Source organism: Mobula hypostoma, chromosome 6, assembly GCF_963921235.1.
Source record: "Mobula hypostoma chromosome 6, sMobHyp1.1, whole genome shotgun sequence".
NCBI lineage: Eukaryota > Metazoa > Chordata > Chondrichthyes > Myliobatiformes > Myliobatidae > Mobula > Mobula hypostoma.
The window spans coordinates 136129323-136273501 of NC_086102.1; the positions used below are offsets into that span (position 1 = coordinate 136129323).

Genomic DNA, 144179 nt, shown 5'->3' on the forward strand with positions numbered 1-144179 from the left:
GGACCTGCTTCGTGGTTTTTTTTGCACTACCTTACTTTCCATTTTCTATTTTCTATTTATGATTTATAATTTAAATTTTAAATATTTACTATCAATTTGTACTCCAGGGAGCGGGAAGCACAGAATCAAAGATCGCTGTGATGGTTGTACATTCTAGTATCAATTGTTTGGCGACAATAAAGTGTAAAGTATAATACTGAGAACGTGAGTTGTAGAGTTCTTGGAAAATGAGCCCAAAGGTTATGTTTAGTGATCAGTTTGGCATTGAGGTGAATGAAGCTATCCATGCTGATTCAGGATCCTGGTGGTTTAAGGGCAATAACCTCTGACATCTTCCCTAAATTTTCTTCCACTCACTTCAGGCAAATGTCCTCTGGCATTGGCGAATATAACTGATCAATCCAGGAGTTAGATCCGACACATCCACCTTCTAAGCTGTCTGGCTCAACATGTTCTCCTCAGGCGGAGGTAGCTGTGGTTCAGACTCATTTGGGCCACTCTGACAGTACCTGGGCAAGAAGTAGTTTGCCTAAAGCAACATGGTAGTAGTAGTTGGTCTGGAGATGTTTTAACACCTTATATGCTCACTAGGGAGTTCAGCAACAATTTTCTATTGATGGAGAAATGTAGAAGGGAAGGGTTAGATTGATCTTAGAGTGTGTTAAAAGGATGGCACGACATAGTGGACTGAAGGGCCTGTACTTGGCTATAATTGTCTATGTTACAACAATAATCAAAATTATCTCTGCATATACTAATGCAATGCTGTAATATGGTGCCCCATCCCCTCTGAATTACTAGACCTGATTTGCAGTCGGCATCTGATTTCCAAGGTACAGGGTACACGCCCCACTCCTATGGGACCACTGTTTTTTATCTACAGCCACCTTCTCAGGCAGACACCAGGGAAGCAGCTGTCGTTGTTGACCTTGTCCTTTCCTGTTGTCTGGTGACCCAGATACACATTCACACAGTGACTGACTCAGTCTACTTTAATGCACTGCTTCTGGTACCCAGTACACTGTATAAACTAAACACAGACTGGACAAAGGCTCTATAAAGTACGTCCACTCAGCTTCATGGGTAACTCTGAGCTTCCAGTTGCCTATTACTTTGGCTCTCATTCTCATTCCCATTTAATTTCTTTGTCTCTAGTCATTGATTTTTCTTTTACTTGGAAACATTCCTGCTCTTAGGACTCAACATTGAATTCAACAATTTGGGGCAGTGAGCTATTACTGGTGGGTTTCTCACATCTATGGTAATGTTTCTTTTCTCTCGTCTTCTGCTATCTTCAGATTTCTCTCATTGCCTCTCTCTTTCTCTGGGCACACCTTACTCCTTCAGTAAAATTTAACTCAGAGAGTTATCCAAGTGTGGAACTGGAGGATGTGGGCAAAGTTGTAAATTAATACTTAAGTATATTCACAAGGCTGTTGCTGGAGAATTCAGGAAATGTCTGTGTCTTGTGGAGATATCCATATCAAAAACAAGCAAGTTTAAGTTTAGAGGTAGTAGAGGGGACGTGAGGAAGAATCTTTCACTGGGAGTGTTTAAGAATCTATAATGCACTGCATGAGTGTTGGTGGAGCAGAGGCTCTCATATTTCAGTGTCAAAATGAGAACCTCAATGAATACCAAGATGTAGAAGACTACTACTGTACCGAGGTGCTGGAAAATGGGATTAACATAGGCAGGTGGTAGATGGCTGATAACCCAGTAGGCTGAAGTGTCTGCTCCCATATTGTGTGACTCTTAGTCTCTTTGTTAATCACTACCGTCCCTCAGCCAGCTCCACAAGCACGTGTCATTCTGCTTCTTTTGATCTCCACCCTCCGTACTCCCTCCCTCAAAGAACTCACTCTACCCTCCTACTCCTTTCCACAGACTGCTATCTCTGCCCCCACCACTCCCTTTCACACACTGAACTCTCCAACCTCCCCACTTGCTCTATCATTTAAAGCTTCTTTCATTCTCAGCTTTTGCCAAGTTTAAATTAAAGAAACATCAACTCGGTTCCTCGCTCTCCCAATACTGTCTGACCTGCTGAGTATTTAATACAGACAATGGTTCTTATTTCCCGTTTTATCCAAAAATCCACCAATGAACCTCTACCTATGCTATACTTTAGTTCCCATCTCCTGTCACACTGGAGATGCTAGAGACCCACCACACCAGAAATTGCCAGGCAACCTCCCATCGCAGCATGCTCCAGGCACAGTCACCTCATGTGATGGAATAACGTCGAGCTGTTCGCACTGGTATGTCGCAGTTGGCTAGTTTCGATTGTTCTTATGGAATGCTACAGAGCAATGCCTTGCATTACAGGAATGGTGGAAATTCAAATGTTTCTGTGAAAGAGCCTCAGGAGAATACTATCTCTGATCCTGTGATGGTGACAACATTCATTGATTATCTGAGATTTAGTCAATAAAGTCTGACACTTTCTATTCAGAGATTCATGTAATATTATGTAGATTCACTAAGCAAAAAGATTCATTAGGCAAAAATCCAGGATAGAAATAGTCTCTTTGATAGTATAAATCATGCAAACAATATGAATTGTCCTTAAAAAATAAATCAATGTCGGATTCTGCCAATTTACCACAAGACCCACCCCCACCCAACCAGGATTGACTGATCTGCCCATACCAGTAGATGGTGGTTTGTAGAATTAATTTGCTTTCTTTAAGTTCCCACATCTGCAACTGTTTTCTCACAGCTGGTTGGGTTGTTATCAGCCAGTGCTCTATATACTTATTCAGTCGGTGAAGGTGGACAAAGAGAGATCTCAGTTTCTTGGCAGAAGTCATAAGGAACTCAACTGAACCACGTCTCTGTGTATCCAAGGGAGATGAGAGCAGAAGCCTGACTGGATATTTGGCGTGTCCTCATTTGGCCCTCACCATTTTTTATTGATGAACCATAGAAAGTCTCCTATCCTGGTGCATAACGTCTTAATATGGCAACTAGTCTGCCCATGATGCAAGAAACCTCACAGAATTGTGGACACAGCTCAGTATATCATGGAAACCAGTCTCCCCTCTCTGTATTTCTCATTGCCTCGGTGAAATAGCCAAGATAATCAAAGACTCCACTTACCCGCATATTATATTTTCTGCCCTGTCCTGTTGGAAGCTTGAAAGCACTTATCACCGGGCTCAATTATAGCTTTTAACCCACTGTTAATAGACCAAAGAATGGTGCCCAGTAAAGTCCACCTTGCCATGACCTTGCACTTTACTGTTCACTTGCAGTGCATTTTCTCTGTGATTTAACACTTTATTGTTTTCAGTTGTTCCACTTCAGTGCACTGTTGTAATGAAGGGCATGCACAACTAAGATTTTCACTGTTAGTCAGTACAAGTGACAGCAATGAACCGGTTCACCAATTCTAGAAAGTAAGATGAGAAGTAAGCCAGCAGGTTTCTCCAGACTGCCCCACCATACAGATCTACCTCAGGGCTCAGCTCCTCCTCTGTGCCATTCCTCATAACTTTGAATTCTTTCAACCACTTATCCAACCCCACCACTCTCAGGGGCAGAGAGCTCCAGAAATTCACCACCCTTTGAGAGAAGTAATTTTCATGCAACAGTAATCAACTTTTTTCCCCAGTCTTTACCTACAAATGGCCATAGGATTGAGAGCTGCATTCTGAACTCTTATTCAAAGTTCAAAGAAAATTTATTATTGACATACGTATGTATATGTCATCAAATATCACCCTGAGAATCTTTCTTGCAGGCATTCACAGTAAAACAAAGAAATACAATGGAATCAATAAAATTCTACACACAAAGATGGACTGACTTTTCATCCATAACACAGTGACCTATCCCACTTTTCAGACTGGCTTACTTTTCAGGAGACAGAGAGACAGAGAGAGAGAGAAAACAAACTGTTCGCCCTTGTTGTGTGGCATAGATTTGTCGATGACCACAATACCTTGCAATTTCAAACATGGACACTGTGGCCACCAAGGCTGTTGCTGAACCCTGTGAATTCCTACATCTTTATTTATTTATTTTTTTAATATAATTTTTATTGAGTTTTCAAAGTGAATACATGAAAAGATAATGTCTACCCTCCCCCCTCCCCTTAACCCTTCCCCCCCCCCGATATATACTTCTACCTAAAAAAAAAGAAAGAAAGAAGAAAAAAAAGATCTGCCTGGATATTGGAAGGTTTCCACAAGCTCCATGGGATTCAAAATAAATTTAGTATATTTATTTCTTTCCCCAAGGGACCAAGATCTTTATCATCAGAGCAACTAAATATGCCATCCTATCTTTTGTAAATAAGGGCGCCAAATATTAAAAAATGTTTCATATTTATCTCTTAAATTATAAGTAATTTTTTAAAGTGGAATAGAACTAGCTATTTCATTGTTCCAACGATTCATACTTGAATACGAATTGGATTTCCAAGTAACTGCTATAGCCTTCTTAGCTACTGCCAATGCAATTTTTATGAATTCTTTCTGATATTTATTCAATTTAAGATTCAGTTTTATCCCTTCAATATCACCTAATACAGGGTTATGTGAAAGTTGAGTTCCAGTAATTTGTTCCAATAAGACTCTTAAATTTATCTAAAAAGGTTGAATTTTAGAACAAGACCAAGTAGAATGTAAGAAAGTACCAATTTCTTGATTACACTGAAAGCATTGATCAGATAAATTTGAATTTAATCTATTTATTTTTTGTGGTGTAATGTATAATTGGTGTAAAAAATTATATTGTACTAATCTAAGTCGAACGTTTATTGTATTTGTCATACTGTCAAGACACAGACTTGACCAATCTGTTTCATCAATATTAATATTCAGATCCATTTCCCATTTTTGTTTTGACTTGTGGATTCCTTGTTTAATTGTCTGTTTTTGATCAAATTATACATACAAGAAATACATTTTTTAATTTTTCCTTTTTGAATTAAAATTTCAATTTCATTGGGTTTTGGCAAAAACATTGTTTGACCAGTTTGCCTTTTAAGTAAGCCCTTAATTGAAGGTAACAAAAGAAAGTGTTATTTGATATTTTATATTTATTCTTTAGTTGTTCAAATGACATCAATATACCTCGTTCATAACAGTCTCCTATAGATCTACTCCCTTTTTGGTACCAATTATATAAAAGTTGATTATCCATTGTAAAAGGAATAAGTCTGTTTTGGAACAAAGGTCTCCTTGCTAATAAGGATTTCTTTATTTCATTATCAACATTTATCTTATTCCATAGATCTATCAAATGTTTTAATATAGGAGATTCTTTCTTTTCCCGTATCCATTTAGATTCCCATTTATATATAAAATCTTCAGGTCTATTTTCTCCTATCTTATCTAATTCTATTCTAATCCAAGCCGGTTTTCGATCATCGAAGAAAGATGCAATAAATCTAAGTTGATTTGCTTTATAATAATTCTTAAAGTTTGGAGGTTGTAACCCTCCTAACTCAAATTTACATGTCAATTTTTCCAATGATATTCTTGACATCTTACCTTTCCAAAGAAATTTTCTCACACATTTATTTAACTCTTGAAAAAATTTCTGTGGCAATTATATTGGTAATGTTTGAAACAAATACTGTAATCTAGGAAACATATTCATTTTTACAACATTGACTCTACCCACTAATGTTATTGGTAGTATCATCCATTTGTCAAGATCTTCTTGAATTTTTTTCAATAGTGGTAAATAATTAAATTTATATAAATTCTTTACATCATTATCAAGTCTTATACCTAAATATTTTATACCATTGACCGGCCATCTAAATTGGGTTGCTAATTGACATTGGCTATAGTCTCCTTTAGTAAGAGGTAAAATTTCACTTTTATCCCAATTTATTTTATACCCTGATACTTTCCCATATTCATCCAATCTAGAAGATAATTTATGTAATGAATGCTGTGGGTTTGTTAAGTAAATCAAAACATCATCAGCAAAAAGATTAATTTTATATTCCTCCTGATTAACTCTAAAACCCATAATATCTGGATCAATTCTAATTAGTTCTGCTAAAGGCTCTATTGCCAGTACAAATAAAGCAGGTGATAATGGACAACCTTGTCTAGTTGACCTTTTTAACTGGAATGGTGTTGAAATTTGAGTATTTGTCACTACTTTAGCATTAGGGTTAGTATTTAAAGTTTTAATCCAGTTTATAAAAGATGTTCCTAACCCATATTTTTCTAATACTTTAAATAAAAAATCCCATTCCAATCTATCAAAGGCTTTTTCTGCATCCAAAGCTACTACTATACTCATCTCCTCCCTTTTTTGTGCCAAATGAATTATACTGAGTAGCCAAGTTACATTATCTGCCAACTGTCTATTTTTAATAAATCCTGTTTGATCCATATGTATTAATTTTGGTAAATATTCAGATAATCTATTCGATAAAATTTTTGCTATTATTTTATAATCTGTGTTCAACAAAGAAATAGGCCTGTATGATGCTGGTTTTAAAGGATCTCTGTCTTTTTTTGACAATACTATTACAATCGCTGTTGAAAAAGATTCTGGGAGTTTATGTATTTTTTTCTGCTCGACGTATTAACTCCATAAAGGGAGGAAATAATAAATCTTTAAACTTTTTATAAAATTCAGATGGAAAACCATCTTCTCCTGGAGATTTATTACTTTGGAGTGATCTTAAATCTTCTTCAACCTCTTTTAATATAAAAGGCATATCTAATCCCTTCTGTTCTTCCGAATTCAATTTTGGAAGAGTTACTTGTGATAAAAACCTTTCTATCTCATTAACATCATTTTGTGATTCTGATTGTTATAATTCAGAATAGAAACTTTTGAAGGTTTCATTAATTTCTAAAGGTTTATAAGTAATTTTATTTGCACTTGTTCCAATTGCATTTATCGTTTCGGAAGCTTGTTCTGTTTTCAACTGCCAAGCAAGAACTTCATGTGCTCTCTCACCTAACTCATAATACCTTTGCTTAGTTCTTATGATTGCTTTTTCCATTCTGTATGTCTGAAGCGTATTATATTGTAACTTCATATTGACAAGTTGCCTTCGTTTTTCTTCTGTCATATGTCTTTGAGATTCTTTTCCTAATTTTGTAATCTCTTTTTCCAATTATCTAGTTCTGCCATATATTCTTTCTTAATTTTAGATGTGGTAACTTGTTATCTGACCCCTCAAATATGCTTTCATCGCATCCCATAGTATAAATTTATCATCCACTGAATGAGAATTTGTATCCAAAGAAAATTGGATCTGCTTTTTCATAAAATCACAAAAATCTTGATATTTTAATAATGTTGAATTAAATCTCCATCTATAAGCCACTTCTTCCTTATCAGTCATTATTATTGTCATTAATAGAGGAGAATGATCTGACAATATTCTTGCTTTATATTCCATATTTTTCACTCTGTGTTGAATATGCATTGATAATAGGAAAAGATCTATCCTTGAATAAGTTTTGTGTCTATTAGAATAGAACGAATAGTCTCTTTCTTTAGGATTAATTCTTCTCCACATATCAATCAAATTTAAATCTTCCATCAATGATAAAGTTAGTTTTACTACCTTAGATTTTGTGACAGCCTTAGTTGATCTATCTAAGACTGGGTCTAGGCAAAAATTAAAATTTCCTCCTATTAATATTTTCTCATGTGCATCAGCCAAATTCAAAACAGCTTCTTGTATGAATTTTGCATCATTTTCACTTGGTGCATAAATATTCATGAAACTCCATAATTCAGAAAAAAGTTGACAGTGTATAATCACATATCTCCCCGCAGAATCTTATATTCTATTTGGTAACATTTTATTGTTCAAAATTGCTACTCCCCTCGCTTTTTGAATTAACTGAAGCTGCAACAACACTACCCACCCAATCTCTCTTTAATTTCTGATGTTCTGTTTCTGTTAAATGCGTTTCCTGTAAGAAGGCTAAATCTACCTTCATTTTCTTAATATGTGTTAAGATTCTTTTTCTGTTCACTGGTCCATTAAGCCCATTAACATTAAAACTCAACTCCTACATCTTTTTTGCAATCATCCTATTTCTGCTGGGCCTGTTTCAAATAATTGGCCAGACTGATACTGCATCATCCTTTTCTAATAACTGGTTCACACACTCAATGACTCCCTGATGCAATGAGACTCTTGCAAAGCTTGTAAAATCCTTCAGTGGATTGGACAGCACATGAAGATGCCTGAGCATCCGACATTTCAACCTCCCTTGCCCTCAGATGAACTATGAATTGATATCGCAGCCAAGGATGTTGATGAGTGAAAGACAATGTTTGCTGACACCTTCATCCCTGTTTATTCATGATACAATCCCTGGAATTGTGCACTGCCCATTTCAAAAGATAGCTGCTATTTATAGCAACACTAACCTTTTGAAAACTGCTGCTTTAACCTGGTTGTGCTTTATACTTAGTTTGAGATTTGTACATAAACAGACTCAGTGCACCACATCAAAGTGAACTTTTTGATCCTCTACGCTATTCCCATTTGCATGCATGAGATCCAGATCCTTCTATACCTTAACTGGATATATACAGTATATCATTCTACCTCCTCCTCTGGCAACGTGTTCTAGATTTCTACCACAGCCTATGTTTTAAAAAAAGCTTTCCTCTGTAAACTTCATTATTTTACCTTAATCTAGGCCTTCTTGCTTTGATACTGTTAACAATGGAAAAAGATCTTGACTATTTATCCTTCTCATAATTTTACTGAATACACCTGAGGTCACCCTCAGCCTCATTTGCTTAAGAGAAAAGCCTATCCTATCTCTCCACATAAATACAAGTGGGGGGACCCAGCCTCTGCATAACACATACCTTTCTCTGTTCAACGTGTTTGGGCCCATTCAGTCGCTCAATATTTCCAAGCCTTGCACATTCCTGCCACTGAATATTCACCTCACCAGCCTTTTTGGTTTCTTCGTGTGAGATTTGCATGCCAAATTCAGAAAAACATCAGCACCCAGATAAAGCCTCCATTCCACTAAACTATTTGAGCTGCAAAGTTTGGCTAATTTTTTGACTGCATTAGCTATTCCTTCACCCTTTCTGAATTCATGCCAAGGTAAATATGTTACCTCGATGACAAGCTCAAACAACAGAAGAAATTTTTCTCACTATTGCTTGGTAGAATAAGCTTGCAATTTGACTACAAGCATGAAGACTTCAGAAATCATTTATGGATCCAGAGGTTTCTGCACGCACACACACACACACATATATAAAGAAACTCAAACGGGCCTTTCTCCAGTTTCAAGATGCTGTCTGGCCTTAGGCTGCAAGTTGCCATCATGTGACCTCATAGAGGATATCTCTGTTTAGCATTATAATCTAACTGGAAGTCATCAATGAATTTCTGATTCTAATTACAGAGGGAAGTCTCCATAGAACCATAGAACCACAGAAACTACAGCACAGAAACAGGCCCTTTGGCCCTTCTTGGCTGTGCCTAACCATTTTCTGCCTAGTCCCACTGACCTGCACACGGACCATATCCCTCCATACACCTCCCATCCATGTATCTGTCCAATTTATTCTTAAATGTTAAAAAAGAACCCGCATTTACCACCTCGTCTGGCAGCTCATTCCATACTCCCACCACTCTCTGTGTGAAGAAGCCCCCCATAATGTTCCCTTTAAACTTTTCCCCCCTCACCCTTAACCCATGTCCTCTGGTTTTTTTCTCCCCTTGCCTCAGTGGAAAAAGCCTGCTTGCATTCACTCTATCTATACCCATCATAATTTTATATACCTCTATCAAATCTCCCCTCATTCTTCTACGCTCCAGGGAATAAAGTCCTAACCTATTCAACCTTTCTCTGTAACTGAGTTTCTCAAGTCCCGGCAACATCCTTGTAAACCTTCTCTGCACTCTTTCAACCTTATTTATATCCTTCCTGTAATTTGGTGACCAAAACTGAACACAATACTCCAGATTTGGCCTCACCAATGCCTTATACAACCTCATCATAACATTCCAGCTCTTATACTCAATACTTTGATTAATAAAGGCCAATGTACCAAAAGCTCTCTTTACGACCCTATCTACCTGTGATGACACTTTTAAGGAATTTTGTATCTGTATTCCCAGATCCCTCTGTTCCACTGCACTCCTCAGTGCCTTACCATTAACCCTGTATGTTCTACGTTGGTTTGTCCTTCCAACGTGCAATACCTCACACTTGTCAGTATTAAACTCCATCTGCCATTTTTCAGCCCATTTTTCCAGCTGGTCCAAGTCCCTCTGCAGGCTCTGAAAACCTTCCTCACTGTCTACTACACCTCCAATCTTTGTATCATCAGCAAACTTGCTGATCCAATTTACCACATTATCACCCGGATCATTGATATAGATGACAAATAACAATGGACCCAGCACTGATCCCTGTGGCACACCACTAGTCACAGGCCTCCACTCAGAGAAGCAATTCTCTACCACCGCTCTCTGGCTTCTTCCATCGAGCCAATGTCTAATCCAATTTACCACCTCTCCATGTATACCTAGCGACTGAATTTTCCTAACTAACCTCCCATGCGGGACCTTGTCAAAGGCCTTACTGAAGTCCATGTAGACAATATCCACTGCCTTCCCTTCATCCACTTTCCTGGTAACCTCCTCAAAAAACTCCAACAGATTGGTCAAACATGACCTACCACGCACAAAGCCATGTTGACTCTCCCTAATAAGCCCCTGTCTATCCAAATGCTTGTAGATTCTGTCTCTTAGTACTCCCTCCAATAACCTACCTACTACTGATGTTAAACTCACCGGCCTATAATTTCCCGGATTACTTTTCGATCCATTTTTAAACAACGGAACAACATGAGCCACTCTCCAATCCTCCGGCACTTCACCCGTAGACAGCGACATTTTAAATATTTCTGCCAGGGCCCCCGCAATTTCAACACTAGTCTCCTTCAAGGTCTGAGGGAACACCCTGTCAGGTCCCGGGGATTTATCCACTTTAATTTTCCTCAAGACAGCAAGCACCTCCTCCTTTTCAATCTGTACAGTTTCCATGGTCTCACTACTTGATTCCCTCAGTTCCATAGATTTCATGCCAGCTTCTTTAGTAAATACAGACGCAAAAAACCTATTTAATATCTCCCCCATTTCCTTTGGTTCCGCACAAAGCCGACCACTCTGATCTTCAAGAGGACCAATTTTATCCCTTACAATCCTCTTGCTCTTAATATACTTGTAAAAGCTCTTTGGATTATCCTTCACTTTGACTGCCAAGGCAACCTCATGTCTTCTTTTTGCCCTCCTGATTTCTTTCTTAAGTATTTTCTTGCACTTCTTATACTCCTCAAGCACCTGATTTACCCCCTGTTTCCTATACATTTCATACAACTCCCTCTTCTTCTTTATCAGAGTTGCAATATCCCTTGAGAACCAAGGTTCCTTATTCCTATTCAATTTGCCTTTAATCCTGACAGGAACATACAAACTCTGCACTCTCAAAATTTCCCCTTTGAAGGCTTCCCACCTACCAATCACATCTTTGCCAGAGAACAACCTGTCCCAATCCACGCTTTTTAGATCCTTTCTCATTTCTTCAAATTTGGCCTTCTTCCAGTTCAGAACCTCAACCCTAGGACCAGATCTATCCTTGTCCATGATCAAATTGAAACTAATGGCGTTATGATCACTGGAACCAAAGTGCTCCCCTACACAGACTTCCGTCACTTGCCCTAATTTGTTTCCTAACAGGAGATCCAATATTGCATCCCCTCTATATACTGATTAAGAAAACTTTCCTGAACACATTTTACAAACTCTAAACCATTTAGACCCCTAACAGTATGGGAGTCCCAATCAATGTATGGAAAATTAAAATCCCCTACCACCACAACTGTCCAGTGACAGTTCAATGTTAAAAAAAATATTAAAACACATCAACACGCCCCCTGTGGAAAGTACAATTTCATCAGTGTCAGATGATAGCCTTAGTAGCTTTAATGCAGTCAGAATGGACTTGTGGTGGGGATTGGCCAGCTTGTAATTAACTGATCATCATCATCCAGGCCTGATACTGAGTCTCGTCATAGTCATAGACAGGTACAGCACAGAAACAGGCCCTTCAGCCCATCTAGTCCATGCTGAAACTATTTAAACTGCCTACTCCCATCGACCTGCACAAAGACCATTGCCCTCCATACCCTCACCATCTAGGTACCTATCCAAATTTCACTTAAATGTTGAAATTGAACTCACATGCACCACTTGCGCCAACAGCTCATTCCACACTTCATGATCCTCTGAGTGAAGAAGTTTCCCCTCAGGTTCCCCTTAAACTTTTCACCTTTCACCCATAACCCATGTCCTCTGGTTTGTAGTCCCACCTAATCTGAGTGGAAAAAGCCTGCTTGTATTTACTCTATCTATACCCCTCATCATTTTGTATAGCTTTATCAAATCTCCCCTCAATCTTCTGTATACCAAGGAATAAATTCCTAACCTGTTTAATCTTTCCTTATAACCTCAGGTCCTCCGACCCGGCAACTTCCTTGCAAGTTTTCTCTGTTCTCTTCCAAACTTATTTACATCTTTCCTGTAGGTTGGTGGCCAAAACTGCACACATTACTCCAAGTTAGGCCTCACCAACATCTTGTACGACTTCAACATAACATCCCAACTCCTGTACTAAATACTTTGATTTATGAAAGCCAATATGTCAAAAGCTTTCTTTACAACCCTATCTTCCTGTGATGCCACTTTTGGCAAATTATGGACCTGTATTCCCAGATCCATTTGTTCAACCACCCTCCTCAGTGCCCTACTGTTCACTGTTTAAGACCTACCCTGGTTGGCCCTACCGAAGTGCAAAACCTCACACTTGTCTGCATTAAATTCCATCTGCCATTTCTCAGCCCATTTTTCCAGCTGGTTCAGATCCTACTGCCAGCCATGATAGTCTTCCTTGCTCTCCATTACACCCCCAATCTTGGTGTCTTTCACAAATTTGCTGATCCAATCAACCACATTATCATTCACACCATTGATATAGATGACAAACACAAATGGACCCAATACCGATCCCTGTGGCATTCAACTAGTCATGGTTTTCCAGTAAAAGATCCCACCATCTGCTACCACTTTCCGGTTTCTCTCACAAAGCCAATGTCTAAACCAATTTACTACCTCATCTTGAATGCTGAGTGACTGAACCTTCATGATCAACCTGCCATGTGTGACCTTGTCAAATGCCTTGCTAAAGACCATGTAGACAATATCCAGTGCCTTGCCTTCATCCATTTTCCTGGGGACTTCCTTGAAAAACTCTATAAAAGTGGTTAGACGTGACCTACCATACACGAAGACATACTGACCATCTTTAATCAGTCAATGTCTATCCAATACTTATAGATTGGGTCACTTAGAATACATTCCGATAACTTTCCCACAACTGATGTCTGATACACTGGCATACAATTTCCTGGTTTATGCTTAGACCTTTTCGTAAATAGCAGAACAACATTGACTATCCTCCAATCCTTTGGTACCTCTCCTGTCACTAAGGATGATTTAAATATCACTGTTAGGGACCCAGCAATTTCTGCACTTGCCTCCCACAGGGTCCAAAAAAAACATCTTGTCAGGCCCTGGAGATTTATCCACTCTGATTTGCCTAAGGCCAGCAAACCCCCCTCCTCGGTAATCTGCATAGGGTCCACGAAGTTGATGCCACCTCACCTCACTTCTAGACTCAGTCTCCTGAGAAAATACAGATGTAAAAAAAAAATTTAGAATCTCCCCGATCTCTTTTGGCTCCACACAGGATTACCATTCTGATCTTCCAGATTTGTCCTTCATAATCCCTTTTGCTCTTCAACATATCTGTAGAATCCCTTAGGATTCTCCTTCATCTTGTCTGCTAGGGCAACCTCATGTCTTCTTTTAGACCTCCTGATTTCTTTCTTTAGTGTTCTCTTGTATTTCTTATACTCCATAAACTCCTCATTTGTTCATACCTGCTCTGCACTTTTTCCCCATTTTAACCAGGGCCTCAATATCTCCTGATGACCAAGGTTCCCTACACTTGTTATCTTTACCTTTTATTCTGACAGGTACATACAAGCTTTGTACTCTCTAAATTTCACTTTTTAAGGCCTCCCAGTTACCAAGTACAACTTTGCAGAAAACAACTTGTCCCAATCCGCACTTGCCAGGTCATTTCTGATACCATCAAAATTGACCTTTCTCCAATTTAGAATGTTAACACACAGACCAGACCTATCCTTTTGCAAACTTACTTTGAAACTAATGGTATCGTGATCATTAAATGCAAAGTTTTCCCCTACACAAACTTCTGTCACCTGCCCTGTCTTATTCTCTAATAGTAGATCAAGTATCACACACACTGTTGCTGGGACTTCATGTACTGAATAAGGAAACTTTCTTGAACACATTTGACAAACTCTATCCCATCTAGTCCTTTTACAGTTATGGGATTCCCAGCCAATATGTGGAAAGTTACTATCACTTACTATAACATTATGTTTCTTGCAACAGTCTGCGATCTCTCTACGAACTTGCTCCTCTGAAATCCCTTGGACTGTTGGATGGTCTGTAATATTACTCCATTACCCCCCTTTCTTAATTCTGAGTTCCACCCATAATGACTCACTGGACAAGTTCTCCAGTCTGTCATGACTAAGCACTGCCGTAACATTTTCCCTGGCTGGTAATGCCATCCCTCCCCTTTAATCCCTCCTGCTCTGTCATGTCTAAAGCAACGGAACCCTGGAATATTGAGCTGCCAGTCTTGTCCCGCCTGCAACCAAGTCTCACTAATGGCTACAATATTATAATTCAAGGTGTTGATCCATGCTGAGCTCATCCGCCTTTCCTACGATACTTCTTGCATTGAAATATATGCAGCTCAGAGCACTAATCACACCACGCTCAGCCTTTTGATTCCTGACTTTGTCCAATGTTCTACCAATATCCGTATCTACAAGCTGCCCATTAACAGTTCTGGCACTCCGGTTCCCATCCCCCTGCAGCTCTAGTTTAAACCCCACTGTGCAGCACAACCAAACCTTCTTGTGAGAATATCAGACCTCCTCCAGTTCAGGTGAAAACTGTCTCTTCTCTACTGTCCCTTCTTACCTGGAAGAGAGCTCAATGATCCAAAAACATTATGCCCTCCTTCCTACGCCAACTCCTTAGCCGTATGTTAAACTGTATATTCTTCCTATTTCTGACCTATTTCTTCCTATTCTAGCAATCTTGAGATCACTACCCTGAGGTGCTGCCCTTCAAATTAACACCTAACTTCCTGAAATCCCTTTGAGAACTTTGTTACACTTCCTGTCATTGGTACCTATATGGACCACACCTCTGGCTGTTTACTCTCCCACATAAGAGAGCTGAAGGCTCAATCTGAGCTGTCCCAGACCCTGAGACCTGGGAGGCAACGTACCTTCCAGGAATTTTGTTCTCAGAACTTCTCTGAATGAGGCAATGACAAACACCATCTCACGGTAGTGCACATTGATTAAAGATCAAGACTAACTTTATTTGTCACATGTACATTGGAAGTTAGTGAAATGTGCCATTTGCATCAGCAACCAACATAGTCCAAGGAAGTTCTGGAGGACAGCCTGCACATGTCACCACGCTTCTGGTACCAACATGGGATGCTAACGTGTATGTCTTTGGAATATGAGAGAAAACTAGAGCAGCTGGAGGAAACCCATGCAGCCAAGAGAGAATGTACAAACGGTACAAACACCTTACAGACAGCTGTGGGAATTAAACCCTGATCTTACAGTTGGCACAGTAAAGCATTATTCTAAATGCTACTCTACTGTGTTGCCCATGGTGTGTGCAATGTGTATGAGAGGTACGTGTAATAATGAGGCACAGGGAACGCAGTAAGAAACAGTTTTTATTGAAAAATTATGTTTAAAATCAGCCAAAGGGTGTCAATATAACTAGAAATCATTTTCTTATAAATACAGATATGGAAAGCACAGTGGTTTACAAAATCACAGAAATAAGGCAATCTGCATCTTTAACCAGCAGCCTACAATAGCAATTAACATAACATTGTGTGCACGCGGTGTTCCAGAGTCAGGAATCAGGTGAGAAGCAAGCTTGAGAGCTTGAGCTCATGGCAGACAATGTACAAGTTCCAGATTAGCTTGCTGACTTATTTTTCTGAAGGGAGTTAAGAAAAATAGAAAAGGATATTGTTTTAAGTACACATTAGGAATTTAGGATTGAATAAAGGATGCAACAAGGGACAGTGAGAAATGAAAAGGCATTACAGGTTCAAGTAAGTTCATCAGATCATTGGCTGCCAACTGACACATCTTTAAGTTCTACTGCATGAAACTGAGGACTCACCCTTTCACCCTCAAAGACGCCTTGCCACCCCGACTGATAAAGCTATTCTCTGAAGTGCAGCAGGGCTAATATTTTTGTTTGAAATTGCTGTGTACTTTAAATTTGGGGAAAGTTGTAGATGAAAAGAAGCATTAATCTACAAAGATGCCCATGTACGTGCACACTTAAGAAGAATACTGCTCAAGATAACTAACAAAGGATTAAGTTGCTGGGTCTAAGTTGTTGCAAGCCCAGAGACTACCATTAGTGTTACATCATCACAATCCACTCGAGGAAATATGGTGTGCAAATGAAAACACTCCTGCAGAAGTCAGCAAATCAGGTCAGGCTACCCTGCAACTTGTGGGTGAGTGGGGTACAAATTTCAAGATTATGGCATTCAGGACTGACTTGATAAAATGAACTCTGGCCATTTCTCTTGGACAACATTCTGCCTGAAATACACAAGAGAATCATCACAGACTGGACACGCACACTGATGCAGCTTTAAATACTGCACACCATCTGTAGCACGAAAGCAGAACAATTCTATACATATTGACCAAAACAGAACAAAGACAGCATATTTACATTAATTTACAACCTGCAGGGAAATATATTTCAGAATGGAAACAACTCACTCTATTGAGTAGAGGAGAAGGATGATTTTGAAGGGGCAGGAGGGGAGATGCATTCAATACGTTCCACTAACTGACCTAGAACAATACTGCCAAATGAACATTATGTACAGGTTTGAGAAATGACACTACACATTTAATGCATTTTAAGCCTACTCTTCTGGTATATTTACAAAATAATTCAAAAGTCAGCTAACTGTAATTGGTGGGTTTAAACAAGGCAGAACAAAATAACTGTATTTAGAAATGAAATTAGAAAATAAAATAATTTTATGATGTTTACAAAGTGACAAGAAGACACAATTTAATTAGAAAGAATTTTTCAAATATATCATAGGATAAAACATTAATTCAGAGTAACAGACACTGAAGTGTTTTACCCAGTAACGAAGTGCAGTCCAATATATAAGGAGATTCAAGGCATGTTTCTGCACACAATGTCATACTTGGATGCGAGGGAGAGGAGTTGAAGAAGGCAATCACATTTTCTCCTTATGAAATTACCATGTAATGTGAAGAGTCTGTTATGTGCTATTTAAATAAAACATAACAGTACATACTGAATATACAAATTGTCTTTACAAATCTTCAATTTTAGAATGCTTTGGCCACAGAGTTTGATCTGCAACACATTCAGTATCAACACTTGAAAGAGAAATTTGGTTTTCTTAGCAAATTAAAACAAAGCACATGAAGCTGAAACATTAAGCTAAATTTAATCTTATACCCTAGAAAAAGCTTAAGCAGCTTGAAATGTTCAAGCTATAAGTGTAACCAATCAGTTCAAGAAGGGTGTCATTTGTTCTGGATCACGATACAAAGTGACCCTGAGCAGATTCTCAAATAGAGTTCTGCAACAATTTGAGATAAGAGATGATATGACACAGTTTATAACTCAGAACAATAACCAATAGCTTTTAACAGACTTACTACAGATTCAGTTTAAGGGCTATCAGTTTTCCATTCCACAGAACTCAAGAAGTCACTGATGCCCCCACAATGATTCAGCTCAACATGAATTCACCTCAGGTCAATTTAGATTAAATGGGTGCCAGTGAATAAATGAATTTAATTCCAAGAAACACAATATGTATTCCAAAATAAAAAAGGAGCAACGCATGTAACGTTAGTGTGTATATGAATGCAAATGCAATCTGTAATCCCAAGCAAAACAAGAGAAAAGATTTGGATCACCGACAAACCATAATTAAGTCTACATATGTTGTCATACTTTTTTTCTCAAGTCTAGCAGAGTCCCTCAGAAATGTAGCAATCACAGGAGGTATTGCAGCTCTGAATATTGTATGGCTAGCATTACTGAAATGAGCAATCACGTAACTGAAACTGGGCACCCAAGGCACCTCATTGACCCTTGCCCGAGAAATACCAGTTATCCCATTAATGTATTTGCACAACAAACGGGCGGTCAACAATTAGGAGCAACAAACAGGAAAATGAGTTTTTGATTCCATTGTTTCAACGTGGTGTAAAGCACTGGGTGTTTCTTCAATCATTCATTATTAACAACTCTGCTGGCATCAGTCAATGCAATCTTTAAATGCTTTAAGTGAAATGGCTAAAGTAACTAATCTAAACTCTTCAGCAAAGATAAAAATCACATGGTTGACCATCAGTACTGCAGACAAATAATTCCAAGTGATCTGTGACTTGAATGTCCTTAATCAAAAGTTAAGCAAATTCACCTTCCAGAAAAGAAATTTCAACTCTTCGCAAAAATGAATGGGTCATTGAAAGGAAAGTGAAGTGTACTAGTCAAGCAGATCACGCTTTGAGAAAATAATGCATTACAATACACATTACCTGTGACAAGGATCACCAAGGAATATAGGTACACGTTATGATTTCCAGGATTATTTGTTGATAAAATGAAACCTGGTTGCTTCTGGAATCCAGTACCAGTTGTATTGCAAGAGGAACTGCATGGGATAGACAGCCACTGTCCATAAAATGCACAGACTTGGACCCTACACTGTTATATACCTGCAGTACAAAACCTTTCATATTGTGCTGCTTTGTTTTCCTGCTACCCCTCCTACTGACCATCTGCATTTTCAATCATCTCACATTAGCCCAATGCTGGTTTACTTAAAAATCATCGCCTTAGATTGGAAATTACTGAATATCTGGATGGCATTACAGAATGGATTTGGTTTGATTGTTAATAATCACTGCATGTGGTTTGTCAGTGTTGAAACATGCAGTAACTGGGGCCAGTTTCCCAGCTCAAAGTGCAAACATGTTTCAACATGTCCAATTTTCTCTTTGCAGCTCTCCAAAGTACAGCTTTAAGGCAAACACTTGGAATGATATAACGACAGTGAAAAACACTTCTATTGCCTTAGGGGCAGGGGGGAGAGGGGGTGAGTTAATATGTTTAAAAGCTGGGCTGTCATTTTTAACGCAGGTGAAGTACAAAGTTAGACGTACCTGAGGTAGTTAGGGCTTCTGCTATATTTACAAAGCTTAAAAACTACATTCAAGAAGTTTCTTGGGAAGTGGACTGAAGATCAATTCTAGAACATTGCTCAGTCCTTTGACACATTTAAAAAGATTAGCTTTCTTACACCATAGCACAATTGTTACAAGTTCAAAACCATTAATGCAACTTCATTAGAGTTTTGACTACAGGTCGCCCCCAGTTAGTGAACATTTGATTAGCAATGAATGTGGGGAACACATTTGGAAACTGTCTTTCAAATATAGACCTGCAGAAGCTAATAACATCTAATAACTTTTTGACTGGGTCATTGGGAAGGAATTTGTCAAATAACCAAGTTATTTAAAATGGGAAAATAAACCTCTCATGCACCCACGTTCTTCTGTCTGACAACAATGGCCATTGGAAGAATGATTTGTATGTCGCAACTTGGCAGAACTAGTGTGGTTTGTTTTGCTCCAGATTTACTGCATTTTTATTTGAAGGCTTTGGAGTAGCTTCTGACTTCTCACCATCCAAGACAGCAGGTATCAGCCATGAAAAGTTAAGAGTTTACCATATCTCCAGCTGCACGAATTATTGCACGATGAAAAGTTCTTTATGAGTCAAACCACTTTGTTAGTGGGGAGGGTGTTGGGGGATGGTCATCGGGGGAGAGCTGTATTACAACTCACTGGAGGATTTATCCACTTCCCATATATAACATGATTGACTTTGTGCAAAACAAGCTCTCAGACTTTACTTCCAACATTCATTGGCTCTTTTTAAAAAAGTTTTAGGAGCCAGACTGAGTTTTGCCTTTCATGGTAACAGTTTGAACACTGTGCCATAAAACTGACAATTGATGTTCTTTGCAACACAGGAAGCCCCAGCGTTGCAAAGCTGGGTAATTCCGTCTGGCACTAATGAGAAATTAGGCCAAGTGACTTGAACTTACTTTCTGCTGTCACTGAGTCTTCACTGAAGGGGCGAGAGAAAGAACAGTTCAATTAGCAACGTCGTCTGGATCAGGAGGACTGAAGGCTGCTGCTCTGAGGATATCAAGAGTGTGGACCAGGATGAGGGTTCCTGTCAAGTGTTTCCAGCGTTTTGTGATGGGATGCTTCATCTTGTCCAGCCCCATGTGCAGTTCTTGAATCACGTCTCTGTAGCTGTCTCCAACTTGTGCACTCCATGTCAGTAGGAAGTCATAGGCTGGTTTCCACATAGCCTGGAAGGATACAAACCAATTAGAGCTACTACTTTTTTTTAATGATACTTTGGGCTTTTAAAGCACTATAGTTTCTCAGATAGCAAAGGGCATTTCCATTCAGTTGTCTTTGCAACAATCTCACTTCCTTTTACCAATTTAGAAGCTCCATACAGAAAGGTACAACCAGGATGATATCTGAATTTATTTAATGATTTTTAAAAAATTTCTGATTGGATCATTGGGCAAAGATCTTGTGAAATAACCAACTTATTTTAAAAATGGGTCATGAAGTCTCCTGACCAGAAAGGAATGGATTTTACAGAGGAAATACAAACAACTTTTCCACTTATCACCTCACAGCTTCTCATTTCATCCACCCTCCCCCAGTCACCCACCTTCCCCCTCACTTGGCTTCACGTATCACTTGCCAGCTTGTTCAAGTTCAAATTCAAGTTTAATTGTCATTCAACCATTCACAAACATCCATGAATACAGCCAAATGAAACAGCATTACTCTGGGGCCAAGGTAAAAAGCATCAACAGTCATATACCACGGAAGGCACATACAGCACAGACAAGACAGCAGTAAAATACAGTCACACAAAAAATATACCTTATGTCCCCAAGTCAATGAATGTTGCAGCGGTGAGCAATCAAACACAATACATCTTGCCTTCTGCCAAGTGAACAGTGGAAGGCAGCACCAACTCTAATGTGTATGCTGTGCCACAAGGTCTCTGGCGCTCTAGTGGAGCACTCCGACTCTGACACCGCTCTCCTGGCCGGCTGCAAAGAGGCAATGCCGCTGCTTGAAGCCTGGTCCTCACTACCACCGAGGCCATGCAGCTCCCCCACTATCCACCCCCTGAAGTTTGCCAATAAGCCAGTGAATCAGACTTGCAGCATTCCACATTAACAATGTCCAACAGGGTCCTGCGATTACAAGAAAAGTGTCTAAGACAACCACTTGCTGTTAGACTACACACCTCCTTCACGCACCCACTCCAATGCCTCTCTCACGCAGGCAACAGCACGGTCTGCACCATGTCCAAGTCCTTCAGTTTCTCTGCTAATGAGCAACTTACTGATGGTGTAGACCAGCAAGTACTAAGTTATTAATGTCCAGTAGGATTTCGTGATCATAAAAATATTTATAAAAAAGACACCACCACCTCTGGTTGGCCTCGTAGAAGCACCTGTAACCTAGCACATTGCTATCTTACAGGAAACATTGTACCCCTTCCTCTCCCTCCCCATTCTTGATCTAGCTTCTTCCCCTTCCTTTCTAGTCCTGATGAAGAGTCTCAGCCCGAAATTTCAACTGTTCATTCCTCTTTAGAGATGCTGCCTGACATGCTGAGCTCCTCCAGTATTTTGTCTTTGTTCCTCTGGATTTCCAGTATCTGCAGAATCTCATGTTTATGATTTTAGAGGTACATCAAGACTGGAGACCACATGGGCTACTCTTGCTTCTTAGACATCAATTGGTGCAATAGGCCTTTGAGGCCAGAATTATAATTAGAACTAAAATTTGTTGGAATTAATCAAACCAAAGACCTCTCCTCCCCATATTAACAGCAAACTATCAGTAACCTTAAATCCACAACAAACTGTCCTAATATTACAGTGATATTTTAGAAGTTCAATATGAGTTTTGCAATCAGGTCTACTACAACTAGAGTCAAAATGATTACCTCAACTTGAGTCTGGGACCTTGCCAGATGCAACAATGCACGATAATAATTCATCAATTCGTGATTATTTTAGGACATCCTGTAAAACTTGACAAATTTCTGTCCCTTTGATTAGCAGGTCTGTTTACCAATGACAAGTTGTGAACTGGGAAAGAAGGCAGAATGGAAGCAGATATAAACTCTGGCTACCATTAAGCAAGCTGTTATTCACATGTCAGGTTACGCTGTGACGTTTAGTACAATGGAAACACCAGCACACTTCGGTTGTGCCTGAGGGATTTGCTTTGGGCTAAGGACGAGGAATTTGCTTTAGATGAAAGAGCTGATTGTGGACTTCAGGAAAGGTAAGACGAGGGAACACAAACCAATCCTCATATAGGGATCAGAAGTGGAGAGTGAGAGCAATTTCAAGGTCCTGGGTGTCAAGAGCTAACCTGGTCCCAACATATTGACGCAGCTATAAAGGCAAGACAGCAACTACTTTTCATTAAAAGTTTGAAGAGATTTGGTTTGTCACCTAAAACACCCGAAAACTTCTATAGATGTACCATGGAGAATACTCTGACAGGCTGCATCACTGTCTGCTACTGCACTAAAGCATCCACAGAATGTTATAGAATTAGCCAGCTCTGTCTTGGGTACTAGCCTCTGTAGTATCAAAGACATTTTCAAGGAGCGATGCCTCAGAAAAGCAGCACCCATTATTCAGGACCCCCATCACCTGGGACATGGCCTTTTATCATTTGTTACCGTCAAGAAGCAGGTACAGAAGCTTGAAGGTACACAACTCAGTAATTCAGGAACAGATTCTTCCCCTCTGCCATACGATCCCTAAATGGACATTGAACCCATAAACACGATCTCACTGTTTTAAAAATATATAATATTTCTGTTTTTGCACCATTTTTAATCTATTTAAAATACACAAATATACTTACTGTAATTGTTTCACTTAAATTGTTTTTTTCTTTTCTGGATTATCAAGTATTGCATTGCTGCTGCTAAGTTACAAATTTCATGACACACACCAGTGATAATAAACCGATTTCTGACTCTGATTCCGTGGTCAGTTCAGCAGCAAAGAAACACCTGTAAGTAGGCCTCATGCTAGTTCAGTCATTCAACAGTTTACCAGGATTAGTAAACGGCTCTGATTGTTATTGCTGAAGGTCAAATGTGGCTACATCACACAGAGTAATGGACTGTGTCTGTTAAACAGGCTGTTGACATTCTAGACTGCATGAAAATCCACAGTCCTTGGGTAAAACTTCCCTTGTGCACAACATTTATCTACTGTCACATGAACACACTGAAAACACTCTATCCCTACAGAGGGCAAGCTTTGTGATCTACATCCCTTCATATTTGGAGATTAGAGAGAATCACCGACAATTCAAGACAATCATCTGAAACCAGACCGCCTGGCTGGCAGTGTAGGGAAAGAGAAGGAAGGAAAGCAATAAAGTGTCTGAAAGTGAACCAGCAAGCTCAGGGACAATTGGAGATGGACAGCAAAAGCCTCAGTTTCAGTCAAAGTCAGATCCCACACAAGAGGACAGAGGACAGAGGACAGCACAGTAGCACAGAGGGTGGTTCAGTAGTATAGCAGCCAGTATAATGCTATTATCACTGGTGCTAATGATCACCAATCGGGGTTCAATTCCGGCCACTACCTTTAAGGAGTTTGTATATTTTGCCTGTAACCATGTGGGTTTCCTCCAGGTGCTCCAGTTTCCTCCCACATTCCTAAGACGTATGGGTGTAGGGTTAGTGAGTTGTGGGCACGTTATGTTGGCGCCAGAGGCATGGCGACACTTGCAGGCTGCCCAGCACGACCCTCGCTGATTTGATTTGGCACAAACCACACATTGCACTGCATTTATCGATGTACATGTGACAAATTAACAGAAACATAGGAATCTACAGCACATTACAAGCCCTTTGGCCCATGATTTCTCTACCACATAGCCCTTTATTTTTCAAGATTCCATGTACCTGTCTAAGAGTCTCTTAAAAGACCCTATTGTATCCGCCTCCACCACCTTCGCTGGCAGTGCATTCCACGTACCCACCACTCTCTGTGTGAAAGACATCCCCCTTGTACCTACTTCCAAGCACCTTAAAACTATGCCCCTCACGTCAGCCATTTCAGCCCTGGGAAAAAGCCGCTGCCTATCCACATGATTAACTATACAGATCAATAAACAATCTTTAAAAAAGGTGTCTGATCAGCTGAACAACCTCAGGATACTGCAGTACAGGAGCACTGGATGCAGTGGTGTACAGTGCAGAGCTGAGAAAGGGTCATCCCAGGCCAGGAGGAGTACTCATCTGACTCCACAGAAACGACGTACATGTGGGAATCTGTTACATTTGACCCATCACGTAGCATTCTATGTTTACAATCAGTCATCAGATGCTGTTCTACTTTTTAAGCATTACTCCAGGAAATATTCCCAGGAGCAGAGCCATGGTGAACTGGTGAGGCAGTGGCCCAACATTTTCACAATGAAGGTGGGCCTTAAAACAAGCAGAGTAAGTCGAACTTTGCAGTTGGACAGGTGCCTCTGTGATGATTTTGAGAGATGCTAACCCGCACCTACAGGATGGGAGACCCGGGAATTAGCAGGAGACTTGTGCCTTGTCGTGCCAGCACATGCATTCTGAAGTTCAACTCAGGCTAGCAGATGCTGACAGATTGACTAGATAAAGCTTCCTAGAGCACAATTTTTGAAAGTGCAGATGTGAATGGCCACTGGAGGGCCAACAGATCCAGGGCTTTCAGGGATTGGTCATAGTCATAGTCATACTTTATTGATCCCGGGGGGAATTGGTTTTTGTTATAGTTGCACCATAAATAATTAAATAGTAATAAAACCATAAACAGTTAAATAGTAATATGTAAATTATGCCAGGAAATAGGTCCAGGACCAGCCTATTGGCTCAGGGTGTCTGACCCTCCAAGGGAGGAGTTGTAAAGTTTGATGGCCACAGGCAGGAATGACTTCCTATGACGCTCTGTGTTGCATCTCGGTGGAATGATTCTCTGGCTGAATGTACTCCTGTGCCCAACCAGTACATTATGTAGTGGATGGGAGACATTGTCCAAGATGGCATGCAACTTGGACAGCATCCTCTTTTCAGACACCACTGTCAGACAGTCCAGTTCCATCCGCACAACATCACTGGCCTTACGAATGAGTTTGTTGATTCTGTTGGTGTCTGCTACCCTCAGCCTGCTGCCCCAGCACACAACAGCAAACATGATCGCACTGGGAAACAATTTCTGGAGACATTGTGCAAGAGATCTGATAAACTTCCTTTAGTCTTGGTAAGTTTGATCCTGGCTAGATTTCTAACATTTTTTTTGCGCTGTTACCAACTTAACTTACTGAATTCAGCTTTTCACAAACTGCAAGTAGAATTGTATAGAGGACTCTTTTTGAAATTGTGTCTGTCATAAGTTTAGGTTTCTTTTTGCTGAATTGGTGGGGGAAGGGATGGAAATTTGATATTCCCAGCTCTTTACGTCTTGCGGTTGGTTGCTGCACTGAATACAAATGGGCGAGCTATAACTTGCCCATAAATACCACTTGTGGGAATGTACATTTGTATACAGACTGGCAGCATAGTCATCTTAACTGGAATAGAATCTGAGAAATTTGGCAGTAGCAGTATTAGAAAGGAAGTCCTTTGTAGTGAGTTATTAAATCTCAATTTTTGATAGCTTACAGAGAATTTATGATGCTGTTTCATTTCCATCTAAATGTTTGTCAAATTATTCTAGGGTACCCACTTGATGCAGAATAAACACTTCAACCACATCAAACTATCTAAAACTCAGATATATTCACAAAGAATCTGAAGAAAGATGCTTGTTTTCCACAAAACACTAAATCCACTGGGGAACAAGCAACGTGCCCACATGATTGTATAAATATGACTTCAGTTAAAAATTAATGGAATGATGAAAATTTCTCTCAAGCACATGGAAGTTTAATGTAAACAGTCTGATTTTACATAGTACATTGAAATCCTGGCAAAACTGAGTGTCAGGTGATGGCTTATTTACACCACAGTGTCAGTTGTTCACATCTAGCATATTTGTACTTTAAACAGTTTTTTTCCAAATAGATGATCACTGTGTTAAGGTGAGATGGAAAATATCTACTGTTATATTGACATAGGTTTTTATGTTAGGTTTCTGTATAACATTAAATTATTCTAAATCTTTCTTTTGATCTCCAATCATCCACATTTTTGCCACTAAAAACAATTAGAAGGTTAGGTGGCATCTGTGCGGAGAAAAACAGCCAATGTTGTAGGTGAAAACTTCAAAAATATAGAATGTCTAACAATTGCTGTTTCATACTTTTAAAAATCAAAACTTTTGCCCTGATCCATAAATATTTAACTCGCCTGCATTGCACACAGAATTCGTGTGCTCTTGACTGCATAGAAGTTAAGACATTTCTATTTACCAGTGTTCGTAGCGCATGTTATAAAGTTCAAAGTAAACTTATTATCAAAGTATAAGTCACCATATACTACCCTGAGATTCATTTTCTGGCAGAACAAAGAAATATAATAGAATCAAAGAAATACTACAGATAAGCAATGACTAGCAAGCAAACCATGTGGAAAAGACAAACTGTTCAAATACAAATTGTGCCTGATAGTTGAAGGGTAATTATTGTTCCTAAATCCGGTGGTGTGGGACCTAAAGCTCCTGTACTGCCTTCTCAACAGCAGCAGCAAGAAGACAGCATGGCTTGGATGGCAGGGGTCCTTGAAGAACAATGAAGTGCAGATGGCATTTTAAAAGAAAAGGACCTTTGAATGCCATTTTGAACTGAGCAGCCCTGTCCTAGCAAAATGGTAGGTCTTGTTAGCTATGACTCTCTCTTTGGACTGTAAATTTCACTCTTAGGGCCCCACCTCTCAACACCTCTGTGTGCTTTAAGCTGATACTTGGATAATCTTTGGTATGGAAGCATTATATTAAGTGCGATCACCTATGACAAATTAGGAGTCTTTAAGACGGCAAAAATATTCACTGATTTAGAAGATCCACAGCTTAACATACTGGAGAGCAATTATAATCTTTCCAAAATTCAATAAGACAAATTGAGAGAAGAAATTGACAATTTAATAACTAAGTTGGAAAAAATAATCAATCAAATTAATTAGTCATTCAATAAAGAAGAGAAAACCTGCAACACATACAAAATACTGGAGGAACTCAGCAGGCCAGGCGGCAACTTGGAAAAGAGTAAACAGTTGACATTTTGGGCAGAGGCCCTTCATGAGGAGTGGATCAAAGAAATGAGAATCAGAGCAAGAAGATGGGAGGAAAGGGAGGAAGAAGTATAAGGTAGTAAGTGATAGGTGAAACCAGGAGAGGGGGAGGAGCGAAGAAAACCTGGGAAGTTGATTGGTGAATGAGATAAAGGGCTGCAGAAGGGGGAAATCGGACAGAAGAGGACAGAAGGCTATGGAAGAAAGGGAAGGGGGAAGTGTTGGGCAGGTAAGGAGATGTGGTGACAGACGGAAATGGGAATGGGGAATGGTGAAGGGGGGGGCAATTACCAGAACTTTGAGAAATCCTGTTCATGCCATGAGGTTGGAGGCTATCCAGACAGAAGATAAGATGTTGCTCGTCCAACCTGAATGTTCTCTCACTGTGGCTGTAGGGTAGGTTGTGGACTGCGAATGGGAATGAATAGTGGAATCAAAGTGGGTTGCCACTGTAAGATCCCGGTGTTTTTTGGAGGACAGAGCAAAGGTGCTCAGCAAAGTGTTCTCCAGTCTACACTGGGTCTCACTGATATACAGGAAGCTACACTGGGAACACCTAATACAGTAAATGACCTCAACAGACTCACAGGTCAAGTGTCGCCTCACCTGGTAGGACTGTTGGGAAGGGGCAGGTGTGGCATTTGTTCTGCTTGCAAAGATAAGTACTAAAGCAAGGGAGTCAGTGTAGAAAGCAGAAAGTTGGGGGTGGTGGGGGAGATCTGCTTAGTGGTGGGATCCTGATGGAGATGGCGGAATTTACGGCAATTATGTGTTGGACGTGGAGGCTGGTGGGGTGGCAGGTGGATGGGGTGAGGGCAGATGTGCATAAAATGGAAGAGATGCAAGTAAGGGCCACATTGATGGTAGAGGAAGGAAACCCCTCTTCTTTTCTTGAAGGAGGAGGACATCTCATTAGGTCTAGAATGAAAAGTCTCAACTGGAGAGCAGATGAGGCAGGGACGGAGGAATTGAGAGACAGTGATGACATTTTTACAAGTGACAGGGTGGGAAGAGGTATAGCCCAGGTAGCTGTGAGAATCAGTGGGCTTATAAAATATATCAGTGGGTAAATGGTCTCCAGAGATAGACAGAGAGATCGAGAAAGGGGAGAGAGGTGTCAGAAATGGATGAGATAAATTTGAGGGCAGGTTGGAAGTTGGAAGCAAAGTTGAAGAAGTCGCTGAGCTCAGCACGGGTGCAGGAAGCAGCACCAATGCAGTTGTTGATGTAGCATAGTTACATAGATGCTGCCCGGCCTGCTGAGTTCCTCCAGCATTTTGTGTGCATTACCATCATTCTGTAAAACCAAGTATGATGTTGTAAGATTTGTAAAAATATATATGCAGCATGATCAAATACAGTACACTCAAAGTGGCTCTTTGAGAGTGGATGGATAAATGCTCTGCTACAGAATCCAGATGTGAGTACTGATTCTCTAAACCTGCCAAGCTGAATAACCTTACCTCATTTTCAATCACTCCATTCTTGTCCCTGTGAGGAGCTTCATAAGCATCCATCTGTTGCTTGGAAACTCTGGCCAATTTCTCGGCTAGCTCTCTCCACCTTGAGGCCACCTCGACAGCAGTAGTGAGCAACACAAAATCCTGAATGAGCCTGGCAACCAGACCCTGGCAGTCCATCTTCAACAAGGCCTGGAAACAAAAAGAAGAATTCGTCAACTCACAATGAGATAAAGACAGATGAACTTGCCTGGGAGGTAAACTCCAGCTGGTTCCTTCAACCTTCATCCATGCTGAAAGAACAGATTATCATCACTTACTCTGTTCCACCTTGGGAGTGACAAGAGGGAACAAAACTCTGAAGTAATAAAAATAGCCTTGCAATTAGGCAGCGCCCTCCATAACACCCAGAAATCCCAAAGAACCTTACAGTCAATAGAGAACTATTTTTGAGAATGTGGCCAGCTGTAACGTAGAGAATGTGCAGCACTTGAAAGCAGCAATGTGCAGGAATGAGTAATGAACTAGCTTTGTCAAAGTTGTTTGGGAAAGTAAACAAAGCAATAGGAACAAAACCCCTGCTCATCTTCAAAACAGCACCACAGACTCCTATATAGTCATTTCAGATACCACAGTTTACTTCTTCATTGCTGGAACCTCTGACAGTGCAGCACATGCTTATCACTGCGCTGAACTGTCAATGTAGATTTTAGTCTTCAGTTTCTGGAGTGGAAAAGTGGGATTAAGGGAATAAGTACCCAGAGAAGTCCCGTCCTACCTCCTCACGACTGAGGTAAATCTAACATCATATGATCAATGCTATTGTTATCTACATCTTGCAATCTCTGTGCCACCTCCCTCTCACAAATCAGAAGTCATCAGCCACCATCTGTAAACCATGTATTAAGCTCTCAATTTTCTATGAAATTAACCACCTGGTATTCATTCTATTTCCATGCTTAGATCGCCTAAACATGCCTTCTGTTCCAAAATCACAAATGAGAATAATCTTTTAACAGGAATATTGAGTGAATTTATAACTATCCAGTAGATCGATGTCAAATCTTCTCAGAATCTATCTTGCTTTGAAAACCTCCGAATCTCAAAATACTTGAGTAGCTGAGGTTCTTTAATCTAGGACTCATTTAGGTAGAACTAATCCAGATCTTTGTTTTCCCAACATTACTCTATCAAACACCAGGGAAAGAAGCCCAGGAAATCAAGTTATAGCAAAATCAGAAATGGTATCTCCCTTTCAACATTTTTATTAGTTTCTACAAACATTTGTACATAGAAGAATACAGAGTACAAGAAAGTATATACAAAGGTTGAAAAAAACAACTACCAATTACATTATATCTATTTATAATAACAATCTTATTACCCCATATTCATGTAGGTTAGTCAGTTATATTGAAATATACTAATTTATTACAAAAAAAAGTCTAACCCCTACCAAGACCGAAGCTGTTTATTAAGGAGAAAAAAAGGTAAAATACCTTCTCATATAATAAAAATTAATAATGGCCAACATCTAAATTTAAACAACAAATTGAGGGTTTTGCAAGTTTTTAAAATAATTCAGAAAGGGTCCCTACAGTGTTTGAAAGTCTTGACAAGATTCAGAAATTGAACAGCGAATCTTCTCTAAATCTAAGCATGACATAACATCGCATAACCATTGAGCAGGAGTAGGAGGAGAAACATCCTTCCATTTAAACAAAAGCGCCCTCCTAGCTATAAGAGAGCTAAAGGCCAAAATACGTAAATCTGATGTCTTCAACTTAATACCTTGCCCTGCAACAATACTGTACCGAATAGGGCTGTCAGAGGATTAGGCTTAAAATTGACTTTGAAAAGTAAAGTAGTAGTTTGAAAAACTTCCTTCCAATATTTTTCAAGATGTGGACAAGTCCAAAACATATGAATTAAGAAATGGTATCTCTATGGTAAGAGATGATGTTAATGTTCCATATATGTAATTCAATGCCTGTGAGCTTCAGCTCCAGTTTTCCTGCACTAGAAGTCACCCCTATGAATTGTGCAATGAGATTAATTTCTCATTTAGTACCTACTTTTTGGTGCCTGGGCTTGGCTAACAAGATATTTACCACAAGACAATTTTTTATATTTCTTGAGCCATTCACATTGAATGCTTTTCAAAATCACGCACATTCACAAACACTACAGTCACCTACTGAAATTCAAAGCAAATTTATTTTCAAAGTACGTACTGTATAGATTACCATGTACCAACTCAAAATTTGAGTTTCAATAAAATCAATGAAATGGATATTCTTTGGATTTTATTGCTTTGAACAAGGTATCAGTTGTTTTTGTAAGAACAAAACCGCTCCCTAAAGCACTACAACATTTGAAGGTGAAGGGACAGCACGTGGAGGTACCAGTAATTACAATGAGGGAAGGTGATTGGAAAGAAAATGAAGTTGCAACATTCAGAGTTTCACACAACTGAACAACGCCGGAATGCGAGGTTTACACCACTGGTGCAATTGAAGTAGATTGATTGAGCAATCCCAGGAATTAATAAACCTGATACTTATTCCTTCCTCATCACCAGCTATGGTGCTTTCCTTAGTGTCCACAGAATTCTAGTCTGACCACACACACAAGGACATTGAACCCACTGAGTCTGTACTAGCAATCCACAGGAGCCCCACTTTATTGCTCGTTCCCTGTTCAGTGCCCAGTGAAGCACTCCTGATATTCCTCCATTCCACACATTTCATGGAATATTATGTGATCGCAAGAATCGCAAATCGATTAAGCAGATAGATTAAATGTGGACTTCAAAGGTACTCACTGTGAATCAAGGGCAACTCTAACACCTTGACTTTAGAAGTCTGTTGCTTCAAGTGCCAGGAATTAAATACACAAAATGAAGCCGTTTCTTTAACTTCTATGCTGAGGAAGTTAAGCAGGTAAGGTGCCACATCTCAGCTGTGACACCAAACCAGAGCTCTGTCTGCTTGAGCATCTCCTCTGACCTTTCTGTCCCTACAGCTCCTCCCTCACCACCATTCAGGGCCCTCAAGAGCCCTTTCAGCTGAGACAGAAATTCACGTGCATCTCACTCAACCACGAGCTTCCTTAAGTATTTGATTTGTTGCTCTATCTGCTCTCCCAGATGAACACGAAAAGTCCCACAGAACCTTTAAAAGAGAAGTAGGTCGACAATTCAGCCTAACATGTCCATGCCAAGCTTTTTGGCCTGCCTACGTTATTCTGGCACTAGGGCCATATCCTTCTGAAACTAGCTTATTTTAGAGTCTGTCTAAATGTCTCTTAAATGTAACAATTGTGTCTGATTTCACCACCTCTTCTGCAAGTGTGTTAAAGATATCAACCTATCTCTGTGCAAAAAAAAAATTCCCCTCAAATCCCCTTCAAAATTTCTTCCTCTTACCTTAAACCTTTAGTTTTTTTAAGTTTTACTTTTACATAACATATTACTGGGTTATGGTCACTATTACAGTCTGGAACCTGGATATGTTTTGCATTGAGTCACTGAGTTTCTAAATCAGAAATCTGTCTGGGATCAAACTGCCGCTGTAAGAATAGATGGAGAAGTGAGTCAGTTTACGAAAATCAAGACAGGCGTTAGACAAGGGTGTGTTTTCTCCCCTGATTTGTTTAATGGGTACAGTGAAACAATATTACAAAAAATAACAGACATCTTGGAAATCAAAGTTGGCGGTGAAAACATCAATAATTTCAGATATGCAGATGACACTGTGTTAATTGCAAGTACGGAGGAAGAACTACAAAACTTAATTGATATAATTGTTGAAGAAAGTGCAAAAATGGGTCTATCTATCAATTGCAAAAAGACAGAATGTATGGTGATATCCAAAAAGAAGGAGAATCCTATCTGAAGGCTGAGAATAAACGGGGAAGACATAAAACAAGTACAGAACTTTTGCTACTTAGGAAGCTGGGTGACATCAGATGGCAGGTGCGACATGGACATCAAAAGAAGAATAGGGATGGCAAAAGATACTTTACGGGAATGAAGAGTATACTGACCAATACTAAACTCAGCATGACAACCCGCCTCAGAGTACTGAAATGTTACGTTTATCCAGTTATGTTATATGGCTCAGAATGTTGGACAATATCTAGTAACATGAGGAAACGAATTGAAGCAGCAGAGATGCGCTTTTTGAGGAGGATGCAAAGAATATCATGGATGAAATGAATATCTAACGAGGATGTCATGAACAGAGTAAGCACAAAAAGAGAAATAATGTATGAGATCATGAAAACGCAACGTAACTTCATTGGACATGTGATTAGGAAAGAGGAGTTTTATGGGAAAGATTGAAGGGAAGAAAGCAAGAGGAAGACAGACAAATGATGATGGAGACAGCAGCCAGAGAATTGGAAATGAATACCAATGAATTGATCCACTTGACCCGAAACAGGAGCGTGTGGGCCATGGCAGTCAAAGCTCAAACTGGGCATAGCACCTGATGATGATGACCTTAAACCTACTTCCTCATATTTTTGATAACATTGCCATGTGTAAGAGATTCAAATTATCTATCCAATATCTCTGATAATTTCATAAACCACCTTCAGGTCACTCTGAACCTCCTTCCTGCCAGAGGGCACAAGCCCAGCTCCTCCAGTCTCGAATCCAGGCAATATCCTGGTTGTGCAATTAATGTTTCGTTATTAATTGCAAGACTATCCCATGCAAACTGCTTCCCTGTTTTTGAAGATATCACTGTTGGCATTGTGAGAGCTAGGACCTGTGAATGCACGGATGTACAAACGCTTCTTGTGAGTTATATGCTGCCATTTTGTTATTAATCTTGCCTGTCACCTGAGACTCCTCATTTCAGGTTTTTGCAGTTTGTTCTATTTCCCTGGTTATTCTGCATCAGTCTAGCAATCCTGCAGCTATACCCAATCAAGTTCTTTGTTTTCATTGTCTTTGAAATTTCACTGTTATAGTCATTCAAAATCAATCATTTTGTTTGTGTCAGTGCAAAATAAGAACCCTGTTTTTATCCAGAACTGCCTGCCTGCTCTGCTTCCTACAGCTTGGAGACAGATTCCACATAGTGTCATGGAGGTCCTTCTGTTCAATCGATCTGTGCTAATCAAGATAGCCATCCAAGCTAGTCCCATTTGCCAGTGTTTGGTCCATATCCCTCTAACTCTGATCCATGTACCTGTACAAAACCTGCCTCAGCTGCTTCCTCTGCTAGTGTATTCCATAGATGGAGCACCTGCTGAGTGAAAAAGTTCCCCTTCCTATTCCTATTAAATCTCTCCCCTCTCATGTGCATTCTAGTTCTTGATTTCTCACCCCTCAAGAAAAGAGGTGTGCATCCATCTGATCTACGCCCCTCGTGACTGTATGCATCTCTGTCAGATCACCCTTCATTTTCCCACGCTCCAAGAGGGAAAAGTCCCAACCTGCTCCATAACTCAGGCCCTCAATCCTCATAATCTCCTCTGCACTCTTTCCAGCTTAATGGTATCTTTCCTGTGGCAGAGTGAAATATTCCAAATGTGGTCTAACCAACATATGGTACAATTGTAACATAATGTTCCATCTTCTATACTCACTACACTGATTTATGAAGGCGAGTGTGACAAAATCCTTCTTCACCAATCTGTCTAGCTGTGACTGATACATAGAATGTATGGTAAATTAGTATTAAGAATTTTCTCTGACTTTACAATTAGAACTAATCTGTAATATTGAATCAGTGTTCCCTCTAAGGGTGTGTGCGTGCACACATCTTTTGCTATTAGTGCACAAAAGGTTGTCACCCTCTACCTCGTTGGCATATTAAGTATATTTCACAATCATTCCCAACCACATTTTCTTTCCTAATTACACAACCAGGATATTGCCTGGATTCGAGACTGGAGGAGTTGGGCTTGTGCCCTCTGGCAGGAAGGAGGTTCAGAGTGACCTGAAGGTGAGTGAAGATGAGTGAAGTTATTCCCACTAGTTCAAGAGTTTGATGGTTGAGGGGTAATAACTGTTCCTGAACCTGAAGGTATGGGTCCTGAGGCTTCTGTACCTTCTGTTTCTGATGGCTACAGCAAGAAGAGAGCATTGCCTGGATGGTGGGGGTCCTTGATGACGGATGGTGCTTTTGGCAGCAACGTTTCATGTAGATGTGCTCAACGGTGGAGAGGTCTTTACCCATGATGGACTGGGCCTCATCTGCTACTTTTTGTAGGCTTTTCTGTTCAAAGGTATTGGTGTTTCAATACCAGGCCATGATTCAACCAGTCAATATATATTCCACTACACTTCTATAGAAGTTTGTTGAAGTTTTTAGCCGTCGTGCTGAATCTTTGTAAGCTTCCAAGAAAGTAGAGCCACTGTTGTGCTTTCTTTGTAATGGCACTTACATGCTGGACCCAGGACAGATCCTCACCAAGGAACTTAAAGTTACTGACTCTCTCCATCTCTGATCCCTGACGAGGACTGTCTCATGGGCCTCTTTTTCCTCCTGCTGAAGTCAATAATCAGCTCCTTGGTCTTGTTTACATTGAGTGAAAGATTGTTGTGGAACCACTCAGCCAGTTTTTCAATCTCCCTCTTACATGTAGATATGTCACCACCTTTGATTCAGCCAACAACTATGGTGTTGTCAACAAACTTGAATATGGCATTGGAGATGTGCTTAGCCACAGAGTCATGCATATGAAGTGAGCAGAGCAGGGACTAAGCACACAGCTGAGGAGATATTGTTGCCAATCTGAACTGACTGCAGTTTATAAGTGGGGAAATTGAGGATCCCCAAAGAGATTCAACAAAGAGGTATTGAGGCCAAAGTCTTGAAGCTTATTGATTAGTTTTGAGGGGATGATTGTATTGAATGCTGAGCCACAGCCAATAAAGAGCATCCTGATGTATTTATCCTCACTGTCCAAATGTTCCAGGAACACCTGTTGAGTTAAAAAGCCAGTGAAATGGCATCCACTGTTCCACCAAAACGAGAAACTCTGCAGATGCTGGAGATCCAAAGCAATACACACAAAATGCTGGACGATCTCAGCAGGCCAGGCAGCATCTATGGAAAAGAGTCTTGATGAAAGGTCATCAACTGTTTACTCTTTTCTATTGATGCTGCGCGGCCTGCTGATTTCCTCCAGCATTTTATGGGTGTTGCTTTGGCATTTACTGTTGACCTGTTGTGACTGTAGGTAAATTAGAGTGGAACCAAGTCACTTCTCACGCAGGAGTTCGTATGTTTCATCACCATTTTCTCAAAGTACTTCATCATAGTGATGTACAGTAAGTATTACTGAATAATATTCGTTGAGGTAGGTTAGCACATTCTTCTTGGGCACTGGTATAACTTAAGCCTGCTTTTAGCAGGTGGGTAACTCAGACTACCAAAGGAAGAGGTTAAAGATATCAGCAAACACTCCAGCAAGATGATCGGCACAAGTTTTTTCTACTCACCCAGGTACCCAGTCTGGGCCAAATGATTTCCGTGCATTTGGGTTCACCTTCCTAAAGGATGCTATCACATCGGCCTCAGAGACCGATATCACAGGGTCAGTGGGGGCTGTTGGAGATTATGAAGGTGTCTTCATGTTTTGACAGTCAAAGTGAGCATAAGAGACTTTGAGCTCATCTGTGAGTGAAGCCTTGTTGTTTCTATGGTGCTTACTTTCACTTTGTAGAAGCTGATGGTAGTCAAGCACAGCCACAGCTGTCCAGCATCCTTCAGTGATTCAAGTTTGGCTTTCCTGAGAACATACCTGGACTTCTTGTATTTTACTTGGTCGGCAGACCTAAATGTCACTGATCAGGTCCTTCAGCAGATTGTTTCATCCAGGTCTTTTGATCGGGGAAGACTCTGAATAATTCTGTGGAGGCACACTCATTTTTATAAAGTTCATGACAACCATGGAATATTTATTCAGATCCTAACTAGTCTTTGAACACAGCCCAGTTCACCAACTCGAAGCAATCCAAAGATTCCAATAATCTTAAAAATGTCTCCACCAGTCATCAGTCTGATTATCAACCCCAATGCAAACAGCAGCTTTTGTAAGTTAGCTCTGATGACAATACAAACTGAAAGGGTGACGTTCACAACACACAGATTATCGAATCTTTGTAGGCAGCTTCCAATTCATGACTCAGCGCAGTCAGTGCAGATTGGAAATAATATCTCCTCCTCGCTGACCATCAACACAGGTGCACCTCAAGGATGCGCGATTCAACAACTCAAACGCCATCTGTAAATTTGCTACTGTTGTTGCAGAATCTTGGATGGTGACAAGGAGACACACAGGAGTGAGATAGATTGGCTAGTTGAGTGGTTGTCATAACAACTTTATACTCAACATCAGTAAGGCCAAGGAAGTGATTGTGAACTGCAGGAAGGGGATGTTGAGGGAACACACTCCAGTCCTCATTGAGGTGTCAGCAGTGGAAGGGTGAGCAGCTTCAAGTTCCTGGGTGTCAACATCTCTGAAGATCTATTCTGGGACCAACACACTGACGATATTAAAGAGAAAACATGTCAGTAGCTAAGACCCGCTGGTGGCGTGGTGGCGTAGTGGCATCAGCGCCGGACTTCAGAGCAAAGGCTCCCGAGTCCGAATCCAGCCAGTTCCCTTGCACGCTTTCCATCCGTGCTGGGTAGCAACTCAGCCTCGTAAAAATAAGAAAGCCCGCTAAAAAAAACACCGTCATGATGGCGTCCCGATGACTCCACTTGGAGTTAAGGGCAGCAGCTACACCTCATTGAGAGTTTGAGGAGATTTGGTATGTCACCAAAGTCTCATGCAAATTTCAACAGATGTACCGTGGAAAGCACTTTGACTGGTTGGATCATCACCTGGTAATGGAGTCTCCAATGCACAGCATCAACAAAAGCTGCAGAGCATTAAAAGCCACATTCAGCCAATTCCATCATCAGCACAGGACTTCTCATCATTGAGGACATCTTCAAAAGGTGGCACTTCAATAAAGTGGCATTCCTCATTAAGGGAGGCCACCCATGTAGGACATGCCCTCTTCTTAATACTACCATTGGGAGGAGATATAGGAGCCTGAAGACCCACATTCAGCATTTTAGAACAGCTTCTTCGTCTACACCTGCAGACTTTTGAAAGATCCGTGAACACTACCTCGGTAGTTTACTCTTTTCCTGCTCTAGTTATTTTTATATTTCTTACTGCAACCTACAGTAACTTTTTTTACATATTGCACTGTGTTGCTGCCGCAAGACAACAAATTTCACAACATATGTCAGCGACAGTAAACCTGGTTCTGAACATGATTCACTTCATCATTGGTCACATGGGCTGCAATGAACTATGATTATTGCAGCATTCTTGACATGTTAAATACGTGCTAATTGCACCTACCTGTTTTGATCATGCACTCTCCACTGGAGACTTGTCAGAATATTTAATAACCTGCTCACCACTGTCAATTAGTCATTCAGATAGATAATAGCATAGGGTAACTTGGCATCGCTTTTATTTCCCTGAAGTTTAGCTTAGAAAATGGGCAGTGTTTATTAAGGCTGAACAAAGGAGGCATTATCTGCACAATTAACTGTACTATTTCCCAAATGTTAGGATCTGATTTATTGAGGTCATTTATTGTAAATAATAAAACCCCTTGAATAACTTGACTTTGACTACAGCAAGGAATGGTCACAATTTGATCAAATGGGATACTTATTGCAAAGTCTTGCATCTGAGAGGAAAAACATTGATAAATTCACAACACTGCTTGTGCAGCAAAATAAATCACACATTGTTCAGTGGTGACAGAACGAGTTGTATCCGATAAAGCAGAGATCTGAGGCAAAGTCACCAGATAAATAGTGCTGATTTTCCTCTGTTTAACAGTCATCATTTATCAGTCTGAGATCACATAGCCAGTTCACAGAGCAGACAAACTTGAACTAAAATTCATCAAAGCAGCTAGGCAAACTGATAGCAACTATTATTTTCCAGTTCACTGCCTCTTCAAATCCATATAACTACAGTGTAAAATTGCTCCAATGAAACAGGTTGACTTTAAAAGGCAGCGAGAGCTGATTGGATTTAGCCACAGTTTTATTTGGATCAATTACAGGGGTTCCCTACCTCTTTTTATGCCATTAGCAGAGGGGCCTGTGAACCCCGGGTTGAGAACTGCTGATCTATAATGATTTCATACACTGTTGAATGAAATGCAGCTAACACTGCAAGTAATGGACAGCATCTACAGTTTCTTAAACCACTATATTTATGTTGTTATTCATTAATCTCAACACTACAGAAACCAAATGGACCTTTGTTGATGAAAGATATATTTTGGATGAGATAGAAAGTAACTGCCTTTCCCTCAATGACTATTGACTGCAAGTTCCACTATTTCCTACTAGCTGGTACACAAAAATCATCCGATCTTTGTACAGAAACATGCTTGTTTTGTAGCTTAGAGCAGGTGAAAGGAATTCAGCACTCTCTGGTCAAGAATTTTGGGAATGATAGGTGCCAGCAAGATGATCCATGTGGGAAATTGCCTGCTGAGGAAATGCATTACCTTCATAATTGTTTCCAAGTGCAGTAAATGCAGACATCACTCGTTAAGCTGGCAGTAATGATGATCAACCCACTTCAGGATATTTAGTATCTGCCAACAACATAAGGTGGAATAGTGCAGCAGCATAGATTCAAACACTTCTGTTAATGACTAAAGGTTGTATGTTCCTCTGAGAGGTCATGCCAACTTTAAAAAAACGTACATTTATAGAAAAAAAATGCCCTCTCAAAATCTTTATTGTCAACATCTGTGTTTTTAATCTGCAGAATATTTTGTGTTTTTAAGTTAGTTGCTTTTCCAATGCATCCCAATTATTTCAAATTATTGAAGTACCCGGAAATGCAGTTTTATAGTGTAAATACAGTCATCTTTTAATTAAAATGATTAGCAGGAAAATTATATGTGCCAAGCCTCCCTGCTAAAATTGCATGCATATTCTTCCACATTATCAGAAGGGGATGGTTCCATACTTGCTTTGCATCCGATCTCGACATTCATATCCTAGGGTAATTTTAATAAAGCACATTTTATTAATAGACAGATAAGCAGATCAATTTCTGTCATCTATTATTAAGGGGGTGGGAAAATGGGCAGAATCATATGGATTTGTTAATGATATGTCTGCTGGAGTTTTCTGAGATTATAACTAGCAGAATGGATAACAGAAAAGCCACTCAGTAGATTAAACATTAGACCATGCACTATTGGGTTTAATTTATTGGCACAGATTGAGAATTGCTTAATAAACAAAAGAGCAGGAATAAATGTGTAAATGTTGAAGAGGGAAAATAGACCCATAGTATATTGCAGGGTTCAGAGCTGGGTCCCAAAATGTTCGTAATTCGTACAACAGTCTAAATGAGGGGAATCCAGGATAGTCAAGTTGGGTGGCTGTTCGGTCTGTGAAGAGTAACAGCAAGGGCCGGACAGATGCAAGCTAATGTGGAAAGGCAGGATCATCAATTTTGGCAGGAAAATAAAAAGGGAGCGGAAACTGGAAGGTTAAGCTGTTCAAAGTGCCCTTGCACATAAATGAATGTAAATTAAAATGAAGGAATGTTCAAGCCAAGAATAAAGACATATTTCTGCAATAAAAGAGCTCTGCATCTGGAATATTGTCCACAGATGTGGTCTACGAGGTAAATTCACATCTGTGATTAAGGGAATGCAGCAGATGTCCCCCAGACTGATTCCTGGGATAGGTGGTTTATTGTCACCATGCTCTCTGGAGCTGAGATGAATGAGAGATGCTTTCCTCAATTCTAAAATGCAGAAAATTCTAGAATCTTAGATTCTAGAATCACAGTCAAAAATGTCTTCACTTGCCATTTTCAGCCCTAGAAAAAAACATGAGAGAAGGCATCAAAGTTTTCCATCTTACTTTTCACTTTTCCCAAAGATTAAAAGGTGGAGGTTTGGTGGACAAAATGAGAATGGATTAGAATTATCTTGTGGATCAGATTTATAATTTTATTTCAAATTCTAGAATAGTTAGATCTGATAAAGGAGCATGTTATAGAGGCAATGTTCAGTCTGTGCCATCACTATTACTTCAGCTGCAAAAATAAACAAATTACCATGCACAATTTGTGGTTTCTGCATACCCTAACATTCTTTAAAACCAATCAAGTACTGGAGTATGGTCACTGTTGTATTGTTAATAAAATAGCTTCCAGAAAGATGACCAGATAACCAGCTTCGGCAAACCCAGAGAACTACTTCCCCAGGCACAGCATAGCGAAACCAAAGGCCGTGCTCTCAATCAGGGAAATTCTTCATCAGGAAAGGACAGAGGTGTTAAACAGGGCAAGCGGTCAATCCTTCGCAGTGGACCATTAACTTGACCTTTAAACTCCAGACTGACAGGCCTACTCCTGAATTATGGCTGGCAAAGGTGCAATTACTGGTAATACTAGGCCAGTAGCATTAATTATTCCTACATAAATCACAAACAGATTTTCCCCAAATACAGACGGCATCAGATCGAAACTCAACAGTCTAAAGAATTGCATGATCCAGCACCTTTCCCTTCTAGTTGATCAATATCATGGAATCCTTAAAGACATTCAATTTAAAATTGAAGGTTCTAGTTAACAGACACAGGCGCTTGCTGAAACAAATCTATTATTTTGTGTTAGTTTACAAATCCCCTCCCAAAAAAAATCTTTTGAATACTTTCCGGGACTTGAAAAGGACAAAGCAAAGATAAAGAACATTCAAGCACAGAGTTGCCAAGGTATCAGAATCAGGGTGTCACACATTCTTACAGTTTGTGGTACTTTTATATTGCGCTGTTTTTGGAAGCAAGATTATCTTCAACTTCAACAGCTCCTTGCTTCAGTCTAAGATCCCCTCATGTTTTAAGAAGGCAACGATAATCCCAGTGCCGAAGAAGAGCAAGGTGGCATGCCTGAATGACTATTAACTATCGACAGATACTGGTGCTTGCTCAAACCAATCTATTATTTTGTGTTAGTTTACAAATCCCCTCCCAAAAAAAATCTTTTGAATACTATCCGGGACTTGAAATGGACAAAGCAGAGATAAAGAACATTCAAGCACAGAGTTACCAAGGTATCAGAATCAGGGTGTCACACGTTCTTAGTTTGTGGTACTTTTATATTGCGCTGTTTTTGGAAGCAAGATTACCTAGGCTGACAATGCACCTTCACATCAGTAAACAAAACATTCCAGCTTAAATCCACCATACACCAAGCAGATCCCAGATAATTATTTGATTTTCAATACAGAAAGAAGAAATTATTTTTCCACACTCACCAAAAACAAAATTTGAAATACTGAGACTATAGTTTAGTTGAGGGCAGGACATCTGTTTTTTTTAGCAAACGAATCAACTCTATTCAATTTCAAACAATGTGCCTGAATATGTCCAGTATTTCATGTTTTTAATATTAGTTTTCCAGCTCCCAGGAGTGTTTCATTTGAGCAATGGATTTCTGCTTAACCCTTGCAGAGCATTACTGAAGTCAGTTATCTAGTTGTAAAGATAGGCACAAGTGGAAACTTGCAGGTTTTTGAGGGCGTAATAAATCTCACCTTCAATGTACAGCTTGCAGAAGTACATTGATTAGTGAGGTTGCTAACACTACCACTGAGCTGTGAAGTCCAAAGCAGCAAGCTGCAATTTAATGTCTTGAGATGGTTTTAGTTAATTTTAAACTCCTTTAATGTACACATCTGTTTCTCTAAGCAAGTTCCTATTCAAAATGAATCATCACTTGCAATCAGTCTAATAGAGGAACAATGAAGTCATCCCATTTCTCCAGACTATGCTGGAAATTTTGCAGGAAACTACGGTACACGCCCATTGTCCCTGCCTGTAGGATGAGAGTTTGATTTGTCGATCAAGCTAGACAAAACAAGTCAATAATTCAATTAATCTTTCCTTAGGAAATAAAAGAAGCTAGGAGATTAAAATACTTTGCTAAATTTAGCACCTTTCAAAATTTCCACTTAATTTCTTACAAGGTCTTCTATGAGCTTCCATCAAAAAAATGCTACAAAAGATAAGGCACTTGGTAGTACCGCAGTACCACACCCAGTGGACAAATTATATAATTGTACACAACTTCTAACTACATGGTTGTAAATAAAAACTCAGTTCTAAATGTACAACAAATGCTTTTGGAATCTGCTGTCTAACCACTGGGACAAATGCAGAAAAGGTGAAAATTGCCATAAAAGTGACCAATAAGGCCTACTGGAGGAAAAAATTTAAAGGCAGGCAGTTTAGCTATAAATTTGTTAAGATCTTAGATGTTTGGCACCAATCACAATGTTTTCATTTCCCATCTTTAAAGGCTCAAACTTCCACCATCCACCAACGATACTCACAGTTTTGTTGCAGAATCAATTTAACCAGATTAATGCTGTTAAGCCGATAATGGCAAACTGCTTATGGGGCACATTGTGTGTATCCCGAGCAAGGTGAGGAGGTGGGGTCAATGTTGTGGTCAAGTACACAGACGAATGGCAAAGGTAGCTAAAAATAGATTTAACAGATATGCTTAAAATGGAGGAAGGACTGAAGACTTATGCAATAGTTATGAGGCTAATAACCAAAGGTCATCAGCAAAAGAACCATGGTGATAGGAAACTGATAAGAGTTGCAATGGTTCAGCTTTTATGCTGAGTGTAGAGACTTTTTTGTGGCTTTTTAAAGAGAAAACCAGAAAAATATTTGATAAAAAAAAATTGCGAGAATGTAAGGAAAGAACTGGGAAAAGGAATGCTTTAGAAAAATCTGTTGCAGAACTGAAGTGCTCAGCTTTGCTGTACCAAAGATTCTACTCCGTAAAAATATGCAAGGACTATGAACTTATCCTGTCAGGATAAACATGGTATGGTCCCACCATACCCTCCAGCCATTTCTATTTCACTGACCCAACATTTGTATAGTATTGTAATTAAAGGTTTCCCAGTAACAGTGCTGGAATAGTGCAAACGGAAAGCGTGTCTGTGTTGAATTCCATACACAAAATCCCAGTTCGTTTTATTTTGTAATGAAGCTGATAAAGGGGGAAAGAATTGTGTCCCATGGCATAGCCCGTACTTGTTGAGTTAGGGTATGTATCTATCACAAATACACATATACCCTAAAACATGTCCAAGAAATTTGCACTGTTAACTATCATTGGTTTTATTGTTGACTGCTTTAAGATCATCAACTAGAGTGAATGTTCTACAATTACCACACAAATACAAGCCGTTGAGCTTAAGTAAGCAAATGTTTCAGTTCAATGTGTCATTAAATCTTGTGCAATCCAGGGAAAGGAGACATGAGGTTCACCCACCAAGACAGGTAGAGACCACAATAGAACCTAAATCCCCAAAACCAACAATGCCCTCTCTGTCGAATCTGACTGCTGACCAGATTATCGAACTAGTAAAGCCAGCCTTCAGGTCATACAAATAGCTGGCAGCAGTCCCCATCATCACCAGTGGTGACCCATGGATGTAAATAAAAGCAGTGTCAGGGGACCGGCAATGTAATATGTTAATGAACACAAGGGCAGGTTTGGTATCTGACCTGCCTTTGTCAACCACTGGAGAGGCTGCTTACATTAGGGCTGTAGGGAGAGAAACAGTGAAGGCAGGAAAGAGTGAGTCCCAGATACTTGAAATCGATGAAGTGCAGCTTCCAGTGTATTTCAGGATCTGTCCAACTAATGAGGGTACGATCCTCAGAGTAGACATAGTGAGGGAGACAGGGACTCCCTCATAGTTCAGGAAATCTTCCCCAAGTGGGGAACCTCAGCCCAGGTGGACTTGGATCAAGAAGCACATTTCACTGGGAAAGTGATGAAGGAGGTGAGCAAACTGTTAGGGATTCAACGACAACTCCATGTACCCTACCAACCCCTAGAGCTCACGGGAGAAAGGATGAACCTAACAATCAAAACTGCCTGAGCTAAAGCTACTGTATAACAGAGACGGGAAAGATATGAGTTGATGTCAGGAATCCTGACGAGGTTACGAGCAACACCAAAGCACACGCTGGGTTTGAGCCCCAATGAATTACCGATGGGGTGAGCAATGTGACTCCCTTATGGGGTGATTACAGGCTGCAGTGAACCTGGAACTTATAGGGATAAAATGACTCCGGATGTAGAGAACCTCTGTAACAGCTTTAAGTGTTGAGGGACTGAGCAAAACAACGGCAACACATTGCTGATCAGATGGAGAGAAGATAATCCTCCCACAGCCAGGAGACCAAGTGATGGGAAGGGAGCTGCCTAAAAAGGCAGGGTTTGTTCCCAGGTGGACAGGGCCACAGGTGGTGCTCCTGACAACCGACACGTGTTTGTGTACTGTACAGACCTGGTGAGGCAGCCAGTGGAAACACTGGACTCAGGTTAAACCAAATCACTCACCTTCTTGTCACCCTCACAAAGAGAACAAGGGATCAGGTCCACCCAATAACACTGTCATTACAGAGAATCTAGGTGATGAAACCAGCCTACTGTGTCATACCTCACCACTCCTGATGGAAGAAGACCCACAGATGAAAGAGAAGGGAAACACAGATACAGGAGGGAGAGGGGAGGGGGAGAGGGGAGGGGGGGAGGGGAGGGGGAGGGGAGAGGGGAGGGGGAGGGGGAAGGGGAGGGGGAAGGGGAGGGGGAAGGGGAGGGGGAGGGGGAGGGGGAAGGGGAGGGGGAGAGGGAGGGGGAGAGGGAGGGGGAGAGGGAGGGGGGAGGGGGAGAGGGAGGGGGAAGGGGAAGAGGGAGGGGGAGAGGGAGGGGGAGAGGGAGAGGGGAAGGGGAGGGGGAGGGGGAAGGGGAGGGGGAGAGGGAGAGGGAGAGGGAGGGGGAAGGGGAAGAGGAAGGGGGACAGGGAGAGGGAGGGGGAGAGGGAGAGGGAGGGGGAGAGGGGAGAGGGAGGGGGAGAGGGAGGGGGAGAGGGAGGGGGAGAGGGAGGGGGAGAGGGAGGGGGGAGAGGGAGGGGGGAGAGGGAGGGGGGAAAGGGAGGGGGGAAAGGGAGGGGGGAGAGGGAGAGAAGAAATCACATTCAGTGTCAGAAGGCAACCACCCCAGCTGAATGGGGAGTGAACACTAATAAACTGGGCCTTTTCAGTGGTTGGGCCAACGATCGAAAGGACAGTCCGGGAGGGGCTGCCACCGGGGCAAAGACCTTGCAGCTATTTGAATAGAGACCAACCACAAACTCTCATGTAGATCGATCAATAAGACTGATTGTCAAGATCATTCTGATAATCTCCTGCTGTAGCATGGAATGTGAACTGCTGTCGGTGAACCGGAAACAAAGTTACCTTGCTGTGAGCCTGCCCACAGGTTTACTACAGACAGCCACAACTGATGGTTTTAGCTGTCAGAGCTTGAAGGGTGATCACATTTCTGGATTGTTTTATTGCCATCTCTGTGCAGTCTTGTAGATCAGCGGTCCCCAACCACCGGGCCGCACAGTATGCACTACCGCGCCGCGAAGAAGCGATATGAGTCAGTTGCACCTTTCCTCATTCCCTGTCACAGCCACTGATCAGCCATTACACATGTGAGGTCATGACCCGCGCGTCATCCATGTCAGCGCGGGAAGGAGATCAACTCCTCGAGCTTGCAAATGACAACGGGCTGAAAAGTATGTTTGACGTAACATCTGTGTCGGCATTTTGGATCAAAGTCAAGGCTAAATATCCTGAGATAGCCATGAAAGCACTGAAAACATTGCTTCCATTTCCAACATTTTTCTGCAATGAATACAATAAAAACTAAACTGCGGAATAGACTGGACATAAGGAACCCCCTTCAAGTATCGCTGTCTCCCATCACCCCTCGATAGGACCGTGTTGTTGCAGGGAAACAAGCCCAGGGCTCCCACTGATTCAGCAATATTGGTGTGTTGCAATGATTTTATATATTCATACGGGGAAAATATGTGCTGTGCGTTTAATATCCAAATGTTACTTAAAATGTTATGATACTATTGACTTATAAGTGACCTATATAACCATATAACAATTACAGCATGGAAACAGGCCATCTCGGCCCTTCTAGTCCATGCCGAACGCTACTCTCACCTAGTCCCACCGACCTGCACTCAGCCCATAACCTTCCATTCCTTTCCTGTCCATATACCTATCCAATTTTTCTTTAAATGATAATATCGAACCTGCTTCTGCCACTTCTACTGGAAGTTCGTTCAACACTTACTTCAAGCTCCCCTGATAATTGATTTATCATTATATTCATGCGAGGAAAATATGCGCTCTGTGTTTAATATTAAATTCGTTAGATAAACCCTTTTAGAAACAAAATTGAGTGTATTACCCACTTATCACCTATATTCTGGTAGTGATTAACACTCACCCCCACGAACAGAATCGCCAAAAAGGATTTCCTTGGGCCGGGGGGGATCGGCAGGTCACGACGTGCATGCGCATTGGTGCCCACGCAAGGCTTCATGGTCATTGTAGTCTTTTGGGTAAACAATGCATTTGACTGTTACTCTTGTCCGTTGGCAACCCTACCCGCCCGCCCCTACCCCCCCCCCAGTCGGCCGGTCCGCAAGAATATTGTCAATATTAAACCGGTCCGCAGTGCAAAAAAGGTTGGGGACCTCTGTTGTAAATAGCCAATTAAAGATTTTAGATTCTGTAGATGTAGGTACACATAGGTTAGCAATTGGGGAAAGGATCCAAAGAGAAGGGCAATTTTCACTGCCCCATTTAATCAGACCCTCCTTAAAGTTTGGCCTTCCTGGGGCCAAGAGGAGGGTACGTTATGGTGTATTCTGGAGTTATGTGAATACAGCAGATATTAACTCAGACAAAAAAACAGGTTTCAGTTCTTATTGCCAATGTAACCAAGTTCAGGAAACTTGCAATTAGCCCTCATTTTTTCTGTAATTGCAAGCAGTAAATTGAGTTAAAAGCACAGCCTGCTCCACAGGGTAAATTAAATATGCAAGAGCCAAACATTAAGACAATAGGCTTGTGGTAATTGGTTTGCATCAAACCAGGCCCTATTTAGCATATCAAACATGGTCACAGGCATTGGCATTCAATAGTAATTGATTTTTATTTGCATTAAATAAGGAAAAGAATCATTAGATTAAGTCCTTTCACCTCCATAGATTGACTGTTGCAATATCTCAGCAAGAATGGTTCTGCCACAGCCTTCTGAGCTAACACTCACAATTGCTGGAGGAACTCAGCAGGTCAGGTAGCATCTATGGAAACGAATAAACAACATTTTGGAACAAGATCCTTCATCTGGATTGGAAAGGAAGAGGGAAGAAGCCAGAATAAGGTGGTGTGGGGAGGGCAAGGTGTACAAGTCAGAAGGTGATAGGTGAAGCCAGATGGGTGGAGAGGGGAGGAATGAAGTAGGAAGCTCAGATGTGATGGGTGGAAAAGGTAAGGGGTTAGAGAAGAAAGTATCTGATATGGACCATGGGAAAAAGGGAAGGAGGAGCCTATCACCTCCCTCTATCACCTCTGGAGGGAGGTGATAGGTAGGAGAGGAGAAGAGAAAAGGTAAGAGGAAGGGCCAAGTGGGGAAATATTACCAGAAATTGGAGAACTCAATGTTCAACCAGAAGTTACAGAGCATAGCTTGGCACACAAGAGAGTGCAAATGATAGAATCAGAAGGAAACATAGAAAAACAGAAAACCTACAGCACAATACAAGCCACTGTACCGAACATGTACTTACTTTACAAATTACCTCGGGTTACCCATAGCCCTCTATTTTTCTAAGCTCCATGTGTCTATCCAGGAGTCTCTAAAAATACCGTATGGTGTCTTCCTCCACCATTGTCGCTGCCAGCTTATTCCACACACTCACCACTCTCTGCATAAAAAACTTACCCCTGATATCTCCTCTGTACCTACTTCCAAGCACCTTAAAACTGTGCCCTCTCATGTTAGCCATTTCAGCCCTGTGAAAAAGCCTCCGACTATCCACATGATCAATGCCTCTCATCATCTAATATACCTCTATCAGGTCACCTCTCATCCTTCGTCGCTCCAAGGAGAAAAGGCCGAGTTCACTCAACCTATTCCCATAAGGCATGCTTCCCAATCCAGGCAACATCCTTGTAACTCTCCTCTGCACCCTTTCTATAGTTTCCACATCCTTACTGTAGTGAGGTGACCAGAACTGAGCACAGTACTCCAAGTGGGGTCTGACCAGGGTCCTGTACAGCTGTAACATTACCTCTCAGCTCTTAAACTCAATCCCACAGTTGATGAAGGCCAACTGTAAGCCTTGTTAACCCACACAGTCAATCTGTGCAGCAGGTTTGAGTGTCCTATGGACTGGACCCCAAGATCCCTCTGATTCTCCATACTGCCAAGAGTCTTACCATTAATACTATATTCTGCCATCATATTTGACCTACCAAAATGAACCACCTCACACTTATCTGGGTTGAACTCCATCTACCACTTCTCAGCCCAGTTTTACATCCTATCAATGTCCCACTGTCACCTCTGACAACCCTCCACACTATCCACAACACTTCCAACCTTTGTGTCATCAGCAAATTTACTAACCCATCCCTCCACTTCCTCATCCAGGTCATTTATAAAAATCATGAAGAGAAGGGGTCCCAGAACAGATCCCTGAGGCACACCACTGGTCACTGAGCTCCATGCAGAAAATGACCCATCTACAACCACTCTTTGCCTTCTGTGGGCAAGCCAATTCTGGACCCACAAAGCAAGATCCCCATGAATCCCATGCCTCCTTTCTTTCTCGATAAGCCTTGCTTGGGGTACCTTATCAAATGCCTTGCTGAAATCCATATACGCTACATCTACTACTCTACCTTCATCGACATGCTTAGTTACATCCTCAAAAAATTCAATCAGGCTTCTAAGGCACGACCTACCTTTGACAAAGCCATGATGACTATTCCTAACCATATTATGCCTCTCCAAATGTACATAAATCCTGCCTCTGAAGATCTTTTCCGTCAACTTACCAACCACTGAAGTAAGACTCACTGGTCTATAATTTCCTGGGTTATCCATACTCCCTTTCTTGAATAAGGGAACAACATCTGCAAACACCCCCCCCCCATACCAGACAGTAATGCAGCCTGTCAGAACGCTCTCCACAGTACAACTATACACAGCGCTAAGCAGTATTGCATCCGTATTGTACTGTCTCAGTACTTTTATATTTGTATGCTGTAGCACTTTTATTATTCACAGTTATTTTGTAAGTAACACTATTCTTTGCATTTCTGGTCAGATGCTAAATGCATTTCATTGGCTTTGTATCTGTACTCAGCACAATGACAATAATGTTGAATCTAATCTAATCTGAAAATTTTTGAGTGTACTTGTTGACATGCCAAATCTCTTAAAACTCCTTTCATAAGCTTTTCTTCTCTTCTTGAACACACAAAGAGCTGAGGAACTCAGTGGGTCAGGTAGCATCTTCATTGGGAAAAGGACAGACAAAGTTTCAATTCGAGGTTCTCCATCTGGACTCAAATGAAGAGCTTTGACCTGAAACGTTGAGGATCAGAGATGCTGCCTGTGTGACCTTAGTTTGGCACCTGCTCTGTATTGTACAGACTGAGCACCAAGCTCCAGGAGATGGAAGAAAACTTGTGGCAAGATACCCAGGCCCATTCTTCTACCCCAGAACAGTTGCTGAAGTTTACAGGCCAACCCTGCTGAACGATCAGGTTCAATGACCTATCATCAGGATCATGAAAACCTTAACACAAAGCAAATTTCTTTGTTCCACAGTCATCCTGTCTCACACTGCACTGTATAGCTTATAATGAAGAATGGCTCGACTGGAAATTATCCAGCAAAGGCAAAAGCATAACATGGCCATCTAAGAAACAGCAGATATAACACAATATATTGTATACTCACAGACATCAGCTCTTTCTGAAAGGACTTCTTCTCCTTGTTCTCTGTATCATTGCAGTCCTCCTTTAGCTTTTCCAGTACTGATGCCACTCGCTCCGGCTCACTGTCAATCTCTGTCCGGCAGAAGTGCACAAGAGGCACGTTTTTGTAACCCAGAGCATCTGCAAATGCTCTCCAGCTACTGATATTCTCCATGAGCGTCATCCTTACAGAAGCATAGATGTAAGTGAGAAACTTGCTGGGGCGTAGGATCTGCTCCAAGAGCATAGAGGTAGTGAGATCAGGTCCCTGAAAGTAGCTGGGCTTCATTTTCCCAACTACTAACACATTTTTAGCATGCACCAGCCCTATCTTCCCTTGGTAGAACCCAGTGTACCACTCTTTTGTTCGGAGATGACCTTTCAACTTAATCTTCTCTTCACTTAGTAATGCAATCACATCTCCCTTTTTGTACTCCAACAGATAGTAGTTTTTGCACTGCCTCACGACAGTCTTCAGCAGCTTCCCGTATTTCAGATGGTTTACTTGGCGGTCCTGAAATATGGGGTATTTACTTGTGATGGCCAAAGGGGAAAGAACAATCTTGCCAACTTCCTTCTTCTTCAGAAACCTCCTCTGCCCGCTACTTCGGACCCCGGACTTTGGAGGCGGCTGCGGTGTCCTCACGCAGAACTGTGTGATTATTACCTCATGATCATTTTTGACCTGGACCCTCAGGGTGAAATCGGAGATCTCGTCAGGGACGCGTGAGTGAACAGGGAAGATCAGGCGGCTGACCTTGCTCAGCTTCACCTGGAACCCGCGGACAACCTTAACCTGGTCGGAAGGCTTGACCTCGTAGTTGGAGATGTTGGGGTGTATGCTGATCCTCAGGTCCTGGGGCTTTTCCAACACAAACTGGTGCTTGCCCCATAGCTGCAGAGCAACAGGTGGCGCACTCACAAGCTCTCGGCTCACTTCATTTACTAGCAAGGACTTGGGCGTGCTATCATGCCCAAAGATAGCCACCACCATCTTGAACGAAGGATGAATGTGCTTGGGACCATACACACCAACCGTGATTTTTTTGTTAATGTATTCCCACACTGTAGCAGGGTACTGCAACATCTTGGCCTGAGACACCACAACAACGTACATACAAGGCTCCAGACTCTCCAGCTGGACCTGCACCGTGTCACCGTAGTGATACACCTGAGACATTGGCAAGAAGGGCCCATCTTTACTGTCACTGCTCAAGCAGGTTATACAGGCGTCCTTCTTGCTTGACACATTATCTTTCAACTCAGCAGAGATCTTCATCTCCAAGGTGAGGAATGTTTTAACTTCCATGTTGCTTAATTTGATCTCGACGACAGGGCTGATAGTTGTACATTTGTCATTGTTCAACTCTACTGGGGGATCCAACAGGGCTTTCATGGAAATTTGCTGTGTTTCTCCTGGGGAGATGTGTCCTTCTGGAACATGAATACTAATATTGGTGTCCAGAAGCTGAACTGCTCCACCAGTGCTGTCCAGCTTACAAACAATATTTGTCTCAACAGGCTGAGTCTGACCCCAGCCAGGGCTTTGCCCAAGGGAGTCTAGATCGTGACAGGAACGTGCCAGTTTCCTGTGGTTAAGCCATGCTGTTCGAAAGTCCTCCCTGCTCCTGAACTGTTCGGGTTCTGGAGACTGCATATTGCTGAAGAAACTAGTGGGAGGAGGCCCTGCAGACTTGGCTTGCAGGACTGACAGCTCAGACATACTGTACGATCGCTTGCTTCTGAAGAAAGGATTGTTCCGACTCAGGATCGGATCAAACTCCGCTTTTGAGCTGATCAGTGGGTCTATATCAATGACATTATTACTTTCACTGTTTGGTGTTAATATTTTTGAACTATCAAGAGGTGGTGCTAATGGATCAAACAACAGTAGATCCACCTCTGATTTAGGTGCCTGATCACTTTTGGAACTGGGGCTCTGTGCATTTCCATTGAGAAACGGGTTGGACGACGTAAAGCCATTCACAAACGGATTGTTCTGTTTGGTATTTGAGGTCATTTTGTCAAAGACGTCTCCCCAATCGCCAAGTAAATCCATCTCTTTGACTCCTTCATCAGAACTATCACCAATGTTATCTACCATGCCACTATCTCGAAGAGAGGAGCTTTTGTCGACAGGCCGTACGTAAGAAGCAGGAATGTATCCCATTTCTGTATTGTTGTGGGCATACCACCATTCAGGGCCAGAAGTATCCAAGACGTATAGAACGTCTCCTTTGTTAAATTTGAGTGTGGTGAAATTAGTAGGGCAGTAATCCTTAATAGCCACAACCTCTCGCGCGTCCCCAAAAGATGTAGATGCGTTTAATCGTAGCGTACTAGGAGAAGGCACTGTAAAGGTTAAAAGGAGGAGTATTAGCTTACAGGAAGATATAAATGTATTTAAACATCAAGTTTACGTCTTCATATTAGGAATACATCAACCATTTCAATCATACTTGCTCATTGAGGTAAAGCAAATTTAATTACAGTGGAAGTTTGATAAACACATCGCAGACATCCAATCACAAACAAGAGGAAATCTGCAGATGCTGGAAATCCAAGCAACACACACAAACTGCCAGAGCAACTCAGCAGGCCAGGCAGCATCAATGGAAAAGAATAAACTGTAGATTTTTCAGGCCAAGACCCTTCATTTGTCCTGATGAAGTCTCAGCCCGAAGTGTCATATGTACTCTTTTCCACAGAAGCCGCCTGGCCTGCTGAGTTCCTCCAACATTTTGTGTGTGTCACATCATCCAAATTCTTTGAAAGTTTTTGACATGCAGCATAAAGTGCTCCAATAAACAATACAGCCCAAAAGGAGACCTTCCAGTCTACGTTAACGATAATGCACAGAGAAAGCATTCAGCTAGCACTGTGAGAACCCAAGCATTGCACTTAAAATAGACAGCACATTCAGGGGCACTTTGAATGCCGCAATCAAACCCTGCTGTACATTGTTTTGTAACCTGTACACATTTTGTTCATATTTTCTGTGGATTCTCCTGTATAAAAACAGAAACAGTGTGATCTCTACAGCAATAATGTTACATTTCTGTTTATTTAATTCCACAAGTAGTTAAACTCAGGAAAGGATCCAGTTTTTCAATAGATTATTCCCCGGGTAGAATGGAGCTGGAATTCAGAAAATTTAGTTTGAAAATATATCTATTCACAAACCTAAGGTTTCCTGATTGCTACAATCTATCATCATTTATTATGTAATTGCCAAGGAGATAGGTGTACTGTGTGAACAGCTGTTATCTTTGCCAAGCCCCCAGGCCACAACATCCAATGTCCTACATCTTCCTTCATCCCCAGAAGGAAACGATGTGTTGAAACTTACTTCTGTGAGAGCCACAGTAACGTTGATGTCTGCTAACACTGCAAATATCAAGGATGGCATCTTTTGGCTTAGTGCCTGCACCCACTAAAGGCCAGTTTAAAAAGTGACACTTCACTGCTATACTATCTTTTTAAAGGAAGACACATAAAGCTTCCTCCTGAACTTACCCTACAGAATATAGTAGGAAGTTTCACATCTTGTACATGAAAATTTAGAATAGTTTACAAACACAAGCGATTTTGCATATGCTGGAAAACTAGAGTAAAACACACAAAATACTGAAGGAACTCAGCAGCATCTATGGAGAGGAATAAAGAATCAACATTTTGGCCGAGACCCCTCATGAGAGTAGCTTATGCATACCTTGAGTGAGGAGGATTTAACAGTGATCCCCCTTCCTCATTTCAGATTATTAAGCGAATCCTACTTGATGGAGAAAAGCTTATCATAGTTGGGAAGATGGGGGAGAGAGGCAAGTTAGTAAAAATTGCAGGATATCATTATATTTTTGGCAAAGGTTGTTAAAGACATTAGGATCAGGCTGGTTTGATGGAAATAGTTTAGTCATAATCCAGCTGAATGGTACAATAACATGGGGGGGGGTGGTGAAAGAGTTGCAGAATTGTAAATGCTAGTCCTTAATTTCTGGAATGAATACGACTTCCTTAAGGTCATAGCTATGATAGCATCAACACAAAGGAGCTGGTGATTGTTCTGAGTCATTTCAAATGGATCCTCTTGCTCAGGCCAAGTCTGATGTCATTTTCAGAGTGACTTGCTCTGAGAACACATCCCATTAACTGGGAAGGACAACAGAAAGCCATATCATGCAAGATCCAATCTTCAGTTGCATTAGAACATTGAACAGTTTCAGGCGACATTGCCTGTGCCAACAATAAAGCTAAATTAAACTAAATCTCTGTGCACATGATCAATATCCCTCCATTCTCTGCATGTTCTGTGTCTGTCTGAATGTATCTTAAACACCACTATGGTGTTGTCTACTACCACTGCTCCTGGCCACGTGTTCCAGTGAGATCAGCGCCGGACTCCGAAGCGAAGGTTCCCGACTTCGAATCCAGGTCGGGCTACCCCCGAGCACGCTTTCCATCCATGCCGGGTTGAGTGTCGAGCTAGCCACTCGGCCTCATAAAAAAAAAGGGTCGAGTCAGGAATGTTCATAATGTGACCCGGTTAATCCTGACACCACGTGCCAGACAAGAATGGCTGAATGGTACGACACGCTTAAAAAAAACACTATTGGTGTATAAAAACATACCCTTTAAATTTCCTCCCTCTCATCAAGCTATGTACTCTAGTAGTTAATAAGTCTACCCCAGAAAAATAATTCATCTACCTTATCTCTACCTCTTATAGTTTTATTAACCTCTATAAGGTTTCCCCTTAATGCCCAAAACTCCAGATAAAACAATGCAAGTTTGTCCAACCTCTGTTGATATGTAATACTCTCTAATCCAGACAGCATCCTGGTATATCCTTTCTGCACTCTCTCAAAAGCCCTCCATATCCTTCCTATAATGGGGATGACCAGGACAGAACAGGGGTACTCCTAATGTGGCCTAAATAAAGTTTTATACAGCTACAACACAACTTCTTGACTTTCATACTCGAAGCCTAACCAATGAAGGAAAGCATACTGTATGCCTTCTGTACCACCCTATCTACTAGCTTCGCAATTTTCCGGGAGCTGTCGACTTGGACACCATGATCTCGCTGTGCACTTTTCCTTGACATTTGACCTCTCAAAGTGCAACTCTTCACACTCAGCCGGATTAAACTGTCAGCCATGTCACTGCCCACTGATCTATATTCTATTGTATTCTTTCACAGTCTTATTCCCTGTTCACAACTCAAACCCTTGTGTCAACTGTAAACTCACTAATCAGCCCATATTCAAGTCAAAAGGTAACGTGCAGCTTTATAAAACTCTGGTTAGGCTGCAGGTAGAGCACCACATTATAGGAAGCTTGTGGAAACTGTGGGTGCAGAAGAGTTTTACCAGACTGCTTTCAGAATTAGGACCTTCTGAGGATCCCAGGTACTCACATTTTATTGCTTTCTGAATTAATAGGCCTGTGCTAGAAGTAAAGGTTGGACAAACTTGGGTTGTTTTCTAATCCTTAGCTGCTGCCTGGCCTGTTGAGATCCTCCAGCATTTTATACTTTGGGCTGTTTTCTTTGGAGGCTGAGAGGAAACCTGATAGAGGTTTATAAGGCTGAGATGCATAGACAGAGTAATCAGCCAGCATCTTTTTCCCAGGGTTGAAATACCTAATATCACAGGGCACATATTTAAGGTGAGAGGGGATAAGTTCAAAAAAGATGTACAGGGCAATTTTTTTTTACATATACACAGAGGGTGGAGAGTGCTTGAAATGTGCTATCAGAGGTGGTGGTGGGAAGCAAATATGACAGAGCTGGTTTAAGGTAGGCACGTGGATAAGCAGGGAATGGAGAGAAGTGGATGAAGTGCAGACTGAAAGGATTAGGTGTTATTAGCTTAATTATTGTTATACAGTACTGTACTATGCAAAAGTCTAAGGTGTGTGTCACACACATAGCTACGGTGCCCAAGATTTTTGCACAGTACTGTATTTGTCAATGTAGAGTGGACAGCGAGTTTGTAAATTTGGCAGGAGCAAAGAATGTTGGAAATGGTGAGGATGGAACATCACAGGATGGGTGTGGGAGAGGTGGCAGAGTTGGAATGCCAGGAGTGGGGGGTGGGGGGTGTAGGGTAGTGTAGTGTTTAGAACAATACTTTACAGTACCAACGACCCAGGTTCAATTCGCACCACTGTTTATAAGGATTTTGCATGTTCTCCCCCTGACCACGTGGGTTTCCTCTGGGTGCTCCAGTTTCCTCCCACAGTTGAAAAACCTACCAGTTGGTAGGTTCCTTAGTCAATGTAAATTGTCCCGTGATTCCGCAGGGTTGCTGGGTGGCGCGGTTTGATGGGCAAGAAAGGCCTATCTGTGCTGTATCTCCATAATTTAAAAAATAAAAACACCCAGCCCTTGAGACACCAGGCAAGGTCACTTGATTCCAAACAATTGGTTTATTACTCATTACAGAAGGTTTCTCTGGCACTCCCTCCTCCCTTCCTTCCCCTGTTCCGAACCATTATTCCCCTCTCTCTGGCCCCTTCCCACTCTCAGTCCACAATGGAGACCTATGTCAGAATCAGGTCTATCATCACTCATATACATCATGAAATTTGTTCTTTTTTTGCAGCAGTACAGTGCAATACATAAAATTACTACAGTACTGTGCAACGTTTGAGATATATATCTAGGGTGCCCAAGACTTTTGCACAGTAATGTATGTTCCATCACAAACAACACAGATCCCTGGTTAAAAATCTAGCCTAATGCAAAAAAAAAATCAGCATTCTCCTGTGGGAGTTGAACAAACAAAGATACCCCAAAGAGACAATTCGAATGACATGTACTGGAAATGTAAATTTCTTAACAAAGCAAATTTTTCTTTTCAGAAATATGTCCCTATCCATGACCTTTTGTTTTATAATTTTTAAAACAAGTTCTGCACTTACCATCCACTCACATAACAAGAGCATGAACAATCAGCTTAACCAAAAATAGCAGCACTTTTGGATTTAAATTAAGTTCTGACACTAAAATTGGTAAACCAATGGAGCTCCAAGACATATATTAAGAATCCGGGTGTTCAGCTTGCACTGTTGCAAAAGTTACTTGAGCAATTGCTGTTTCTTTGCACGCAAGTTGACCTGAAGGGAATTCATTCTTCCCATTTACTTAATGGGAGTTTTCCTGATTTCTGCAGTTTGTTATTTTATTAACAGGCTGGAGCAAGACAGAACAGGCTACAGCCCTCCATCAGCTTAAATTAGCACAATGGCTTAGAGGAACCACATTAACTATGCTGGTTAAATATTCAGCTGAATGCTTTCTAAATACCTCCAGGTGATTGGTGATGCATTTATATCAAGTTATGAACTATTTCAGCTCCCTTGACATTTTACTCTAAGAAGTGCTGCACTCAAGTCTCCTGACTGTCCTCAGCATGAATTTAACAACGTAATATTCGAATCATTGAAACTTTTTTTTTGCAACTCTTCAACTTTCTGTCCAGAAAAGACTGAAGAACATTTCTGTACATGTTAGCCATTCAGTGACCCTGATTCACAGAGTCAGTGAATGATACTCATTCAGCATAGGAACTGGCCTCTGAGCTCACCGTGCCGTGCCACCATTTACACCACTCCTCCCTCAACCCCCAAGATCACACACATCTGTACATGAGGAGCAATTTACACAGGCCTTGTCATCTTCAGAAGTTTTCTGATGACTCTGCCATTGTTGGATGCATCAGCAAGGGAGATGAGGCTGAATACAGGGCTACGGTAGGAAACTTTGTCACATGGTGTGAGCAGAATTATCTGCAGCTTAATGTGAAAAAGACTAAGCAGCTGGTGGTAGACCTGAGGAGAGCTAAGGCACCGGTGACCCCTGTTTCCATCCAGGGGGTCAGTGTGGGGATTACAAATACCTGGGGATACGAATTGACAATAAACTGGACTGGTCAAAGAACACTGAGGCTGTCTACAAGAAGGGTCAGAGCCGTCTTTATTTCCTGAGGAGACTGAGGTCCTTTAACATCTGTCGGACGATGCTGAGGATGTTCTACGAGGGTAGCAGACACCAACAGAATCAACAAACTCATTCGTAAGGCCAGTGATGTTGTGGGGATGGAACTGGACTCTCTGACGGTGGTGTCTGAAAAGAGGATGCTGTCCAAGTTACATGCCATCTTGGACAATGTCTCCCATCCACTACATAATGTACTGGTTGGGTACAGGAGTACATTCAGCCAGAGACTCATTCCACCGAGATGCAACACAGAGCGTCATAGGAAGTCATTCCTGCCTGTGGCCGTCAAACTTTACAACTCCTCCCTTGGAGGGTCAGACACCCTGAGCCAATAGGCAGGTCCTGGACTTATTTCCTGGCATAATTTACATATTACTATTTAATTACTTATGGTTTTATTACGATTTAATTATTTATGGTGCAACTGTAATGAAAACCAATTTCCCCTGGGATCAATAAAGTATGACTATGACTATGTCTAGGCCTATTAGCCTACAAATCTGCAAGAGTTTTGGATTGGGGGGAAAAATAAAGGTCCTGGAGGAAACAGAGAGGATGTTTGAACTCTGCACAGACAAGACCCAAGGATAGGTTGATCCCCAGGTCTCCAGCGCTGTGAGGCAACGTCCCTACCCACCGTAGCACTGTGCTACTTAAACAACAAATGGAGAGTTTTGGCCACAAGTGCCTACAAAACACTTAATGGACACCATGTGTTGCTTGCTAAGCTGTGTTGGTATTAAATCTTCCATGACCTTCTTTTACATCTCTTTGTAACCTTTACTCTCACTACCTTTGTAACTTCCTCCAGATCTTCAAGAAATTTACAATCCACCAATTCTGATCTCCTGCATTAACCCTGATTTTAATTGCTACATTTTTGCCAATCATGGCTCCAGACACCTTTAGCTGCCGACATGTGTTATGATGCCTTAGTATGGTTTATCACTAGACTGCATTGAAACCTTCCATGTCATTGGGTTAAATACTAGGATGATTAGTAATCATTTTAAGAGTACTTAACAACTGGCAGTACCTAAAATTCAACTTCTCAGCAGTGTCTTTAGTAGGGTCTATTTAAGTTAAAGTTTGTGACAATTGACATAACTGCCCTCCCTTGGAATCATTCCTTTTGAGGTGAAGTGTTAACTGAAATAATTTGAATTACATCCAATCAAAAAAGCAGGTCATGATGCTCCGGAAAAAAGGTGCAATAATATTTCAACCTCAGTTGCTAATTGATACCTTGCTTTATATCTGGGTGCATCACAGCTCTGGATGGCGACTGCTTTGCATGACATCGCAAGACACTGCAAAGAGCTGTGGTCACATCTACGCTAAGAAACCAGCCTCCCATCCTTAGGCTCTGTTTATACTTCTTGGGGCCTCAGCAAAGCAACCACCATCATCATCAATGAACCCACTCATTTCATTCTCTTTTCTGCCCCCTCATATCCAGCAGAAATTACAAAAGCCTAAAAAGCAGCTACCATCAGGCTGAAGAACAGTTTCTGCCTGCTGTCATAAGATTATCAAATGGTCCCCTAATACAAGAGATGGGCTCTTGACCTCACAATCTGCTTTGTTATGGACTAGCACCTTAGTGTCTGCCTGCACTCCACTTTCTCTGTAACTGTTAACACTTTATTCTGTATTCTGTTATTGTTTTCCCTTGTACTATCTCAATGGCTTAATGTGATGAAATGATCTGTATAGATAGTGTGCAAAACAAAGTTTTTCACTGTACCTCAGCGACCATGACTAAAATAAACCAATTTAACAATTTATTTTTGACGTCAAACTGAATTGCTTAGGAGCTCATGACTAATCCAGACACCAAGTTATAAATTTTCAAACAGAAATGATCTTTTTTCAAATAAAAGGGTCACAATTTAACAAATCAATCACAGAAACATATTCATTCCGTTCTTGTTAATAAACTAATACAAACACTCACCTTTGACCTCACTGAAATTGAGCTCAGAGAAGCAGTCACCAACATCGATTAACGTGCCTTCGGATTTACATCGGGGAAGTCCACCTGTATTGGTGGAGCGAATCCTTTGAGCTGCCATAGTTACCTCAGTTCAGACCTCAAAGGTGCACATCAAACTGTGGTTCATTGGTAGCCAGTTTCAAAGGCTGGAAACCAGCTCAACAATTACTATACTTCCTTCTGTGATCAGACCATCTGCAAGAATTAAATCACAAAACAAATTAGTCCCTAAAAATGTATCAAAATTTATGGACAAATACAAACCATCACTATATCACATAGTCTGAACAACAAGTCAATTCCGGTGGTAAACAAGCACACAAATGGAAGTCCTAATGGGATGTGACAGAGGCCCAAATTTACATAAAAGTAAATTTGGCTTTCATTTGTTCTTGCCAAGATGCTTTATGTAATGCATTAGCTTGGGTCACCGAACTTTTGGATGCAACAGAAAACACCTCAGCATTAATCATTTCAGCCAAAGAAAGAATGGCAAAAATCAGCTAATAGATAGACGAAAGATCCTTTGGCCTTTGTACTGAATAAAGTCTGCATTCAATTACAATAGGTTACAAGCTACAGGTTTTAGTAGTATAAGCTCTACAAGAAAGGAATGAAGAAATCGCTATCATTTCCACAACCTAACGGCTAGTAGTATATAGCAAAGGTCCAGAAGCACATTCTCCAACTGACTTCTTTGTACAAGGCTGTGAAACACGAGGCCAATAGACCATACAAGGCCATCGGCCACATAAAAGATTATTGCGTGAAACAATGTTGTAAAATCAAAGATTTTGCTCTGTCAGATCTTAACCTCTTGAAACCAACTGTACTGCCCTCAGTGTTGTCCTGAGATCAGATGGGATATTACACGGTTTGAATCTTGGTCAGTGTTAGTACCAGCTCAAGGGATTTGGAAGGGAGTGCAGTAAGTAGTAATACCTCAGTTACATTGCAATGACACCCTGATCTGTAGAACTCTCCTCAATAGGTGTATGTAAACTATTAATGTGTTTATTTTTTTCTTAAAATGGGCTAAGACCTGAGCAAGATATACGATTGACCAACAATGAGATAAAAAAGGATTTGAAATTATTGTCACATGCCCCGAGATGCAACGAAAAGCTTGCCTTGCATACTGTTCATACAGATCAGATCACATGGAATCTGCAATGTAACAATTAAGGTAACACTATTACAGTGCCTGGTTTCAACTCCTCCTGCTGCCTGTGAAGAATCTGCGCGTTCTCTCAAGTGATATTTGGCTTTTCCTGGGTGCCCCATTTTCCTTCCACATACCAAATGCGTACGGATGAGTAAGTTAATTAGTCACATGGGCATAACTGGATGGTGTGGCTCATTGGGCCAGAAGGGCCTGTTACCATACTGCAACTCTCTAAATCTAGGATCAAAACACACTGCATTGAGGTAGAACAGTGGTTCCCAACCACCGGGCTGCGAGGAAACGATATGATTTGGCGATATGAAACGATACGAGTCAGCTGCACCTTTCCTCATTCCCTGTCACGTCCTGTTGAACTTGAAATAACCTACCAAATAACACATAAAACCTAAAATAACACTAACATTTAGTAAAAGCAGGAATGATATGATAAATACACAGCCTATATAAAGTAGAAATAATGTATGTACAGTGTAGTTTCGCTTAACAGAATCAGGAAGATTAAGCTAAAACCGATTTGTAGGAAAAAAATCGGCATATACACGCACGCGCACGTCACGCATGCGCACACAGGTGCCCGCACAAGGCTTCATGGTCATGGTAGTCTTTCTTGGGGTAAACACAAGTATCCCGTATTTGACTGCTACTTTTGTCCCTTATTTGGGAGTGAGGAAGTTGGCAACCCTACTTGAACACCGCCCCCCCCCCCGCCGCCGTCGGTCGGTCCGCGGTGCAAACAAGGTTGGGGACCCCTGAGGTAGAACTAAACAATGTAGAATAAAGTTAACAGGTCAAGAGTTCAACTTGTCATACTAGGTGCTCTCTCATAGTCTCATAGCAGCTAGGTAGAAGCTATCCTTGGAACTGATGGTATGTGCTTTCAGGCTTTTGTATCTTAGATGGAGGAGGGGAGAAGAGAGAAATCTCTCCTCAGTCTTCTGCACAGACTCTGACATTAGGCTGCTCTGCCACATTACCAAAAGTAAATGAGTGCAGACTCTGAAACAGAAGACCCACTGACGCACAGTAAAGTAATCAGATCTGTGCCTTTTCTTCAAAATAATGCACTTCACATTAATGGCTCCAGTTTCTGTTGCCTTGAAAACAAGTAAAATTCTGAAGCGTCACCAGGCCTCAGAAGGCTCTAATTTCCATAATAATAGAAACGATGAAATGACATTCAATGGCACCAAGCCATAATTGAAGCGGTGTTTGATGTTTATGCTGAAAATGGGTGGTAGGAGTGAGAGTAGTAAAACAGCTCTCACCATTAGAATTAAATACCAGAGATGCAATATACAGCTTTAAATAAGGCTGATATGACATAAACTCCTTCAATAATGTCAAGAGATTTCAGAAATGAAAAGTCCAAATGAATATCAATAATTGCACACAAGTTGCCAAAACCAATTTAAATTATGGTCAACAAGAGCCCAAAGTGATTTTTAAACAGGTTAGTAAAAAAGATACAGAACTCAGCGCTGCAAAATTGAACAGACCATGACTGGTTTGAAAGTGTGCCTGTGCTTACCACATTGAACTTTTGATGGACTCCATCCTTCCATGACTAATAGCCAGATTGTTTTTCAAGTTCCCATTTCCAGTGTGATGTGATTCTGGTCAGTGTGTCTACCTCCACCCCCATAATGTCAGCTGACTCCACTGAGACCCACTACATCTGCTGCTCTGGAAACATTAGTTCCATACTTGACCAAGCAAAGGTCTTCTGGCTGTTTTCCACTCCCTTCGCAAACTTGAGTTTATTCATTTACCTCCATTAATAATTGTCCACTACTTTTAGACAACCTTCTTGAAGGCAACCCGCAATCTTCAGTGTTAGCGACACTATGCTGGTGCTGTAAACATCTGTGACTGCAATCACAGATTGGGAACTGATTTTCCCAGTCTACTTGCATATTGAAATCCCACTTCACTATCGTAACATTGCCCTTTTTACATAGCTTTTCCATCTCCTATTGTAATTTATATCCCACATCCTGGCTACTGTTCTGAAGCCTTAATATAACTCCCATCAGGGTCTTACAATTTCTGAACTCTAATCACAAGAATTCTACATCTTCTGATCCTATGTCACCTCTTTCTAAGGATTTGATTTGATTTTTTACCAACCCCCTCTGGTAGCTACCAATCCTTTCGATACAATGTTTATACTTGGATGTTAAGCTCCCAACTATGATTTTCTTTCAGCCTTGACTCAGTGATCCCCACAACATCATAGCTGTCAATCTCTAACTGTGCTACAAGATCATTTACCTCAGTCTGTATACTGCATGCATTCAAATATAAACATAACATTCAAATATAACACCTTCTGTCCTGTATTCATCACCGGTTTCTTGATTTTGCTCCCATGTTACACTTCAACTCATCCCACTGACTGCAGTTTTGCCCCATTATCTGCCTGTCCTTCCTGACAGTTTCACTACACACTGCATCAACTTGTATACCAGCTGTCCCATTCTCATCCTTATCACTAGTTCCCATCCCCCTGACAAGTTAATTTAAACCCTCCCTGGCAGCTCTAGAAAACCAGCCTGCAAGGAAGTTGGTCTCACATCCAAGCACTGCTCCTTTTTCAAAATATTCCCTTGATAAGCTCTCAGACTTACTGCTGCTGAGCTCTCAAAAGACCAATGACTGCAACCACACTGGCCAGCATAACAGAGCACGACGACATAAATCTTATTGCCAATCCCAATTTCTTGTTGCTCTTTGTGAAACTAAAGACTTCATGAAATGTCCCCATCTGCTTTAATTATTTCCTTGGAACTGTTGTGACAGACTGCTAAATAAATCTTGCCCAGGGACTCTGACGTGTCACCCTGACCTGCTTCATGAGATTGATGCATTCTGTAGTTGAGTGAATTACTTAGATCCTGTCAGGTGACCTGGAGGTCACATCCGGGGTTCTGGAAATCAATCCACCGTCTGCGGCAACTGATGAGCACCCATGTGCCCTGGAAGGCAAGCTACCTGCAGGAACGTGTGCACTCGTCCCAGAAATGGAACACCAAACTTTTCCCATTTCTACATGCATTGTAACTGCAAGGCGAGCTGTAACTTCACAAGACTATGTCTCCTAATGATAAACATTGAGCAGACAGTGCTCTTCAACCCATGTTATTATGTGAACCAAATAAACCTCCTTCACGATCAATCTAACCCTTCCCTCCTACAAAGCCCATAATCATGCATCCAAGTGCCTACCTAAGAGTCTTTTATTGCCCTTATTGGAGCAGCCTCTACCACTGCCTCTAGCAGTGAGATTGAGCCACACACCATTCTCCGTGTAAGTGAACCACCTCTAACATCCCCTCCCCTCACCAGCGTTTCCTCCAATCACCTCAAATGGACATCCTCTGGTGTTGGCCACAACCACTCTGAGCACAAGGCACCTGCTGTCCGCTCTATCAACACCTCTCATAATCTTGTACTGTACACCTCTATCAAGTCGCCTCTCATCCTACTTCACTCTAAAGAGAAAAGCCCTAGCTCGTTCAACCTTCCCTCAAAAGAGATCTTCTCTAATCCAGGCAGGATTCAGGTAACTCTCCAAAGCTTCCATGTCCTTCCTATAACAACAGAATATAGCACTCTTAAATATGGTCTAAAACCATAAGATCGCGCAACAGAGGTGCAGAATTAGGCCATTCATTCCATCGAGTCTGCTCTGTCATTTCATCGTGGCTGATCCATTTCCCTCTTAGCTCCTGCCTTCTCCTGGTAACCTTTCACACCCTGGCTAATCAAGAACCTAACAACCTCCACCTTAGATACCCAATGATTTGGCCTCCACAGCCACCTGTGGCAATTAATTCCACAGATTCACCACCCTCTAGCTAAAAAAATTCCTCATCTCTGTCCTAAAGCAACGTCCCTCTATTCTGAGGCTGTGCTCTCTGATCCTAAACTCCCCACCATAAGAAAGATGCTCTCCACATCCACTCTATCTAGGCCTTTCAACATTTGATAGGTTTCAATGAGATCTCTCCGCATTCTTCTGAATTTCAGTGAGTAAAATCCTTATACGATAATCCTTTCATTCTCAGAATCATTTTTGTGAACACTCTGAACCCTCTCCAATGCCAGCACATCCTTTCTTAAATAAGGGACCCAAAACTGCTCTCAATACTCAAGTGAAGCCTCACCTGTGCCTTAGAAAGCCTCAGCATTACATCCTTGCTTTTATATTCTAGTCCTCTTGAAATGAATGCTAACATTGCATATGCCTTCCTTACCACCGACTCAACCTGCAAATTAACTTTTCAGGAATCTCACACAAAGGACTCTCAAGTCCCTTTGCACCTTGGATTTTTCAATTTTCTCCACGTTTAGAAAATAATCTATGCTTTTATTCCTTCTACCAAAGTGCAGGACTATACATTTCCCGACACTGTATTCCATTTGCCACTATTTTCCCCATACTCCTAATCTGTTCAAATCCTTCTGTAGCCTCCATTCTTCCTCAACACTACCTGACCCTCCACCTATCTTCGTTTTGTCCGCAAACTTGGCCACAAAGCCATCAATTCCATCATCCAAATTATTGACATTCAATGTAAAAAGCAGTCCCAACATCACCTCCGTGGAACACCACTAGTTACAGGCAGCCGATCAGAAAAGGCTTCCTTTATTCCCACTCTTTGCCTCCTGACAATCAGCCTGTGCTCTATCCATGCTAGAGCCTTGTCATACCATGAGCTCCAATGTTCTAATTTGTAATGATCAGAGTGCACAAAAATCTTGTGCTGTGCAATGTTTTGCTCAGTGGCACTGAAATACAGTTGCATGCAAAAGTTTGAGCACCCCTGGTCAAAATTTCTGTTACCGTGAATAGCTAAGCGAGTAAAAGATGACCTGATTTCCAAAAGGCATGAAGTTAAAGATGACACATTTCTTTAAAATTTTAAGCAGATTACTTTTTTTATTTCCATCTTTTACAGTTTCAAAGTAACAAAAAAGGAAAAGGGTCCGAAGCAAATGTTTGGGCACCCTGCATGGTCAGTACTTAGTAACACCCCCTTTGGCAAGTATCACAGCTTGTAACCGCTTTCTGCAGCAAGCTAAGAGTCTTTCAATTCTTGTTTGGGGGATTTGCGCCCATTCTTCCTTGCAAAAGGCTTCTAGTTCTGTGAGATTCTTGGGCCGTCTTGCATGCACTGCCCTTTCGAAGTCTATCCACAGGTTCTCGATGATGTTTAGGTCGGGGGGACTGTGAGGGCCATGGCAAAACCTTCAGCTTGTGTCTCTTGAGGTAGGCCATTGTGGATTTTGGGGTGTGTTTAGGATCACTATCCTGTTGTAGAAGCCATCCTCTTTTCATCTTCAGCTTTTTTACAGACGGTGTGATGTTTGCTTCCAGAATTTGCTGGTATTTAATTGAATTCATTCTTCCCTCTACCAGTGAAATGTTCCCCATGTCACTGGCTGCAACACAAGCCCAAAGCATGATCGATCCACCCCAATGCTTAACAGTTAGAGAGGTATTCTTTTCATGAAATTCTGCACCCTTTTTTCTCCAAACACACCTTTGCCCATTGCGGCCAAAAATTTCTATTTTAACTTCATCAGTCCACAGGACTTGTTTCCAAAATGCATCAGGCTTGTTCCTTTACAAACTTCTGACGCTGAATTTTGTGGTGAGGACATAGGAAAGGTTTTCTTCTGATGACTCTTCCATGAAGGTCAAATTTGCACAGCTGTTGCTGCACAGTAGAACAGTGCACCACCACTCCAGGGTCTGCTAAATCTTCCCGAAAGTCTTTTGCAGTCAAATGGGGGTTTTGGTTTGCCTTGCTAGCAATCCTACGAGCAGTTCTCTCAGAAAGTTTTCTTGGTCTTCGAGACTTCAACTTGACCTCCACCGTTCCTGTTAACTGCTATTTCTTAATTACATTATGAACTGAGGAAACGGCTGCCTGAAAATGCTTTGCTATCTTCTTGTAGCCTTCTCCTGCTTTGTGGGCATCATTTATTTTAATTTTCAGAGTGCTAGGCAGCTGCTTAGAGGAGCCCATGGCTGCTGATTGCTGTGACAAGGTTTGAGGAGTCAGGGTATTTATAAAGCTTTGAAATTTGCATCACCTGGCCTTTCCTAACGATGACTGTGAACAAGCCATAGCCCTAACAAGCTATTTAAGGTCTGAGACTTTGGTAAAAGTTTTCTGAGAGCTCAAATCTCTTGGGGTGCCCACACTTTTGCATGGTGCTCCTTTCCTTGTTTTCCGCTCTAAAATTGTATAAAACAAAAATAATACACTAATCTTGCTTAAAATGTTGAAAAGAATGTTTCATCTTTAACTTTATGACTTTTGGAGATTAGTTCATCATCTACTCACTTAACTATTCACAGTAACAGAAATTTTGACCAGGGGTGCCCAAACTTTGGTATGCCACTGTATATACTGGTGATGAAGGTTTTTCTCGCCCAAGCTTTTGTACATCATCCATATGTGATTTGCTTGCTTAGTGACCTTTTAAAGTCAAGTTTTCAATTATCACTCCACTTCTTCCCACTTGCAAACTGTTCAGCTACACTCGCATCGCAACAATACACCCAGATAACACCAGTTTCTCTATTGTACGTAAATATTTCTCATAGCTGCACAGTCCTGACACGAGCTTTCAGTGTAGCAGATCCTATTGTTTCATTAAGTCATTCTGCTTTAAATAAACTAGCAGTTCTTTTATGCATCACACTCTGAGATTCTACATAAAAATCAATAATTTCTTCAATAAATATATAAAAAAGCCAGTTCTAAAATCTACAGACAAATCATCGCAAACTCCACATTGTCAACACCGTCTGTCAGAAACTGAAAAAGGAAATGTAATTGTGTATGGTCGAGAAATATACTTAACATGCCAACGAGGTAGAGGATGACATCCTTTTGTGCGCAGTGCAAATTCCTTTGTGTGCTAGTAGCAAAAGATGTGTGTGTGCACACACACGTGCACACTTTAGAGGGTACGCTGATGGACTCTTATCTTGTTAAGCAACCTCATGTGCGGCAGCTTGTCAAAGACCTTCTGAAAATGCAATTACACAACTTCCACCGATTCTCCTTTGTCTATCCAGTTTGTTATTTCCTCAAAGAATTTTAACAGATTTGTCAGGCAAGATTTTCCCTTCAGGAAACCATGCTGACTTTCGCCTGTTTTACCATGTGCCTTCAAATATCCTGAAACCACATCCTTAACAATTGACTCCAGTGTCTTCCCAACTATTGAGGTCACGTTAACTGGTCTATAATTTCCTTTCTTCTGCATCTCTCCTACTTGAAGAGTGGAATTTGCAATTTACCATTTACCATTCCAGAATCAAGTGATTCTTGAAAGATCATTAATAATGCCTCCACAATCTCTTCAGCTACCTCTTTCAGAACTAAGGTATAGTCCATCTGGTCCAAGTGACTTGTCCACTTTCAGGCCTTTCAACTTCACAAGCACTTTCTCCCTAGTAATAGCAAATGCACTCACTTCTGCCCTGATACTTTCAAATCTCTGGCATATTACTAGCATCTTCAATGCAAAATACTGATTCAGTTCATCCGCTATTTCCTTGTCCCCCAATTATTACCTCTCTAGCATCATTTTTCATCACCCTTTTCAATATTTCCCTCCTTCTACACTGAAACTGATCCCACTGACTGTAATTTTGCCCTATCATCTGCCTGTCCTTCCTGACAGTCTCAGTACACACCGTCTCTGTTTGTAAATCAACAGCCCTATCACTCCGGTTCCCATCCCTGTGCCAAATTAGTTTAAGTCCTCTTGTACCGCTCTAGCAAATCTGCCCACAAAGATATTGCTTCCCCTCAGGTTCACTGTAACCTGTACTTTTTGTACAGGTCATACTTTCCATAGAAGAGATCCCAATGATCTACAAATCTGAACTCCCGCGCCCAGCTTCTCAGCCACACATTCATCTGCCAAATCATCCTATTTTAACACTCAATGGCACATAGCACATGCAGAGATGACTACCCTGAAGGTCCTGCTTTTCAGCTTTCTACCTAGCTCCCTAAATTCTCTCTTCAAGAACTCATCACTTTTCTTACCTATGTCATTGGTGCCAACATATACAAAAACATCTGGTTGCTCTCTCTCCCTTAGAATGTGTGGACCTAATCCAAGCCCTGACCCTGGCACTTGGGACGCAACATACCATCCGGTTGTCTCTATCGCGTTCACAGAAGCAGAGTTTTATAGAGTTGCAACATTACCTCATGGTTCTTAAATTCAATCCCCCCTCCCTCGACTATCGAAGGGCAGTACCATACGCCTTCTTAACCACTCTATCAACTTGCACAGCAACTTTGAGGGACCTGTGGACGTGGACGGAAAGTGCTTGGTAAACGCACTCTGTGCACACACACAAACATTGCCTTGTCATTCTGCTGTCGTGTCTAAGTGTGCACACTTCAATGTCTTCTCTGCCCGGTATATTCTTATAATGGGTTGTCCTTATGGTGCCTTTCCTACTATACACGGTAGAATATTCCATTTCTTTAGTACTGGGGATGAGTAACTGATGTGTATATATTGTACTTAAGGCAGATACTTCTGTTTATTTTGTAATATGATTTTGTATATTGTTTTGGTCAGGTTACTCGTCTGAGTGCTACTGGTGCCATGTAACCCAGTACTACCTGTTGCATGGTCAGGTGGTCGGCGACTAAACCGGCTCCCCCACCAGGCTTGCCTGGTGAGGAGGGTGACTAGACACCCGCAGGACAAAAAAAAACAAGACCTGTCAAAGGGCGGATGAACCTTCTCGTAGGGTAAACAGCCATCTAGCAAACACGTGCCGTGAAGCATGGAAAGGGCATCCCTTGCATTGAAGCTCGGTCTGGCCATTCACTGCAACTTCCCCCGGCAGTCTTGGCCCCCTCCATGCCACCGTATCCGGGAGGGGGTGTCGAGAGGGTGGGTCTGGACCTGTGCAACCCCCTACTCACCTAAAATCCACTCATGCACACACTGTTCCTTTCTGAGGAATGGGGTACCACCCCACTAACTGACTGAAAGGAACCATCATCATCCTGTGGGAAGAGAATATGATTGTAATGACATTGTGGGGTGCTTCATATTCTAATTCCTGTGTAGTCTTAAGTTAAATATGTGGGTAATTAAAGATGGTATGTCCTAGTGCCTAAGAAATGGGCTCATCACCTTAAGAATGAGAGATAGAGGCTGCCAGGAGTTCACACTGGACAAGAATCCATATGGAGCTATTATTGTGTTTTCTTGTAGCTATCATTTTGTAAATATTGGCATTTCCTTGTTACTATTTTCGGTAATTTTTGATGCACCTAATAAACACATTTGCACAAAAGTGGCTCCAGCTATTTTTTTCTTTCGTCATAACCCACATATCTAACATGTGGTGGCAGTGGTGGGATGACCATTCGCAAAGGGGTGCATTCAACTCAGGGACAGTCAGGAAACCTGCTGAAACTAACAATGAAGCAGATACCTGGGAAACAGCATAGACCTCACAGGAGGAAGAACTTCAGCCCAGGGCCAAATTCAGGCCAGAAGCAGAAGGGCCTTCAAAGTGGCACCACCTCGGAACCCTCCCTGGAAAATCTTTTCAGAATCTTTTTGTCTGTCCAGCAGAGGAGAGATGATGCTGTTTAGAAATGAACTTCAAACCTGTGGAAGGGTCCAAGATGCCTTTTAATCAACAAAGTGAGAATACTGGGAAATCTCTCCTCAGATTCGAGAGGATGGCCTGGACACGGCAATGGCCAGAGGAGGACTGGGCCTGCCAGCTAGTGCCACTACTGACAGGTAAAGCTCTCGAAACCTAACCTGCAATGGATGAAGAGAGAACAAACAAGAGAAAATCTGCAGATGCTGGAAATCTGAGCAACACACATAAAATGCTGGAGGAACTTGGCAGGCCAGGCAGCATCTATGGAACAAAATACAGTTGACGTTTCGGGCCAAAACCCTTTATAGTCGACATTTCAGGCCAAAACCCTGCTGCTGAGTTCCTCCAGCATTTTGTGTATGTGTTACTCGGATCTCCTGGTGTGGCCTCTTGTATATCATTGAGACCAGACATAGATTAGGAGATTGCTTCGCCGAGCATCTATGCTCTGTTCGCCTGAACAAGTGGAATCTCCCAGTGGCCACTCATTTTAATTCCATTTCCCATTCCGATATGTCCATCCATGGCCTCCTCCACTGTTGGGATAAAGCCCCACTTAGATTGGAGGAACAACACCTTATATTCTGTTTGGGTAGCCGCCAATCTGATGGCATGAACATCAGTTTCTCAAACTTCCAGCAATGCCTCCACCACCCCACCCCACCTCCCGCTTCACCATTTCCCATCCCCTGTCTCCCTCTCATGTTATCTCCTTGCCTGCCCGTTGCCTCCTTCTGGTGCTGCTCCCCTCCCCCTTTTTTCTCTTTCTTCCATGGCCTTCTGTCTCTTTCACCAATCAACTTCCTAGCTCTTTGCTTCATCCCAACCCACCAAGCTTCACCTATCGCCTGGCGTTTCTCTCTCCCCTTCCCCCACCTTTCAAACCTACTGCTCAGCCTTTTTTCTCCAGTCCTGCCAAAACATCAACTGTACTTTTTTTCCCATAGATGTTGCCTGGCCTGCTGACTTCCTCCAGCATTTTATAGATGAAGAAAGGTCCAAAAACTATGCTGATCTGAAGGAATGCATCTGGCTAAATCCAATATCTCGGCAGAAACCTATCAACAACACCTCTGTTCCAGTACTCTACTGGCAGGGGAGTCATGCACTGCGATGTATCATTGCCTGGTATGTCCTGGTGCCTAGAAACAGGGCAATTCAGAGGGAGGGAGCCCGAGCTGCCAATAATTCACAGTGGACAAATCATGAAGCTGTTACTGTCTTTTCCTGAGAGTTATCTTTTTGTAAGTCGTGGCATTTTTTTTTCGCTATTTTCACTAAATTTTGTCCGTTTGATGTTTGCCGCACCGAATAAGCTCCGTTATCAGCTATCTTCAGTTCTTGATTGGTCATGGCATGAAGGGATACAGGGAGAAGGCAGGAGATTGGGGCTGACAGGAAAATTGGATCAGACATGATGAAATGAAAGAGTATACTCGACGGGCCAAATGGCCTAATTCTGCTCCCAAATCTTATGAAGAATCTTGACCCAAAACACTGACTGTCAATTTCCCTCTACAGATACTGCTGTCCTGTTAAGTTCCTCGAGCATTTTTTGACTCCAAATTCCAGCACCTGCAGTCTTCTGCCTCCCTTTAAATTGGCATTTAAGTTACTTATCTTGGTGGCTTTTCATTTGATTGTGCTCCTGTAACACCACATAAATAAGGGTAAATGTTGTGGTATGGACCAGTTGGGTCAAAGGGCTTGTTTCTGTGCTCTATGAAACTAGGAGCAGCAACTTCAAAGCTTTCTTGAAAGAACTCCAAAAAGACCAGAAGCCAATGCAATAGCGGGATACTTGGTAGTGTGGAGGAGCAGAGGGATCTGGGGGTACATGTCCACAGATCCCTGAAAGTTGCCTCACAGGTAGATAGGGTAGCTAAGAAAGCTTATGGGGTGTTAGCTTTCATAAGTTGAGGGATAGAGCTTAAGAGTCGCGAGGTAATGATGCAGCTCTATAAAACTCTGGTTAAGTCACACTTGGAGTACTGTGTCCGGTTCTGGTCACCTCACTATAGGAAGGATGTGGAAGCATTGGAAAGGGTACAGAGGAGATTTACCAGGATGCTGCCTGGTTTAGAGATTATGCATTATGATCAGAGATTAAGGGAGCTAGGGCTTTACTCTTCGGAGAGGAGGAGGATGAGAGGAGACATGATAGAGGTATACAAGATATTAAGAGGAATAGATAGAGGGAACAGCCAGCACCTCTTCCCCAGGGCACCACTGTTCAATACAAGAGGACATGGCTTTAGGGTAAGGGACGGGAAGTGCAAGGGGGATATTGGAGGAAGGTTTTTTTTACTGAGAGAGTGATTGGTGCCTGGAATGCACTGCCTGAGTCAGTGGTGGAGGCAGATACACTAGTGAAATTTAAGAGGCTACTAGATAGGTATATGGAGGAATTTAAGGTGGGGGGTTATATGAGAGGCAGGGTTTAAGGGTCGGTATAACATTGTGGGCCAAAGGGCCTGTACTGTGCTGTACTATTCTATGTTCTATAAGAATTGTACCAAAAGCTTTCAAATTTGGGTTTACATCCTGCTAATTTGCATTTTGTTGTATTCAACTTCAACAACTACAGAATTACAAGCTGGTTGGAATCCCATAAACACGCTGTTTGTAACCTTTCAGATGGAGCCAGATGCCCAATTCAGTAACTTGACCGTTTGCACAATGCAACTTAATATTTATACTTGTGATTAGGAACTTTGGAACTTCCATCTATTATGCCAAACTACAGTTTTACTAAGTCATGTCAGAAGTAACTTATTTGCAGAGAATGATCTGCTTCTACAGCCAAAGGCTGTCATGGTCTTCCATTCTAATTTGTCTCTAGCTCAAATTAACGGCTCCCTTACCCTAGTCAGAAAATTTGGTGGGGGGGAGTGTGGTGGTGGCAAATCTCACACAAGTAAGAGCTGCAGTTAATAAATCTCAGCGAACCTGTTCATCCACAAACTCACAGCTATTCCTGTGTCTGTTCTGTTTAACCCAGAGCAGCACACAAAATACTGGTGGAATTCAGCAGGTCAAGCAGCATCTATGGAAATGAATAAATAGTCGATGCTTCAGGCCAAGACCCTTCTTTGGGACTAGAAAGGAAGAGGGGAAGTAGCCAGAATAAGAAGGTGGGGGGGGGGGAGAGAGTGAGGAGGACAAGCTAGAAGGTGATAGGTGAAACCAGGTGGTGGGGGAGGGGGCATAGATTAAGTAAGAAGCCGGGAGATAATAAGTAGAAAAGGCAAAAGACTGGAGAAGAAGGAATATGACAGGAGAGAAGAGTGGATCATGGGAGAAAGGGAAGGAGGAAGGGCACGGGGGGGGTGATAGGCAGGTGAGGAGAAGAGCTAAAAGGTCAGAGTAGGGAAATGAAAAGGAGGGAAGGGGGAAGAAGAAACAATACCAGAAGTTGCAGAAATCTATGTTCATGCCATCAGGTTGGAGGCTACATAGATGAAATACGAGGAGCTGCTCCTCCGACCTGAGAGTGGCCTACCTCATCATGTCAGAAGAGAAGGCCATGGGCCAGTATGTTGGAACAGGCACAGGGAGAGGAACTGAAACAGTTGGCCACCCAGTAATTCCACTTTGCAGATAGAGATGAAGTGCTCAACATCCACATAGCTTTCATTTAAAGAGGCCAAAAAGATATCAAACTCAAACTTTGAATAAACTCAATTTCTATAAACATCACCTTTCTGAAGCAGAGGAGTTAGTTGGCAGATTTACAGTACCACTTTATAAAACATTGGATGGGCCACAGCTGGAGCATTGTGTATAGTTATGGAAAACAGTGATTACACAGGAGAGTGTACTGAGAATATTGTTTAAAAAAATTCATGAACAGTACAATTAGAACATAGAAGTCTACAGCACATTACAGGCCATTTGGCCCACAATGTTGTGCTGACCATGGAACCTACTGTAGAAACTATGTAGAATTTCCTTAGCTCATAGCCCTCTATTTGTCTAAGCTCCATGTTACTACCTAAGAGGCTCTCAAAAGACCCTATTGTATCCGCTTCTCCCACCGCCACCACATTCCACGCACCTACCATTCTCTGTGTGGAAATCTTATCCCTGATATCCTCTCAGTACCTGTTTCCAAGCACCTTAAAACTATGCCCCCTTGTGACAGCCATTTCCACCCTGAGAAAAAGCCTGAGGTTATCCACATGAACAATGCCTCTTATCATCTTATACTCCTCTATCAGGTCACTTCTCATCCTCCATTGCTCCAAGGAGAAAAGGCCAAGTTCATTCCTTCTCATAAGGCATGCTCTCCAATCCCGACAACATCCTTGTAAATCTCCCCTACACTCTCTCTATAGCATCCACATCCTTCCTGTAGTGAAGTGACCAGAACTGAACACAGTATTCCAAATGGGGTCTAACCAAGATCTTATATAGCTGTAACATTACCTCACGGCTCTTGAACTCAATCCCATGGTTGATGAATGACAAAACACCATACACCTTCTTAACAACACTGTCAACCTGCGCAGCAGCCTTGAGTGTCCTGTGGACACGGACCCCAAGATCTCTTAGATCCTCCACACTGCCAAGAGTCTTATCACTAATATTATATTCTGTCTCCAAATTCGATCTACCAAAATAAACCACTTCAAACTTATCTGGGTAGAAGTCCACCTGCCACTTCTCAGACCAGTTCTGCATCCTATCGATGTCCTGCTGTAACCTCTGAGAACCCTCCAGACTATCCACAACACGCCCAACCTTGTGTCATCAGCAAACTTACTAACCCACCCTTCTACCTCTTCATCCAGGGTCATTTACAGGGTGAGAAAAGACTTTCAGTGCAGTATTTCTTCTCATATCAGTTCAAGAGATCACAGAACTACTTCTACTGCCACTATTCATGTGTACTTGTTACTTCAATGCTCTGTTATCAGCTTCATTTGTCACATGCACATCGAAACATTGTGAAAAACGTCATTTTGTGTCAATGACCAAAACAGTCTGCAGATTGTGCTGGGGCGGCTTATAAGTGTCGCCACACAGCACATGCATGCCTATAACTCACTAACCCTGACAAATGTCTTTGGACTGTGGGAGGAAGCCCTGCAGTCAAGGGGAGAATGTACAAACCCAAAACAGAGATCGCTGGCATTGTGAAGTAATTGTGTCACTGCTGCCTCACTAACCGCGACACTACTGTGCCACACAGTGAGCGGTTCTCTAATTTTAACTGGTGAAATAGACACAAAAAAACAAGAAAATTTCATTTCTTCCCATTCAGCATTGGTCTAGTTTTTAAAATTAGAATACACATCATTATTGGCTTTAATGTCACTAATATCTCCCCATTCTGCTCCAGCTATTAGTGTCAATTTCAAGTCCTCCCATCCCCATTTTCAGAATTTTTTTTTCAAATATTACTTTTACTTTAGTCGCCGTTATGTCCTTCTCAAACTTTATTGCACGGCTCATGTCCTGATCGTGTTGCTCGGTCATTTTAAGCAAATAGTGTGTAAATTCTGCACGAAGCGCAAAATCAAATATCGCTGTGATGATTGTACGCTCTAGTATCAATTGTTTGGTGACAATAAAGTCTAAAGTAAAAGTAATGCTGTAAATCTGAAATGAAAAGGATGGGAGAAATATTCAGCAGATCAAGCAGCATTTGTGGGAAGGATTAATATTTCAGGTCAGTAATTGGTCAGGATTGCACAACAGCTGAGAGGGTGGGCAATGCCCAGTTCTGACAAACCATCATGAATTTAAACAATGGTAAAATACTGGCAGCAACAGGCTGTTCTCTGGGTAACTGGTTAACAATTTAAGGATTAATTGCAAATGCTGAAGCCCCAAACTTAGTTCTCAGCTGATCATGGGACTTCCCTATGTGCATCCATTGAGATGCCGCAGCCAAGTGTGACATTCCCACAATACCCCCTTTGTTTCTATTCACTTTGAAGGAAGCTTCTGTTAACTATACATCTGATTTGAATTGTTTCAGTTCATTTACATGTTTTTGGTTACTTTTATATAACTTGACTGGAAGGTGGCAGAGAGGATGCCTTGGGCAAGCAAACCAGGAAGAGGAGAGCCATCCGCAGTACCACCGATGCGGCAGAGATGGCCTCAAGATGGCTGTGGCTCAAAAGAGGGGAGCCATGAAGTCATAAGTAGCTAGCCACCTGAACACAAGCTGGGGTCTGATCAGCCCCGGCTGGGTCACCTGGAGGTCGTATGATGTTGAAAGACCTGAAACACCCGATGATTCCAGGAACATCACTGAAGATGTGTCCAGAAGCATCAATAGATGTATGTACACAGAGGGTGTCAAGGGAAATATACCTCAGATGATGTAACTTGTAACGCCGCTACGGGGAATTTCACTGTTGAGGTGTTGATGGAGAGTTGCCGCTTGTCTGAGCACAAAGGGAGAAAACACGACATTCAATATATTTCCAGAGGAATGGGGCGCTGGTGACAGTGACAATAATAAGGAAGATCACATTGTTTTAAGTAAAATTTATATTTTTAAAAACTATCCTATGGCCTAGAGATTTTTCTAGTAAAATGACCATTTTGTTTTTAATGAGTGAAGTTGCTGTAGCTTCCTACTCCTCTGCCGTGACAGACATTTGTGTGACTTTGCACTACAGTCTGTCTACCTTGCTTCCACGTCTCCAAATGCAGCATTGCCAGCAAATACTCTCAATTTTATATTTCAAAGAGCAGAGGCAATGAAGAAAGTGGTGGTGAGGGAGGGGCTGTGGGAAAATGGAGCATATTTTTGTCTTGTTGCAAGTGTACAAAACTTTACTAAGACATTTGGAGTACCATCTACAGTTCTGGTTTGCCTAACGACTGGATGTGGTAGTCAAAGAGCATGTGCAGAAGAGATTCATCAGTATTTGCCAGGAATGGAGAACAGTAAAAGGAAGGAGTAATTGGATAGGCTGGGGTTATTCTCACTGAAATGTAGTAGGCTAAGGGGGTGACTTCACAGCAAACTATAAAATTATGAGTGGTATTAACAGGAAAGATAGACCATAAGACATAGGAGCAGAATTAGACCAGTCAGCCTGTGGAGTCTGATCTGCCATTCTGTCATGGCTGATATATTAGTTGTCTCAATGCCAATCTCCTGTCTTCTCTCCACAACTTTCAATGCTTTTACTAATCAAGAACCTATCAACCTCCACTTTAAATATACACAATGCCTTGCTCTCTGCAGCAGTCTATGACAATGAATTCCAGATTCACCACCCTCTGGCTAAAGAAATTCCTCCTCATCTCTGTTCTAAAGGGATGTCTTTGTATCTTGAGGCTGTACCCTCTGGTCCTAGACTCTCTCGCTATTGGAAACATCCTCTCCATGTTTCAATAGGTACATTTAGTATCAGAAAAATGCATATAATATACATCCTGAAATTATTTTACTTTGCAAAAGTCCACAAAAACAGAGCAGTGCCACCAAAGAATGAATGACAGTTAAATGTTAGAACCCCAAAAGCAACCCCCAACTCCCCCTCCCACTCATAAGCAGCAGCAAATCATCGATTTCAGCGTATCCCTTGTCTATCACCTGCCTATCCTCCCTCACACACTGTTTCCAAGCTTTCTCTATTTGTGAGCCAACCACCCCTTCCTCTGTCTCTTCAGTTCGGTTACCACTCCCCAGCAATTCTAGTTTAAACTCTCCCCAGCAGCCTTAGCAAACCTCCCCGCCAGGATATTGGTCTCCCTTGGATTCAAGTCCAACCCATCCTTTTTGTACAGGTCACGCTTTTCCCAAAAGAGGTTCTAAGGATCCAGAAATCTGAATCCCTGTCCCCTGCTCCAATCCCTCAGCCTCATATTTATCCTCCACCTCACTCTATTCCTATACTCACCGTCACATGGCACAGGCAGGAATCCCAAGATTACTCCCTTTGTGGTCCTGCTTCTCAACTTCCTTCCTAACTCCCTGCAGTTTGCTTTCAGGACCTCCTCCCCTTTCCTACCTATATCGTTAGTACCAATATGTACCACAATCTCTGACTGTTCACCGTCCCACTTCAGGATCGTGGATGCGATCAGAAACATCCCGAACCCTGGCACCTGGGAGGCAAACTACCATTCGTGCTTCTTTCCTGCACCCACAGAATCGCCTGTCTGACCCCCTAATTATAGAGTCCTCTATTACTGCTGCCTTCTTCCTTTCCCTACCCTTCTGAGCCACAGGGCCAGACTCTGTGCCAGAGGCGCAGCCACAGTTGCTTCCCCCAGATAGGTGTCCCCTCCCAACAGTACTCAAACAGGGGTATTTATTGTTGAGGGAGACAGCCACAGGGGTACTCTCTAGTATCTGACTCTTGCTCTTCCCTCTCCTGACTGTTACTCACTTACTTGTCTCCCGAGGTCCTAGTGTGACTACTTGCCTATAGCTCCTCTTTATCACCGCCTCACTTTCCCTGACCAGACAAAGGTCATCGAGCTGCATCTCCAGTTCCCTAACGCGGTCCCTAAGGGGCTGCAGCTCGATGCACCTGGTGCAGATGTGGCTGTCCAGGAGGCTGGGAGTCTCCCGGACATCCCACATCTGACACCGAATACAGAACACCAGCCTCACATACATACTTCCTGTTTCTATTCCTCACAGGTAACTTACCTCGTCTCAACCCGTTATCGCCGAAGCCCAAATGAGCCAAAGTCCTACCACTCTGCCTCAGATCACTCCATCGATGACCGCTCCGCTAGGCAGTGTCTCCCTTTTATGCCTGAACCTTCCCTGTTATCTACCTCATGACTGGTGCTCCAGTTATAGCCGCTGATAGGCCACGTACAATGGACAAATGCTCTCAAAGCTCCCTTTCTAAAGAACGACTGCCAACCTGCGAGAAATCCCTCTTGGTAAAGCTCTGTTGCTGCCGCTGATGTACGTCCTTTTATATTAGTAATAAGCTCACAGAATAATGAGATAAGAGTAATCAAGCATAAATCAGACCAAATGTCTTGCAGAATTGTTTCTGGACAAATTCCAGGATAGTACTGTAAAAAGAAGCAAGACTACAAGTCTAGTCCAACCTGGTGAACAAAACAAGGTGGAAAAAAGATTCCAGCTCCTCATACTCACTTCATGTCTATTCAACATTTAATATTACCAATGATAGGGCTCTTCACTGGTGGGTCAATCAATGAGTGCATTTTCTAGATTTGAAAACAAAAGGTTTACACTACATTTTATGATTGCAGGCAGGGGCAAAGAATGACATCGACAAACCAGTCTGTGTGGATGAGAATGGAAACCTATTTCCACACTCAGATATAAAAAGCTCAATTACACCACACTGGTGAATGCAAGTGCAGATGTCATTCAGCACCTGAGCTCAACTACCACAACAGAACATAGACCAAAATAAGAACAAAGGCGGGACTAACACACATAAAAGTTGCTGGTGAATGCAGCAGGCCAGGCAGCATCTCTAGGAACAGGTACAGTCGACGTTTCGGGCAGAGACCCTTCATCAAAAGCGGGAGTAGGCTGTTTGACTCTCAAGCTTCAATAAGATAATTGACCTCTTAGTTCAGCACCACTTTGCGGGCGGAGTTAAAGATGGCGCCAGCAAGCGACTTCACCCAGCTCATCACTGAAATAGTTAAATTCTTCCTATTCTAGTGTCTATATTTTCCTTTCCAGGGTGGCTGGGGTCCGAAAGGGATCTTGATCTGCAGTGACACTCAAAAACTGCATTCTGCACAATGGCAGATTCTTGGAACTCACTGATTGGTTGCGTTTTGGAACATCCAGATTCAGCCCGACGTCGGGTGACTTCGGGGTCTGTGCGTCACTAATTCTCACCGGCGTCACGCACTGTAGCAGGAGTCGGAACTTCGAAGACAGTGGGAGTGGCTATTGGAGGGCGCTGCACACAATAACCGAGTTGGGGAACTCAAAGTAGAAAAGCAACACTTCAGTCTGACTGTAACATTGAAATAGTAACTGTTGTCTCCCCTCTCGCTGTGGAAGGAGCGATATCTGTCTCTCGCTTATTAGTGAGAGAGAGGGCCTGTGGGATATGGAAAACGTTGGAGTAAACAGTTAATTCTTGATGTTCTGTGGACTACGGTCTATCTCTGCGGGCTTTCCTGTTGCTGGCATAGTGGGCATTGGAAATGCTGTTGCGTTATGCTAGAATAAGTCGGGGGGGGAAGGTTAATGCTGCTTGGGGATAGTGACCTTCGGGGTTCTTTTCTTCTGTTTTGAGGATGTCTGCAGAGAGTAAGAATTTCAGGTCATGTATTGTATACAATCTCTGATATTAAACAGAACTGTCAAACTTCCTTATTCTAACCCAACATCCCCGGAATTCCTTGACATGTAGAAATGCTCATTATTCAGACTGATACTCAGCAGAAAACATGTTTCTGGTGAGTAGCTCTAAAACCCTTCCATCCTGCCCTTCAAAAGTTCACTATTTAAATAATTACCTTCTAAATAGCTCACAGAAATCGGACACAAAATACCTTGAACCCACACTGTGCAAATCCCTGAAGCAACCTAAATTGGATTTTATTTATCTCAGTCAACTGAGAATCAATGTGAATTTTGCACTCAAGTATTGTTTCAAAATTTATCAGTGGTATGTTCTTCACTCCCCTTGTTTTTTTTCCAAACATATGAAAAGAAGGATTTAAAATTAATTACTTTCAAAAGTGCATTTTAAATTACAGTGCCCTGGGACTGCTCTCAGCATCTCTCTCTACAATGAATTATGTAAAAGTCTTAACAACTGTTTTAGGGAACATAACGATACAACTGAAGTGGAAACATCAGCAGTATAAAAACATTTCAGGCTATGGAAGTCAAATCAGTTATTTCCTGCATGGCCTTCACTGCAAACGTCGTTACTGTGTACATTTGATTTCACCAATGAAAGGTTAACACTGGAATTGCACTTTGAAAATGAGCTTCCAGTACTCTGCTGAATAACTGACAAAACCCGTTGACCAAGGACTGATTGATTCAGTGTGAGCCAATGGTGATCTAAACAGGAAGCAGAGTTGTAAAACAAAACATCTGATCTGCACATGTCATTTTGGAAAGGTTCAATTATTTCCAGTGCAGTCTGTTTACCAGCCATTTGATCGCAGTACTGTATCTTGGAGTGGCTCCTCTCTTCCCCACACCCTCCATCCCACAGACAAAATGTCCGATTCTACACGGTTTAACAAGTTCCTTTAAAACAAGGAAACAGTGATGGGGATTTGGATGAAACTGCTGTATCAGTCAGAGTATCAAGCTTGTAAACTAGCAATTTGCTATCCCCCACAAAACTACATTTATGAGCAGTAAAATATTGAATAAATACCTTATTCATCTGTTTTAAATATTTGTTCTGCATCACATTTTGAAGTTATAGCAAGGCAGACTCGACAGTACACAAAAACCATTCCCTGCCTTAGCCAGGTTTATTCGTGCCTGCGTGAGGTAATATGAGCTCATGCTCCATTCCTGAGTCTTACACACAAAAAAAACGCAGGCACTCCAGAGCACTGCTGCCTGTAGTTTAAGAAGCAGTGGTGAAAAAGAAATGTTAAACCCAGTGCTCTCCTGGATGGATTTAAACGGCACTATCTTGAAGTGCAGAGTAATTACTGCCTAGTATCCTGGCAAGCATTTATCACTCAAATAATAACGTCACCAGAACAGATTATCTGATGATTGTCACTTGACCCACTGCAGGAAAATTGTTCTGTGTATGATTTAACAGTGATTACATTCCAGAACTATTCCACTGACTCCGAGACTGCAAAGAATTACCTAAGGCTCACTGGAACTAAGTTGGTATTGCAGCTGCAAAGGATATCCTCGGGTCATGAAAGATGCAATAGAAACGCAAGGTTCTTCAAATAACACGTTCATTGAAAAGTTTAGCTCTACTACCATCCGCCATAGAAACAGCTGGCTAAGGGGTTTATATTTAGAAAAAGCCACCTGTCTTTGTTTTCAAAGACACAAGATTCAACAACGAGCTCAGATATCTCTTGGACTGGTTAGCATACATCCAAAACAGAAGGAACCAAGGAAGGAGCTTGAAAATATCCACTGAACTTCAAGACTGAACTAGTGCTTTGAAACTCACAGGTTGCAATTTTTCCAATATTTCGCACCTTTTTCCAATGTTGTACAATTCTTCTCTTCTAATGCATTACTCTCTTCTTATGGCTTGGTTAATTCTAGAGGTGATTGATCATTGCAAACCAGGTGCCATGGAGTCCAGAGTAAAACAGCATGGAAATAGGCCTAATGATATCATAGAGTTCCACGTCTGCTCTCAGGATCCAACATAGGGAACACCATTTTTTAAAAAGCTGCTCTGTGTTATGATCCCGAATAATTAGGTTCAGAATAGGAGTGGATGAGGGTATAGTCATAGTCATAGTCATACTTTATTGATCCCGAGGGAAATTGGTCAATAGAGAGAGCAGATCAAATAATATCACTCAACTGGCCAGAATTTCATGCTTTCAACATGGAAATGATGAAATTAAAACTATTAACACTCCAAGATAAATATAAATCTGAAATTACTGGCATCAAATGTATTCACTGCACTTCGATTAATTTAATGTGGCAAAACACGTATAAAAGGCTGCATTATAGGGGGAAATTTTTTCTTTGCCATTGTATGGTAATGGTTCAATAAAACAGATTCAACATCACAAATCAGCAAATTCACTGACTCTCACTTCCAAAATTTTTCTCTTAAACATGCCAATTCATGCTGATTCTACAAAATATACCATTCGCATCGCAGAATAATCTAATGGTTGAGCAGACCAGAAATCTGGATTCTTTAGGGTAGAAATGTCAGGTGCTAGAGGACATGTATTTGAGGTGAGAAGAGGAAAAATTAAAAAACAGAGTAATAGGTGCCTGGAATGGGCTACTGGGAGGATAATATTTAAGAGGCTGTTAGACACATGAGCAAGCAAGGTCTGGAGGGATATGGAACATGTGCAGACAGAAGAGAATTTGCTTAATTCGGCATCATGTTTAACACAGGTATTGTGGGCCAAAGAGGCCCGATCCTGTGCTTTACCATTCTGTGCTCTAATTAGCAGCAGACCCAAGTCCAGTTGGAGACTGAGGAATCTAAATGCAAGTAAAGTGAAGAAAGAAATCTGAAACTTAAACAAAAATGTTGTCTTTGCAAAAGAAACTTTTGGACTATTGCAAAACGAAGTTTCTCTTCCTACCCAATCTGACCCACATGTGATACATGATCCACTAATGTGGTGGACTTATAACTGTCTCCTCAGGAGAAATTAGGGAACAATGTCAAATTGCATTTCTGCCACTCACGTTCACTAACTTGAGCAAATAAATAAAACTTAAGGGAATTATTGTCAAAAAAAACAGACATTGTCCCTCTGGATATCTATAATGCTGGTGTTATGGCAATTCACAAAGATGTCTGGATCTTTGATGGTTCCCCTTTGATTAGTCCAAGCTGACGTGGTAACCGAGACACCCTAATTAATCCTTAGCTAAAATCAATCTATTTAACAGGACCATGCAGTCTGTTATTGTTACATTGCAATGGAATTACAATCAGCTAATAGATCCTGAAATGTTTGCGGTATGTTATTATTAGCCCTACTTCAGTCATATCAGTATCTTGAAGCTTAGTCCAAATACATGTTTTATTAAAATACTAGACAACAGGGTGACCTGTTGGGGCACCCTTTGAGAGAAGGGTAGTGCAGTCTGATGTGACCAGAATGAACATTAAATTTTCCTGAATGCCATTGATATCGCTTTGCTTTGGAAACTGAAGTAGGAAACCTCAGTCTATTAAAGAAGAACGACGCGTAGCAAAGCAAATATAGCTCCTCCTTGTTTAATGAAGGACACTTTTGATGGCATCATTTCTGGTTTATCTGCCATCCTTGTGCCTCTTGTTGTCATTCTGGAGACGTGCAGTCCTTTCATCCCCCGCCTCTTCATCTCTTCTGCTGTTTGCTCTTTGTCTCTGATCCTGGAGACGTGCATGCCTCTCCTCCTCTGTCTCTTCTTCTCTCATCTTTTTTTGTCCTGACTCTTTGATCCCGGAGTCATGTGGCCCTGGCCTCATCCGATTCTTGTTCTCTCCCTCTCCTTGCCGCTTCTCGACGACGTTTGGCGTCATCTCTTGACCATAATGTCCCCCTTCCCTTTCCGCGCAGCATAATTAGCATGACCAGTTTGTTCTGACCCTAATGTGGGATAGAAGATACGATGCAGTAACACCAAAGGATGCTGATTATTCTTGATGATGTGGTTGGTGCTCCCCTAAATGGATGTGATTTAGTCACCGCTGTCCTTTGCAGCAAAGGGTTTTGTGGGTGTCTCGAAGTACATTATTACAATAAGATTTAATTATCTCTTATTGATGGGTTGCAGTTAGATCTGTCCCAATCCTGCACATGCTGATAGTAATCAGCAGAATGTGACCCCTCGAGATAGAGCTGCCCTGCCCTTTTGCTCCAGCAGGTGTCGTGGCTGAGGCTAGCTGTGCACATGCGTCGGGCTGTCGTGTCCCGATTTCCATGATGGCGAATCATCTCTTGGGTTAAAAGGGAGCCTGTTGATTTTTGCAAATGAGCAATTTTATACGAATATATAACACTGAACTTTGCCTACATTCTGTAAGTTAGCGGATTTTAATTTGATTTAGCCAAAAGAAGTGCCACTGTAATGCACTGTTTGCGCTAATTGGAGGTCACAAACAGACAGACAGAGCATGAGTTTTAGTAATATTTAGATTTTTATTAACTGATCAAAGGATTCCAACCTGATTTTCACGTCTAAGAAATATGTGTCTCATTCTTTAAATTAGCTTGGCCAGAAGGCAGCAATGTAAGGGGCTGACCAGAAATAACAGTGTGTGGGTTACCACAAACCCAGAGATCAAGTGTGAACAATGTGCAAACATATGTTCTCTAGTTCAATGGTTCTCCCATTTCTAGACAACCAACCTGCCTTGGATACACCTGCAGCATTTGTCATTACTACCTAAGCTAACATTGCATTCTGGAGAAAGTGGGCTTTGCTCGAAGCTTTAATGTGCATCTCATGACAATGCATGAAATATTTGTGCAGAGCTCAACTGGTAGTCAAGATTTGCAGAAAATAAAGTCTTGGTCTTGTCAAGAACAGCACTCTTTAAAAAGGATAAGAAAAATATCAGCAGAGATCCTCTTGTTGCTTCCTAACATAGACTTCAGCAATTCTTCAGCATTGAAGATGATTTACTTCCACTCAAATTGAGGAGCAGAAGATGCAGGGACTTGAATTTTTGTGTTGAGCAAATAAGGTTGGATGTACTGGCAGGGAAGTCTATGAAGACCAGAGACCTAAACACTGTCCTGCAGATTTATCACATGTGCGCACACACACACGCAAAACTGATTGACCACCCCTTGATAAAATTGGCTGCCTACAAAAGCATATCACAGCAAAAAACAATTGAGGTGTCCATGGTGGTGGAAGGAAACTGAGGGAAGGAGAAGTGATAATTGTTTGAACAGAAATAGCAAGACCAATATTTCCTCAAGAAATGCAAATCTATTTGGATTAAGCCATGCAGACAGGCATCTCTCACATCTTTGTTCAGACCCAAACAACTTGGGCTTCACTGAATCCTATCTGAACTGATACTTTAGGACAGGATGAAGATTACAAGAGCTGGTCATACAAAGTGCTCAAGTAAAGTAACAGAAAGTCATTGCCTTTCACCCGAGAGGAATTAAAAACACTTTCTAATACTCTGGGGATATAGGAAGACACAGAGAAGGAGCAACTCAAATACCACTGCTGTTGGCACCTATGCAAATACATCAGGCCAGAGCATGACCAGGAACTACGTGGCATCGCCCCCCTCACCTTGCTATCTAAATCTCTTTCCTCCTTCAGACCTTCTTTCCATGACTTTCTCTTTTCTCACCCCTTCTCAAATTACTAATGATCACATTAGTAATCAATGGAGAAACGGGTGAGATTGCAGATACTGGGATTTGCTGGAGGAACTCAGTGGGGCAAGTAGCAGCTGTGGGGCAAAAGGAATGGTCAATATTTCAGGTAGAAACCCTGCAGAAGGGCTGAGTGAAAAGGGCTAGGCCTCAGCAGGGACAGAGCAGCCAATACCTCCTTGACAAGAAGAGCTGGAAGTCAGTCTCTCAGTGGAAAAGGTTACCTGGGGCCATGCTGGCATAAACCCAATAGCCTATAGGCTAAGCAAGCAATTCCAGGGCAGCAAAAGTTCGGTGGCAATAAATTGCTGCTCTGCTGCTGATGTTGCATGGGAGGCATGCTCAAGCAATGTGTTGCAAGCAAATAGCAAATTCAGCAGAAATAGATGGCTTTTAATCTCACACCCATCTTCTCTCGAAAACTGTGTGCCTGCTAATGTGGTGAGAAGATTACACTGCTGGAGACACACACCAAGACAAGGCTTGCCCTGAGAAGGCACCCACCCTATCATCTCAGAATGGCTAAGGTTTCTTCTTTTCTTTAGCTCAGGTTCAATAGGTGGGGAAGACCAGCAAGAACAGGAGGAGGAAAAAAAATGAATTTTTTGAGGGAAAATGTATACTGCAAGACATGGCTGCCTTTCCTGTGCCTAATCATAATCCTTGGTTGTCACCTAAATTTTATCCAGCACAAACCACCCCATCCTCCAATCCACTGAGATACACAGCAACAAAAGCATCAGGATGTATTTTTCTCAACCATGCATCATTTTTACACCTCGGTATTACTGAGGCTTAACCAATACATTATTTTGCCTTCTCTTATTTTTTTTACCTCAAACTCTAATTCCACCATTATCAGACTCTCAGCTCTCTATGCTGGCAGCGCTTGCTGAACTTTCCCACCTATTGATCCTGAGCACAGGGAAAGGATAAACCACAGTCATTCTGTGATAAATGGGTGGGGGCCTGATGAGGGCAGGTCCTGTCTTGGCTGTGGTATTGTCAGCAGCATTGCGCTCTTGCCTTGTTAGCAGGTCCAGAGTTTTCAAGAGAAGATGGGTGTGGGAATCTATTTCTGTTTATTGTGCTCTTTGCCTGTAACACACTGATTGAGTGTGCCTTCCATGCAACACAGCACTGAGGAGCAGAAAATAATCCATAAATTTCCTTTGCCTAAACCAGGAAAGGCCAATTTCTTCCTCCTCAGTAGACCTGGTATTGAACTTGGGATCTTCCTTGCACCCATAGTCCAACAATGAATAAACAAATTCAAAACCTCTTTATGTGAACCCGTTGGTAAATTCTACTTAATACCTCAAAATGCTACTTGAGTTGCTCTATGGAACATCTTGGGGATATTACATTGACACCAGGATATGCGGTGACACTTGCCGGCTGTCCCCAGTGCACACTTGAGTGTGTTTGTTGTTAACGCAAACAACTTATTTCCATAAGACATAGGAGCAGAATTAGGACATTCAATCCATTGAGTCTTCTCTGCCATTCCATCATGTCTGATTTACTAACCCTCTCAACCCCACTCTCCTGCCTTTTCCCCATAACCTTTGATGTTCTTATGAATCAAGAACCTATCAATCTCAGCTTTAAATATATCCAATGATTTGGCCTCCATAACTGTCCATAGATTCACCACACTCAGACTAAAGAAATTCTTCTTTATCTCTGCTCTGAAGACTGAATGTTTCGACGTACAGTACTGTCTTAGGCACATATATATAGCTAGGATGCCTAAGACTTTTGCACAGTACTGTACTTGTCAAAGTGGAGCAGAGAGCAAGTTTGTAAATCTATCGGGAGCAAAGGATGCTGGGAGTGATAAGGGTGGAGCACAGTGTGAGGGGTGTGGGGCAAGTGGCAAAGGACTGCCGGGGTGGTGGTGGGGGGGTGGGGGGGGGATTGGCACGGGTGCAGAAACACTTAGCCCTGAGACACCAGGCAGGGTCATTTGGTTCCAAACAATGGTACTATGGTACAGGTCGACCTTCACTAACCCGGCACCATTGGGACCTGAGGAGTGCCGGATTAGTGAAAATGCCGAATTACAGCAGGATCACATTAAGCATGATCAGTGCCGGATTATCGAAGGAACCAGTTCACAGGTAGTTGGATTAGTGAAGGTTGACCTGTACTTCTACGGTACTTCCGGTTCTCTCTCCTCTCCCTTTTTTTTCCCCCCAATGATAATTCCCCTCTCCCTTCCCCCTTCCCGCTCTCAGAAGTTCAAAGTAAAATGTATTATCAGCCTGCATACATGTCACAACACACAATACTGAGGCTCTTCTTCCTGTGGGCATATTCAGCAAATCTTTAGAACAGTAACTGTAAACAGGATCAATGAACAACAAACTGTGCAAATGCAAATATAAATAAATAGCAATAAATAACAAGCATGAAATAAACAGATACAAGTACATAACACAGATCCATATCAGAATCAGGTTTATCATCATTCACTTGTCATGATGTTTTTTTCCCATGGTAGCAGTACATAAAATTACTATAGTACTTTACAATAGTCTTAGGCACCCTAGTTATAGCGATGCCAGAAAGTTTGCGAATCCTGTAAAATTTTCTGTTTCTGCATAAATATGACTTAAAGTGTGATCAGATCTTCATGCAACTCCTAAAACTAGATGAAGAGAACCCAATTAAATAAATAACACAGGGACATTATACTTGTTCTTTTATTTATTGAGAAAAATGACCCAAAATTACATGTATATGTTGGAAAACATATGTAAACCTCTGGGGTATTGCCTTCTACACAAGCTATTTAGAGTCAGGTGTTCCACCTAATGAGATGAGATTGGAGGAATGGGTTGTAGACATGCCCTGCTCTGTAAAAAAGACGCACAAAGTCAGGTTACTGACGAGCCTGTTCTTCTCAAGAATGATCTGTGTATGTGCACTGTGCCTCAATCAAAGCAACTTTCAGAGGACCCGAGAAGAATTGTAGGAATGCAAGAAGTTGGAAAAGGCTTCAAAAGCATTTCTAAAGTCCCAAGTCTTCATTAGTCCACAGTAAGAGAAATTGTCTACAAATAGACAAAAAATCAGTATTGTTGCTACTCTCCCTACGGAGCGGGCATCCTGCAAAGAACACATCAAGAGCACAACGTGCAATGCTGAAGGAGGTGAAAAAGAACCCAAGGGTAACAAGGATGGTTTACAAGGATGTTGTCTGGTTTGGAGAGCATGCCTTATGAGAATAGATTGAGTGAAATTGACCTTTTCTCCTTGGAGCGATGGAGGACAAGAGGCGACCTGATATAAGTGTATAAGATGATGAGAGGCATTGATTATGTGGATAGCCAAAGGCTTTGCCCCAGGGCTGAAATGGCTAACACAAGGGGCCATAGTTTTAAGGTGCTTGGAAGTAGGTACAAGGGGGATGTCAGAGGTAAGCTTTTCACACAGAGAGTGGTGGGTGTGTGGAATGCACTGCCAGCAAAGGTGGTAGAGGCAGATACAATACGGTCTTTTAAGAGACTCTTTAAGTACATGGAGCTTAGAAAAATAGAGCGCTATGCAGTAGGGAAATTCTAGGCAGCTTCTAGAGTAGATTACATGGTTGGCACAACATTGTGGACTGCTCTCCAAAACAAAAATAATTGCTGCACATCTCAAGTTTACAAAAGACAATCTGGAAGTTCTACAATGCTTCTGGGACAACATCCCAGAATTGAAGCATTTTTGTAAGAAGGAACAGCCTTAAACTCCTCCAAGCTGATGTGCAGGACTGATCAGCAGTTACCAGAAATGTCTGGTTGATGTTATTGCTGTACGGGGGGGGGGGTCACACTAGTTGCTGAAAGCAAAGGTTCACATACTTCTTCCAACACATATGTGCAATATTGGATCATTTTTCACAGTAAATAGATGAACAAGTATAATTTTTTGTGTTATTTATTTAATTGGGTTCTCTTTATCTCGTTTTAGGTCATGCAAAGATCTGATCACATTTTAGGTTATATATGTAGAAACAGAGAAAATTCTATAGGGTTCACAAACGTGTGTGTGTATTGTGTGTGTGTGTGTGTGTGTGTGTACACGCACGCGAGCACACAGAACTGTACAAGCGATAAATAAATCTGAATCTAAGTCAAAAGTATTTAAAATAATGCAAGACAAATATTAAGTGGGACTGCCTCTGAAAATATTTCAAACATCCATTCCCTGTTAATAAGATTATCATGGGTTACTACTGCCAGCTACAACTGTCATCACATATTTTAGTTCTACCCACTTGAGAATGCTAACTAAAGCCTTCTCGACAGAGTTTCCCAATCACTATAATCCTCCCTAGCCAACAAAGTGACTTAGGGCTGAGAACAGGTACAGCAACCTTCCTCTGTAAACATCTTAAGCATTGATTTTAACCAGAGGCAGATTGTACAGTTAGATTTATGGTTATTTCTATTCTAAACAATGTCAAATATAACAGGAAAGAAACAGATAGTAATTTACTAAGGGGAAATACTATGACCTAAATATAAGCAAGAGAGATTTTATTGTACCAAAAAAATTCTGAACGATAATACATATGGAAAAACTGAAGGTTCAAGGAGGCTTATGGATTGTTAAAATATCACAAACAGCTACAGAAAATAATCAAAACACTAATGTTTACAGATCATAGATTCATAAAGAATGGAAACAAACCCTTAGGCCTAACTTATCCATCTTGATCAGGATGTCTATCCTATCTAGTCCCACATTCCTGCATTTGTTCCCTATCCCTTTAAACCTTCTATATCCATGTCACTGCCCAAAGGCCTTTGAAACATCGTAATGTACATCTTCCTCTGGAAGGTTGTTCAGGTCTTTTTTGCATCTTTGCCTTCTCACCCTTAATCTTGCTCTCTAGTTTTAGACTTCTCAAGAAAATTAGTCTTCCCTAAGAAAAAGACAGTGACCTTATTGATACTTCTACAAGATCATCTCTCAGCCTCCTGATGTCCAGATCAAAAAGTACCAGTGCATCTTACCTCTGCTTATAACTCAAGTCCCAGGAGCAGCCTCGTGAAGCTTTTCAGCCCCCTCCCAAACTTTCTATATGACAACCTTTCTATAGTTAGGCAAACAGAACCACACATTACAAACAACAGACAAATATTACAAAACCAACATTGCACAACCAAGGGGGCAGAAATCATAGGACAGATATGCAAAACCCTGGTTAAATTAAACCACTCTGAATTTGTGTCATCTCAAAGATAAATGGGCTTGAAAACAAAGCCTCACTGACTTACAGAATGATACCTGTGCCTGACTAAGATTATCACTACAAGTGCAGGAATTCTTCAGGGCAGTGTTCTAGAACCATCTTCAACCGCTTCATTGATGAGCTTCCCTCCATCCGGAGGACAGAGGTGATAACATGCATGAGTAACCACATGATATTCAAGTCTACTTCCAGTCTCAGCAACAAAGCAGCCCATACATCCATGTACAAAGATTGATTAAGTACGGGCTTACCCACAAACAATCCAGGAAATGTCAACCTGCAATAGGGGAGATCCTATCCACATATTTTTGAAATCAATAGTACTGCATCACTGGAAAACCCAATGCTTGCCATTCAAAAGCATTACATCATTTGATTTCCCACTGTCAACATCATGGGGTCCCTGAAGCTTGCCGGAAGCTTGAGGCTGCCCAGCACAAACCATGCTGATTTGATTTGATGCAACCTGCACATTTCACTGTATATTTTTATGAGTATGCAACAAATAAAACTAACCCTTATGGAGAGCTGAGGGTCAGTTTGACTCATCATGTAAGCCTGTGGCCACAAAAGCAGCTCAGAGACCAGTATCCTGCCGTGAGTGACTCTTCTCTAAAGCCCTTCCTTCCACCACTGGCATGGCACAAGTTAAGAATCTGATGGACCATTTGTCACTCAGCTTAACAAGTATATCTCCAATGAAAGCTAAGCTTTTTGACAAGAGAAGCTTTCTTGATTTGTTCAAAATTCAAACTACAAAGTAAATTTTATCGCAGTCCAAACATGTCACCACATACAATCCTGAGACTGTATGTCTTGTGGACATACTCAATAAATCTATAGAATAATAACCATAACTGAATCAGTGAAAGACCACCCAACTAGGGCTTTCCACCAAAGCACAGCGACAACAAACTGCAAATACAAAAAAAGGAAGGACTAATAAATAAATAATAAATTCCCAGAACATTAGATGAAGAGTCCATGAAAGTGAGTCCACTGGCTGCGGGAACACTGGTTGTGGAGGAATAACAGCAGGAAGACTGCGATGGACCATAGACCGACATGTTGGAATGGGAGTGGGAAAGACCTCTTCCACCCACATACCTAAAGACCCACCACCCTCTTCCCCCCTCACCTTAAATAAATGTCATCTAGCTTCAAACTCCCCTTCCTGGGAAAACTCCGCTTATTACCCTATCTATGTGATTCAGCTACCTTCACTCCAGGGAAAACACTCTAGTGTATCCAGTCTCTGTTTATAACTCAAACCTTCCGGTCCAGACAACACTACTGCGACTTTTTTTCCATCTTTCCTGCCTTATTCACCGTCAATAATGCTGATCCAGGCTCCAAATAGCCCAGAATTGCTGAGTAAAAGAGCTCTCAGAGCATTTCAGTTGTGTAAATAAACAAAAGCAGTGCAGAGAAACCACGTGCATGAACATTGAGCAGGTGCGCAACATTTTATATCCTTTATTAGTCCACACAATCTCTTTGTCTTTCTCTCGCTCATTCGCAAACACAGAGTCTGTCTCTCTCACATAGTCTTTTTCAGTTAAATGTATAGTTTATTTCTCACACATGCAATGTCTATTTCATACACTTGCAGAGTCTGCAATGCACTCTACTAGAATATGCAACTCCAAAGATAAAGGTCTGGAAACACACTGAAGATGCTGGAGGACCTCAGCAGCATCTGTGGAAGGAAATGAAGAGGACATTTTGGGTCAAGACGCTACTTCAGGACTGGAAAAAAAGAGGGCAGAAGTCACAATAAAAGGGTAGGGGGAGAGGGAAGAGCGCAAGCTGGCAGTCCAGATGAGGAGAAAGGCAGGAGAGTGGGGAATGGGAAAAGAGAATGATGTGAGAAGCCAAGATGGAAGAGGAAAACGGCCCAAATAGGAATCTGATGGGAGAGGACAGAAAGTTCCAAAAAGCAAAACTTGAATTTGCCGTGCGCCGAGCACTACGCTGAATTCACGCGAATGAAGTGATGTGTAGACATACCCTGCTGTAGCCTCCCGCCATTTCACAGATCCTCAGTCTCTCTCCAGCACTCGTTGTTTGAGCATTGTTTGCCTCGCGTCTCGTTCGTTCGCTGCTTGTGTTGTGAGCGAGAGGAAAGAGTTTAAGGCTAGTAAGGGATGGCTGGCTGGCTATGTAAAGCTCTACAGCCTCAAGAACTTAAAGATCACGGGAGAATCGGCATTGGCTGATGCCGAGGCAGCATCAGCGTTCCCAGAAGAGCTACGATGTTTGCGTCTTTACTGAACATGTACAGACTTTTTTTCTTGTCATTATTCCCTAAACAATACAGTATAACAACTATTCACATAGCATTTACATTGTATTAGATATTATAAGTAATCTAGAGATGATTTAAAGTATATGGGAGGATGTGCGTAGGTTATATGCAAATACTACGCCATTTTATACAAGGGACTTGAGCATCTGCGGATTTTGGTATCCGCGGGGGGTCCTGGAACCAATCCCCCGGGGATACTGAGGGACGACGGTACATGTAAACTATGACATTTACAGGGAGGGATATTTTAGGTGTCAATTGTTATATTAACTTCCTAACATCATGATGGCTCACCATAGAACAATTGAATTTCAATCTATTGTTATTTATTCAAAGCCCTCATCATGAGTTTTCCCACAGCAGAAATGTATGTCCAGCTATAATTTTAAATGAGGGTGACAAAATTTTTGACAATCAAAGGTGCACATTTTAAGGGTAACAACTTCACATGGAATTAAGTCAGAGCTAGCATGAGTTTTATTGAACAGTGAACAGACTCAGGTTACTAAATGGCCCATATTCCTACATCCAATTGTACTTGGAAATTAAAACTCTCGGAAGTGATTTCAACCACTGTGGGAGAATGACCATTTAGAAAAGTTCTGCAAATGACTGAAGATGAAATTGAGACCAAGTGTCTTTACTCTTTTGCATCTTAAGTCAGGTGCCAGTGAGGTAGTTAGGGAATGTGGAGGAAAAACAAGCAAAATATTTATCCTGAAGAAATATTTATTTTTAACTGGGAAAGGCATAACGACAAGACTTCCACTTGAAAGTGGCAAGCTTCTTTCACATGGCACTTCAGGTACATCTGAGGTGTTCCCTTGGTTAAAATTCTTTGCCAAAACACACACATAAAACATTCAAACGCACACTCATGGAACTGAGCCAGAGAAAATACAGCAATTTCTGCAAAACAAGAAGAAAACACCACAACAAACCTTCCAGATTCCAAAATATCCACTGCCTTATTTTGGTTTCTTCAATCAATACTGGTTGACTCTGAAAGATTCTGGCTTTTGCATTCACTTTAAAATTTAGATTGCACAGTTTTTTAGCAAAAGGATTCCTGGGAATGAATTATTGCAGAGTCCAAACTGGAACTATAAATACACACTCAATGATGAAACTTCATGCACAGATCGATATCACCAAGATAGCATTTGCTGAATAGGACCAAAGATTTTCTAAAATCAAGCTATGGTACTGGTATGCCAATTAACACTTTAGTGATGGAATGGACAACAGCCAATGCTCAGGGCAGGTGGGACTGATGTGCACACATTAAAAGCATCCTGCTTTTCTGTTGTCACAGCAAAGATGCACATCTTCACTACAACAGCAGGTAAGCCTTGCAAAGAACACTGGATCAACAGGAAATTTATACTGTGCTTTTATTGGAGCCAATTATATGTTATATCCAAGAGTCTTTGGTGTACACCAACCATATTACACACTGCAGATTTTAGAATGCCAACCAAGGTAGCAGATTAAAAGTCTGCAAACAACACTTTGATATCGTCAACACTAGTAAACTTGGAGATTTGAGGAATATTTACGGCATGCAGCACCTGGCTACACTGTAATAAGCTGGGTTTCAGTTATGGTGGGCATTGAAGCGGTATAAGCAGTTGTTTTTACTTGGTTTGCAATCAGAGGGTCAATACAGGGGAAGTGAGATCGATCTACACTAAACATTCAAAACTGATTGGAAGTGTTGCAACATAGCAATGCTAATTATGTGTAACAATTGAGACTAAATTAAGTTTAGCAATCGCAGCATACAGTAGCAGGCAGGTCTCTCTTTAAGTACAAGGTACGCTGTCAGTCTCCATTATTTATCAGTTAACTGCCAATTAGGCACACTGGAACAGCAGCCTGGCCAGGAATAAATGTGTCAGTACAGCACATAACAGTCACATCTGATCATCAAAAGTGATTTATGACAACAAACTCCAAAGCGGATTTAAATCATATTCTAGGGCTTCTCTGTTATAAAAATAATTCATTTGGAACATTAAGCTGGTGAGCCACTAAACTGTAGAATTTTCTCAGGACAGCTGAAACAACCCCATGCATTAAATATAAACATACATCTCTGTTACAGTATTAATGTTAATGAAATAAAATTAATATACTAAAAATTGACTGATTTTAATTGATGACAGCTTTTCTAAACAAATAAGGAGAAGGCAAATATAAACCCTGGATGATAAGGAAGCCTGTATATATACATTAGAGATGGGAATTAAACAATGTGTTCTGTGTTCAGCATGCCATCATAGAGTCTGGGGCAGTGAAGGTTGGCAGCCAGGGCTCATGACTTGTTATTGGTGCCTGCTATTTTCACTGACGACTGTTGAGGAGAGTGTCTACCCTTCTTTGGAGTAAAGAAGGTGGGGTCACACCTAATGACATCATCAGGGTCAGCACATTACAAGGCAGATGCCACCTTGTCTCCTGATTCCAGGTCCACAACAACATCTCACTTTCTCCATCCCTCCCAATCTTCCCTTCCCTGTCACCCAATCCTCTCTCCCAGTCTTTGTTCTCTCTGCTTCTGTCCTATCGTCTCCTAGACCAACTTCCCTTTCCTACTTCCTCCCCATCTTCTAATCCCACCGACTGAAGATCTTCCTTGCTCTCTGACTCACATCTCCAACCATCTCATTCTGAAGCCTTGTCTCCAGCCCTATCTCATTCTCTACCAATCTCTCAACTCCCCTCACACATGCTTTCTCCTGCTCCTTCAATCCAACCATTCCCAAACACCCACTCTTCTTCTTCATGCTCTCTTTCTTATCAACCCCAACCCTCAAACTAAACCACAACCCTTCTCTCTGAAAGTACAAACTCACTGCAACCCAAAACAACACACTACACCCTGCCACCCCCCCCCATCCTTCAATTGCCTTTTTAGTAGTATCTCTCCACCTCCTCATCCCACACAGACTCCACCAGAAGCATCTCAGCTCCTGGTGCGGTTCCTAATGCTGGAGGCTACCCTCTAAGGGCCACAAGGAGCCCCTTTCAGTACTCTTCCTCCTTCCTTCCCTCCTCCCCCTCTCTCCAACCACCCTTTTCCCTCCATCCCTCCTTTCTCTTCCTCCTTATATCCGACACCCTCCCTTCCCCCTTTCCTCCCCAACCCATTCGCTGCTCTTCTTCTTTCTCCTTTCTCCCCCACTTCAGCCCTCCCCTTCTCCACTCCTCCGTGCCTCAATCCCCTTCCTTCCCTCTCTCCTGTTCTCTCTCCCTCTCACTTCTGTTTCACACTCACACCTTCTTCTCCGCTTCCAACTCTCCCTCCCTCCCTTCCTCCAACCTCACACTTTTACTTTCGCCTTCTTTCTCTCCTTCTTCTTCTCTTTCCCTTTCTCCTCTTCACCCCCCACCCCCACTCTCGTCCACTCCTGTCCCACCCGACGCCGCCATAACGGGGACCACAGACTCACAATGCATCGGAGCCTCCAAACGCGCGCACCGAACCGACGGCTCTCTCTCCGCACAATGACCAGCTCCCCTGCTCTGCCACAAAGCGCGCCCCCGCCACCCGCAGCGTTCCCGAGGAATGACTGTGCACGGGCACGAGGCGAGTTCCGTCGGCTGGAGCGCGCGCCGTCCCCCGGTGGAGAAGTGAACTGCAGACTGTGGTGTTCCGTCTCCCGACTGAAATCCGTCAGTACCAAGCGGTAGCCCTGTGTCATAAGTAAAGTTTCCCTCTCCATCGGGGCTGTGAAGTAACCCACCCTTTCAGGAGAATGAGTCTGGATTAAATTCCACTGATGCAAATTGCATACAAATGCTCTCTGAAGAGCCTGCCGGAAACAGGCTGCTGGAGGAACTCTAGAGAGATTCCACGGGAGACTAAAGATACTGGAATCTGGAGCAAAAAAACAACTGCAGGAAAAACATAGCTGATCAGACAACATCTATGAAGACAAAGGAAGATTTCAGGTGGAGATCTTGCATCAAGACCAGTTATCCACCCCAGTGACCAGCGAGACAATAAACCAGAGCAAACAAATTGCAGGTAGTCCAGATGAAACATTTACATTCCCTCAGCCTCCACAGATGCTGCTTGATGAGCAGAGTTGCTCCTGCAGCTCGTAGATTGCATCCAAACTCTTCTGAACACGAATCCATCTGTCTTACGAGCCTTAATAAACCAAAATGTACAGTTGTACATTTTGGAAGAAGAAATAATCGGGCAGATTATTATTTAGATGGAAAGAAAATTCAAAAATTGGAAGTGCAAAGGGACTTGGGGGTCCTCGTGCAGGATACCATAAAGGTTAACCACCAGGTTGGGTCGGCAGTAAGGAAAGCAAATGCTATGTTGGCATTCATTTCATGAGGAATAGTGTATAAGAGTAAGGAGGTGTTGATGAGGCTCTATGGGGCACTGGTAAGACCTCATTTGGAATACTGTGTGCAGTTTTGGGCCCCCTATCTTAGAAGGGATGTACTGATGTTGGAGAGAGTTCAGAGAAGATTTACGAGGATGATTCCTGGAATGCAGGGGCTAACATATGAGGAGCGTTTGTCGGCTCTTGGACTGTATTCATTAGAGTACTGAAGAATGAGAGGGGATCTCATAGAAACATTTCGAATGTTGAAAGGGTTGGACAGAGTAGATGTGGAAAGGCTGTTTCCCTTGGTGGGTGAGTCCAGGACAAGAGGCCACAGTCTTAGAATTAGAGGGTATCCACTTAAAACAGAGATGAGGATAATTTTTTTCAGCCAGAGGGTCGTGGATTTATGGAATTCATTGACACATACAGCTGTGGAGGCCCGATCATTGAGGGTGTTTAAGAAGGAGATTGATAGGTATCTAATTAGTCAGGGTATCAAGGGATATGGGGAAAAAGCCAGAAACTGGAACTAGATGGGAGAATAGTTTAGCTCTTGGTGGAGTGGCAGAGCAGACTCGAAGGGCCGAATGGCCTACTTCTGCTCCTTTGTTTTGTGATCTTGTGATCTTAATCTTGTACCTCTGCGCCCTGCTGCCCATGATCAACACACGACTCAGTTAATGATACATTCTCAGACACTCAGTAAAGATTTAGCACATGAAGAGATCTGTTTTAAGGAGTTGCAGAACAGGGTAGAAAGTTGAAAGGCACAGAACATTTGAAAGATGTTTCCGGAGTGTAAAACTTTGAGGGCTGCAGTTGTGACCATCACCAAACCAGAATCAGAGGTCAAAGACTTAGAGGTGCCAGGACAAAGGGAATGAAGGGTGCTGAGCACTTAATTTCCTGACTCAAAAAAGAAGTCTGTTCGAAGGTGTAGAGGGACAGGTTGAATGTCTTTTTTCAGACCCTTCAGACTGAGAGGACCAAGCAAACTTTCCTAAGCTCCCACCTGTCCATCACCATTCTCCATCCCCTTTTCCCTCTCTCACCTTATTTCTTTGCCCGCCCATCACCTCCCTCCAGTGCTCCTCCTCCATGTTCTTTCTTCCATGGCATTCCATCCTCTTCTACCATGCTCCCCCTTCTCCAGGCCTGTATCTCTTTCACCAATCAACTTACCAGATCTTTACTTCATCCCTCCCCATTCAGATTTCACCTATCACCTTGTGTTTCTCTCCCCTCCTCCCCACCTTTTAAATCTACTTCTCAGCTTTTTTCTCCAGCTTTGCCGAAGAGTCTTGGCCCAGAATGTCGACTATACTCTTTTCCATAGATGCTGCCTGGCCTGCATTTTGTGTGTGTTGCTCTGATTTCCAGCATCTGCAGATTGTCTCTTGTTTCCTAAGCTACTTGTCAGTTCATTGTAAACTACTGGTAGGTGGAGAACTAGACAAACTCTTCTGCAAGTTTCCTGAGGTTACGCCATTGGGGTCTGCTGGGATCATGGCTCACAACTTCAGGTATCAAGCCTCTCTCCAACTGGGATTCCTTAGAACCACATGTGGCATCAAAAGTACACATGGTCCAGCAAAGTAGTTCATTCCTCTGTTTTTCTGGCCGACGGGGTGTGCCCTGATGCAAAGCAGAGGAAAATGAGTCTAAATGTTGATTTGTATCTTTCAGATGGTTGACTCAAATTTCCAAGTAGCTAATTTCAGAGCTGCAGAACAATGTTAGGCAGTATTTGAAGAGGAAAGATAATAGAAGATTTTATTTTATCAAATATTATTATTGATGACAATATCCCGTGTTATTTTTCTGAATATTTGAAGAAACTTTTCTTTCCATCGCTGGTAAGGTTGGCTTCCTTACAACTAACTGAAGTGTGACAACACTTTGTTAATGACATCATTAGCTTTGCCTAGCATTTTGAGATGCTTCACAGAAACATTATAAAAAATTGACCAAAACAAAATTATACTTAAACAAAGACAAAAGAACTAATTTGCTTGATTTGCATACACTTTGAATGCATAGTCTTATGTGTATGAATTGTGATTGGAGGGAGAATTAAGTAGGAAACTTGAGAGCCACATTTCTAGCAAAACTCAGCAGTATAATCTCAGGAAACCTGGCTTGCTCTCCATAGGCAGCTTGCACAAACTGAAAGGTGGCTTAGGAACTGATGCTTGATTTAAGGACCATCTGAAAGCACATAAAGAATTGAAAGGAAGTTCCAAAGCTGCTGGCATTTGGTTGAAGTCATCACAGCTGGTGGTGAAATAATCAGGTGTGCACAGAGGGCCAGGGTAGGAGAAGGCAGATATCTGGGGGGCATGGGAATGCTGGGGGGAGAACTTTAAGGGTAGTGAATGTCGGAACAAGAAATAGGAGCTGGAGTAGACCATTTGTCCATTCAACCCTGCCCAACATTCATTGAGGTCTTCTGCCTGAGTGCGTATTTCCAGCACTCTCTCAATAATCCTTGATGCAAGGGAATGCCAAGGCTTTGGAGACATTTGAAAACAAGAAAGAGATTTTTGGCATGTGTACTGAGATATAATGAAAAACTTTGCTTTACATGCCATGCAACAAATCATTTCACAACACCGAGGTAGTACAAAGAGAAAACCACTCACACAATGTAGGATATAGTGTTACAGTTACAGAGAAAGTGCAGTGCAGATCAATAGTAAGGTACAAGTTCCATGATGAGGTAGATTGTGAGATCAGTTCATCTTTATCACATATAAAATGTCCATTCAATGGTCTTATAACAGCGGGATAGAAGCTACTAGTGAGCCCAGTGTGCATTTTTTTCAAGCTTTTATATCTTCTGTGCAATGATTGGGGGAAGATGAGAGAATATCCAGTGTGGGAGAGGTCTTTGATTATATTGACTGCTTTCCTGAAGCAGTGAGAGGTACGGACAGGGTCCATGGATGGAAGGCTGGCTTTCTTGATGGATAAGCTATGTCCACAACGCTCTTCAATTTGTTGAGGTCTTGGGCAGACCACCCACCATACCAATCTTGTTGCATCTGGATACAGTAGATGCTTTCTGTGGTGCCACAGGTAAAACTTTGACATTGTCAGAGTAGAGGCCAGTGTAGGACAGAGAGCCCAGGGATCATGGTGAAAGAAGGGTGACACATAACTGTGCAGTTCTTCTTCAGTGCTGCACTAGAAATTTGACTCAGATTTCCGGAGTGCAACTTGAGCTCACAACATTCCAACCCAGTGGCAGGAATACTGAAATAAAATGGGTAATACACAATTAAGCCAAAAATTATCTGATGTCAGATTGGTCTAATACTACCAGTATTTGGGTGCAGAAAGTCTGATTAGGAGTTAGAATGGTTTTGTGTGTGGAAAGTCATGCCTAATGAACCTTATACAACTCTTTGAAGATGAAACCAAAAAGGTAGACGAGGGTAGAACAGTGGATGTTGTCTATTTGGAGATTAGCAAGGCCTTTGAAAAGGTCCTGCGTGCTAGGCTGGTCTGGAAGGTTGGCTCCCATGGAATTCAGAAAGTGCCAGTTAAGCTGATTCAAACAACAGGAATTCTGCAGATGCTGGAAATTCAAGCAACACACATCAAAGTTGCTGGTGAACGCAGCAGGCCAAGCAGCATCTATAGGAAGAGGCGCAGTCGACGTTTCAGGCCGAGACCCTTCGTCAGGACTAACTGAAAGAAGAGTGAGTAAGGGATTTGAAAGCTGGAGGGGGAGGGGGAGATGCAAAATGATAGGAGAAGACAGGAGGGGGAGGGATAGAGCCGAGAGCTGGACAGGTGATAGGCAAAAGGGGATACGAGAGGATCATGGGACAGGAGGTCCGGGAAGAAAGACGGGGGGGGGGTGACCCAGAGGATGGGCAAGAGGTATATTCAGAGGGACAAAGGGAGAAAAAGGAGAGAGAGAGAAAGAATGTGTGCATAAAAATGAGTAACAGATGGGGTACGAGGGGGAGGTGGGGCCTAGCGGAAGTTAGAGAAGTCAATGTTCATGCCATCAGGTTGGAGGCTACCCAGACGGAATATAAGGTGTTGTTCCTCCAACCTGAGTGTGGCTTCATCTTTACAGTAGAGGAGGCCATGGATAGACATGTCAGAATGGGAATGGGATGTGGAATTAAAATGTGTGGCCACTGGGAGATCCTGCTTTCTCTGGCGGACAGAGCGTAGATGTTCAGCAAAGCGGTCTCCCAGTCTGCGTCGGGTCTCACCAATATATAAAAGGCCACATCGGGAGCACCGGACGCAGTATATCACCCCAGTCGACTCACAGGTGAAGTGATGCCTCACCTGGAAGGACTGTTTGGGGCCCTGAATGGTGGTAAGGGAGGAAGTGTAAGGGCATGTGTAGCACTTGTTCCGCTTACACGGATAAGTACCAGGAGGGAGATCAGTGGGGAGGGATGGGGGGGACGAATGGACAAGGGAGTTGTGTAGGGAGCGATCCCTGCGGAATGCAGAGAGAGGTGGGGAGGGAAAGATGTGCTTAGTGGTGGGATCCCGTTGGAGGTGGCGGAAGTTACGGAGAATAATATGTTGGACCCGGAGGCTGGTGGGCTTTATTAACTTTGCCTCCAACTTTCACCCTGCCCTCAAGTTTACCTGGTCCATTTCCGACACCTCCCTCCCCTTTCTAGATCTTTCTGTCTCTGTCTCAGGAGACAGCTTATCCACTGACGTCTACTATAAGCCTACTGACTCTCACAGCTATCTGGACTATTCCTCTTCTCACCCTGTCTCTTGCAAAAACGCCATCCCCTTCTCGCAATTCCTCCGTCTCCGCCGCATCTGCTCTCAGGATGAGGCTTTTCATTCTAGGACGAGGGAGATGTCTTCATTTTTTAAAGAAAGGGGCTTCCCTTCCTCCACTATCAACTCTGCTCTTAAACGCATCTCCCCCATTTCACGTACATCTGCTCTCACTCCATCCTCCCACCACCCCACTAGGAATAGGGTTCCCCTGGTCCTCACCTACCACCCCACCAGCCTCCGGGTCCAACATATTATTCTCCGTAACTTCCGCCACCTCCAACGGGATCCCACCACTAAGCACATCTTTCCCTCCCCACCTCTCTCTGCATTCCGCAGGGATCGCTCCCTACACAACTCCCTTGTCCATTCGTCCCCCCCATCCCTCCCCACTGATCTCCCTCCTGGCACTTATCCGTGTAAGTGGAACAAGTGCTACACATGCCCTTACACTTCCTCCCTTACCACCATTCAGGGCCCCAAACAGTCCTTCCAGGTGAGGCATCACTTCACCTGTGAGTCGACTGGGGTGATATACTGCGTCCGGTGCTCCCGATGTGGCCTTTTATATATTGGTGAGACCCGACGCAGACTGGGAGACCGCTTTGCTGAACATCTACGCTCTGTCCGCCAGAGAAAGCAGGATCTCCCAGTGGCCACACATTTTAATTCCACATCCCATTCCCATTCTGACATGTCTATCCACGGCCTCCTCTACTGTAAAGATGAAGCCACACTCAGGTTGGAGGAACAACACCTTATATTCCGTCTGGGTAGCCTCCAACCTGATGGCATGAACATTGACTTCTCTAACTTCCGCTAGGCCCCACCTCCCCCTCGTACCCCATCTGTTACTCATTTTTATGCACACATTCTTTCTCTCCCTCTCCTTTTTCTCCCTCTGTCCCTCTGAATATACCTCTTGCCCATCCTCTGGGTCACCCCCCCCTCCCGTCTTTCTTCCCGGACCTCCTGTCCCATGATCCTCTCGTATCCCCTTTTGCCTATCACCTGTCCAGCTCTCGGCTCTATCCCTCCCCCTCCTGTCTTCTCCTATCATTTTGCATCTCCCCCTCCCCCTCCAGCTTTCAAATCCCTTACTCACTCTTCCTTCAGTTAGTCCTGACAAAGGGTCTCGGCCTGAAACGTCGACTGCGCCTCTTCCTATAGATGCTGCTTGGCCTGCTGCGTTCACCAGCAACTTTGATGTGTGTAAGCTGATTCAAAATTGACTCGAAGGTAGGTAGCAAAAGTGGTGGGTGAAGGTTGTCACTGGGAATGAAGGCCAGTGACTAGCATCGTACTACAGGAGCTGGCGCTGGGAACCTTGTTATTCATTATGTGAAAACACGGTTAGGAGGTGATGTTGGCAGTGGAAAAAGTTATTGATTGCAGGGGAATCTTGATAAGCTAGGAAAATAGACCAAAGAGTAAAAAATGGATATCAATATAGGTAAGTGTGAGATAATACATTTTGTAAAGTTTAACCTGTGCAGGACTTGTACTTTGAATGGTAGGGAACAAGGGAGTATAATGGAATAAAGAGACCAAGGGGTACAAATGCATAGTTCATTGAATGTGGTATCACAGGTAGATATGGTGGTGAAAAGAGTGTTTAACATGTTTGCTTTCATTAGTCAGGGCACTGAGTATAGGGGATGGGACATCATGCTGCAGTTGTGCAAGTCATTAGTGAGGCCACACTTGGAGTACTGTGATAGGTTTGACACCTTGTTAATAAGAAAGGCATGGTTAAACTGAAAAGAGTGCAGAAAATAATTATGAGGATGTTGCCAGGACTAGAGGGCCTGAGTTGTAGGGAGAGATTGGCCAGGCCTGTCAAGAAATATGGAGGAGGCTTGACCCAAAATCTGAGCAGTGGAGATGATTTTACAGTGAGTGATCTCTTTAATAATCAACTGCAAAATAATAAGCCACGAGGAGCAACAAAGCAAGAGAGAGTGGATGCTTAACACTACAAGGTAACTGAAGGCTAGGAGCAGCTGGTTGAGGCGGACTGGTTCAATGGATGGACAAAGCCCTGTTGATCAGAGCTGGGTTTAATTTGGCTGCAGATGATAAATTGGAAGTGAGTGGCAGGTTGAGACAGGTATGAAAATATCATTTAAGAATTAGTTGGATGGGTACATGGAAGCCCAGGGCTTAGAGGGATGTGGGCATCATGGTCAGCAGAGACTGATTGGGCTGAAGGAATAAACCTTCAATTTTAAGAGCACTTTGGATTTGGTTTGAGATCCATAAATCTCATCCCAGTTTATTGGCTCAGGTTATTTTAATACCTATGCAAGCATGGCAGATTGTCTTGCCTTGATGTGCTTTCTTCTATATCAGGAAAATCGTCACACACTGCTAGAGATTTAGTGATGTGTGCTCAGTACCAACTATACAGAACATAGAAGAGCATGGCATAGGAAAAAACCCTTCAACTTGCTATGTAGTTGACAATCCTTTTCAAATTGAGGAAAACCAGTGCACCAAAGCTTCCTGCTGCTAAGAATATCCTATCTGTAGTGAAATGTTAACTGATAACGACACATTCCTGTTTAAATTCATAGCAAAATGTAATGCGGGCAATCCCACTTTAAATAGACCAGTCCAGTTCACCTTCAGGTAAAACATCTTTTTTGATGAATGCTGCTCTTTAAAACAAAGACTGCTCCATTTGCTTAAACTTTAAAGGGCTGTGCAGACTTTTTTAGTCATAGAAATCATCAATCTCAGACTATGATAGCACTAACAGTCGTGTTTTATATGGCATTCTAGGGTCACAAAATGCATCAGCAACAGGGAACATGTGTATAGGTCTGGTTGATATTAAACATTCCAAGTATAAAGAGTGTGTGGGAGATTACTGATGTCATCTAGGTAATACAAAGCTGCCACGGTTGCACAAGTATTAAAATTACTGACACTAATTAATGACTATGCATGTTGCTGTGTGTTGAAGTACATTTTGGCAGAATAGCAACAAATGGAGATTGGGTCTCTGAAAATTCTCCCTCCGTTTCAAATAAACTAGCACTGCATTGAACCAGTTATAATTTGTAGCCTGTTTTTTTCTCCCAGTTTTGTTGTGGGACTAGTAGTGGTTAACTAATTAGCTAATGTCTGTAATTCCCACTGCATTTGAAAAATGCATGTTTTTCCTGGAGCTGAGGGAACTAAGGTTTAGGGCACTGCTCAACTGATCAAGCAAGGCTGCATTCCCAATGCCATTTAAGAAACAGTGGAGTTCTAAGTAGGCTCTGTTTTATGCCACCTCAGTCCTCTCATTGGACCAACTTCAATCATTCAACCAGCTTCTTTTTTGTAAGTTTCTGTCCATATTCGGTCTTCTTTAAATTCTGTGTTTATTTTACCAATCCTGGCTGCTTTAAATAGACTAGACCAGTCTATTGTTTAACTTTGGGAACTATGCCTTAAGCTGTCAAGGTTCTAAGCTCTGGAATTCCCTCATTAAACCCCTCAGATTCTTTCTCTTCCTTTAAACCTACGACCAACCTTTTGACTGTAACGATTTTTACCTAGTGTAAGACATGTTAGTATTCACTCCTACAAAGTGCCTTGGGTCATTTTACTTTATTTAAAGTTACTGTATAACTACAATGCTTGTTGGTGATCCAATATATTTCCTTCAGAATCTGTGTCAAAGTAGTTCTGTGTGCAGCATAAAATTCACATTAAAATCACTTTATGGCACAGTGACACTTCAAGGGGAACTGGAGTGGGCAAGGCATGTGGAGCTACAAACAGCCTGCTGGAAGAATTCAAAGGGCCAAGCAGCATTTGTGAGGGGGAAAAGAACGACCAGCTTTTCAGTCTGAAACCCTGCCTCAGGACCCGGCTGGGCTTGATAACATAACTTGTCTGGAATCTGAAAATTTTATTTCCAGGCCAGAAAGTCATAGTTAAGGTCAGAGGTGGCAGACAACATATAAATCCAAAATGCCAGAGATATGCACAGCAGCAAACCTACGTCAGTTTTAAAAATGTGAAGTTAAAAATTAGGTGTGCACGTATTTCTTTAACCATTGTTTTTCCTTTGTTCTCTCCAAAGCATTGCAGTGTTTTAGCAGTCAACTTCAGTTGAAACCAGCCAGCATCTTCACCAAAGGCTCATTTTTCATGAAGTAGTTCTGGTAATGACAGTCATGAATCTATTACATTCACTATATCTGACAAGCAAATCCTATTAGGTTCAGCGTGGAATATGGAATTAAGTTATTCTAATTTTACGCATTTCTATATTTCCTTAAGAAACTGAAGGAAACCATTTGGCCATCAAGTTTACACCTGCTGATTGAACAACTTTCTTCCACTCAGGTAACCTCTGACCTATTTCCTCCAAATTCCTCCCGGGTTCTGCCACCCACTTCCCCATATCCACATAGTCACATTAGGGGCAGTTTATAGTCACCAGCTAACCAATCAACCCACGTGTATTTGAGATGTCAGATGTTGGAGGCCACACGGTAGCATAATGTTTAACGTGGTGTCACTACTTCAGTGCTTCAACCTGTCTGTATGGAGTCTGTATGTTCTCCCCATGGTTTCCTCCTGGCACTCTGGTCTCCTCTCACATTCCAAAGATGTTTGAATTAGTGGATTAATTGGTCACTTGGCTGTAATTGGGCTTTGCGGGCTCATTGGGCTGGAAGGGCCTTTGAGTATGCTGCATCTTTAATTAAGAAATAAAAACAAAAGAAACTGGAGCGCCTGGGGAAAAACAACATGGTCAGAGAGAGCATGCAAACTCCACACAGACAGCACTGGAGATCAGGAATGAAGCCAGCTTGTTGGAGTTGCAAGGTAGCGGCTCTATCAACAGCACCATTGTACCACTCAACTATTCACTAAATATTTATATCTCCCTTACTTTCTAAATTCTTTGGTAAATTTTGTCCAATGGTACAAGGACTAATTGTGAACTGAAATTTATAGTATTATTTTAATTTTTAATAACTTTTTTTAACACAAAATTATTTTTTTTCAAAATTCAAAGAAATACATAAATGTTCTATTTTCTTATCAAAGTATGCACCACCTCTGCTACAAAATTGACCTTACTCCTCCAGATGCCCTTCATAGACTTCAAATGCTGTAAATATTTCACCACTGCAATGAGTCTAGTGAGGTAATACTAGATATACCTAGAGTCTCAGATCCTCATGCTTAGGCATCTATACTGGTTTCCAGTGAAGCATAGACACTCATTTATGCTTTTGGATTCCACACGACCTTACCACCACTACTTTTTATAAGTTTCATATAGTGTCTCCCAAAATATCTGAGGTCCTGCAGTTGGAATTTCTGTAACTTGCCCATTTTAATCATTGTGCAATCAGCTGTCAAATATGCACATTCTGAAATTCCTTCACTAAAATTAACTATCTCCCCTCCCTTTTTAAAGACATTTTTTCAGAACTTACTCAATTGTGCATATAATCCAAGGTGCTATATTAGTGCCATACAAGTCAACTGTCTGCACACTGGGTGAGTTTTCTGAAGAAGAGTGACGAAGACAATATTTATTCTTCAACTGAAGACACTGAACTAGATTATCTTGTCAGTTACATCACAGCTGGTTTGTGGAATCTTGCTATGCACAAGCTGGCTGCGTATTTCACACACAAAATGCTGGAGGAGCTCAGCAGGCCAGGCAGCATCTATGGAAAACAGTACAGTCAATGTTTTGGGCGAAGACCCATCAGCAGGACTGGGAAAAAGAAGATGTGGAGCAGATTTAAAAGGTGGGGGGGAGGGGAGAGGAAAACACAAGATGATAGGTGAAACTGGGAGGGGGTTAGGTGAAGTAAAGACCTGGGAAGTTGATTGGTGAAAGACATACAGGGCTGGAGAAGGGGGAATCTAATAGGACAGGACAGAAGGCCATGGAGGAAAAAATAGGGGGGAGAAGCACCAGAGAGAGACACAATGGGCAGGCAAGGAGATAAGCTGAGAGAGGGAAAAGGGGATGGGGAATGGTGAAGGGGCGGTGGTGGGTATTACCAGAAGTTCGAAAAATCGATGTTCATCCCATCAGGTTGGAGGCTACCCAGATGGAATATAAGGTTTTGTTCCTCCAACCTGAGTGTGGCCTCATCGTGACAGTAGATGAGGGTAGAATCTAATCCTATTGGATCCCCCCTTCTCCAGTCCTGTATCTCTTTCACCAATCAATTTCCCAGTTCTTTACTTCACCCCTCCTCCTCCTGGTTTCACCTATCACCTTGTATTTCCCCTCCCCTCCCCCCACCTTTTAAACCTACTCTTCATCTTTTTTTCCTCTGGTTGTGCAGAAAGGTCTAGGCCCAATACGCTGACTGTACTCTTTTCCATAGATGCTGCCTGGCCTGCTGAGTTCTTCCAGCATTTTGCGTGTGTGGCTCGGATTTCCATCATCTGCAGATTCTCTCTTGTTTGTGATTGGCTGCATGTTTGTTTACTTTACAAGAGTGACTGTATTTCAGAAGTAATTTATTGGCTGTAAAGTGCTCTGGCAGCGATAGGTGCTATATCAATGCAAGTTAATTCTTATCTATATTTCTGTTCTACTCATGGATATTTCTGAATAGGAATGGTGACTTGGAGCTGGGAGACTGCTTGGTTCTCTTCAGGAGCAGCTAGGCTTACTATCGTTCCTAACACTCCTCACCTCCTCTCTCCTCTTACTGCTATCCACTAACTCACCCAGGCCAAGGGGCTGAAATGTGACTTCTTTTGTTTATCATCATCAGGAGGCTCATTTTACTAATGTAATGAGCAGCTGAATTCATTCTGAAAGAATCACAGAATGCCCACTGGAATACAGGACATAAATTATTGTTTCGTGTGACCTAAGTGGAAAAATTCCAGAATGCTATAAACTATTGAGAATGTCTCAATGCTTTTCCAGTTACTGTTAGCTGTAAAATCAGTAACAACAGGATGCAGGAGAACAATTTGATCTGTGGCTTTGAATGCAGCTTCTGTGTGCTGTTTGTGTTCATTTTGAGCTGCCCTTTCTTACCAAATGTAATAGATTAACATCACAGAGTAAACACTCAGCAAATGATTGAGTGAATTGTTCACCAAACAGTTGACAAAGTCTGTCACTGTTAAGTCTTTCTTCCTTGCTGCCGGTTTTCCGTGTCCTACCTGTATCACGTGGGTCAATTGGAAATGGGTTAAAGCCCAGGAAGGTCTTACTTCTTCTGCCCTCAGAGCCGTGGGTTGTTGGGGAGGGAATTGGGGCTCTCAGGAATTTCACTTATTCAGACTCTCATTCCAGAGGTATAATTGAAACCCTTTCATGTATCAACACACTACAGAAATCAAAGCAGCCCGACTCAGTTGTGGTTCTGGACTAGGACGAGTTTGCTTAGCTTCCACTCTTCAGTGATCTCTAGAACAAGGTGCTTATGGAGGACAACCAAAGTTACAATTTGGTCTGGACATACATCCCATTGAATGCAGAATAGTACAGGAACAAGCACTTCAGCCCACAATGTCTACACCAAACATAATGTCAAACTGAATGAATGTTCTTCTGGCTGTACATGATCCATATTCCTCAATTCCCTGCATGCCTATGTGTCTACTAGTAGCCTCATGAACACCACTAAACTCTCTGCTTCCAGCACTCCTCCCAGCATCCACCATTCATTGTGTATTAAACTTATCCTGCACATTTGTTTTAAACATTCCTCCTCTCACCTTAAATGCATGTCATTGACATTTGTACTCTGGGTAAAAGATTCTGCTAGTCTACCCTTCCAATGCCTCTCATAAGCTTATAAATTGTCAGGTTGTCTCCTGAGTGTCACAAGAAAGCAGCATCCATCATCAAGGACCCCACCATCCAGGACACATTCTCTTCTCACCGCTTCCATTGAGAGTTTCAGGACTCACAGCACCAGTTTCAGGAACAGTTATTACCCCTCAACCGTCAGGCTCTTGAATCAGTGGGGATAATTTCACTTGCCCCATCACTGAACTCTTCCCACAACCTACGGACTTATATTTAAGGACTCTTCATTTCATGTTCTCGATATTCACGTTATTGTTTATTTATTTATTATTACTTTTTAAAATATATATTTACACTGCTTGTTGTCTGTTGCAGATTGATTGTTTGTCTATCCTGTCTTTCATTGATTCAATTGCATTTCTTGTATTTAATATGAATACTGGTAAGGAAACGAATCTCAGAGTTGTTTATGGTGACATATATGTACTTTGATTGCAAATTTACTTTGAGCATTGAACTTTTAAGCATGCCATGTGCCTTCCTTGCCACCATATCTCCTTGTGTGGCCACTTTCAGGACGCCAATGGTTTAGACACCAAGGTCCCTCTGTACATTAATGCTGCTAAGGGCCCTGCCATTAATTTTACACTTTCCTCTCTATTAGTCCTCTTAAAGTGCAGCAGCTCGCACTTGTTTGGGTTAAGCACCATCTGTCATTTCTTTGCGCATATCTGCAACTGACATATGAAGTGAACTCTTGCACTATTTGCACCAAATTGGTGGTGTAAAAAAATCCAGGAAATAATTTAATATTGTAAAATGGGGTAGAACTCAGGAGAACCATATATTGGGAATTGAACCCAGAAGTATTTTGTTCCTGCAGTGGAATATACAGCACCGTGCAAAAGTCTTACGCACATATATATAGTAGTTAGTGTGCCTAAGACTTTTGCACAATACTGTATCTACTAAATGTTAACCAATATCAGCAACTCTCAGATATTGCTGTTTCGAGGGCAAATAAAGAGTGGATGAAGATGGATGTCTTTCCACTATGTGCTTCAAATCAAATAAAAATTAACACACACAGGAAATGACATAAAAATAGCTTAGAGTATTGTGTATAAGTCTTAGCAATATATATGTGCTCAGACTTTTGTACAGGTAGGCATTTCTACATTTCTGTAGCCCCCTAAACCAAGCCATCAGTACTTATCTTAAACACAAGAGATTCTGCAGATACTGAAACTCTAGAGGAATGCACACAAAGTACTGGAGATATTCAGCAGGTCAGGCAGTACCTATGGAGAGGAATAAATTGTTGATGTTTCAGCCTGAGACCCTTCATAAGGATTAATTTATCTTAATCCTACAACGAAACTCCAATTTTATCATACCCTGCTCCAAAACCAATTTCTAATACCTAATCTTAATACTAACACAAGCCACAATTCTTCATTTTAACACAAATCTGAATCCCAACACTGAAACCCGATTGTAAGTCAAATATAACCCCAGTGTGTAATTCAGCCCTAATCTTAACCATTCATCCTCACTCCAAATCCATGTCACAAAACCTAATCTTAATTTAAACCCTAAACCCAACTGCAAATCTGACTTTAATCCAACCCCAACCTGCAACTTTGTTATAATCCAAGCTGTTGTGTATGTGGTCTGGTTGCACAACAATGCCATTAATAAAAATGCTGGAGATGGGAGCTAAGGTTCATGGTTCTTTACCGGCAGAAGCCAAACTCGGCACACACGTACAGATCTATACGCGCCTAATAGTGCATGCTCAATACGTGCCTAATACTACATGCAACGACGTGTTACTAAAACATAAAGTAGTCCCTTATTATAATGTAGACCAGACAACCCCAATAGGTGGACCACAGGACAGGTCCGGACCGCGAGAACCAAATGTCTGGACCACGCCGACCCATTGGCAGTTATGTGAACGCACCTGTCATGACGTGTAAATAATGTGCGCGCTGCTCTAATTTATTTTAATCTCATCCCACACCGTACACTTGACCTACGCCTCCATAGAGCACGCGATGCCAAGTTGATTAAAACGTGTGCAATTGATATGGTTGGCGAAGTTTTAAGTCATGATGAGAAAACCAAGAAAACGGTTGTGGAGATATTAAAGACGGTGCCATTGTCGGCTAACACAGCAAGAAGAAGAGTAGAAGTTTTAGCAGAGGAGTGTTTTTCCAATCTACTCACCAGTTTGGAGAAAGCAGAAGCCATACTGCTGCCGGACGATGCTGAAGATGTTCTACAAGTCTGTGGTGGCTGATGCTATCATGTTTGCTGTTGTGTGCTGGGGCAGCAGGCTGAGGGTAGCAGACACCAGCAGAATCAACAAACTCATTCGTAAGGCCAGTGATGTTGTGGGGATGGAACTGGACTCTCTCATGATGATGTCTGAAAAGAGGATGCTGTCCAAGTTGCATGCCATCTTGGACAATGTCTCCCATCCACTACATAATGTACTGGGTGGGCACAGGAGTACATTCAGCCAGAGACTCATTCCACCGAGATGCAACACAGAGCGTCATAGGAAGTCATTCCTGCCTGTGGCCATCAAACTTTACAACTCCTCCCTAGGAGGGTCAGTCAGCCTGAGCCAATAGGTTGGTCCTGGACTTATTTCCTGGCATAATTTACATATTACTATTTAACTACTTATGGTTTTATTACTATTTATTATTTATGGTGCAACTGTAACGAAAACCAGTTTCCCCCGGGATCAATAAAGTATGACTATGACTATGACTGTATCACTAGCCATAGACTAGTGATATGTGACCGAACTGATATGGAAGAGTTATCTGTGTTCGCAAGATTTTTTGATGGGAAGACGTTTCCGGAAGAGCTACTTTGTTTGCTTCCTCTGCCTGGGTGCAAAACTGGGGAAATAATTTTTAACAAATTGACACAGTTCTTTGAGAGGAATGGCTTGGTTGTGAGCAAAATTGTGATCCTTGTCGCTGATGGGGCTCCGTCGATGGTGGGACAGCACAAAGGCTTGGTAAGCAGGTTTGCCGCTGTTAACCCAGCACTCTTGGCATTTCATTGCATTGTTCACAAATCAATGTTGTGCACTAAACTGTGTGGGGAAATGAAAGAGGCGATGGATACGGTGACGAGACTGGTAAATTTCGTTTGTGAGAGTTCTAGTCTGCAACATCGCCTTTTCAGAGCATTGCTGGAGGAAATGTCAGTGGAATACAAAGATCTTTTGCTGCATAATGATGTTCGCTGGCTGAGCAAAGGCCATGTGTTGGAGAGGGTATGTGACCTGCGCGATGAGCTTGTGTCATTTTTATCCAGCCTGCAGATTCAAAAAGCCCAAGGATTTAAGAGGTTTTTAAGTGACAACGAGGTGATGGCACATGTTCTTTTTTGTGTGACATCATGCCTCATCTAACTCAACTTAATCTGCAATTACAAGGCAACAACCATGCTGTTGCGGCCATGTACAAGGCGAATGAAGCTTTCTGGTCAAAGCTGAACCTTTTGGAGAGAGACATTCACGGGAGAAAGTTGCACTTTTCACGTCTGCGGGAACATTGCAAGAAGAACGAAATGCAGGAGGATCCAGTGATGAAGGATTTCCTGACGAACCTGGCAGAAAACTTCAGGGAATGATTTGAAAGCTCCCCTAAACTCTCAGGTGGCATCCTCCTCTTCCTGAGACAGCCATTCTCTGTTTCAGCTGACGGCTGGTGGACTGCAGAGGCCAAAAGGCTGGTGCCTTCCATAGATGAGGCAACTCTTCAGATGGAGGTCTTGGAAATGGGAACATCTGATTTGCTCAAAGCACAACACAAGGATGTTGAGGTGAGTGACTTTTGGATCAATGTGGTTCCCCAAGCTCAATTTAAAAACACGAGAGCTATTGCAGTGCTCCTACTCACACTGTTCCCCTCCACGTACATATGAGAGTCATCATTTTCTTCAATGAACTCTATCAAGAACCAGGACAGAAACAGACTCTCCAATGGACAAATTGGCCAGTGCCTCAGGATTGCCACAACAGAATACAGGCCCGACATCAGAAAGATTGCTTCATCCCATCGCTGTCACTTCTCTTACTGATTGGTGAGTGAATCAATTTATTTTTGTCCATTTGTCAATCTTATTGTAGTATAATAATATTACAACAATAGTACTGATAATTTCATTTATAGCTACACTTCATACTTCAAATGCTACATAACTTAATTAAAAAGAACAAATAGATTAAATGAGAGAACAGAACCAGTGGAAAAGGCAGTATTACAAAAACTCTTTGTGTAAAAGAGAAGTGTTCTTTGTGTGGAAGAGAAGTGGTGAAGACTACCACGTTTACTCTGTGTATGTGTGTGTGTGTGTGTGTGAGTGTGTGTGTGTGTGTGTGCACATGTATTTTAAGTCCCAGTTGAGTTCTCAATGTGACAGCTGACAGTTGTGATAGCTAGAGTCATAATTAAATGGTTGGTTTTGGACTTATTTTGTTTCAAGAGTGCATTTTTTTTCTTATGTGACCCACAACACAGGCTTTGAGAATCCCAGGCCTAAATTATTACTACTACCACTACTACCACTACTACTACTACTGCTAATAATAATAATAATAATAATAATAATAATGATAATAGCAGCAATAACAACATCTGCCCATAAAACAACTTACTGGTGCAATGAAAAAAAAACCTGGATGTTTTGGCCCTTGGCTTGGCATGCTTGACATAATTTGGCCCTTGTGGAAAACTAATTGGGGGAACCCTGATGTTGGCTATATGGTACACTCCTCCCCTTTTATTTGAATAGTGTATCAACTGTTTTTTTAACTGGGGCATTATGCTAAACAAATATGTTTACCCTTAACATACAAATGCCTACCATTTGTTTACTTAGTAACTTAATAATATCAAACTATAACAAAGTAACATAATAATATCAAATTATAACAAGCCATTTTTTAACTTTTGGTCTAAGATCCATTTATAACTCAAGTCTCTGGGGAGGAGGGGGAGAAGGGTCTTCTCTAGATTGTCCGGCACTGAAGCAAATAGGTCTTCACTCTATTGTTTGGGATAAACTGAACAATCCACAAATTGGCAGGTTCCAGCCATAAAGAGTAGTCACCTCCATCTTGCAAAGATGAAGAAAGCAAAGTGAAATCCGTGAAAAAGTGAATGTTATTCTTAAAAGATATGTACAATCATCAAAACTAAGATGGCCTTGTAAAGTGTCTTCAAATAGTGTGTTCTTCAGTCTGTCAATAAACTTGTTTGTTTTAATACAGATTTCCATATAAAAGTCATGAACAGTTGACCTCTGAGCATAGGGAGTTAAGAATATGTGCGCCTCCAACTTGCTAAGAGTTCTAGCCAGCAGTTCTCCTCCGTATAATGAAGACTCATCTGTGCAGCTGTCCTAGGGATATATACGCATCTTTGTACTATCACTTGTCTTCCTTACCCATATCTCATTTGTTCCAACTGAGCTAATTACACAGCCAATCTTCGTATTCTCCTTAGATTCCAAATAGCTAGCCTGACCTTTATGATACCATCTCTTATCGTAATATAACTTTCCACCTTTTATTTGTGCTTCATATCTTTGTGCTGGTGATTCAGCAGGAGTGCCGGGAAGATGCTCAGGAGAAGACGGAGATGCTGGTCTTTTCGGAGATTTAAGCTTATTGAGAGTTTGCAGATCTTCCATTGTCTGTTCCTCTGTTAACAAGTAATTTAACTGCACAGGTGCAGGTTTTTGTCTTTTGTCTGTAAATGGAACAGGGTCTCCTCCTTAGTTTTCTAGTCATTATTGGCTTTACCTCCATAGAATCTCTTGTGAGTTCCATTGTTAGCCTCTCATTCTCAATCATCTTTTTCTTTTCTACTAACTCAATCTTTTTATCTTCAAATTCCTTCACTGCTGCTTTCTTCTCTTTAATATAATTCCTTTCCACTTGTTCTGTCTCCAGTTGCAGAAAAAGCTCTGCATTTTGTATTTTTTCCTTGCATTGTTGATCTAGTTTCTTCACCCTTTTCTGATACTCCTGCAAAGTGCCTTCCTGTAACTGTTGTAGCTGTCTTTTGAGAGATGTCAATTTCTCCTGGTACATCTGCTCTTTTACTTCCAGGTAGTCTTCATCATCCTGCTTATTGGGGATACTGCGTTTGTCCTCATTGTTGACACTGTCTAGCTCCTCCTCGTCTTTGTAATATTTGACAATGGGTGAGAGGAGAGCTGAAGACATCTTCCCCACTGAGCTTCCCTTCTTTGTTGACATGTCTAGTGCCTTGATGGGATGCCAATCAAACTGCATTTTCCTGAACCATTCACGTCCCAGCAACAGTGGTCCTCCATTTTTCCATACATAGAGGTTCAGCTGCTGTGTTTTGTCTCTGTAGGTCACTGTCACTTTAATTTTACCTTTGGGATACACTTTCTGTCCTGTGTAAGTCTTTAGTAGTAGTTTAGTTCATTTCAGAGGTATGTGAGAAAACAGTCATTTGTAGTCGTGTACAGAGATCACTGTTAAAGCTGAGCCTGTGTCCAACTCCATTTTCAGTCTCACGCCTGCCACTTGTGGAATGGTCCTTACTACTCTTCGATCATCTGTCTCTTTTATGCTGTGAAGTTGCAGACAAGACAATTCACTTTCATCTGAGTCGTTTTCATCAGAACTGCTTTCTTCCATTTTGTGTACATTGTTGTGTTTTCCTTTCTGGGGTTTCTTGTTTCTCTGTATTTTGTCCTTTTTCTGCTGTTTACTAGCTTTGCATACTCTGCCAGTGTGGCCCTGTTTGCCATAGTTTCTGCATTCTTTGTCTTTAAACAAACAGTCACCCAGGTCATGTGACCTGTTCCCACAATGGTAACATTTCTTTTCTTCATTCCTGTTCAGTGAAATTTTATTTGTGGCATATTCCAGAGATTTTTGTTGTATCTCAGAAGCACTCCGTGCTGCTGTTTCCGTTGATATTGCAATGTTTAGCGCTTCCTCGAGTGTAAGGTCTCTTTCACACAGGAGCTTCTTCTGTGTGGTTTCACAGTGCATGCCACACACTAACCTGTCCCTCAATGCGTCCGATAGACCAGCTCCAAATTGACAATGTTCTGATAATTTGCACAATTCAGCACAATACTCAGAAATGATTTCATTTTTGCTCTGATTCCGATTGTGAATTTTAAATCTTTCAGCAATGACCAGTGGTTTGGGGTTTAAATGTTGTTGGAGAGTGTCTACTATTTGCTTGAATGTTTTGTTAGCTGGCTTTTCAGGGGTTAACAATCTCCGTAGCAGCCCGTATGTTTTTGCTTCCATAATGCTGAGTAAGACGTTGGCTTTCTTTTCACCCTTAACACCATTAGACTCACAATATAACTCGACTCTTTCAGTGTAATTTGCCCAGTCTTCAATGCCACTATCGAATGCTGTAATGGTTCCAATCATTGCCATCTTTGTTATGTTAATTCAGCCCTGTTCTCCCCTTATTTTCTTTTTTGACTCACGTGTCCTTTTTGCTAGCGCCATGAGCGCATTTCGTCTAGATGTGTGTGTGTTGCTCCTTTTTACCTCCCTTCTGGGGCAGGCAGACACTCAGCCCCTGGGGGTCAGCGCCAGCTGTGGTTTCGGTTGGACGTGCTGCAGCTCCGACTGTGTCTCTTGGTCTCCCGACATTCCCGACCCCGGCTGTGCTCCCGCTTCCTTTCAGACTCGCGGCCTCGCTCTGCCTCCTTCTCCTGCTCCTTGGCTCGTTCCTTGTGCTCTTCTTCCGAGTGTCGTTATCAATTAAAACACAGCTTTCTGACACAATGTAGGTTCATTCATCTCGTCGCCAATTTGTTGTCTATGTGGTACGGTTACACAACAATGCTATTAATAAAAATGCTGGAGATGGGAGCTAAGGTTCATGGTTCTTTACTGGCAGAAACCGAACTCGGCACACACGTACAGATCAATATGCACCTAATAGCACATGCAACGATGTGTTACTAAAGCATAAAGTAATCCCTTATTATAATATAGGTTATACGGTACATAAGCCTATAATTTAACATCTAATTACAGCCCTCATTCTAAATCCTAAATGCACCCCTAAATCGTATCGCAATTCCAATCCCTGGTCCTAAATCTAATTCCAATCTTCACCCCATGCTTGACTCAGTGTACACTTGAGATGAGCAAATCCGTTAACCCTGCCGAGGGCTTACACAGAGGGCATAGACCTGAAAATTTGGATCCACAAACAAAAATAAAAAGAGAAAGGACAGAGAGATCTTGTATTGAAATGTGCAGATCCAACTGCAAAGTGTCCTGAACCAAATAAAATTCAGGTAAAATGGAGATACTAGAGACTGTGGATGTTGGATTCTATAGCAAAAATACAAACTACTTGAATCCAGATGAAGATGAATCCAGTCCTAACTTAAACCTGTGTTACAATCAGGAGCAATGGATTTGAACCCCAAGATCTTTCTGTATATTAATGCCATTAAGGGCTCTGGCATTAACTGTATACATTCCTCTTTATCAGTGTCCTTACAGTGCCATACCTATCTACCCCCTGAGCTAGTCCCAAACAGTGAGAATACTCCTACCATCCTTTTCATACTGCTAGACATGACTGCTCCTTGAACAAAAAGTAACTGGATAATTATGCTGAAGTCTCCAGCACAATCAAAATATGCAATGAAGAACGTGGACCAAAGCAACATGGCTGTTACTAGTGAACCTAAAGATGTCAGTGATGGGAATAACAATTATAAGAAGATCAAGAGTTCTGCTGCTCACAAACTTACATTGGTTACCCATGACAATCTGTGTTAATATGGTAATGTAGCAGATAGTATGATGCTATTGCAGCTTGAGCCATTCTGGAGTTCGGAGTGTAACTCCAGTGCCATTTGAAAGGAGTTTCTACGTTCTTCTTGTGACTGAGTGGGTTTCCTATGGGCACTCCAGTTTCCTCCCACAGTCCAAAGATGTACTGGTTAGTAGGTTAGTCACTGTGAATTATCTTGTGATTAGGGTAGTGTTGGGTTGCTGGGCGATGTGGCTCATTGGGCTGGAAAGACCTGTTCCCTGCTGTATCTCTACATAAATAAACAGTGAAAGTTTTTCCTAATCTAATAGTTCAAATGCTCATCCATTAATGCTATGTGAAATTTATTGAGTGCCTGAGGGTAGCTCTAAGAGTTTTGGTTGATAAGGATATAGATAAATTAGCGTGTTTCATTTGCAGTTGTCTGATAACTGTCCTTCAAGTAAATAGAGTATCAGCTTTGTATGTTCAAATGAAATATAGACGTTGTGATTAGCCTTCATTCAACCACTAGATCTGTATCTGGTGCTGTCAATATCCATTTATTCTTCATCTATCTCGATCAGAGGAAAATGCTGTATAAAGAGCAGCATTTTGTTATGATGTCGACAATAGATCTGAATGCAGCAATTATTGACAACCCCAGTTAAGCAATGCATTTTCACTGAAGCATGTCTGAGTATATTCATCCCATTGTACTTCCAGGATTAACACAATTCTAGTGCTAACCTGCAAGACAATGGATTAAATGCTGGGAATTGAATGAAGTTTGATAGTTCATTCTGAGTTAGCAGGAATTTATAAGGCATGAAAAGAGTCATAGAGTTATGCAGCACAGAAAAAGGCCCTTCGCTCCACCGTGCCAATGCTGACTATAGAGGTTGCGTCCCAGCTGTCTATGTGATACGCAAGCCAGGGCAGTACGATATGGAGAGCAAGCTGTTGCCCATGTAGCAGGATCCCCCTCTGCACACTGCCAAAGGAATGGCAGAGACTGATACAGTTTGGCACCAGCTGTGTCTTAGGAGTTGCCAGTCAGTGTTGAACTGCTTAGAGACCCCAGCTCCAGATTTATCCTCGATTTACTCCCGAAGCCTTATCGATGACTGGGTATAGCTGCAAGGCAGTGGAGGTTTGGGATCAGACTTTTCATTCTCCTAGATGAGCTGTCAACCATGGCTGATGAGCCTCATCTGGCCAAAGCGACTGTTTTTAAGGCACCAATAAACCGCTTGTACCCCTTTTCCTGTCAGTAGAAATGGTTCCGATGGGCTTGGTAGCTAAGCCACATGTGAATGCCGGGAGCTGGACTTGGCTGTCAGAGATTATTTCAGATGCACACAACTGGGAGCATTTTATAGGTAGTGGGAGCTCATCCCCACTACCAGCCCCGGCTAAAACAACTTTACAGAACCAACCTGTTTACCAACACTTGCCGATCAAAGTGTTCATTCCACTGCTTCTTAAATATTGCAAAAGAAATTTGAGGGAGGATTAGAAAGTGAGATTAGTAACTAATGTTAAAAACTATTATGGATTAAGAAGAGGGGGCTTGCATAGGATTTATGCTGGTGAAGCTAAGGAATGGGCCCAGTTGTCAATCCAGCTGGCAAAGACTTAGAATTTGAAATGTCAGGGGAAAGTCAACCCACTGGCAATTGGAAAAGTCTGAGAAAATTGAGAATTATTTATCTCCAAGTGTTGAAGAAGATTGAAAAAATTTATTGAAGATATAATCCCTGAAGGAGAAAATTTGTGGATAATAATATATCGTTGTAATGTTTTGTATCAAAATAGATGCTTTTGTTTCATCTGTTTGATGATAGTCTTCTTCTCTTAGGCAGTCCCTTGTGACTGAAGATGACTGTGAAAATTTTACCTTCTAACTACATGCAATCAATTCAGTTCAGGCTGTTGTAAACATTTTGGCTGCCACCCAAACTAATTTTCCTTGTATAATACAAAATAGTGCAGCCACTGGTATTTGATATAGGGCACAAAATTAATTTTGTTTTCATTAGTAGGGCAGCCATTTATATGAGTACTATTGTTAATAACATAGATTGTGCTCATTGATATTATATTGCCTATATCATAGAGAGCAGCCAAGAAGAGTGAAACCAAATAGGAGGAAGACCTCAACTTTAATATTTAATACTAATCTTTTAAAAATAGTTACCCCTTTTAGGGTCTGTATTGCTCTAATATTTAAATCCGGTCACACCTAGATTGGTGTATTTCAAACTTGTTCCTTACTAAGCCACATTTTTCAACATATGATACATTGTGCATTGGCAAGAAGACTGCATTAGTTGAGAATAATATAAAGAGACACCTACTTGGCTATCTTCACCACTGAGATGTAAAACCTGCAATAAAACAATTTCATTCTTCAGCAGCTGAAATAAGCAATTCTTTGTAGACCCTTGTGTTGTGTAAGAGTACATTCTTTATTCCCTTTAAACAAATGTCAACAACTGTTTCTTCCTCTATACTTTTGCACATCCTGAAGGCATTAACTCCGCTTTTTGTCAAGCGATTCAACTAGAGAAAGATTCACAGGTGGACGTTCTCCTCTCCTTGTGAACTATTGTCATGATCTATTGTATAAGTTCAACCACAATATATTTAGACAATGACGTTAATGTAGCACAATACCCCAAGGCACTTTCCCTGAATATAAGCATTCAAAATTTGATAGTGATCTGTACTAGATATAAAAAATTATTTAAGAAGTGGCCTGTAGGAAGTGTGAGTGAAGAGGAGAGGAAGGAGAGTTCTCTGCATGACAGAACTTTAGTGTTGATGGGTCTGGTAAAGCGATAAAAGGCAGGGATGCTCAAAGCCAGAACCAGAGAAATATTGAGATCCAACAAGATTGGGGGAAGTTGTGGAGAGAGGGAAGAGCATGCTAGAAGTGAGTTTAGGAACACACTACCTAATTATAGCTCAGCTATCAATATCTCAGTTATAAGTCTGTAGTTCAAAAACTATTCAAATAGGCTCTGCTAACCCCTGGCCTGATTTATTAGATAGATAGATACTTTACTGATCCCAAAGGAAATTACACTGTCACAGTAGCATTACAGGTGCACAGATAGACAAATATTAGATGAGAAGTAAGAAAGAATAAAAAATTAATTACCTCAAACAGCCTAACAGGAAGAGGTCATCACTTCCTCGGCTATAGGTTGATTCATTTTAGAGCCTAATGGCCGAGGGTAAGAATTACCTCATATAAAGTTCTGCCTCATTAGGCACTGTCTCAATTAAATGAGCGCTAATGGGAAAGGATTTTCTGAAAGAATATGTTCCCCGTTGATCAAATCACAGGTCTGGGCTTTTTCACTTACTGGTCTCTTGAAAAGGTGATGGGCTCTGATTCACCATCAATGCTTATCCCAACACTGGAGTTGATCATCAAGATCCATGTGTAGTTTGTGCTGGAGTTATAAAAGACTGCAGCATTCTCATCTGCGAAAACAGAGCTGGCACTAACCATAACGAGGTAGGTTAGAACTATAACACATGACCTGATTTTTTGTGGTTTTGAGTTTTCACCTTGCTAGAGTTTAAACAATTTAGTAACTGAATGAACAGTCAGTGAGAGAGAGACCACAAGATGCTCAGCTCCTCACCAGCTGCTGTGACATCTGCGGTTTCTTCCAGTGCTGTGGGAGTCACCGATGACCCAGGCAACGAAGGCCTGATCCCACTGAGAGCCAGGAAAGGGACAGACAGGCTGTCAGCGCTCACTAGAAAGAACCTCAGAGATCTCCTGGGTCGTGACTGTCCTGGACATGAGTGTCCTTGCCTCCGTCCCACAGGGACCCATCCAGACCAGCTTTACTGCCATCACGAAATGACATGAAGTGGAGAAAGACATATCCTAATTGGGCACAGATGGCGAAATTCTAAACCTTGGTGATGAAGAGGTTCAGTGACAGATCCACGACCCCGTTGTTCACACCTGGAAAGAGGAGGAAACACCGGGAACCTCAGAAATGCCCTAATGGTGACCTGGGGGGAAGTGTGGAAAGGAAGAGTAGTCTGATTATGGTAACCACAGGGAAAGCCACCTCTCAGGTGCTGAAGAACTGCAATGGCTATACTTCATCAGTAGTTTAAGGAGATTTGGAAAGTCACCAATGATTCCAGCAAATTTCTACAGCTGTTCGGTGGAGAGCATTCTGACCAGTTGCATCACTGCCTGATATGGAGGCTTCAATGCTCAGGATCAAAGGAGATGCAGCAGGTAGTAGACTCAACCAGCTCCCTCATGCACAAGACAACACACCATTGAGGACACCTTTAAAAATGGTGGTGCCTGAAGAAGGTGTCTCTCATCATTAAGGACCCTCACCATCTGGGACATACCCTCTTCTCATTATTACTATCAGGGAAGTGGTATGAGAGCCTAAAGACACACAATTAATGTCTTAGAAACAGCATTTTACCCTCCACAGTCTGGTTTCTGGAAGGTCCATGAATCCACGGACAATACCTCACTAATTCAGTTCTGTACTATTATATTATTTAATTCTTACAGTAATTTCAATTGTAATTTATATAGTAATTCTTAATTGTAAGTTTTCAATATCTCTCATTGTATTACTGTATAAAATACCAAATTTCATGACACTTGATAATAAACCTGATTCTGATTCCCCAACAATTTCTGGGAATCCTTAGCCCATGACCACCCTGTGGGGAGAAGGAGGCAGGCTGTATGGTAGCATTAGGACAAGAACTGTTAGGATGGGAAACAGCTTCTTCCCCCGGGCTGTGAGAACACTGGACTCCCTGCCACCATCCGGGTCTGATCACATATGAAGCACCAGTAGCATATACTGGCGGAGGAATGGTCTTCCCCCTTCCATTTCAGTACTGAAGAGGAGTCTCATCTCGAACTGTTGACTGTCTATTCATTTCCATAGATGCTGTCTGATCTGCTGAGTTCCTCCAGCATTGTGTGTGTGTTGCTCTGGACTTCCAGCGTCTGCAGACTTTCTCCTGTTTATGAGTAGCAGATGCTGTTTATTTTTTGAATTGCGTCATAAATGCATCTTATTATTTGTTAATTTATTCTTGGTAATATTACCTTATGTGCTGTGTGAGAGTTATATGTACTGTCGTGCACCTTGGTCCGGAGGAACATTGTTTCGTTTGCCAGTATACATGTGCATGGTTGAATGACAATGAACTTGAACTTGAGACGGGATGGAGAGCCTTGAATCCATGTCTCAGGAGCACACAGAGGATGTGTGGTGGAACAATTACACCGCCTTATTGCAGCACCTACACTTAAATATTCAAGTACTAAATACTGGCCAGAAGAGCTCTTCTTCAACGTGGTGCCAAAGGACATGTGGGCACAAACATGATAATGAGCCTGTGCAGACTCTAGTAATTAAAATAATTAAAACACTGCTATGTCTCCAGGCACAGACTCAAAAAGGTGGCATCCATCATTCAGGACACCCACCATCCAAGTCAGGCCTTCTACTCATTACTGAAGACACATACTCAATGCTTTAGGAACAACTTCTTCCCCTCAGCCATCAGATTTCTGAATGTTCATCAACCCATGAACACTACCTCACTATTTTTGCTCTCTCTTTGCACTGTCTATTTATACTTATTTTTGTAATTATAGCACATTTTAGGTGTTGCTCTGTGCTGTTACCAGGGATACTAAGTCTGATTCTGATCTTATACTCATTTCTCAACACCAAAGGCAAGCTCCTTTTGACTAAAATGCTTTGGACTTGGAAATGTAATCTTAAATGGTTCAAATGGTTCCATTTTTTTTATCAGAGAATGTATATCATATACAACCTGAAACACTTAATCTTCGCAGATGTCCATGAAAACAGAAGAACCACAAAAGGATGAATGACAGAAAAACATTAGAACCCCAAAGCCCCCTCTTCCTCCTCCTCCGAGCAAGACGCAGCAAGCGTCAACGTATCAATCTCGCCCTCCTCTCCACTCATTTCAGTAAAATTCATCAGCACCCAACACCCATCAAGCAACAGCAAAGCACCCAAAGAGACACCATGATCTGCAGTCAACAAAAACTATTGTTTACCCGACAGTTCGACATGCCACAGGCTCTCCCTCTCACTAGAAAGGGGCAGAGAGGTGTCATCCATTTCGCAGCAAAAGGGGAGATTAACAGTCGCTGTTACGGTGTCAGTCTGCCACATCGCTTTTTATTCCAAGATTCTCCAACTCGAGAATTGGCAGCGAACTCTCCCCACCATCGAGAGAAAGATGAGGGGGGGGGGGAGAGAGAGAGAAAGAGAGAGAGAGAGAGAGAGAGAGAGAGAGAGAGAGAGAGAGAGAGAAATAAAGTGTGATTGCTTGACTACAGAGACCTCCATCCACACATCCAACGCAGCAAAATTCTGACGTTCCTTCCCCGGCAACACCAACCTGGAACCGTTTGTCCACAGGGCCATGCAGGACCACACCCTGGAGGCGCCATCTTCTAAGCTGTGCCTGGAGAGTGGAGGAAAATGGCCAGCCGGTGAGCTGCAGGAGCGGGAACTGGTCTGGTGTGAAAAACTGCAGTGTTTGAGTACTGTTGCAGATCAGGCAGCTGAACAAGACCCCAGCCACCTTGAAAAGGAAAGAAAGAGACATTAAAGAGAGGAGTTTAAGCTGCTTCCACAGGTGGGCTCGAAGAGCTAGCCAATTGACACCACCTTAACTCGGCCCATTTCCTACCCAGAATAACAACTTTTTTCTCAACTGTCCTGGGATGGGTCCTTCACAGCAGGCAGCACCCACCTATGGCAAATGCATTCAATATCAAAGGAAAGCTATGATGTTCCATGCACTGAAAATAAACTGCGTGACTGGTGTAAATAGCTGGTACAATATGGTAGAAGACGGAGGGTGTTAGAGTGAATTTTGGGTTTAGGTCATTTACATTTAGCAAATGGCTTTGGCTACCAGTCTTCTGTTCCCTGATAATGTATTGTGGATTTAATTTGGAACAATGCTTTTCCTAAAAGCTGTGAACCCCAGTCCAGACGCTGCTGGAGCCGGTGGGATGAATGGATTCAGAAGGCGTGAAGTTTGTATGCAGCTTCAAAAGAAAGCATTGTCTATACTTTGTAAATACGGATTGCCCTTTGCATTTAGCAAATAAATATCAAGCTCCACGTTGGGCCAGCAGACCTTTCCACCAAAAGCATCTCTGAATGATGCCTGCTGAACCTTGTTTTGCCGAAGAAAGAAGCTGCTCTGTATCTACCAGTAACTCTCTCTGGTAATTTCATTTAGGGGACAAAAGTTAGTGATCTTTTTCCAGTGACTGTGCTAGATTCAGCCTGGCCTCCCTAAGAGTTTATCAGTTCATAAACTAATCACTTCTAGAAGTTGATGACTAGTATTCATGATGGTGTAGTGGCATCAGCACTGGACTTCAAGGCAGATGGTTGTGAGTTCAAACCCAGCCGGGTCCCAACCTGGGCAGCAGCAGTATCTGTGTGGAAGAAAGGCCTAGCAATCTACTTCTGTAGCTTGCCATGAAAATGGTCCATGAGCTCATGAAGAGTTGGACTCAATTTGACTGGACAGCAACAATCCAGGCATAGATCAATATTTTTAGCGGATCCCCAGGTGCATCCTTATAACTCTAGACAGGATCTAGATTGATGAACATCTCAAGGTATTTGTCAATATTTGTGCAGCAATGGGATCTGAGGAATGAAACTCATGCCGAGAATTTCCAAGGGGGGCCTCAGAGTGTTTCACAATAATGGTGAAGGGGTCCCCACATATTTCAGGTGCCTCTTAGTAATGTGTTCACTAGCCCTAGTGTCCCTCGTTAATGCATTTACTAAATGAGGGTGAGTCCTTGAGGCTTTGTTGTATAATACTATGTATGGTGTCCTTCAGTAATGTTTTCTCCAGTTCCAGAGACCCTCAGTAATGTGTTCACCAGTCACGATAATCCTCAGTAATGTGTCACTATTTGTGGTGATCCTCTCTCCTAATTCTGAATGTTCTAGTCCTCTAACCTTTCTGCTTCACAGCTGCCTGACCAGCTGAGTATTTTCGGCATTTGCTGTTTAAGCAAAACAATCCCTTTGTTGATCCCACGCTTGTTATATGTTAAGTTGATATGTCATCTGACGCATAGTTGTTTGTATTTTGCCACCATTTTAATTTATACTTGGAGGTTGTTTCCATGCAAGAGCCCTGGGTAGTTTTAGAGTTAAATCTTCCTATTTCTGACTATGAAGGAACTGGGAAACCAAGTTAAACATTGTAGATAACTTACCTGTGTTTGCAGTAATTGTTTCTTTTTTCAGTGTCAGTATTCAAACATCTGCAGTTTTTTTCGCTTTTCATGTAATCCATACAGATCATTTCATTACAATAGTGTACTGAGTATGTATGAGGGAAAACACTAACAGAGTGGAGAATAAAGTGTTATTGAGAAAGTGCAATGGAGGTAGGCAACAAGGTGCAAGGGCAAAACAAAGTAGATTGGAGGTCCAGATACAAAGATTCAAACGTTCAAAATGCATTTATTGTCAACAAATGTATAAATTATACAACCTTGAGATTTGTTTGCTTAATTGGTAAGCACAAAGCAAGGGCCCTGAAAGAACCAATTTAAAAAAGTAAAACCAACTCTCATGCCCACAGAGAAAGAGAAAAAAAAACAAATCATGCAAGCAACAGAAGCAAACAACAACAACAGCATTCCGAACCAAACTGAGTCCTTAGATCCAAATCCCCAGAGCAGCTTGGAGTAGGCCCAAGGCCTCGGTATTCAGTTCATCATATTGGTGGGGCAAGTCGCTGCAGAGTTTGCAGACACAAAACACAGCAGCCAGGGGCAGTCACACAGCCTTAACATTGCAGAGAGAGGAGCCCCCAGACTATCTGGGTTGGCGCTTAAATTGTCTGAACCTCACTCCAGGAAATGGGTCCCGCCATGGAGAATTACTCTGGGCCTAGTTTCCGCTGCCAGAGAAGCTGTTCTCAACCTCACCAAATCGGCTTGGTGCTTAGAGTGACCAGCCTCGCCTGACTCTTGACATCTTGTCTTTCCAGTCTATCTGGGCTGGTGTTTAAATTGTCCAAACAGTGTATTGTACCTCGCATTAGGACCCAGGCCTTGCCACGGTGAATTGCTTTGGGCCTAGAACATGCCACCCAGCAATTTGATTACGACCTGGATTTCGCTGCTGAGGAAGCCGTTCTCAACCTCTCCAAATCGGCTTCGCACTTACAGTGATCCACCCTCACACTCGGGTAACTTGGATGGGCATCGGAACTCCTTCATCCCGTCGTCTCCCCTCTGAATCGTCCACTCTAACCAAGACCGCTCCAACTTCAATTGCATTGATTTTGCAGTGCACCCACGGGGCACTTCTCTTGAATTTGCTTTCCCTCTCTCACCTCTTTATTGTTTGCAGTGATAATTTATCTTATTGTATCAGGGGACACTTCTGACCATGGGATAGAAGTTGTTCTTGGTGATATGTGTTTTGGGCTTTTGTATCTTCTGACCAATGGCGTGGAGAGGGAGAAGAGAGAATGTCTGGGATGGGTGAGCTCTTTGATTATGCTGACTTTTTACTGAGGTAGCAAGAAGAATAGATAGAGTCCATTTGGTTTCCTTGATATGTGAAGGTGTGTCTACAACTCTGTAGTTATTTGAAGTTTTGCATAGAGGAGTTGTGATACCGAACCATAATGCATCAAGTTAGGATGTTCTCCATGGTGCACTGATAAAAATTAGCAATGGTCAAAGGGGACAAGCCAAATCTCTTTAGTGTCTTGAGGAAGAAGAGGCACTTGGGCATTTTCTTGGTCATAGGGTCAATATGATTAGACTAGAGCAGGCTGGAAATTTGAAGCTTAAACACGCTCGACCTTAGCACCATTGTTGTGAACAGGAGTGTGTGCACTGCCCCCCACTTCCTGAAGTCAATGACCAGCTCTTTTGTTTCGTTGACATAGCACTGAGGGAAAGTTAGTAACAATGACACCATGCCATAGGCTGTACATAACTTTCTTGTACTCCAGCTCATCGATATTTGAGACTCAGCTTAATAAAGGGGTATCATCTGTAAACTTGTAGATGAGTGAGAGAATTATGTGTCCACATAGTCATGAGTATATAGGGAGCAGAAGTGGTGAGGAGAGGGACTTGTGGGCATCAGTGTTGCTGCCTATCCTTACTGATTGAAGTCTGGTGGTCAGCAAGTCAAGGATCCATTTTCAAGGGGAGGTGTTGAGTCCCAGGTCTAGGAGTTTGGAGATCAGTTTGCTTGGAATAATAGTATTGAAGGGGGAGCTGTACTCATTACTGTACAGATGCTCCAGAGATGAACACGGGGAGATGCTTTGTTGGTAGGTGAGTTGCAGTGGGTCAAGAATATCTGGCAGGCTGGAGAGGATGTGCTTCATGAACAGCCTCTCAAAGCAATTCCTAATGGTGGATGTCAGAACCGCCAAGTAGTTGTCATTAAAGTGCATTATTTTATTTTACTATGGTTGAAAGTGGTCATCTTGAAACAGGTAGGAGCCTCCAGTTGTAGTAGGGGGAAGTTAAAATGATCTGCAAATACCCCCATCAATGTTAAGGGATGCACTAAAACCTGTGTAGCCAGTGCAAGAAAGGACCATGGTCAAGAGACTGACTGCAACTGGGTACTGTGAGGCTGAGTCCTGTGTAACAGCCTCTCAAACACTTTGTATGTGCTTTGTTTAAGAAGAAAACATGAGATTTTCTGATGCTTTGTTGGAGAATGTTGTGAACTAATGGCAAAATGAAGGTAGAGAAAAAAAATCATGCACAACTGTAGTTACTGTGCACATGATGCATAAAGTACATGTTTTGAAATAAAGTTCACGGGTGAATTCAAAGTTCAAAATATATTTATTATCAAAGTATGTATACATTAAACAATTTTGAGACTTGTCTCCTAACAGGCAGCTGCAAATCAAAGAAACCCAAAAGAACCCATTCAAAAACAGACTGCCGAGCAGTTAATGTGCAGAGAGGGAGAAAAACAAATCATGCAAACAATAACCACAAGCAAATAGCGTTCCGAACTGAAGTCCACAGACACGGTCCGATGCCCGTAGTTCAGCTCAGAGTCGAATAAACGTCGTGGAGCAGCAACCTGAACTGGCCTGTCCCTCGCCTCACGCCCCAACACCTTGAGTTTTTCAATTTGGCCTGGAGCCTAGATCAATGTCGAAGCATCAAGTTCAATCGCCTCGATACGCTCTGGGGCCTGGGCCTCGCTGCCTCGATTTGGCATGAAGCTTAAATCAGTGACGGGCCTGCTGCTTTGCCCCGCCTTGGTTCTGCGAATTCCCTCTGGGTCCAAAGGGAAGTTCCAGACTATTGCTTGCGATGATGGTTTGCCAGAAAAAGTGTGATTAACAAAGTATTCAGATGTTTTCCTTGTTTCGCTAACCACCAGCCAGAAGTTGCTGAGATTCACCTGTGCCATCTTAAACGGGTGAGGAGGAAATGATGTAATATCTCTGGTCAGGGTAAGTGGACAGGTAGAACACTGTCAAGGTTTGCAATTTCAGGTTTGACTCCTGAAACCTGAACACAAACATCTCAGCTTGCTCATCAGTACAGCAGTCAGGAAGTACTGTTCCCTGAGATTTGGATGAGGCATTACATTAAAGCTCCGCCTGTTCTCCACTATGAATGTTAAAGGTCCCTCTCCAGTTATTTAAAAAAAGAGCAAAGGAACTCCCTTTGATGCCTGTAGAAAGAAGCTGCCCTGTAGTCTATTGGTCCTGGCTTTAATGCTGTGGTACTACTTGTCAGACGGAAGCAACTGAAACTGTTTATGGTTCGGATGACTAGTGTCCCTGATGATCTTCCAGGCCTGCTTTCTGCACCTGCTGCTATAAATATCCTCAATGGAAGGAAGTTCACAAATACAGACGTGCTGAGCTGACCGAACCACTCTCTACCCAGCGATCAATGTTGGTGCAGTTCCTGTACCAGGCCTTCTACCTATTGCGTTGTGTGAACTGACAGCTTGAGCCAGACCCACGTCAAGAAATTTGGGTGGATCAGTGCCTCAGGGCATGACTGGTAATTCGCACCAGAGCCACGTACAGCAGGATGAAGGCTGATTTATACTTGTGCATAAGGGCTACGCCGTAGGCCTGATTTATACCTTTGTGTAGTCCTACTCCGTAGCGAGCACGCATAGTTGTGTCTGCGTCGCTCTGCAATTCACTGCCAAAATGCTAGTTGGCGGTGGGGTTTCTATGCCACTCTGTTGAGTTTCTTCGTGAGAGACATGGACGAGGAAATGCATTTCAAATATTTTTGGATGTAGGCAGGTAGATTTGACAATTTGGTTCATCGTCTCCAACCATTTATTTCGCATCAGTGTACGGACATGGCAGAGAAAAGCAACCAGAAATGCAATGGTACCAAGCGGACCAATGACAGTTGTTGCAGTCTGCGTCACCGCGACGCGTGAGGTACATTTTTGGGGAGGTGCGCATCACCCTACAGCGTAGGGTATGGCATAGGGTAGGCGATACCTACGGCGTACATTTGATGCACAAGTATAAATCAGCATTGACAGAGAAGAAAACTGGCCAGAGTCTATAATGGATATGGTACTGTGATATTTATTTTCAGAATCAGAATCAGAATTAGAATCAAATCTTTTCATTACTGACTTAGATGATATGAAATTTGTCATTTTGTGATAGCAGTGCAGTGCAAAGACATAAAATTATTATAAATTACAGAAATAAATCAATAGTGCAATAAAAGCAATAAAGAGGCAGAGATCATGGGTTCATGAAGCATTCAGAAATCTGATGGCGGGGGGGAAGATCTGTTTCTATAATCACTGAACGTGGCTCTTCAGGCTCCTGTACCTCCCCCCGATGGTAATGAGAATGGGACATGTCCTGGATGGTGAGGGTCCTGAGTGTTGGATGCCACTTTCTTGAGGTACCGCCTCTTGAAGGTGTTCTTAATGGTAAGGGAGGGCTGTGCCTGTGATGCAGAACAACTCTCTGTAACCACTTGTGATGTGCAGTGGAGCCTCCATACTGGGCTGTGATGTACCCAGTCAGAATGGGCTCCACTGTACATCTACATTAATTTCTAAGAGTCTTTGGTGACCTACCAAATTATCTCAAATTTCTAGCGTAGCAGAGCAGCTGGTGTATCTTCTTCATGCATTTTTGGAATAATAATCTCACTATGGCCAGCTGAAAATTGCAATTCAGATTTTTAAAATCTCAAAATGTAGCTTTTGTTTCAACATAAACTGCAACTTAGTTTGGAATGTTCTGAAGGACCACTGTTTTCTCTTCGTGAGGGAAACCGGCTGACGTCCTCGACTAGGAAACATAACAACATATGAATTTGCCCCTGTAGCCTACTGTGTCATTCATTCAGACAAGGGCTGAACTCCTGTCTCAGTGTTATTCTCCAGTAGCATCAAAATCGAAATCAGAATCAGGTTTATTTTCACTGTTGTTTTGTGGCAGTGGTACAGTGCAGATGTAACATACAATAAAAATAAGTAAATAAGTAAGAGTAATAAATAAATGAATGACTGAATGAATGAATGTAATGTGAGTTCATGGGCTGTCCTGAAATCTAATGGCAGAGGGGAAGAAACAGTTCCCAAAGCATAGAGTATAGATGTTCAGGTTCCTGTACCTCCTCCCTAACGATAGTAATGAGAAGAGGGCATGTCCCAGATGATGAATGTGCTTAGAATCAGAATCAGAATCAGAATCAGGTTTAGTATCACTGGCATATGAAATTTGTTGTTATGCCACAGCAGTATGTCACAATGCATAATAATAAAAAAACTATTAATTACAGTAAATGTATATATGTATATAATTTTAAAGTTAAGTTAAATAAATAGTACAAAAAGAGAAAAAAAAGTAGTGAGGTAATATTCTTAGGTTCAATGCCCATTTGGAAATCTGAAGGCAGAGGAAGAGAAGCTATTCCCGAATTGGCTGACTATGTGCCTTTAGGGTCCTGTCCCTCCTTCTTGGTGGTAGCGATGAGAAGAGGGCATGTCCTGGGTGATGACAGCCTTAAAGATGGATGCCACCTTTTTCAGCCATTGCTCCTTGAAAATGCCCTGGGTGATGGGGAGGTTAGTGCCCATGATGGAGCTGACTGAGTTTACAACTTTCTGCAGCTTTTTTCGATCCTCTGCAGTGCCCCCCGCCCATACCAGACAGTGATGCAGCCAAATAGAATGCTGTCTATGGTACATCTATAGAAATTTGTGAGTGTCTTTGGTGACAAACCAAATCTCCTCAGTCTCCAACTGAAGTATAGCCACTCTCATGATTTCTTTGTAACTGCATTGATATGCTGGGCCCTGGATAGGTCTTCAGGGATGATGACACTCAGGAACTTGAAATTGCTCGCCCTTTCCACTACTGATCCCTTGATGAGGACTGGTGTGTGTTCCATCGTCTTACCCTTTCTGAAGTCCACAGTCAATTCTTTGGTCTTGTTGACACACTCAACCAGCTGATCTATTTCACTCCTGACCGTCTCCTCATCACCACGTGAAATTCTGCCAACAACAGTTGGATCGTCAGCAAATTCATGGTGGGTGCTGAAGTCAGAGGAGTGCCAGTGAGATTCTATCTGCTGTAGACCTGGTGTGACAAAAGGCAAATTGCTGCAGACCCAGGTCCTTGCTCAGACAGGAGTTAATTCGAGACATGACCAACCTCTCAAGCACTTTATCACAGTAGATGTGAGTGTTAACAGATGATAGTCAGTGAGACAGCTCAATTCACTTGCTATTATCTACCTATCAGTTTCCAATGATTTGAGACCCATTGCCTTCCAAGGAAGAGCATTTCAAAGACTCACCTCCCTCTGAATGAAGAGATTTCTCCTCCTGTAAGTATTAGTCCTTATTCCCAGGTCTCGTCCGCGGTTTAGGCTTGCCAACCAGAGGAAAGCACCAAACCTGTTGAGCCCCATAAAAATTCAGTAAGTTTCAATCAAATCTCCTCCTGCTCTGCCTATGACACTGTCTCAGTCAATTCAATCTCTCTTTATACAGCAAATCCACCATTTGATTGAATTAGATTTAGATTATGAGAACACTCAGTCCTCTTTTATTGTCATTTAGAAATGCATACATGCATTAAGAAATGATACAATGTTTCTCCAGAATGATATCACAGAAAAACAGGGCAAACCAAAGACTAACATGACATAATCACAACATATAGTTACAGCAGTGCAAAGCAATACCATAATTTGATGAAGAACAAACCATGGGCACGGTAAAAAAAAGTCTCAAAGTCCCCAAGTCGATCGACACCTGAGTCCCTGATAGCAGGCAGCAAAAGGGAGAAAATCCCTGCCATAAACCTCCAGGCACCGTCAATTTGCCGATGCCTTGGAAGCAGCCGACCACAGCCGACACTGAGTCCGTCCATCCGAAAACTTTGAGCCTCCGACCAGCCCCTCCGATATCAGCCTCCTGAGCGCCATCCTCTTGCCCAGTGTCTTCGACCTCGCCTCGGCCGCTGATACAAGCAAAACCAAGGATTCGGGGCCTTCTGCTCCGGAGATTCCGGTTACCACACAGTAGCAGCTGCAGTGAAGCAGGTATTTCGAAAGTTTCTCCAGATGTTCCTCCGTACTCTCACGTCTGTCTCCATCAAATCAGAATTGTGCACGGTACCCTACTTGACAGATTACAGATATCATCCACCGGAGAGGCCGTGCATGCTGCCATCTTCTCTTCCTCCTTTAGGTAATTTGATTAACTATTTTAGAATGATTTATTGTGAAATGGCATAGTGGTTAGTGTAATTCTATCACAATGCCAGACATCGGATCAGATTCAATTCCTGCTGCTGTCTGTAAGGTGTTGGTAGGTTCTTCCCATGACCACGTGGCACCTGGTTTGCTCTGGGTGCTCCACTTTCCTCCCATATTCCAAAAATGTGCGGGCTAAGGTAAGTAAGTTGTGGGCATGCTATTTGGTACTGGAAGCCCAGCACAATCCTCGCTGATTTGATTTGATGCATATGATGCATTTTTCTGTGTATTTCTAAGTACCTGTGACAAATAAAGCTAATCTTTCAAATAATCTTTATTAACTGTTCCCTGAAATGTCTACCAAATTTGAAAAAAGAGATCCAGCTTGTTGAAGCAACTCGCAATTCTTTTACTTTGCCTTGAATTGAATTGCGTGTATGAGCTTTATGATATCCTCTATCAGCCTGGTTCCACAAAAGTGGTCAAGCTTAAGGAATTTACTGGACCTTTGATGAGGTAATTAACACCTTGGGCTGAGCTAAATCATTATGTGTGCATTAAAATGTTCAGAAATCTTCCAATTACTTTTGTGTTAAGGGTAAGGAGTCACAGATAGTAAAAAAAATGGGAATTGCTGCATTAGTAGTTTTAAGTGAGCTGTAGACGAACAATGATAAGATTTCAAAACCCATTAGCTGGGCTGGAGCAGCAAAAGAGATGCGCTAAGGGATTTCTAAAAAAACATCATGAATTTTTCTCCTTATTGTAAACAGTATTACCCGGCAGTGTCCTGAAGGAAAAATTGTGAGCCTTTCGAAGACTCAAAGAGCTAACAAGATGATTGAAATGGAGTGAATGGATAATATAGATCCAAATGCTTTCCCTACTGCAGTTGATCAAAGATCAGTTTAAGGAGGGGTGCCAGGCAGAACATTTTCCGCTGGGTAATTTCACTTGTGGTATGTTACCAAGGAAGAACCTTCAAATAGATATGATGACTAAGTGGGATAGAGTTTGTTAAATGTGTTCAGGAAAGTTTCCTTAATCTGTACATAGAAGTCCCAACAAGAGAGCGTGTGATACCTGATCTCCTATTGGGGAATGAGTAACAGGGCAGGTGATAAAAGTCTGTGGAGGGGAACACTTTGCATCTAGTGATCATAATACCGTTAGTTTCAAAGTAAATATGGAAAAAGATAGGTCTGGTCTGCGGGTTGAGATTCTAAATTGGGGAAAAGCCAATTTTGATGGTATCAGAAAGGTTCTGGCAAGAGTGGGTTAGGACAGACAGTTTTCTGGCAAAGGTGTACTTGGTAAGGGGGAGATCTTCGAAAGTGAAATTTTTAGAGTACAAAGCTAGTATGTTCCTGTCAGAATAAAATGTAAAGAGAACAGATTTATGGTACCCTGGTTTTCAAGAAATAGTGAGGTCCTGGTTAGGAAAAAAAGGAGGTACGTAGCAGGTATAGGCAGGTAGGAACAGCGGAGGTGCCTATGGAGTATAAGAACTGTAAGAAAACATTTAAGAAAGAAATCAGGAGGGCTAAAAGAAGGAGGTTGCCCTAGCAGATAAGGTGAAGGAGAATCTTAAGGGGTTCTATAGATAAGTTAAGAGCAAAAGGATTGCAAAGGACAAAATTGGCCCTTTGAATGATCAGAATGATAATCCATGCATGGAGCTAAAAGAGAGGGGAGAGATCGTAAATAGATTTTTTGCATCTGTATTTACTTGGGAGATGGTCACAGAGTCTATAGAAGTGAGGCAAAGTAGCAGCGAGATAATGGACCATAATTAGTTACAGAGGAGGAGGTGTTTGCTGTCTTGAGGAAAATTAGGGTGGATAAATTCCCAGTGCCTGACCAGGTGTTTCCTTGGACCCTGTGAGAGGCAAGTGCAAAAATTTCAAGAACCTGAGTAGAGATACTTAAATTATCATTAGCAACAGGAGAGGTGCAGGAGGATTGTAGGATAGCAAATGTTGTTCAACTGTTTAAGAAAGGCTCTAAAAATAAACCAGGAAATTATAGGCCATGAGCCTGACATCAGTCATGGGAATGTTAGATAGGGTAGTAAAGGAAGTTTTTTGGCATATTGACTTGACCTTCATAAATCAAAGTATTGAGTACAAAAGATGGGATGTTATATTGAAGTTGTGTAAGATGTTGGTGAGGCCAAATTTGGAGTATTGTGTGCAGTTCTGGTCACCTATCTACAGGAAAGTGTAAATAAGGTTGAGAGAGTAGAGAGAAAATTTACAAGGATGTTGCTGGGACTGGGAGACCTGAGTTATAAGAAAAGATTTAAATAGGTTAAGACTTTATTCCTTGGATGGTAGATGACTGAGGTATAGAAAATTATGAGGGGTATAGATAGGGTAAATGCAAGCAGGCTTTTTCCACTGAGGTTTTGTGGGACTACAAGTAGAGGTCATGGGTTCAGGCTGAAAGGCGAAATTTTTAAGAGGAACATGAGGAGAAACTTCTTCACTCAGAGAATTGTGAGAGTGTGGAACAAGTTGCCAGCGCAAGTGATGCATATGAGCTCAATTTCAACATTCATGAGATGTTTGATAGGTATGAAAGGCTATGTTCTGGATGCAGGTCAATGGAACTAGGCAGCTTAAATGGTTCAACACGGACTAGATAGGCTGAAGGGCCAGTATCTGTGCTGTAATTTTCTACGACTCTATGACTAATTCTTGTGCAGATGGAAATGTGGAATGTGGTAAGAAGCGAGAAGTTGAGAATATGATTGCTTAAAAAGGGACAGCATCATGAGCCACTCACCCCTTCTTTCCTCTAAGGAATTTTTCATGTGCACTCTAATGTTTCCTTCGTTGAAAGTGGCTTTGTGTTAATGATGGCATAAGCAGATAGCATAAGGTAGATAAATTAATTTTTGGTGATATATTAACAATAAAGGTCTTATGAGCCGGTTTATAGGAAACACTCACTGTTTAAAGTATCCACCTAGAAGTTTATTATTAAACAATGGCTTTCTGCTTCTCCACCTCAGTTTAGTTACTGGATTTTATGTGCTTTGGAATTTCATCTCTTAGTTACACCTTTACCTACCTCAATTTCTCTTTTAGGACTCTCTGTATAGCCTAACCATTTGATTAAGTTTCTGGCCACCTCTCTATAAGCAGAGCCAGATGGTGGGGTGGGGTGGGGTGGTAGTGGTCGCGATGATGCCCAGCTGTGACGTCTGTCAAAATTGTGGCTCACACTAAGCTATTTTTTAGGTTTTTAAGGATGGTTTTTGGGGCTGTGTGGGGAGTTAGGGGCAGTTTAGTGTTCAGGAACAGGAATGAGGGGAGTTGAAGGTTAGGGGAAGTAAATAAAAAGTCAAGGCAGGAGCCAGAGTCCTGGTTGGTAAGCTCTATGATTGAAGGCCAGTGATCCCTGTGAACAGATGTTGGTTTGACGGGCGCTGAGATGTAGGCCAGTGATCCCTGTGGATGAGGGCTGGTGGTGAGTTCTCCTAGGTTGGTGAGTTCAGGGATTGGAAGTCTATGCGGGCAGGAGGCATGAGGGCATGTGAGCACAGTGAGTTCCTGCTTCAGATGTCCATGTGATTCTGAATTTCAAAGCCTGGAGTTGAAGGCCCTGTGATTGGTAAGTGTTTGGGCCAAATCCGAAGGCTGAAGCCCGTGGGACAAAGACCAAAGTTGGGGAATCCGGAAGTCTAGGCCCGAGGCTTGAAATCCCTGGGTCAATGTGTCTGAAAGTTGGAGGTCCGATGTCTGCAGGTCCGGGTCAGAGTCTGGAAGGTTGGAGACTTACAGGTGGCTGGTCCTGGGGCTGGAAGCCTGCCTGTGTGTGTGAGTGGGTGCGTGGGTAGGAGGGAGAAATGGGTCTTGTTTGCCTTTTTTTTTGTTGCTGTTGTCATGTGTTTGTTGCTTGTGTTGTTCTGCTGAACATTGTGGGCGTGCTATGTTGGCGCCGGAATGTGTGGTGACACTTGGGGTCTGCCACAGCACATCCTTAGGAAGTGCTGGTTGTTAATGTAAATGTTGCATTTCTTTGCACATTTTGATGTGCATATAATAAATAAATGAATCTGAATCTAAAGCTGAGAGAGAGCAGGGCAGGGCACTTTCCTCATATTCCACTCCCAACATCCACACGAGAATCCACAGTTCAGCATCAATCCACATGGGTCACTGGCTTTTATCGTGGAGTACTCCAACCTGGATTCTGGCTCCTGCCCTGAGTGGAAAGATTAGGGGAATTAGGAGCTATAGGAAACTGGCTGAGAGAAGGAGTGGAGATCTGAGGCAAATAAGCCGTGATCAATTAAATGGTAGGGCAGATATGAGGGGCCAAGTGGCTTACTCCTGCCCCAATTTTCTTCTGTTTCTGGCAGTGCACATCTCATTGTCTCTGAAAATCTTTGCTAGTGACTTATTATAAAGAAAAATAGGTAGCTTCTCATCTTTCATTCGAAAAGAGTTTTAATCTACAGTGTGATCAGACTCATGGAATAGTCAAGCCTAAATGAGCAAAGAACAACCTGATACTCAAATATCCCTTACCAAAGGCCCCTGGAATCTTCTCCAAAATCCATCTTTCTTTCCCATTTTCCGAAGTCTTCAAAAATTCCATCTTTAGCTTTCTGCTTCTTTGCCACTGAACCTGTCTTCGACACTATGCTTTCTGTACTGGTGAGTGCTCTGACAGGTTGGAATTTGCTCTAAAGTTACTGGATAGTGGAAATTGTTGCACCTTATCAATGCAAAGTTCACTTATCTCTTCCCAAAGGGAGAAAAAAACAAAAGGACTAAATTCTTCCTGATTATAATTAAAGTAAAGAACAGCATATCCTTCTTTCACTGAACTGGACTTTACAGCCAAGATTATTTGGCAACAGCAACCTATCATGAAGGATCCCAGTGTTGAAGATGCAGTGTTGGGGAGTCAAAAATAAACGGTTGCTATGAAGACATGGAATGTTGATAAATGAAGCAAGGTGGTCTTGAGAGAGTGCTTCAGATGGTTCAGAAGCAATGACTACAAGGCTAAAGAATGTCTAATGTAAACTCAAGGAATTCTGAGTTCAGCAGAAGGGCACAGTGCTGACGGAGAGGTATTGGTGCTGATCATTCCTGGAGTTCCATTATTTAAAGAAAGGAAATGTTGAAGTGAAATTTTACACTGAAGTAATTGAAGGTGTTTGCTCAATCTGAGTACAGTTCCACAGATCACAACCATCCTTAGGTGCCTATACCATTTGGTTATTTCCCAGATCATCTGGGATATTAGTGAGTTCCAGGGTTGGGAACCCCCAGATGTAAATTTTAAGATTCACGATTGTTTATTGTCATTCTTCAGTACACAAGTGTGAAGGAAAACAGAATGATTGTTACTCTGGATCCAATGTGCAAAAAAAAACAATAGGCGTAAAGAACTTAATATAAAAAACAAAAAGCACAATAGCACGATTGAAGTCTCCTGCAATTATGAAGAGACTGTCCAGATATTCGTAAAGCTCTCCCAGCGCGACCTTGGTGTTAGCGCTAAGGGGAGGGAGGGAAGGGGGAGAGGGTGTGGATATAGATAGTGATGATGAATGCAACAGTAAACTCTCTGAGCAGGCAGACTTGGTTAGTTGGCTGCATGCAATAAGGAATTAGAGGATACAAAAGGTTAATTTCCACTCTCTATCTTCTGAATAACGTATGATTGACACTCACTAGCACGGTACAGACCACCAGCAGAATCAGAACTCATTAGGTCTCCCCCTGCTGCGTCACTGGTAATAAAATAGCAGTTCAGCCAAGGGGCTCAGTTGTTGTTCAGATCAAACATCAGAATGGGGAAGAAATGTGATCTAAGTGGCTGACCGTGGACTGTTTGTTGGTGCCAGACGGGATGGTTTGAGATTCTCAGAAACTGCTGATCTCCTGGGGTTTTCACGCACAACTGTCTCCAGCGTTTACAGAGAATAGTGCAAGAAACAAAAAACATCTAGTGAGTGACAGTGGGTATGAAACAAATGTGGGCAAATGGGACTAACTTAGATGGGCACCTTGGTTGGCATTGATAATTGGGCTGAAGGCCAATTTCCATACTGTTTAAGTCTATATCTCTAATGTTGCTGTGTTTCAAAAATAGAACTCATGAGGAGAATTAGGGATGTGCAATAAAAATTGGCTGTGTTATTGATGACCAGATCCTTGAAAATGAATTTACCCTTCATGTGAATATACTCAACTATGGCTTACCTGCTGTGCTTAAGTAAATGTAATTCCAAAACCTTTTTGGATAATGTTTGAATACAATGTGTATAAAAATGTTGGCCTCGTCGGTAATTAGGTGTGTTACTTAACAAATCCATTCTAGTTTGGCATTCATTGCCTGTTCATGGTTTTGACGTAGATCTAGGTCAAACTTGTCAGATGGGCTGTCTGAAGGCATTACTGAGCCACCATTTTCTGTTCCCAGAATGAGACTTTCCTTTCCAGGACATCAGAGATGTTTTCCTTCTTCAAAGAATAGGGTTTTCCTTTTCCCACCATTGATGCTGACCTCACCCACACCTCTGTTTCCCAGACAGTAGTGCTCATCCCTTCTTCCTACTGCCTTACATGGATAGAATTCCTCTTGCTCTCACCTAACATCCCATGAGCCTGTGCATCCAACATATCATACTCAGCAAGATCCGCCAACTTCAATGGGATCCTACCACCGAACACATCTTTACCTCTTCCCTGCTCTCTGCTTACTATAAGGATTTCTCTCTCTGCGATTCCCTTGTTCATTCGTCTCTCCCCACTAATCTTCCTCCAGGCACTTAACCCTGCAAACAGCCAGAGTGATACACCTGTCCATTCACCCCATCCCTCACCTCCATTCAGAGCCCCAAACAAGTTTTCTAGGTGAGGCACCCTTCACCTGTGAATCTGCCATGGTCATCCAGTGCTTCTGAAGTGGACTCTTCTACATTAGTGAGATTAATCGTAAATTGGGGTACCGCTTTGCGGCAACTTCTTGTTGTCCCAAAATTTTAATTCCAATTCCCATTCCCATTCCAACATTTTGGTCTTGGCTTCCTCTTGTGCCACAATGAGGCCACCCTCAGGGTGGAGGAGCAGCACTTCATATTCTTTCTGGGTAACCTCCAACCTGGTGGCATGAATGTCGATTTCTCCTTCGAGTAAAAAAGACTCCCTCCCTCTCCACTCTTCTTGTATTCCCAACTTTGACCTCTTACCTCTTCTCACCTGCCTCTCACCTTCC

At 42.0% G+C, this 144179-nt stretch overlaps 1 protein-coding gene across 2 annotated transcripts; it reads right to left on the reverse strand.

Annotated features, from left to right (window-relative positions):
- Window positions 1–15890: 15890 nt before the first annotated feature.
- Window positions 15891–98955, reverse strand: LOC134348430 (SH3 domain-binding protein 4-like). 2 transcript variants are annotated; one of them, XM_063051797.1, is made up of 5 exons: window positions 98885–98955; window positions 60995–61228; window positions 51019–53387; window positions 29086–29274; window positions 15891–20648 (listed from the first exon to the last, which is right to left on the reverse strand). In XM_063051797.1, the coding sequence occupies exons 2-5, from the start codon at window positions 61110–61112 to the stop codon at window positions 20424–20426; spliced, it is 2901 nt and encodes a 966-aa protein (XP_062907867.1). In that variant the 5' UTR covers window positions 61113–61228; window positions 98885–98955; the 3' UTR covers window positions 15891–20423. The 2 variants fall into 2 exon arrangements, with proteins under 2 accessions (XP_062907867.1, XP_062907868.1); XM_063051798.1 differs by lacking the exon at window positions 98885–98955 and adding an exon at window positions 63748–63869.
- Between the last annotated feature and the right edge of the window lie 45224 nt (window positions 98956–144179).

Excerpts from the sequence above, each read along its gene's own strand:
- LOC134348430 (XM_063051797.1), bottom strand. The coding sequence starts at position 61,112 with ATGGCAGCTCAAAGGATTCGCTCCACCAATACAGGTGGACTTCCCCGA. Across the intron at positions 53,388-60,994 it reads CAATTTCAGTGAGGTCAAAG|TGCCTTCTCCTAGTACGCTA; the intron begins GTGAGTGTTTGT and ends TAACCTTTACAG. Across the intron at positions 20,649-29,085 it reads ATGGAGTGATTGAAAATGAG|GCTATGTGGAAACCAGCCTA; the intron begins GTAAGGTTATTC and ends GTATCCTTCCAG.